The sequence below is a fragment of the Neovison vison genome, chromosome 1 (assembly GCF_020171115.1).
Source record: "Neovison vison isolate M4711 chromosome 1, ASM_NN_V1, whole genome shotgun sequence".
Lineage (NCBI taxonomy): Eukaryota > Metazoa > Chordata > Mammalia > Carnivora > Mustelidae > Neogale > Neogale vison.
The window spans coordinates 55,379,595-55,511,546 of NC_058091.1; the positions used below are offsets into that span (position 1 = coordinate 55,379,595).

The window sequence follows — 131,952 nt, forward strand, 5'->3', positions numbered from 1 at the left end:
TATTTTCTTAATTTTTTTTGTTTGTTTCTTTGTTTTTTTTCCAATTTATTTATTTTCAGAAAAACAGCATTCATTATTTTTTCACCACACCCAGTGCTCCATGCAAGCTGTGCCCTCTATAATACCCACAACCTGGTACCCCAACCTCCCACCCCCCCGCCACTTCAAACCCCTCAGATTGTTTTTCAGAGTCCATAGTCTCTCATGGTTCACCTCCCCTTCCAATTTACCCAAAAGCACATACCCTCCCCAATGTCCATAACCCTACCCCCCTTCTCCCTATTTTCTTAATTTTTTAAAGGAAGCATTAACAAATGGAATGAAACAGTCTTTTCAATGGACCAATAATTTTCAGAGGCTTTCAACGTATTACATTTAAACTATTATTCAGGCTTTGTTGTCTATACTTCTCAAGTATAATTATGTCACTTGCTTTGGTCATTTTGCTAAATACCTTTCACTGAGCACCTTCCACAGATGATGCCTCTATTCTATACTTTTCATAAAGGTGTTTTCTAGTCATTTGATTATGCTTCCTCCCTCCAGCCCCACGCTGCCCTATTTAAATCATCTGGTTTTATATTTTTGTGTCCTGGTCCCATCAGAACAGAAAACTGATCTGGTACTGCAGAAGTATATGGATATTTACTGAATACATACTATTTACTCATGAACATTGCACAAGCATTTACACTCTTCTCTTTCCCCATTCCCAGGCTCTGGTTAATGGGTAGAATTTTCCATTGGTCCTCCATTTGTATAAAAAGGCCACAGACTGGCTGTGACTCACAGGGCACCGGTGGTGGTAAAGTCTGTGGACCCATACCCTCAAGCTATTTCTCGGTAACCGCAAATCTGGTGTAGCTGATGACAGAGAGGCAACAGCATGCTTTCATTTGTCCCCACATGAAACCTAAGATCTTTTCTTTTGTCCAGCTACCTTGCTCTCTCTCTTAACAGGTTTAAAAAAACAAAACAAAACAAAATAGATATTTGAGAATCTATGAAAAGCCTTTTCTCAAGGGTACAAGTCTGAGCAGACCTCTCTCCCTGGACACACAACAAAATTCAGCCTTCAGTTCAGGGCGAGCTTTGTTGTAATAGGCATCGTGCGGTTTGATGTCATCCTGAAATCCCACACAGGTCCCATTGCAAAAGACCATTTAAGCAATTTCAGGTTGCTGCATGTTTGGCGGCAACATGCTACTTCAGCTGCAAAGGCTCTGGGTAAATCCCATGAAATAAAATGGTAGGACATATTCAACATGGTGGGGAAATGGAATGCTATGATGGTGGGAGGATTTTATGGTAGTTTATTTTTCTCCATCCCAGCTGGAGGGATCTGGGAGACTGGGAATATCTCTGGAATCTGAATAAAACTTGTCAGGATTGGGTTCTGAAATTAGGAGGCTAGGTCCACCTCTGGCCCAACTCACTTCAGGGTCCTCCCTGCTCATCTAGGTCCTGAAAAGAAAGTCAACTCCATGGGCAAAACTAGTGTTAACCATGAAAAACTGCTGCCATGATCAGTATCTTGAGTTGGCTGAGTTGCCCTCTTTGGTGTAAAGTGAAAGTCTCTGAAAGAAAGAAGCATGACAAAAGCCTGACCCCCACCCTGTACTCCAATCTCTGGCCAGACCTCCCCCATCACACGTTCATTTCTCTCCGCCAAGCAATTCTTTCCTTCCAGTGTATTCTTGAGCTTATCCTGGGACGAAGCACGGAGCCCTGCATACAAAATATCAATCTCTTGCAGGTGCAAAATGCCAGCACTAAGTATCTCCATCTCTCCAAAAAGGTGAGTAAATAATCATTCACGTGTCCATTGCCACAAGGATTTGCAATATCAAATAGAATGTCAAAGCAGAGAGTGTGAAATAGATAAGAGACCGCTAAGTGTTCCTCACGGAATAATGAATACATTTGTTATTATGCCATGATGCGTTTACTTGCTAAATTTCTTGTATCGGGGGAAGTAATCAATATCTTTGCAGAGTTAGGCACACCTGAGTGGTCTGTGCTTTCTGTTTCTCTTCAGTGACTTTATTCTGGGGTGACAAAGGTGCCGAGGGCAAGGAGCTAGCCACTGGGATGCCGCTCACATGGGCGCTGAGCTCCCACATACCAGACCAGCCAGGAGGGGTGGCCCTGGAGGAAATGGGTAGGTTTCAACCTTCTACAGGAATGTTTTACAGAATCAGGTTGTAAGGTTTTGCAGCCTCAGTTTGGGATTATTTATAGTAAGACTGGGGGGGGCGCCTGGGTGGCTCAGTGGGTTGGGCCGCTGCCTTTGGCTCGGGTGGTGATCTCGGGGTCCCGGGATCGAGTCCCGCATCGGGCTCTCTCTCAGCGGGGAGCCTGCTTCCTCCTCTCTCTCTGCCTGCCTCTCTGCCTACTTGTGACCTCTGTCTGTCAAATAAATAAATAAAATCTTAAAAAAAAATGTTAAATTTTAAATTTTATAGTAAGACTGGGGTTGGCATAGCTATTAGAAAGACAACAAAAAGTCAGTTTATTTGCTCTCACATCATTGTTTCCATAAAACACTGCTTTGTTTTCCTGATCTGTAAAAAGGAAGCATGGCACTAAAGGACCTTGCCCCTCCTCGAGGGCACTGGTAGACTTCTCTCAGAAAGAAGGTCTTTCAGGGAACATGCAAATGAGATCCTTGAAGCTTGAATGTAAAGGTCACATCTTAAAAACACAGGCCCTGAGGAGGGTCATTCAGCCGCTGAATAAATGACTTATTAACCTTGAGCACTGCCACGATTACAGTGTCATCTAACTTTCAAAGACTTTCAGAATCATCTAAGGGAAGGCTCCCATTTCTCAGCTGAAGAATCTGAGGCCCAGAGAGGTGACATTTCTACTAATGGGGCCCTTATTCGGGGCATTTTTGCACAGCTCATATATAGAATTAAATGCACTAAGAAGGACAATGAGGAACACGAGAAAAGCTGGAAACTAAAATCTTTTTATCAGCTCCTTAAAGTGAGAAGGTTTAAAAAAAAATTGGATTTTTTTTTTTAACTAAGAAATAATTACAAGTGCCACATGCATTCTTACAGTGGGCTGCAGTCTAGCTCATTATTTTCCTACAAAGAAAAAGAAAAAAAAATGTGTGATGTGTGTATAATAACCTCATTGTTCACTTTACAGAAAACAAAAAGGAAAGTTTTAACGAAAGGTACAATTCATTATTTCCGAATCCGTACAAATTAAACAGAACAATAACATAGGAAAATAAATCAAACATCTTCATGTTAGACTGTCATTATTAGAACAAAAAACAAGTACCCTAAAAATGGGATTTTCTTCTAAGCATCTTATAACTGAATTAAGTGAAAAATCATTTTAGTAAACATATCATGAATTCAAACTCCAGTGAAACAAGAATTTTAAAACTTACTCAAAGTTAATAGGTAAGGTGAATAGATTCTGTATTGCACGCTTCCCACCAAACACTAAAAATGTAACGGCCAAAGTCTTGCAATAGCACGCAGGGCAGAATACCAAAGAAAGCTCACAGCAGGGTTTTGAGACAGCTGGATGTTAATCATGTACAAAACTCTTAAAAATTTAGGATCTGAATCATCATTTTAAAACACACACACTCTCTTTAGACATTTTGAAATTTTATGATGAGAGTCTAATCATCCAACCATTAAATTTCTGAGCAAAAAATATTGCAAAAGGCAGGGGGAGGAAGAGTGTTGGAGAGTTTGCATCAGGCAATAACCAAGTTGGAGAAGCAGCCTGATATGCAGAATACTAACATATGCTCCAGCTCGTGCCTCCTTCTCCTGAATGCTGCACTCTACCATGTCTAGAAGGTCCACCTTCCAAATGGGGGTGACTTGCTTGATCACACTCACTGATGACAGACATTGCCAATGAGTCAGCTCCTTAATTTAGCTCCCTAGCAACTGGACAGGGGGTTGTATCACATACTGCTAAAGCACAGTTTAATGGCAAAATGGGGGAAAGGAAATTCTTGGGGGAACTCTCCCAAGGTTGGACTTCCAACTTTGAACCAAATACCTTAGCTGTAACAGCTGAACATGGAGCCAGAAAACTTCAGGGTTCAGGTTAAAAATCTGGACTTCTGGGTGCTAAATCTAGAAATGCTCATCTATCATTGTCCAGCTATTATTAATGTCTACTGGATGTGAAAACAGGCTTAGAGGAGTAAGGAGCCCAAACCTACTCTTATTCAATTTTTTTTTTTTTTAAAGATTGCATTTATTTATTTGACAGACAGAGATCACAAGTAGGCAGAGAGGCAGGCAGGGGTTGGAGGGGGAAGCAGGATCCCCACCGAACAGAAAGCCAGATGCAGGGTTTGATCCCAAGACCCTGGGATCATGACCTGAGCTGAAGACAGAGGCTTTAACTCACTGAGCCACCCAGGCACACCTCTTACTAAATTTTTAAGTTTCAACAAGAGTTCAGTGAATCTTCAAAGGGCTATTTGAGGAGTTGAAGAGGCAGAACAAAAGAAACTAACATTAAATTGAAAAATACTTAATTGCTAAGCTACAAGATAAGCATTTGAGTGATCTTTTTAAAGACAAAGTCCCCAGGTTTAACTTCGGAGGTCATGGCTTTGATACAAAACCTTGCAAAGCCAGTGGCCATTTTCTTGACAACTTTTCTAGGTGTTCTTCCATTTCAATATTAAGGAAATGACATCCTAAAAATATATTTCTTTTAATAAGGATAGTTCCCATTGAACCTGTCTTAAATGGAAAGAACACAAGGAAACTGGGTTCTTTGGGTAAATGTTTAGGTTAAAATGTGTGTTTAATTTGTGAGGAAGATTTTAGCATTTTAAACACATTCTAGGGTTCCTCCATGAAATCTGGCTAGATTTTGCAGAGCTCTGCTTTATTTTATGTTTATTGTCTCTTACCATTAAGCCTTTTTAGCTGTAATATATGCAGTTTCCACTGAATAATCTAGATCATAAGCTCTTCTTTGTTCCTTCTCTACCCTTACAAAAGAACCTGCAGTATTCTTGGCCTTGACTGCCAGCAGCAACCTTGTCTAATAAAAATAAATCAATAAGTAACTATCTCAATTAGAAGTTGTCTCCTTCTAAACGGTTATTAAAGATTACCTAATACCATAACAAAACAAGAAAGAGCAATAAGTGGAACAATGAGATTGTGTCAAGAAGCAATCATATGCAGGAAAAAAAAAAAAAAGGCATGCGGACCCAAGATTAGAAGATAAATGTATACACAAATAAGTGCATTCAGTTCTGAAGACACAGGATACATGGAAGGAGAGAGAGGAGGATGAGATTTAATTCTGACCCTACCGATTTCCAGCTTTATGACTGTGGGCCAGTCATTTCACTTTCTTCCACTTATGAAAAGGGGATGAAGATAGTCACCTGCCTCTTTAAACATTTCTTATTGTAAAACTATTCACATATACAAAATAGAGTAGTATAATGAACACCATACGCTCATTACTCAGAATCGACAACTTTGGAGATGTTAATATACTGGCTTCACTTCTTTCTTCCTTCCTGAAGTATCTTAAAGCAAACTCCTAACATTGTATTTTTTTTAATCCCTGTATACTTAAGCACACCTTGATGAACAGTATGAACACTTTCTTATAGACTCACAAAAATTTAGTAATTCCTTTGCAATTACAATGTATCAAAACTATAATTCAAATATTTTTGTCTCAAAATTTACTTTTTATAGTTAGGGAAAAAAAAAAGATGACCTACAGTTGAGGTTTTAGGATATAGGCTGCCAACCCAAATAGAATGGATGTTCAAATTGATAAACCTGAGTAACTGTTACCTCGTGATGTTCCAAGAATGAATATATATAAATCCTTCCAAAGAAAGATGCAAAGAAAACATTCACAAGCACATTTTCAACTCTTCTTAGTCAGAAAGGAGGCAGCTGTGAGGGAATGCAAGTCTTATGCTAGCCTCTACTATTCCTATAGGCCTCTGGCTAACAGAATCTGGAAGCACTCCCACTTTGCTCAAGGAGCCCACAAAGATGAAGGTGAGTCATGGATAACTACTCCGGGATCCCCAGACAGAAACTCCATTCTTCGTGACCAGTGTGGGCCTAGCTTTGAACTCTACAGGAAGCTTAGGGAGAGACAGGTCTTACTGAAAATGCCATTCACACTCATGAACATATACATTGGCTATATGGAACAAAACTAATATCCTTATATTGAAAATACATGCATTTTCATAGACCCAAATACTGGATAATGTTCAGCATTTTAAAAATTAGAAGCTTCATTAATTGAGCTCTTGTATCCTGTTAATAATTCATATAACTACAGTATGATACTTAGAATGGTAACTACCTTCTAGTTAGCGATTCTGGCTTCCTGGCATGGATTCCAAGACTATAAAAATCCAAAAGAGGTTATTAACTGAGTAACTTTCATTTGCCAAGTACTTGCAATTTACAGCTTAAGTAATTAACTTTGTCTCATCTACCTTTACAACCAGAACACATAGCACCCTGCCTGCACAGAACTTGTCCAGGTCAACTGATGTTTATGTATTTGTGCTAATGACACTATCCTACTGGGAAAAATCAGTCAGCATTTGGTGTGACACAAATTAATAAACATATTTCAACACATTGGCCTATCAACTCATCAGATAAAAAATGTACTGATATATTTGTTTTCTATCAAGATGCATATACAAGTAACACAAAATAAATTTAACAGCACTATCCCTGAATTCTAGAAGGTCACCATCTACAACAGAACATACTCAAGTTGACAGACTCAGGAAGAATAACTTTGCACATAATTGAGTCCGTAATAGGGCTATAAAAATGTCTGGCATCAAAGGCTGAAACACCCCACATTTATTTGCCCAAGGATGACTTGGCCAACCAAGTCACATGTGTCATGTTGTGCCCAAATTTCGAGACCCCCCCAAAGATGACCACCAGAGTCCAGAGTCAAAGCCAAACAACAAGGGTCGTTTATTACGAGTAAGAACCCGGACCTCCGCGCACTCGTTGCCGGTGACGCTAAGAGGTCCTGAGCTCAGGATCACAGCACTTTTTATACTCTATTTTGGGGAGGCAGAGACTTAGCATACATCATAGTATCTCGTAACAAATCACTACATACCGTGGGAAAATCAAACAGCAACTCTATAATATGACTGGTGCGCTGCAGAGCAGGAAAAAGCTGAGAATAGATCAAAGGGATGTCATTCTTTTTTTTTTTTTTTTAAAGATTTTGTTTATTTATTTGACAGAGAGAAATCACAAGTAGGCAGAGAGGCAGAGAGAGAGAGAGAGAGGAGGAAGCAGGCTCCCTGCTGAGCAGAGGGCCCAATGCGGGACTCGATCCCATGACCCCGAGACCACGACCTGAGCCAAAGGCAGCGGCTTAACCCACCGAGCCACCCAGGCGCCCCCAAAGGGATGTCATTCTTTAAACTGCTTAGTTGGCGCTGCTAGGGTATGTGCCCCCTCAGGATTGGCCGGGGTCTCCCTGTCAAGCCGTGGGGAGCCAGATGGTTATTATCTCCGGTTCCCAAAGCTGGGTGGGGGGTCCGGGTGCAGTTACTTTGTCACGTCCAGTTCTGGGTGGGGGTCTCTCCGGCGCCAGATAGCTGTTATCTCTCGGCCCAGAGCCGGGTGGGGGTCTGGGAGTGGCCACTCTGCTAGGTTCGATTCTGGGCGGGGGTTGTGAGGTTACAGAGCGCCTCCAGAAAGTTTACTGGTAATTTTCCATCTCCTCATGGGTTAGCAAGCGAAGGTACAGAAGCAGAAATAGTGGTTATGGTTATAATTTAGGCACCTCAGTCACAGCACAGTCACCTGGGCCCACGTGTCACAAAGTAGTGCCACACAGCCTAAGGTAAGCCCTGCTGGGCCCAGCTGAATTTTAAAGCAAGCTTGGGAGACAGGTGAACATCAACACCAGCACATATCAGACACTCACGTCTCACATTCCTAATCAAGTTTTTCAAAGCAGTTCCCTTTGGCTGTGATTCATAGAATGGATGAAGAAAATGTAATTATGCTACTTTAAAACAAAATCAAATTGCCAAAGTATAGGTCTAGGCAGAAAAAGATATTGATGTAATTCCTTTGAAGCCTTTGGTGAACAAATGGAAAAATTTCAGTAGTGTAGATAAATGGACTAATGCTCCTAACTGACATATAATAAGTAAGTTACATGTGCCATAACCATCCTATTTCTTATCAAGAGGCAAAGCATTTTCAGAGAGTCATTTTTTAAAATAGCATCAAATGTGATTCTTTTCTTTGCTTTACACGATATTCCCCCCTCCCCCAAATATTTGGTGGAAAGAGAGAGAGACAGTACATGAGCAAGCAGGTATAAATGGTAATGCTTTTCTCTGTGGTCCCCATTACCATTACTAAATGTAATTGAATGTATTAGCAGGTCTCTGTAGGAATGTGATATGCTAACACACTCTAATTTTCATTAGTTTCTCAAAACTGTCATGTGAGGAATTTAAAATATGTGCATGAGAGAAATTAATAATGGTTGGTACTGAACAAAAGTATTAAACTGGCTTAAGAAAGAAAAAAAAAGCAGAACTTGCCTATGAAAAGGAAAACACTTAAATCATGCACAGGAAAGCCTTCTGATGACGGACCACCATTCGTTTTTCTGAAACAGCTGCTCTGCTGAAGAGTGATAACAAAGAAGGCTTCAAGTCCCCATTATGGTGAACATCCTTTATTTTTCCCCCACTAGTGTAGATATAGGGGAGGTAAAAACACTGATGAGATTAAGGGTTTCTCTCTCTCTCTCTCTTTTTTTTTCCCCAAAATGAAAAGGTGTACAAAGCTGAGTGGTTTTCAGTTAGACTACATTTCTGTTTGAGAAGACAGTCAACAGAAAAATCAGTTCTGCTAAGACGTTAATACCTGGGCACTGTGGGGAGTTTCAAGATGGCAGTCACCTTCTGGTCCTTCATCCCTTATATCTAACAAGCACATTAAGATTTAAGTATGCTTGGGGCGCCTGGGTGGCTCAGTGGGTTGGGCCGCTGCCTTCGGCTCGGGTCATGATCTCGGGGTCCTGGGATCGAGTCCCGCATCGGGCTCTCTGCTCAGCGGGGAGCCTGCTTCCTCCTCTCTCTCTGCCTGCCTCTCTGCCTACTTGTGATCTCTCTCTGTCAAATAAATAAATAAAATCTTTAAAAAAAAAAAAAAAGATTTAAGTATGCTTGCAGGCAGTGTTTCTTCCTTTCTTTCTTTTCTTTTCTCAGATTTTATTTATTTGACAGAGAGTGAGAATGTGTGCACAAGCAAGGGGAATGGCAGGCAGAGGGAGAGGGAGAAGCAGACTCCTGGCTGAGCAGGGAGCCTGACATGGGGCCAGATCGGAGGGAATCCCAGGGAACAGGACATGAGCTGAGGGCAGATGCTTAACTGACTGAGCCCCCCAGGTGCCCCTGGAGCATTTCATTCCATCACTGCAATGGCCCCAAGGGAGATAAGTAGGTATTACCCATTGAATAGATAGGAAAACTGTGGTTCAGAGACATAAAGTCATAACCTGCCCGTGATGACATAGGTTCAATTGGCATCTGAAATTAGTTTACTCTGTTACACGTAATATTTATGAAGAGCCCTTTACGTCCCCAACTTTTTGGCACTGAGCTGAATATAGAGGGGCACCCCTCACCCTTCCTGGACTCCCTCCCTTATGGCTATGGGATTTCCCCTCCGTTTAAGATGAGGAGGGTCTGGCAGATGGAGCCCTGTTGCCTGGAGTGTCTTACTGGCCCCAGAAAATGATGGCTGTCCAGGCTTGGGCTGCTCTGTTCCAGATAAACAACTCTCCATGGGCTTCTAGTACCCACTTTCAACCTGATGCTCAGCCACCTCTCTCTCTTTGCTGTCTCCATGTGGCTGGAAGATTACTGCCTGGGATGAGTAATTCTAAGATGTATCCCTCTATTTATCCAAGACAGTGTTGTTGCTGTTGTTGGGGTGTGTGTGTGTGTGTGTGTGTGTGTGTGTGTGCATATTCTTCACTAAGTCTATTGCTTGGTCTGAATTATAAGTATATTTAAAATTAATCTGCTGACCATCTCCTAATATGAGGTAGCAGCAGGAGACCATAGGTCCCAGAGGTTAGAGTTTAGCTCATACCACGAACAGTAAGATTTAACATTGAGCGATGGTCGGCCACATGACTGACCCTTTAGAAGGATTATTAAGTGTAAAAAAGTTAAATAACTTGAGAAGCTAGATCTTCACCCAGGTCTACCTGACCCCAGAGTCCAAACACTTAATCATTGGGCAGCAGCACCCCCAGCTACCTTGGCCACGGAAGTAAATAAAACCGATAAAAAGTGACAGACACAGGAATATCATGACAAGGTATCTTACTTTTGATAATCCAGGCCAGCTGAAAAAAAATGAAAATGAGGGGATTTTGTCATTTCATTCCTATGGTTTCATGCAAGTATCTTGACCACATGCTCGTAACAATGAATTACTCAGGAGAGACTCTAATTTCTCATTTTTGGTGGTGGATGTCTAATTTCTCAACTTTCATCTCTATTTGCTTCAAACATGACTGAAAACCTCCTGAAAAGGGACATTTCTTGGTGTTCGGAGGAGGTAAGTCCTCCTATATATTACATAAATTTTCTTGCATTCTCATAGCCCCTCGACCTTTCTAGATACACCAGTCATTCATGCTGTCCTCTTCTTGGAACTCCCAGAGCACAGATGTAGCCACTTGCTGGGCACCTTGCCAGATTTCATCCTTCCTTCTAATAATATATGAACATATCATTTTTCCTGACTAAACACCAAACTTAGGACACCAAAGACTTTACTCAATGCATCTCTGTATGCCCAGCACCTACTACGGTGGCCAATACATGGTAGACAATCAAATTACTCTTGGTTGAATTAATTACTGAGTGAAAGCCCACCCAGATTCTACTGTAATAATATAGTCAAAAATAAGTTTGTATCACAAAAGACCCCAACCCAGTGGCTTGCAAGGTCAAACATTTATTCTTGTGCTCATAGATTTGCACAGTTGAGCAGATCTGAGTGGGCTTCAAGGTTGCAGATCAGCTGGGCTTGGCCCCAGGCAGGTTGGCTCTGGCCTGCTCCATATGTATTCATTCTAGGTCCCAGACTGAAGGGACAGTGTCTATGAGGCCCTCCTTTTTTCGTGGGAGATCATTGGTGCATGAAAGGCAAGTCAAAGAGTACTAGCACATTTTAAGGCCTCTACTTGCTTTACATCTCTTAATATTCCACTGACTAAAGCCAGTCACATCAACCCAAATTAATGAGGTGGGAAGCACATGCCACCCACATGGAGAGCAGCTGGGGTGGGGGTAGAGGGAGTCCGTGAGTTTATTTGCTAATAATCTAAACCACCACAATTATAAAATCATCTTAAAGTCAAAATGGACTGAAGCAGAATTAAGACTAAATGTTTGGGAGCTGCAATTAGAAATGACTTTACAAGAATATGAGGATATCAGAGTAGATCAATCCTAGTTCAAATTCCAACCTCATACCCTACTTTTCTCACACGTAACACTGAGGATATGAATAGGTCCTACTGCATAAAATGGTTAGGAAGACTAATAAAATAATCCATGTAAACTGCTTTGGAATTTGTGTCATGAATATCATAAAAGACCCATTTTGGTCCATTTTAACATGTATTCGGTAAATGTCCAGGCGATGATGATGGTAGTGGTGGTGGTAGTAGGGATGAGGAAGAGGAGGGTGGTGATAAGCCACAAAAAATTTCAGTTACTCACCAATGAACTGGTTTTCAATATAAACTGAAACAATTTCAGGATATTATACAAACCAACCAAACGTAACTATGTACATGGTTGGCTCTGCCAAAATTCTCAATGTAATACATGGTGAGTACTATAAAATTTTGGCTCCTAAAATGGTTCTGTGTATCTCTGGGTATATCCATTTGCTACTTCCACTCTATCTCTGAGCCTTCTTCTTTCCAAGGTCCTCTGCATCCCACTGTGGGGTTTAGCTCTTCTCCTTTATTTTATCCTTTTGTATTTCATACTCATTCAATTTACTATGCCAAACCAGCTCTCTCACTTTCCCTTTCATATCTTCCCTAAATAAGCTCCCCTCTGGCTAAGCTAAAAAGATGCCAAGCTTTTTTTTTTCCTACATTTACATCTATTTAGCATCAATTCAATTATAACATATTTGTATTATGTTGCAGAAGACCTAAGTCTAGTAAGGAAAGAAATCCACCTCCTTAAAATACATTTAATCCTGGGTTAAATGTCTGACTCTTGATTTGGGCTCAGATTGAGATTCTTTTTCTTTCTCTCTCCATCTCCCTATCTCTCTCTCCAAAAAAAAAAAAAAAAAAAAAAAAAAAAAAAACCAAAAACAACTTATAATCCAACAGATGAGATAAAACTTCAATGCCTAGAGAAAATGAAAGAATAGAAAGGAGATATACCCATGCAATGGAGTATTATTCAGCTATACAAAGGAATGAAATACTGATTCAAGCTACAACATGGATAGACCTTGATAACATTATGACCAATGAAGGAAACCCATCATAAATACCATATATTGACCTAAAAGACCATATGTATGATTCCCTTTATAGTAAATGTCCAGAATAGGCAAATCTTAAAAAGGGAGACAGTAAATTACTAGTTGCCAAGTGCTAGCAGGGATGGAAGTTGGAGAGAAATGGGGGGGGGTGACTGCTAAGGGATACAGGGTTTATTTATGAGATGATGAAAATGTGTTAAAATTGATTGTGGTGGTGGTTACATAATTCTGAACATACTAAAAATCACTGAACTGTATACTTTGTGATTTGTAAGGTATGGAGTACAACTCAAACTATTTTCTTTTTTTTTAAGATTTTATTTATTTATTTGACAGAGAGAGATTACAAGTAGGCAGAGAGGCAGGCAGAGAGAGAGAGAGAGGGAAGCAAGCTCCCTGCCAAGCAGAGAGCCCGATGCGGGACTCGATCCCAGGACCCTGAGATCATGACCTGAGCTGAAGGCAGAGGATTAACCCACTGAGCCACCCAGGCACCCCTCAAACTGTTTTCTTAAAGAAGAAAATGGATGCAGTTTTTTGCACATACAAAAAGTGAATTCATGAAAGAAAGGAGGAATTAGCAGATCTTATTGTAATGTTATAAAAACTCATTATCTGAAATTTTTTAATTATATTTGAATTGCCAGATCAAGTGCAGTGCTTTGCAAAGAGGCAGTGTGTGTTGGCCCCCAGAGGAAATCATTTCCACACCAATACCAGTACTTTCCTTTACTTGGAAAAAGAGCAGTTGTCAGCCTTTGGGGGTATAGGCTTCTTCCCTAAGGCTATCTCCACAAAATGCCACATTGCACTGTGCAAGTAGAAGATATCTCCAGTCATTCCCACTCCATTCAGCAACCAGCTAATAATGTCGCTGGATATTTTGCTCCCAGTGACAGAGAATAAGAAACTGCAGACCTCAGGTCAGGAAACCTTACAGAGTAGTGACAGCAGAAGGTGCCAGCTGGAATTTCTCATCTTTTCAAACCAAGTAACATGTAACCCTGGTGAAAGTTTATCTATAATAATTACTACAATTTTAAAGTAAGCAATTGGATCATTTGCCTCAAAAATGCTATATTTGGTACATTTTTGAAGAAGCCTCATGAATCCTTAGGTGTTGAATGACATGGTCTCTTATTTTTTTTTAAGATTATTTATTTAGAGAGAGAGAAAGAGAGTGAAAGAGCATGAGTGGGGGCAGGGGCAAAGGGAAAGGAAGAGAATCTCAAGCAGACTTCGTGCTGAGCATGAAGCCTATCTTGGAGTTTGTCCACCACCCCAAGATGACCCCGGCTGAAGCCAAGAGTCTGATGCTCACCAACAGAGCCACCCGGGGACCCCAAGATGGTCGCTTTCTAAAGAGCATCCAGAAAGCAGGAATGCTGGTCCTTCTGTCACTTCATTCAACTTCCCCCTTCACCCAAGCGTTACAGGGGGACACTGTGTTTTTATTCTTTTCCTTCCACAGTACCTGTGGCATAGAAAGTACTTACTGGTACTTCCTTCTTAGTAGAGAAGGAAGGAGGAGGAATGCGAAGATGGTGGAAGAGGAAGAATGTGAAAAGGAGGGAGGAAGAACTTATATGAACTGTAGGACACTTTAATTAGTATTAAACACACTATTAAAATTTTAAGTCATGATGCTCAAATAGGGGAACTAATCTAATACCTGCCATAGCATCAATTTGCAAAGAAAATTATTTCCAGGTCTATTCTTTTTAAAAGCACATTAGCCATTTACACACACTTGCGAATTTTATTACTCAGTACTCGGTTGGAAGTGAACAAAGAGCCCAAGAAAGAGTGTTGTCACCGGACACTCATCGAGCTTGTGGTCTGAATCCTCCTGACCCTTGGATCCCCCTTGTGTAAGGAGTAGGTGAAAAGCCGGGCAGTTTGGTCTTATGAAAACCCAAGGATCACGACTCATTAAAAACTCTTCAGTGGGGCGCCTGGGTGGCTCAGTGAGTTAAAGCCTTTGCCTTGGGCTCAGGTCACGATCCCAGGGTCCTGGGATCAAGCCCTGCTTCGGGCTCTCTGCTCAGCAGGGAGCCTGCTTCCCTTCCTCTCTCTCTGCCTACTTGTGATCTCTGTCTGTCAAATAAATAAATAAGTAATCTTTAAAAAAAAAAACCGTCTTCAGTGGATAGAAGTTCGATTTCAGCTATTTCAGAGCACATCCCCGCTGATGGTTAAAATGGAGAAGTGGCCCAGGGAGGAGATTCTTGACGCACCCCCACGAGACGAAACTGTGTAGTCAGAAACAGGGATAACAATCCATACACAAAGTAAAAGTGGAGAACTCTGTGACCCAGCACAAGTGACTAGTGTTTTTGCCATAATGCATATCCTAGCTCGTGCTGGCTCTGACCATCCAAAAATGTGAGATCATATGTTGCCCTGTCCCTTTTACTTCTCTTTCTTACTATCCACTTTAAAACCAACTGGCACCCTCAAGCCTTTCTTATACTTGATGCTAAATTATATCCTCTGTCTTATACATATATGACTGGTTTGAATAACCTAAATGCAAGGCTTTTCATCTATTCCCATTAAATTTCATCTTTTTGGACTTCCTTGTCATTCTACCCCTTGGAGACCCAATTAGAGACTGATTTTGCCTTCCATCACATTAATATTTTCCCTAGTTTCATATTCAGGAATATGATCAGCACCAATATCTTTATCTTCACCTAAGAAATTTAGAAAATGAAAAACATGAGAAACAGAAGAGGAAGCTCTGTGACATTCCACTGAAGAATACATTCTAGAATGCCATCAATAGAATAAGGAGCCCTGTTGAGAATGGCCATTCAATCAATTAATGAACCCAAACACCGATGTTATCAAATGAGTCAGTAGTTTTCCACCTCTTCTCCAAAGAGTTGTGAGTTTTAGGGGCTGCAGTGGTAAAGAAGAGAGTGGTAAAGAAGAGGGTGCTCTCCCCTTTCCCTAAGCTAACTCTTTTCCTCTTTCTCCTTCTTTCTTCCATAGTGCTTTTCTCATGATCTTCTGTTAAAAAAAAAAAAAAATCTGTGTTCAAATGAACCTTTGAAAACTGGTCATTGAGACCAAAATTCTCTATTTACTACAAATACATCATGAGAGCCTATGACAAACATCTTTTGAAATTCGGTGAGATTGTACTGACCTTCCCTCACCAACACTCCTGTAATCCTACCAGAATATCAAAATATCTTAGCAAAACCATGTTGGCTCTTAGTCCTCTTCTGCTTTTTAAATTTTTTTTAATTCTCAAAATATGTGTTTTTTTTTTTAAGAAATTATACTGGGATGGAATGAGCACTAAGTTTATTATTTTTGAAAATTAGGGCCACACTTAACACTTGACAGAATTTTAGAAATTGTCATTTTTTTCCCCCACAAATCCTTACAAATGATCAATTTTGGTCCATGAATAGGATTTACATTTGTTCTGTATATTAGAGTGTAATTCATACTAAGGGGTTAGAGTCATTTAAGGGAGCCAAAACCTGTCTTCTAAATTTCTACTTGGAACCGTATTCTCCCTTACCTAAAACTTATGAGTAGATTCAAGAAACTTCGTCAACATCCAGGAAACAAACAATAAGCAAATCTATCAGCAATATCTACCGTCCTTAATAATAATATTTTCCTTCATAAAGAACTGTATGTTTTCTCAGATTAAAGATATTTTTTTCTAGGCTTCTCATTTAGTATTCAGTAACTATTTGGAACAAAATCCTAGGCTTTAGGCTAGGGTAGCCACAATTATTAACCCTTCTGTACTTATCAAAGATATAGAACAATGACTTAGTGCCAGGAGACATCTGTACAGAAAAAAAAAAAAGTAAAATAGATGAATGTGAATAGTGTCTTTAAAACTCTAGTAAAATTTCATTTTTGCCAGTAGCTTGCTTTCATTTGAGCCAAATTTCATTTAGGTACAAGGCTGGCAATACTTTAGGCTGTCATCCAAATATAAAGAAATTTTCACTCAGATTTACTAGATAGCACTGCAAATTCTAGACTGGGCATCATAAAGAGCACAGGAAAAGGGAAGGATAATTATGTAAAGCCAACATTTGAATGCATTGTGTGTGGCTGGCAGCCTTCTCCTGACTCACATTAATATTCACATCGGGCACTGTTTAATGATGCCATTCAGAATAGGGATATGGAGCAGGAAGAGGTATAGAGGCAATCAAAAAATAATTTATTGCAATAGAAATATTCCTCCTTTTGAAGCATCATTTAAAAAAGAGGCATTTTTTTTTTCCCTGTCCCTAATTTTACTAAATAGATTCTCTTCCCTGTCAAAACCCCAAGGATTCTTTATGAGAAATATAAATTGGTATAATAAAAAATTCCTACATAAAATGTATATGGCTCAGGTGCCATAATACACAGATCCTTTCAAATCATCAAACTGTGTTAAACATAAGCTAGAGCCTCTGGTCGGTCAGGAGGTACGTTTCTAAATATTGTTACCCAGTTTATCCAGGTAACTTTAGAAAGCTCAAAGAAAATACTTCTGCTATCTTTTGTACTCCAAGTCGCTCTAATATTGATATTCAAATTAAAATTACATCCAGGAATGAGAAATCTTCAGATTATTTCCAACACTGAATTTCAAGTGTTAAAATCTCTCTTCGTAGGTAAATATTTCCCAATAGTTCCAAAGCCATTGCTTTTGTGCCATTAGTAAAGGGATGGAGACCCATATATAACCTTTACCAGAAACCCAGAAGAAAGAGGAAGAGAAAGACAAATAGAATTACAATAAAACAACAGCAACACTGACTCACATTTTTAGCACAAATTATGTACCAAGCACTCTGCTAAGTGTTTCAAATGCATGATTTTTTTTAATTCCCCAAAAGCACCTTATGAGGTAAATACTATTATTATTTCCATTCTAAAAATCTGGAAACTATGAAAGGACAATTTTCCAAGGTTATATAGCTTATCTAAAATGCATAAAAGTAACACTAATTACAAAAGCTAAATCTATATTAGAGTAAGTAATAAGGAGGTGGAACAATTATGAGTGAAAATATAGATCAGAAGACCTCTAGTAACTCTTGGCTGACTAGAAAATACTTCCTAGAATAAAAAAATGGAAGCAATTGATGTTTTTAGGCTGGAGAGCACCTCTATCAATAGGAAGGTATTTGATTGCAAGTCACAAAACAATTGCAGTGGCTTCAGTAAACATGGGTCTAATTTTCTTAAATGCAGCAAGGCATCTTGAGATAGTTGGTTGCTGGTATTGGTTCAATGTTTAGGCCAGTGACACTGCAGTACTCTTTGCCATCTCCTTATGGTAACAAGAGAGCTGCTGCAACTCCAGCCATCACATCAGTCAAAGAATTGAAATAGGTGCTGTCAAATATGTCAAAAAAGCAAAAGATTTCCCAAAACTACTACCTTTTTCCCAATTAGAAGACTTCCAGCTCTCCTAGGTCAGAACTATGTCACAGGGCTACTTTTAATTGCAAAATAGGCTAGGAAATACAAATAAGATTGTAGTAACTGGTTTGACCATTTGTGACCATCTGGAACTAAGCACCCTGCTGCCTGGAACTGAAATGGGGTTCCATGAGCAAGTTGGGACTGGATTTGGAGTTCATTTGGTTGGCCACGGTTCCTCAGGGATCTGCAAACTTTTTCAGTAAAGAACCAAAGAGTAAACATTTCAGACTTTGAAGGCACATATAATCTTTGCCACTTATTCATCTTTTGTTTTGTTTTGTTTTGTTTTAATAACCTTTAAAAAATTCTTAGCTCCTGAGTGATCTAAAAATCAGCTGTGAGCAGAGCTGTAGTTTGCCAGAGGTTCAGGATAAGGCTTCAGATACGAAGGAATCTAAGTAGCTAAGGCCACTCTGAGCCTTAACATTTCCCTCTGATCTGTAGTTTTATTTTCTCAGAAGAATTAAGAATGGGAGTTCAGAAAACCAGATTCCTATTCTAATAAATAATAAATAAATGTGTCAATTAATAACCGAGGCAAGTCATTTCAGTAACTCCCTTATTCAATTTAGTTCTTTCAGCCAGGCTGAATTCTACAGAGTGGAAGAAAGGTAGATTTGCTGAGCCACAAGCCCCTTCCAGCTCTAATACTGAGTGATTTGAACATCAGGAAAACATAAAACAGGAAAACAACAGCATTTCTCACAATGACGAAAAGCCTAAACAGTGGGCACACCGCATCCCTGTTAACCACAGAATAATAGTGAATGAGCCTACAGTCCCAGGTCTCCTTTGGCCTCCTGAGCCTTTGGCAGGCAAGGGGTAGTCACCGACAGTCACATGGATCTCCCCAGCCCCCACCCAAAACCCCTGCCAGTGGAACAATTGGTCTAGAAAGAAGTTACCCACTTCTCTTCGTCTCTGTACTCAATCTCCACTCTAACTGTCCTCCAACAACACCCTGCCTCCTCCCCACAATGACTAACTGCACAGCTGGAGGAGAACTGCCCTAAACACTCAGTTTTTAATTTAAAAACAACAAAAACCAAAAAAAAAAAAAAAAAACTAATTAAAGAAATCAAGCTCTTCTTGAACTCTTTCCATAATCTTACTCTGTTTGCTTTAACATGAAAATAATGTTTTTAATTACTTCGCATTAAGCAAAACTGATGCTCCAGGAGTATGAGCTGTGGTTCCTGTGTCCTGTGTTCCCGGGGAACCCCCACAGGTCCTGGGGGTTGGGGCAGCATGCGTGGTCTGGCCGGGACCCGTGGCTAGGCCTGCTGGCCAAGCTTCACTTTTAGGCTCCTTATGAACTTCACTGGAGGCGTTTAGATTTTCTCCCTTTGATTTTAGAATTACAGAAATTTGGAATGTAAAATAAATGTACCCAGGAAATAAATACAATAAAAAACAAATGCATATGGCCTTGTTTAAATTTCAATCTAATTGAAATATCTTAACTGGCATCCACCATTTGCCAATTCTTCATTTCCCTAATGCATTCAATCTTATTTAAATGTAATGGCCCTTTGAGATCTTAAGTTTTCAGATGCACTAGGCATAGCACAGTTAGAGTCATGATGAGCAAAAGCTTATTTTTTCACAATATACTCGTTTTGAGGAAGAACTGTTGCAAGTAGCTACTGAGTTCTATTATTTTCTTCAATGAAAATGTTCTAACAGGAAAATAGATCATGGAAATGGCAAAGAAAATCTCAGATTACTCCATTTTCCCTATTCTACCTCTTACAAGGCTAATTTAATATTTGCTACAGTTCAATAGCATAGCATAGGTCCTCAGATATAAATGTATAATTTTTGTGCAAAGTCCTTCCGTATGCAAATGATTTTTGACATTAGTCCTATGTGACTAACTATTCATTAATCCTATTGTGTGTGAGGACTTACTGAAAATAATAGCTAAATAAGCAATAAGAGTAGTAGGCATGTTCTGAGGAGTCTATGCAGTTCTCGGGACCCCTCTTGATTTCCCCCTGCCCTTCTCCCCACACCCACATGCACACAGCTGCCATGATTGTAAGCCATAATCTCACAATCCTGGCAAGACCATCCATCAAAAAATGTGAGATTGTGACCAAGTGACTCTCTTCATTTCGGGTTGGTCTCTCAAACAAGAAATGTTGCTGGGTCACCTTCCTGCCATAGGGCCTATGAAGTGAGGAAAGCCAGCCTACACCAGGAGGAGAGACAGAAAAACATTCCAGGTGTCTTTAACAATTAACAATTTAACAATTTAGAGTTTAGCAATTCTAGATCTTTCCCTAGGACTCTTTATCTCCAACGTCTCTCCCCTTTTTTAACCCAAGAAGTAAAGATAAGTACATAAGAACCTCACTCACATTGTATTACTCTGCTACGTAAACCTTCACCAACTACCCAGATTCCAGAATAAAATTCAAACTCAGTAGCCAGGCATATAAGACCTTGTGTGACAGCTTTCCGATCCATCTTTTTAGTCTTATTGCCAAAGGGCTGGCCCCAATACTCACACACCCACAAACACATACAAACACAGAAATATACGTGGTTCCTTCTTCCAACCTTGTCTCCCCTTGAATACCCCCCCCAAACACAGACAATCTCGGCGTCCAAATCCAACCCTCTTTTTTTTTTTTTTTTTTTTTTTTCCAAATCGAACCTTCTTTAAGAAAGTGTACTCACCATCTTCACCTAAGGACACACATGGGAAACGATGCTATTTGCATGGCCTGCGAGGTGAACAGAGCTGCTGGTGACCTCTGGCTGGCCACATCCTCCAGCTGACTGATTGCTAAGGGATAGTGGCTTAGTTCAGCAGCCTCCTATCCTCAACACACTCGTAAGGGAGTCCCACTGCAGGAACACAGTCTCCTTCATGGAGTCTCTCTGGGTCCGGCTGGAAGGATCTTATGGCTCTTACAACACTTAATACTTTTGCCTTGAAGCTAAATTAATTATGCCCTTATCTCATTTCCCCCATACTGTGAATTCCTTGCAGGTGGAATTCCTGCCCAAGCTCTGCCCATAATTGGTGCATAGCAAATGCTGTGAACTGTGATCTTCGTTCTGAGAGCAGAGCTAAGTAGAGATGTGGTCAAAGTTGGCCATGAAGGTGTGCTCCAGAGGTACGGCTCAGCCTGGAATTTGTGGGCATTACAGGCAAGAGAATGGCCATAAAAGGCACAGAGAAGGAAAGGAACAAGTGAACTATGCAGGATAGTGTTCTGAGTTGCTGAAGTTGAAGAAGGAAGGAATGAAATCCACAGGGTTGCCTGGCAAAGAGGAAAACCAGGGTCCTCGTTCTTTTTTTTTTTAAGATCCTTGCTCTTTGCGGTAAGGATTATACGTGGTTCTAAGTACGAAACACCAAGATTCCTCTGATTTTGATTACATACCTTATACTTCATATAGACTCCATAACAACTCAAATGGTACCGATGTATCACTAGACCATTAACCAGCAAAGAACGCAGCTGAAGCTTCCCTCAGCCTACTCAGACTCGATGAGAACTTCTGTAATAGATCCAAATGGGCACACAGCTGCAAGGGTTTGTGACATCCTAAGGACTTGGGCGTCAGTCATTTAGGGGTAATCACCACTAGATGGCACTTTCCATTGCCAGGCAGCCTAGCTCCGCTGAAGGAGGCAGGCCTCTCTAGACACTGGATCATAGTGTCTGTTCCAAACACTTCGGAGACCAACTCTACCTCCTGAAGCTGCCGACAGGTTTCTCCCAGCTGTTGGCTGTGTTTCTCAAGAACTTCGGAAAGGGCAATTCTTCTCACTCTTAGAAATCACAGTTAAGCATAAATGGTACAAATTCCCCCTCCAATGCATTTCTTTAGAGACACGTGAAGGATCTCTTCTTGTATTAATTTGTGACTTTAGGAGTAGCAAGGAACATCTTAACTATTTCCTTAGGAGTAACACATCTGTCACGTGTAGAGGTCAGGAAAGTTTCTCTCCAGATCAAAGTGTGTGCTTCTTTCTGTCAGGATATCCGAACTAAATAACCTATGCAATTCCTTCTTTAGCTTGGCCATTACGAAATTCCGTATAAACTCAGTATTCTACTTAAGTACTTCATTTCAAGTACATGGTGTTTTTCTATTTTTTTTTCTCACTTTAGAGTTTTTATTTCCTATTTCTTTTCAATAAGGATGGTGACAATGTTATTTCTGAATGGTTTGAAAGCCTTTCTCACATTTTATTGTGTTTTTTGAGGGGGGAGTTGGGGTTTTTTTGTTTGTTTGTTTTGCTAGGAGTTTCAGCTTCCTAGGTAGAAACACTCTCCCCAAAAGATGAAGTGACTTAAAAAAAATCAGTGAACCATCCAAATGTACCAAAGGAACACAATCCGACAAAGACATGAATCCCATAGGTAGACGTGTATTGTTCAAAGGACCTAGTGAAAAATGCAATGCTCCCAAGAACAAGCTTGGATGTTCTCTTTAAATATCCTTTCTGTACTCAGGAGACACCCTACACTGGCCGAGTGGGTAATTGGTTCCGAGCTTCTGCAGAACCTAAAGATGACTAGATCATGGGCTTCTATTGAGGAAAGAGCATTAGTGCTTTGTATCCTCACAGCTGGCTGTTTAGGGTGGACTGTCTCCCCAAGTCTCTGACCTCACCTTGCTCTGTGTGTTCAGTTGCTGATAACTTGCTTTACATTGACTTCTGATATCTTAACCGAAACTCTCGTAGGTCGAGCTTGCTTCCCAGCCAGCTTCCCAGTCTATGCCCCAGGCTCCAGTTAATCCCACCCCCCTCCCATCATCATCTTGGAATCTGTCCCACCTCCCACCACACTGAAGTGCTACCAAGTGTCCCTCCACAGGGCTGCCCCAGCACCCAGCCATTTGTCCACCTTCAGGCTTAAACAGAGGCCAGAGTCTCTGATCTCTGTTCTCATTCCCCCTTCAACTAGACTTTGAAGTCATTGCATTTCTGCTGTATCTTACCGATCTATGTGCTCCTGACTTCCAGCCATGCCCAGCACATTCAGAGCGCTCAGATGCCTCTGTTATATCCATCTTCTTACCCATAAAACGAGATTATAGGGCTACTGTGAGGATTAAAGCAGTTAAAACATAAAAAGAGAGTTCTGGCCTATTCTAAGCATTCAATAAAATTTAACCATTATCAGGCCCTCGCTACATGTTTGTTGAGTAAAAGACTAAATAAATATGGATATAATAACAAAATCAATATTCAAAGTTGAATGATTCATGTGCCCAGTAAGTTTTGTCTTTTAAATACTCTCTCACTGAACTCACGTCAACAAACCTGGGTCGTGGGTGAGGGGTCACAGGTACTGTATTGTTATACCACAGGCACATGCCCACCACAGAACTGGAACGCTCCCGGAAGTGTGGACCGGATGGAAGGCAGGGGCCAAATCCCCTTTCTCTCAGCCCTGTGCTCTTTCTTAGAATCCAGGCCCGTGTGACCAGTTTAACATGTGACACAACGGAGAAAGTGACCCCCATAAGCTAATGTAACCCAGCATTTGTTTCCGGCATCTGCCAGAGCAATTTCAATTAGCTTCCAGAATAGACACGGCCATGTAGCTGATGTGGCAATTTCCATTTAAAGCACTACGGAGCAATTTCATTTCATAAAGCTATCCCTGCAGCTTAGATTCGAGAGGATGCCACATTTGCGCAGAGGAAAATGACATAATTATGTTCTAAGTTGAGTTGATAAGCCACAAACCAATTCCAAAGGCCAATGAATCAGAAAAGTTGCTTTTCCCAGGCATCTCTGCAGTCCCGTGGGGCCCGGTGGCACGGCGACCGGGGCAGAGCCCTCAACTTTCCCAAGAGATCCTGATCTTCCTGAACTCCTATTTCCCACGTGCTCCTCAAGACACACCATTAATTCTTCTTAATACTCCTTCAAGTTTCCACAAGCCTGTGCAAATCTCCCATCCTGAGGATCGCATCTTTTTGCAGCAGGTGTAAGATTCACCTAGAGAAGGACTATCAGAAAACAGAGAGATCCACACATAGAAAAGAGCCTCAACCAGGCAGGTCCCAATAGTTCAAATCCACAGGCCAGTCACTTTTATCCCCTAATTTCAACCTGCTCTGCCCAACTAGAATGTATTTCCTAAGACCGAGAACAAGGGGGACAGGATCTGAACTAAAGATCACTCCCTCTCTTCTTCTTGTGAAATTACCACCTAGCACGTGAACAGAACTATGTAAAGGTGCTACCACCTAACAGAAGGATCGCAGTGACCAGAGAATCCCCAGGAGAGGAGGGAGGAGGAGGAAAGCATTAACTGAGCAACTATTATAAGCCAGACCTTGGGCTTTCAGTGTTCAATCATTCACTCTTCTCACGGCTACAGATAGAAGCAGATGAGACTAGATAGGCTTCTACAGATGAGGGTACTGAGCCCCAGAAAGGTTCTGCAAAAACCTGAGGCCATCCAGCCTCCTAGTTTATAGTGTCTGAACTTAACTCCACCTTGTGACCAACTTCCTGGGAGCCCTGCAGCATTTTGTCTTAACAACATAAAAGCCACGATGAAAGTCCTGACCTCTGGTCCAGAATAGGAAAGTTACTGTAAAGAAACTGTTGATATCTTTTGGTATATTTCAAACGGTAGTTAACATAATTTACTTACTCAAACAATACTCATGCATGCATTCTGGCTCACAAAAAAATATGAATCGTTTCAGCCAATATTTTCATATCACTCAGTTAAGGAAGGTATGTTTATATGAACACTCACTTCAAGCATATTTCAAAGATCTAAACATTTATTTTGCTAGTAGAGTATGCACAGCAAATTCTTCAGCTATTTCTTGAGGGCTTTTAGAAACAAGTTCGCAGTCATGAATAAAATAGTGGCTACTTTTCCCCTCAAATAAATAAAATCTCAGTTTTTCTTAATTTTACTCATTTTTAATATAAATAAAAATCAATGCTTTTTCCCATCATAGAAAACAGACGCCAAAAAGACATGAAACAAGCAGTACCTGTGATCTATTTTTAAGTTAATACATATTTAAAGGTACACATTTATTAAATCTCATCTTAAAATCAAACCTATAATGTATTCACATGGTGTTAATAGAGCCTAATTTTAAATTTCAACAAGCTTTAAAAAAACAGAAATATAAATTGTAAAATCACGGTTAGTGTCTATGAGGCTTTGTTTGCCTGTGTTGGTATTTTAAATATACTGTTTTGCATGTATACTTTCTTCTGCTTAGCTTTTTACTTTTTAAAATATATATAGCTTTTATTTATCTATTTGAGAGAGAGCAGGAATTGGGGGGAGGAGCAAAGGGAGAGAGAGGGAGAAATTCCCAAGCAGACTCCCCAATGAGCACGGAGCCTGGTTGGGGGATGGGACAGGGCTCAATCCCAGGACACTGAGATCAAGACCTGAGTCCAAATCAAGAGTCAGCCGCTTAGCTGACTGAGAAACCCAAGCATCCAAGCTTTTTTTTCCCCCAATTGCAGTATATTCTTTATAATCAGGAGTGTGCACCTTGATGAATCTTGACTTGGGTACACTCTCATTTACTCACTCTCCAAACTGGCACAGAGCAAACACACAATTCTAGAAAATTCTCTTGTGCCCCTTCCCACACAAAACTACCTTCTAACCCTAGGTGATCACTTTCCAGCTTCTAAAACCATAGATTCTTTTTTACCTCCTCTTCGTCTCCCTAGAAACAGGGTCATAAGCATGTCTCCTACTCCTCCTGTCTGGATTCTTGAACTCAGCACAATGTGGCTTTAATTCTTCTGCATTGTTGCCTGAATCAATAGTTTCTTATTTGATCTGCATATCATTTTACAGGCTGTCTTGTTAGTCTCAGACACCCCCCATTTGCTTGGCCAACCCTCCCATCCCAGTGGAGCTCGGTCAATGCCATCTTCCCCAACTCCCGTTTCTTGATCTTCCCAGCAGTCCTTCTCCTGTTCATGGTTTCCTTCAAGCATTTCCCAGTTTGCTTCCTTTGGCATGGTGCCCGCATTCCACAGAGCGATTGCCAGGAGAAGGAAAGGAGACAAGATGGGTGGTCACTCAGTGGATGAGTGTAAATGGGTATAGCCCGGGACAGCTGATTGAGAAAAATGTTTATTTGGCAAAGACCTGTTCTCAAGATGTTCTTTCCCTTTTTCCTCTTCTGCCACCTCTTTTCCTCTGCCGTCTCCATTCTTCCCCTTCCTCCTCAAACTCTTCTTCTTCCCGCTTCCTTATCCCTTCCAGCTCCCCCACTGTTTCTCTTAATCTCCTTCTCCTTGCTTTCTGGACCTTGTATGTTCAGTTGTTCTATTCTTATGTAAATTAATCCATGTAAAACACATTTAATGGAGTATCAGGCTACTGAGTTCCCATAAATTTAATTATCCTTCTGCCAAGACAATGGCTAATGGGGGTATTGAATAGGGAATCAGGAAGAGAAGATCAGTGACTCAAGTGTGTCAGTCCAAGAGGGCTGTTAGGTGTCAGGAATAATTGCTGTTGGGAAACAAGGTAAGTGCCCAAGGGCTTGAAGCAGGAGTCATACTGTTCTCCCCACATATGTCTTATAAGAAGGCATATAGGAAAACCGAAGCTCAATAAGGAACGAAAGCTGTAGATTCACAGAACAGGAACCATTAACTAGACATCCTCTCTGTGCACTTTCTGGCCACTTTAGGGCATGCATGGAGATGGGGAGCAGATTACAGGGCATAATGAACTTTCAAGAAAAGCTGAGACTTTAAACGCGATGTCTTCGGAAAAGAGGAAAGAGCACTGAGTCCTGTCACTGGCTGGGCCCTATAGCACTTAGCCCATTGTCCAGCCAACTAAACCAATACTACCCTTGTTTTGTGAGAGTTTGAACTTGGGACAAATGGTGATAGATAAGCAATTGGTGGTGGGAGTAAAAACCAAAAGGTAGACATACGAAAAAGGGATCAGAGGTACCTGTTGTGCTGAGGCTATGGGAAGACAGAAGTTCCAGCTGTCTCAGGGCCTGATGGTAAGTATCTCTTCCCCAGGTGATGTTTTCAGCTCCATGGGGCTTAACTGTCTGACTCTTCCCAGAGCTCTAGGTGACCCAGGTGAGATTCCTGCCATAAGTCCTTATAATAAGACTGTACTACTTCAGGTGACTTCAGGGAGTCTGATAAATTAACTGAAGATTTCAACCAGCAGGCAAGCTAAGAACTATCTGGCTCAATTCCAAATCTTCAGAGTTGTCCAAAGCACCCTTCCTATTTTGCATTACAGAAAACCCCACTGGAGGTCACAACAGTTGCCCCGCCCTGACCCTGGTTATTTCTGACCAGCTTCCACTCTAATCCATTCTCTCCCTCTTCTCTCACTTCCCATCCAGGAGAATGTATCCAGCCCCTCCCAGAACTAGGCTTGCCTTCTTACAAAGAACTCTGGCTTTTATTGACCACCACTTGCTCTTCCTAACTCAGTCCCTCTCCAGTAGGTCACCCATCCCAGACCGTCCTTCTGGGCCCAACCCAAAACCCTGGTCAAACCTGCAACAGTGAGGGAAACGAAGGCCAAACCCTCACGAGGACCACTGATTCAAGAACATTGGTCCATCTTTTAAGACGGAGGCTGACCCTGATTCCCTAAGAGAGTATGTACAGGTCTGATCGAAAGGACTAGCAGGTGATTTGAATTTCATAGCTGTTCTGATATTCTTTGAAATGTCCAGCAATTGTCTTACTCATAGTAAACTACTGGTAATGATACAAATTTCAATTCCACGCTTGAATACGATTTTGCAGGAAATATATTACACAACAGATGGTGGTGGGGAGAGAGATGGCTAGGAATCATATCCCTGGAGGTCTGCTTACACACAACATTGCCCGGCCCGCCAACTGCTCCCAGGAGTGTAGTCACTGCACCAAAGCCAGTCATGTCTTGAATAAAGTCTCTGTTTAAAGGGGACATTTTTCTCTTCTTTTTACTCCAATGAGGTAGCTCAGAATAATAAAAGTTGAGATGGGCTAAATGCTTCAGGTAAATTATCCATTTCCTTCCTTTCCCTGTGTGTTTATCAGCCAGCCCAAATACTTTTCACATATAAATGGAAATGGAAATCCGGAACACGTGCAATGTAAAATGTGTAACAAGAGGTATGTGCCCAGCATGGAAAGTATCTCATAAGTGAGAAAATTATGTTCACCGTTTACAGAGCACAGCAGACAACATAACGTGGGATCTTCATGCTTTGTTGATGGCTTGTCTCCCAACTGTTTAATGAAAGTGACAAAAGCCACGAGGTGTGTGGACTTGAACTGGACTGTTGGGAAAATTAAGCCCAGGTGCACAAAAGAAAATAAATGTTTTATATGAGGTAAATGTTTCCTCTGATCTTCTAAATATGTTCTCCTTTTAGCAAACCTGATAGGTATGTAAAGTCTTTTAAAGAGTGTATTGATTTGCTAGGGCTGCCATAACAAAGTAACACAAACTGAGTGGCCTGAGATTTATTGTCTCACAGTTCTGGAGGCTAGAAGTCAGGATCGAGGTGTTGACATCATAGGTTCCTTCTGCAAACCGTGAGGGAGGGATCTGTTTCTGGCCTCTCTCCTTGACTTGTAGATGGCCATCCTCATGTTCATGCAACATTCCCCCTGAATGTGTGTCTGTCTCCAAATCTCCCCTTTTTATAAGGATGCCAGTCATATTGGACTGAACCTACCCAAAGGACCCCTCATTCTGTAAACCCCTATTTCCAAATAAGGTCACATTCAGAGATACAGGGGATTAGGACTTCAGCATATGAATTTTAGGGAAACATTGTGAAACTCATAATGAGAGGTTTAAAAATCAATAGCTGTTAAAGATAGCTCTCACCCATTTGATATAGGAAAACAAGATTTCTTTAAGAAGTAATTGCTTTGGGCGCCTGGGTGGCTCAGTGGGTTAAGCCGCTGCCTTCGGCTCAGGTCATGATCTCAGGGTCCTGGGATCGAGTCCCGCATCGGGCTCTCTGCTCGGCAGGGAGCCTGCTTCCTCCTCTCTCTCTCTGCCTGCCTCTCTGCCTACTTGTAATCTCTCTCTGTCAAATAAATAAATAAAATCTTTAAAAAAAAAAAAAGTAATTGCTTTCTATTTTCTTTTTTTTAAGATTTTATTTATTTATTTGACAGCCAGAGATCATAAGTAGGCAGAGAGGCAGGCAGAGAGAGAGAGAGAGGAGGAAGCAGCTACCCTGCTAAGCAGAGAGCCTGATGTGGGGCTCGATCCGAGGACCCTGGGATCATGACCTGAGCCGAAGGCAGAGGCTTTAACCTACTGAGCTACCCAGGTGCCCCTGGTTTCTATTTTCAAAAGAAATTTCAAAATTCCATTAGAGTTAATAATTCTAAAAACTACCACAATGTCAACATATTCCCCTCATGCCACAAATACACAGTTTTGTGATGGAAGACCCACCTTGGACCTCAAGCCTGCCTTCTCTGACCCAGGGCTTTGGTCTTGATTTAATAAATCCAGGGGCACTATTAAATCCTCAACATTTGCCATAACAGAATGAAAATATGGAGTACGGATCAAGAAAAAACAGAAAACAAAAAATATTATTTTATAGCATGTCAGAATCAAAAGGAGTCACTAAAGTCACCTAACTCAACCTTCCATACATTTCTTGAGTCACCCCAAAGCACCCACACGAAAGACTCATCCAGTTTGTGCCAGGCAGCAGACCCATCCTAGAGGCTGTCCATCCTCCTTTAAATAGATGGGAGGTAGAAAGTTCTTTCTTATATTCAGCAAAGTGGGTCATAATTCCATCTGTGAGACCAAATAGAATCTAATTTCTCTTTCACAGAAAAATACCCCTAGTATTTGAGACCTGTGATTCATTGAGACATTCAACAAGTACGAGCTGTATATGCACTATGTGGAAGACACAGCCTCGAGCCTTAGACTTGAGGCTTCTCATGATAAACATTCTTGTGCCTCAAACATTTCATATGGTAAAAAAATTTTCTTCTCTTTACCATTTTGGTTTCTCTGTTCAAAAGAGAATTTTTTTTTCCCTTTTAAATTATGTTTGCCCAGAACCAGATACAATCTTAATCCTTACTTTTTTTACTTTGGGGGTTCAACTCATCATTCTATCTTAGATTATTGCTTGATAAATTTGCAAAATGTTGCAATCTAATTACTATAAATTCTCTTGAATTTAAGAAAACATAAAGGGGCACCTGGTTGATTTTAATGAAATTTTAACAGATTTTTTTAAAAAATGAGTTAATATTTTATAAAACATCCTTCATGTTCACCCTGCTTTCTATAAGTTGTTTTGTTAAGAAAAAATCTGATGAGTCAACAAAACCAAGACAACTGACAGAATGGGAGAAGATACTTGCAAATGATATATCTGATAAAGGGCTAGTATCCAAAATCTATAGAGACCTTACCAAATTCAACAACCAAAGAACAAATAATCCAATCAAGAAATGGGCAGAGGACATGAACAGATGCAAAGAAGATATCCAAATGGTCAACAGACACATGAAAAAGCTCTCAACATCACTCAGCATCAGGGAGATACAAGTCAAAACCACAGTGAGATGCCACCTCACACCAGTCAGAATGGCTAAAATTACCAAGTCAAGAAATGACAGGTGATGGTGAGGATGTGGAGAAAAGGAAACCTTCCTACACTGTTGGTGGGAATGCAAGCTGGTGTAGCCACTTTGGAAAACAGTATGGAGGTTCCTCAGAAAGTTGAAAATAGAGCTACCCTATGACCCAGCAATTATAGTAGTGGATATTTACCCTAAAGATACGAATGTAGTGATCCAAAGAGTTATATGCACCCTAATGTTTAGAGCAGCAATGTCCACAATAGCCAAACTATGGCAAGAGTCTAGATTTCCATCAACAGATGAATGGATAAAGAAGATGTGGTGGGTGTGTATATATACATATATAATGGAATATTATGCAGCCATCAAAAATGAAATCTTGCCATTTGCAACAATGTGGATGGAACTAGAGGGTATTATGCTGAGTGAAATAAGTCAATCAGACAAAGATAATTATAATATGATCTCACTGATATGAGGAATTTGAGAAGCAACATAGACGATCATTGGGAAAGGGCGGAAAAAAATGAAACAAGATGAAACCAGAGAGGGAGACAAACCATAAGAGACTCTTAATCTCAAGAAGCAGGGATGGTGTGTCTGGGTGACGGACACTGGGGAGGGTATGTGCTATGGTGAGCGCTGTGAATTGTGTAAGACTGATGAATCACAGACCCATACCCCTGAAACAAACAATGCATTATATGTTTATTTTAAAATTTTGTTATATGTTATACGTTAATTTAAAAGAAAAATTTTTAAGAAAAAATCTGACAATATTTCTAGTTCAAGTACCTTACATGATTCTTTGGTTTCCAGAGTAGGATTAAAAGCAGAAGATTACTTACAGATTCTTCACCATCCATTCTTACCAATACATTTTATAAAATTAAAAATGGTGCTAAAAACAGCAATAAGAGCAGAACATCGACCTAATACTGAGAGTGACAGCAAGATAGTGTCAGAGAAATCTTAGATGCAGAACACAACCAGACCATAGTTTGGCAGTCAAGGCTCTGATTTTATCCCACACTAAGATATAAATCATGGACTACATTTTAGAGCTTCAGAAGGTCTTCCAGCAAAACATGTTAAGTTCTCCACTATTTATTTATTTGTTTGTTTGCTTATTTAAATGACTATTCTACTCTCCATGCTCTAGTCTTCCAATAAGGTATAGGCAGATGAGGACAAAAGTTATTCTAGACCTATATGGGAAGCTTCCCTTAAGCCAATTACATACTAGGTGAATTCATTTGGTTAATTTGGCAACCTTGGTTCACAAATTCCATGATGCTGAGGCTTAATTAAGTCAGCATGTCAGAGGATCAAAAGAATTCTTCCAAACAAGCTGAGTAAAGGATCCTTGGCACTTCAAGGCAAGATGAGTCAAAACTAGTTTCCTTCTTGAAAACCAGAATTGAAATTGGGTCCCCATCTAATACTGCTGGCACAGACTCCTGTGTTTCCAAACTCGCCAAATCTGCCAACTGTCTCTCCCCTCTTCTTAAAAATAATTTTGTAATTACATAGCACTTAACCTAACAGGGAAACTATCTCCTGGCTCAGATTTACTTGGGGGGAGGGCATAATTTCCTCACAATCCCATACCAACTGCTGAACTCTTCAGTTGTCTTTTTTTTTTTTTTCAAGATTTTATTTATTTATTTGACAGACAGAAACCACAAGCAGGCAGAGAGGCAGGCAGAGAGAGGGGGAAGGAGGCTCCCCACTAAGCAGAGAGCCCAATGCGGGCCTTGATCCCAGGACCCTGGGATCATGACCTGAGCTGAAGGCAGAGGCTTTAACCCACTGAGCCTCCCAGGTGCCCCATCTTTTTAAACTATATTCACCAGAAACTGCTAGGTCTTTATAGTGGGAAGAATTAAAGGCAATATTTAAAATGACTAAGCACTATCACAAGCCCTAAACTGAGATGCAGAGATTGAAACATCATGTAGTAAAAAAAAAAAACAACAACAACAACAGTGAGTCCATACTATTTTTTATTTTTATTTTTATTTTTTAAAAATTTTTTAGTTTATTTATTTGTCAGAGAGGGAGAGAGAGCACAGGCAGGCAGAGTGGCAGGCAGAGGCAGAGGGAGAAGTAGGCTCCCTGCCAAGCAAGGAGCCTGTCGCAGGACTTGATCCCAGGATGGTGGGATCATGGCCCAAGTCGAACGCAGGTGCCCAACCAACTGAGCCACCCAAGTGTTCCGAGTCCATATTATGTAAAAAGCAATTCTGTCAGTCTGGCATAAGTCACTTTGGTGGTTTCATCAAGCACCAAAATTTCTCCAGTTGTCCATCTTCATGTTAGAAACAAAAATTATTTTCTAATATTAAGCGTATACCCCAGATCAAGAACCAAATTTATTTAATTTAAACCTGTGCCTTTTAATCCAGCTACTACAGAAAATTAAGGCCTAATGATATATATATACATATATTTCCTCATAATTTACTACCCAGCTTTCCAGTCCTTCATAAACATTGAAAAATCGAAAACTTCACCTCCCAGCAAGGTGGTTTATCATATCAAATGGGTTTGCTCCATTCATAAATATGCTAAGTGTCAATTTGCTGGAAATCTTGGTATAACAGCTTATTACAAAGGTATTGGCCAGGTAATTGGCAAACCTGTATCCCAGACCTGGTTTCCACATAACTAGTTTTGTGACACAGCAAGTCACATACTCTTGCTAGGTCCCCAAAGCACTAAAGAGGACAGCAATGGAGGCACCATGTGGGTATGAGAGCCATGCAGGTATGAGAGAGTTCATTTCCCTCAACTCCATCTACAAATTATTGTCAGTTTCTAAATAGAGCAAATCTGAAACACTGACTCCTGCAGGATTTTTTTTTTTATTGTAGTAAGAACATTGAATCTGAGTCCTATCCTTTTAACAAAGTTTTAAGTTTACAACACACTATTCTTAACTATAGTTATGATGTTGAACAACAGATCTCTAGAACTTCATTTTGCACGACTGAAATTTCATACCTATGGTTTAGCAGCTACCACTTCCCCCTCTGTCCAGCTCCAGCAACCACTGCTCTAATCTCTGCTTCCATGAGTACAAGACTCTTAGATACCACACATGAGTGGAATCATGCAGTGTTTGACCTTCTGGGATTAACCCAGTTCACCTAGCATGATGTCCTCCAGCTTCCTCCATTTTGTCACATACTATAGGATTTACCCCCTTTTTAAGGCTGAATAATATTTCATTGGGTGTATCTACCACATTTTACCTCTTCGTCCACTGATGGACAGTGAAATTGAGATTGTTTCCATATCTTGGCTATTGTGAATAATGTGGCAATGAACAAGGGAGTGCAGATCTTTGGGGTCTTGATTTGGATTCCTGTAGGATTTTTAATTTTTTTTTAAAGATTTTATTTGAGAGAGAGAGAGAACAGGAGCCTGGGGAGAGGCAAAGGGAGAGAGCAGACTCCCCACTGAATAAGGAGCCTGATGGGGAACTCAATTCCAGGACCTGGAGATCATGACCTGAGCTGAAGGCAGACACTGAACTGACTGAACCACCCAGGCGCCCCTCCATTGCTGTAGCTTTAAAGTCAGGATTGCCTTTGGGGAATTTGTGACTCTAATTAAAAAAGACAAGCTAAAACCAGAAATCAAATGAACAATATCTCTCTGTTTGTCAATACTAACTTATATTAACATCTATATATAGACCTCCATGCACAAAAGAATGTATAGGGTGCTAAAAATATCACACTTGCCTGGGTCATGTGTCAGTGGGCCTAAAATTATGCTGACAAGAGACTCTGTTTTATTAATAACCTGCGATTTTTTCCTCCCTAAAACTCAATTTAATTTCTGTTATAATCACCTAGAAATCACTTCAGTTAACATATCTGATGTAATCCCCAGGAAGAAACACAAGATCAGTTTCTTTTTTAAAGAATCTGAATCCCCCACTAAGCAGTCTTATCTTTCAATTTCATCTTTACCTTTAAGTGACTTTAAAATTACAGCACCGTAACTTGTTTCATACTTAGAAAATGTATTTCCATTACATTCATCCTGGTTGATGCTTATCAGCCTCAGATAATGTAGCTTTTTTCCAGTAGTTCTGCTCAATCACGTGATTTCAGAGCCCCCCCCCACAGCCCCAGCCATGCCATTTTGTTTCCGTATCCGTGGCCAAATATTTCTCTTCTCTTTCTCTGTTTTAAATTATCTAATAACTTACCTTATTCTGGAACTACTCTTATTCTATTGGATGACAATTTTTTGTGAGTATGCTTGTTTCCACAAGAATCCCTTCAAACATAGTAAAGATACACCTCCTGAATATGACCAATTGACTATCTCCATAATTTTTTTAAAGATATAGGTTAGTATAATTTATTATTAGTTTTTAAAGATTTTATTTATTTATTTGACAGGAATCACAAGTAGACAGAGAGGCAGGCAGAGAGAGAGGGGGAAGCAGAGAGCCCAATGGAGGGCTCAATCCCAGGACCCTGAGACCATGACCCGAGCTGAAGGCAGAGGCTTAACCCACTGAGCCACCCAGGCACCCCTAGGTTAGTATAATTTAAAAAAAAAAACAAAAACAACAATAACAAAAAAAACCACTACAGAATTAATAGTACTGACTCTACAACGTCACCCTTTTCAGTCCAGAAGTTAAGGGACAAAACGAGAGAGAGAGAGAGCATGTAGCCTTTAGCCTGTCCAATCTCAAATGGGTATGAAAGATGTTTCCTAAGTGAGAGATTTTTACCAGTTTTCAGGCTGTATGTACCACTCAATCTGTGCTAAGACATTTTAAAAATGTAAAATACATGTGTGTCTTTTACAAAGTAAGACAGCGCAAATGAAATGAAACAAGGTGCTACAAATTGGTGCGAACAAATCCGGGCAGCTGCTGCTGGGCTAACGAGATTGGAGGTTATCTTCCAGCTCTGCTGAGTCTTCAGCCTCTTCCTTTAGGATAATTGAGTGCTAATTCAAGGGAAGGAGGCAATGGACCAAGATAGTTTTCATAAAATATGAACACTCCCCAGCACATGTTCCTTCTGGCAGCTGCTTCTTCATGAAAATTCTGAAATGCATAATCGCATTCATGGTGGCGTTAGCTGTGTCAAATCTACCAGTCGACCAGCAGCAGACCATGATTAATCCTTTAGTACCATATGAGCCCGGGGTAACAGTAATGCAAGACAAAACTAATGCTTTGGCTTAATTATTTAATTAAAAAAAAAAACTGTATACCTTCCTAGTGAGTTTTCTGATTCATGACAAGGATTGAGGATTATAATCCAAGGTATGTTTGTGTCCATAAAATGTGGACATGTGTTCAATTGCGAAGGTTTGGAGTATGTCCCTGGATGTACTGAAGATCTAACTCTCTAAAAACAGTATTAAACAGACATGTGTCCAATGGTTTGTTGGGGTTTTTATAATAACAAATTACAAGTTATGGTTGAATACAAATCTTACGTTAAAGTAAGTTCCTACCTGACTTAGAGAAGTTGCTCTGGATATAAAAAGAACCTGATTATCTAAACATCTGAACGAAATAGTTGCACTGCAGAGTAACAGAAGATTTCTAATTTATGGCATTCAGTGGATGTACGATACTCTAAATCCATAATCTATAAATTCATATGGCAGAAACCTGATGGATTTCCTGATGAGTTTATTTTTGGATATTCATTTCCTAATGAACTGCTGCCAATTTGCTAGCTACACTACGATGATCCAGAGTAACAGCTGGATCTCAAACAAGACATCCTATCGGAGGAGCCCATAAATTCAATCTTGTCTGTCATGGGGTCAGCTCAAGCATTCCACACAAAACCCATGGAAAGCTAATCGATCTGTTGGTTTTTCATATTACGTTTGTTACACAAATAAAACAACCTTTACAGCAAGAAACACCCATCTCTATTATTGAAAATTCTGATCATGTGAATAGCATCTTCAAAGTTTTAGCATTTCACCTTTATCACTTGGTGCACTGCTTACATAGTCAACAAGAGAGTTGCTATGGTAGTATTTTATTTCCTTAAGGAATTTTGATTTGGAGGAGCCTCACCTCACCTCTGCCCTCATCCATAAGAATCCATAACTTGTTCTCACACTTTCTGCTTTCTCTAAGTCTCTCTAAGGTGTCCTATTACCATCCCACGGAATGTAGAGACCCTGTGATCAAGTCTTGACAAGCTCCATCTCATTAGTGCCTTTTCTAATCATCAGGGGTGACAACCCATGATAAATCATGTCAAAACATGAGATTCTAAATGAGGAGAGGGGAAGTGGGGGAATGTAATGTACTCTGAGAATAGATATGTTTATTCACCTAATGTTGAAATTAAAGAGAAAGACAAACCTGAGGGCAGGGAGTGCTTTGAGCTAGATGGAAGTATGGGGGGAGGAAGGGATGGGGTGGTGGAGGAATCCCAAGTGAAATGCCCCAAAAAGAAGGAAATGGGGAGCTAATCATCTCTCAGTTCTGTTCAGTTACTTCCTTTATCTATTAAGGAATAGAGAATTTGTCTGAATCCAAGAAAAGAAAGAAAGGAAGAAAGAAAGAAAGAAAGAAAGAAAGAAAGAAAGAAAGAAAGAAAGAAAGAAAGAAAGAAAGAAAGAAAGAAAAGAAAAGAAAAGAAAGGAAAGTTTGGCATCGCCAACTCTTAGTTCATTCCCATGCAGGAGGACACTGACTCATACATGAACTCTGCAAAGCAGGGCTGGAGGGAAAGCAGAGAGAGCTAGAAAGGAAGGATCATGGAGAATCACTGCAAAACTCATTACAGTCCCTTGCTAGATGGAGCGTCCAAGAGGGGCCATTCCCCTGGGCTCTCTCCACCCTAAGGGATGGGCTCAAGGACCCCAGAGGTGACTCTGTAGCACCACTTCTGGCCACACTGTGGAGAGGAAGAGTCCATAACCCCTTGTCAGTTTACCTCCACTCTCTGCTAACAGGAGTGGCTCTCCCTCTGAAGAATAGAAGACTTCAAAAAAACCCAAGCAGGGGGAAGGATTGTTTGGCATCTACTGTTGCCTCACAGGTCAGGCCAGTCCAGTAAAAATACATGGAAATAAGGCCTTTAAACAAATGACTGAAAGAAATAGCCCAGGCCCAGCTTGATGTATGTGGTGGGATTTTTAGTTTTACCAAGCAGTCAGGCAAAGATGTGCTCATTTTTACAAATTTCCTGTGACGAGAGAAACTGACTGAAATGTGATCTGACAGTGGGTCTGGTTCTCATTGCTTCGAAAGCTTGCTCAGGAAGGAAACCACTGAACTGAATGTTGAGGCATCAAAGATGTTCACAAGAAAGTGTCTGGATTTGTTCTTTTTCCCCCAAAGTATTTCACTAGTCAAAATGTCAGGTTTAATCTGGAAAAAGAGAATTTAAAAAAAAAATCAAAATGATGCATCTCTCCTCCAATTCTGACAAACACTAGAGCTATATTAGACTAGAATTTATGCCTTACTTTAATAATTAAAATTGAAGTGACAGATTAACTTCCATTTTTATAGTTTTTGAAACCTCATTTCATTGCAAATTTTAAATTGTTTTGGCAAGTAAAACTATCTGGAACATATCACAACATGTTCAGTCTCCTCTATTTTAAAAAATGAACTTGTCCTAACCCTTCTTGCCTCATTTACTGCCTTATTCCCTTCAAACCCGTGCTTCTTTCAAGAAATCTATTTTTACTCCTTCCTCTTCACTCTCCAGCAATGGCAATTTGGCATTGTGTCGTGACTCCAACAAGGTCACAAATGTCTTAGCCTTGCCCAAGCCAAGAGATACTTAGACCCATTTGTCACATTATCCATGTCCTCCTTGGAACTCCCCCATTGCCTTCTTTGACACCATCCACTGTGGCTCTTCTTCCTCTCCTGATTCTCCTCCCACTCCACTGACCACACCTCCTCCATGTTCAGTACTGACAACTATCCTTCTGCTCTCCCTTTAATGGTCTCTCTTCCCCAGAGACTCATTCTCAACTCTTGTCTTTTTAATTTGCAGATAATCATGTTGGTGAGTTCAAATGGGTCCACAACCTCAACTGTTGCTCTGAGCTTTTTCTTCTCACCCATTTTCTTCTCCATCCTATTGTGCCTGGAATGCACTTCGAGACGTAAGTCAGCACAGTGTTGGGCACATAATGAATGCATATTAAGTACCAACTGAAGAGTGAATGAATGGATGTATATATCTATTGTACAGAAGTGTTCTTAGCTCTGCTAGGAGATCCAGGGGCTGGGTTTCTGAAGGAGAAGCCTGGATGACATTCAGTGTTTCAAATGTAGTAGCTCAGAACTACTCTGTGAAGTCAATATCATCATCATCATCCTCTTGATGAATGATTCAAATTCAGGTCTTTCTGATTATAAAACTGATGTTGTGTTCCACTATATTATGTTGGCACACACACACAAGAGTGGGGAGAGAGAATCATTCTTCTCACTTTTCAAAAGAATGCCTTGCAGCTTCATCACCTCAAGGACTCTATTGTATTAGTGGAGTGGAGAGGCTGTGTTGAAGAGCTTGGTATAATCCAGCCAAAGTAATATGGCTCCAGGAAGGAGACAGCTACCAAAAGAAGGATAGGCTGAGTAGGGCTGAGGTGCTGGGTGGCCGGTAGGGGAGAGAGAAGGTGGTTCTTTGTCGGCAGTATTTAGGTGACCGGATGACAGAACAATTCAGGCATGCCCAGAAGAGGAAATCACTTCTTAACCTACTGACAATGACTTCCTTGGGGTTCCCAAATATCACCACCAAAGGGCTTGTCCAGAGGACCTAGAGTACCACACAAGTCTGAAGCAAGATGCAGGAAGAAAGAGTTTGCCACACAAAGTTTTGCCTTTTGAAAATAGTGGCTCTTGAACAGGTCATGAAATTTATATGACTAGAAATACTGGTATAATTTTCTTGCTTTATTGAAATAAATAAATCATGTTTTAGAATGTGATGACTCTTCTCTTTTGAGCTGAAATGTTTAATTTTGTAAGTACACTTTCCAGAACGGTGAGAGGAAATGCATCTGAGAAGCTATTAAGATTTTATCAAACGTTATCAATTCATGACACAGAAGTGTGTCACATACGTGAGTGAGAAGGATAACCTGAAATAATTACAAATAGATTTTTGCTCACAGCAAACCCACAACAAGCTCTCTTAATAAATAGTCTCCTTTTACTGTAAAGTTGAATAAGTGAAAGGGATTAATTCATGGTCTGAAAACACATCTCAGCAGTGCTCAAGGGACAGTATCTCAACAGACATCTGGAGAAGCCACTGATTAATTAATAGATTAATTAATCAGACGGCTGTACTCCTAGGAGAGAATTTAATTGTTTGGATTAATAACCCTACTAATTAATCCTAAAAATCAACAACCTTACAGTTGAGAGAATGCTGATTTTGTAAAGAACCATCTGTATGACAAATGTCCTTGTCCAATACTTAACCAGCTAACTAGACAGGGGCACCCAGGATGCTAAGTGACATCAGGAATCCAGGTGATTTTTGGTTGGGTCACCCCTGTCACCCCCCTCACCTCCACCCCTCACCACCACCATCAAAAACCAGCCCCGCCAGTCCTTATGGCACGAAGAGGAAAGTCTTCATATGCTATTTACTTGAAACTTGAAGGATATGGAAACAAAAAGTAAGTTATTTCCCAGAAATAAGGCTCTTAATAAATTAAAGAAAGATCACCACCAGCTGATATGACTGGTCCATGTGACATTTTTCAAAATGAAATAAAGGCATGGTCCTTCTGCCACAGGACCTAACAGATAAAGCAGAAATGTACCAATATTAGTAAATGGCATGTCTGGTAAGTAAGCAAAAAAAAAAAATCATACTTGTAAAGAAATGTTATTTTAATGACATATAAGTGACCATAGTAAATCTAAATGATGTTTATAAATCATTTTTGTAAATTTAAGGAGTTTTGAGTAGCAGCTCATTAATAATTGGGGAAAGAGAAACATTGGAGTGTTTGATAACTCAATATTCAAACAGAATTTTCAGGTGACATTCTTAGCAGCAAATAATAATTCCATTTTTCTGGAAAATTTGCATTTAGAAAATGGACATTAGTCTCCAATTACCATTTGAATACACACACACAAGCCAAAATGTTGCCAGTGTCGCCATTATTGCCACAATTAAATGCCAGTAGTTTAAAATAATAGCCAACCAGAAATTATGCCTCTTAGTCAATTTTTTCAAAGCATATTAAGTTTAAAAACTTGAAAATATTTTAGAAGAAAATACATAAGACATTATGTACTTATGACAAAAGACATTAATGTACATTAGAAGACAGTACTAAACGTACTGACACAGTTGTGAACCAATAAAATCCAACCACGCGATGCTATGTTGTTTGACAAAGCGGAGGGGCTGCTTCAAAGAAACCATACTGAGAAAAAAATCAAATACATGATCCTAACAAGAAGGAAAAGGTTAATGAAGATATAAGATAAACTAAAGTAATCTGGTTCTTTAGATTAATTCGGGTTATTTTTACATGGCCTTGAATATCTTATGTAACTGGGAATCTGGCAAACACAGAAGGAAGGGGTCACAGCAGCACACACAGTGTAATCCAGATATAGTCCAGATATGCTTGCATTCAATATCCCTGGCCAGCAAAAGCCATACAGCCAGAAGTCTATATCACATTCACCCTCATCATGATAATAAAAAAAAAGAATAATACCGAGCTATCTGAAAGGCGGCTGTCACTTTCTGGATAAGAAAATAGGGGCATGGAAAGTATGGATGAATCGCTTACAAAATAAGACTCAGTAGTGAAGCCCCCTTCTGCTAAAGATGGGTGGGAAGTGGGGGGCACCTGGCCCAGGAAGCAGAACAGCAAGGGGATAAAGGCTATACTGGAGACCTGCTTTGGAGTCTGGACCCCACTCGCCGACTCTCGGGAAAGTTATTCCAAGCTGCAAACAGTTAAATGGGAGAAATAATAGTATCTACCTCATGTGAACATTAAGTTATTTCTTGTCCATAAAGCTTTTTGTTTGCACTGTGCTAATAATTGTAATACTTATTATTGTCATAGTATGAAAAGTAGGTTTCACAGTGTATGTAAGCATTCCAGACATATTGGGAATATTTTAAGGGGCTGCTCAAGATGGAGTGAGTCTCAGAGCTAGACTGACTCTCAAGATGATATTACGCGGTGGTCTTCCGAGGTGGAGCAAGTTCTGAGGCAGTTAATGGAAATTATTCTACCATATAAAAAACATTTTTTTAAGACTTTTTAAAAATTTATTTGCTAGAGATCACAAGTAGGCAGAGAGGCAGGCAGAGAGAGAGAGAAAGGGAAGCAGGCTCCCTGCCGAGCAGAGAGCCCGATGCAGGGCTTGATCTGACCTGAGCAGAAGGCAGAGGCTTTAACCCACTGAACTACCCAGGCGCCCCTCTACCATATAAAATTAATAGCTTCACTAAGCTTTTCTTCTGGAGCTTTTGGCCTGCAGAATAAGTTCTGTTTCCCCACTGGGGGTGGAGGACAGACGGACCAGCTGAGTAGACATTCCAGTAAACGGAATGGTCACATTTGAGGAGCACACATCACCAACTCCAAGGAAAGCATAGCCTGATACTTGACAAAAGGACACTGAAGTTACTTCCGTTTTCCTCTGAGGCTTCAGACGGTGTTTGAAGCTCGTGAATTACCTGAACACCATCAGACTGAACCCCTTGCGTGGCCAAAGTTGGGAGATGCATCAGGTGGTGACCACCTCTAGTTCATGGACAGTTGTTTACAGTTACGTGTCCAGAGACAAGGCTGTAGTTTGGATGGGCTCAGAATTCCCCCCACCCCATCCTCCCACCTAGTATCTTTTCTGCTTTCACTATTAAAAACGAACTGGCCATCATCATAGTATTACAAAATGTATTTGATTATATACCTTAAAAGGGAAATGGCTATTTGTCAATACCTGCTTTTGTAACATACTAGATTAGATGAAAACTTGTCAAATAAACTCAGTCTCATGATCTCTGCTGCTCAGAATGTGGCGTAATTAAAGTCAGTGGCATTAGCTATAAATGTCATTATAATCTCATTTTATCTTCAATCTTCTCAGCCACCAAATTTTTTATAGGAGCTGTTAATAAAGAGGAAAAGCGACTATTGCAGTCCCCTCTTTCTGCTCTTGCCTAACCTCCGATGGAGTCTTAACAAGCAAAGAAATGAGCAAAAATGAGCAAGAAAGGGAAGAATAAAAGATCAAAGTGCTGAGACAACGCACGAATGGACTAATTAAGAATCAGAAATGGAAGCTCTCATGTTTGCACTTTATTCTTTTGCTCCTGTTGCTTTTTACTCTCCTTTCCTGGGAACCAGTGTGCATAAGGACTAAGTAGACCACCTACAATGGATGCGTTCTCTCGGACTTGAGTCTTGGAGAAGGAAAGTAAACCCGAGAGATGCTTACAGAGAAGAGAGAACAGTGGAATCCAATGTCTATTGTGATTTTGCAATTATTTTGAAATTTCTGTTCAAGTCATGTCAGTGTCTGTGAAAAACCTTCAGATACAAGTGGCCTGCAAAGCTCTGCATTTAGCCCACTGCGAACACCTGGTACCCAGCACCTCTGTGCAAAGTTGGGAATTAGCTATTAGCTAATGTCAAACATATTAACTATGAAGAATAGAACACAGGAACTGACCAAACATTTTATAGTACCAACATAGGCACCATTAAATAATTATTTTTTGTATACAAGGCCTTTTTTGTTCCCTCAATCGAAAGGAGGTTCAGTCCAGCTAAATTCAGTCCTGGCCACTAATGTCTGGCATGACCCAGCAAAGTCACTCTCCTCGACCCGGCATGTGGACACCAACACAAAACACCCTGGACCCTTACTCTCCAGATAGAATCCCAAGACTCCACTATGTAATTTTTTTAAAAATCAACTGTCCAGGCCACATGATATTGAAGGTCTCCTCTGACTTCAGGAGGCTTTGGTTCTACCTCTGCCTGAAGGAGGTTCAACATGTCAGCACTGGCTCAGTGTCACAGATCCTGAATACAGTGTGCAAAACAACAAATCCTGTCAATCCTGTCATAGCCACCCCTGAGTGCCCACTCGAAGGCAGACACCAGGTGGATATTTGCCACGCGTTCTCTCTCTCTTGTTCCACAGGGAACCTTCCAGTACGGACATTATTATCTCTGCTTTCCAGATGAGCACTCTGATGTGCAGAAAAGTTAAGCATTTTGCTCAGGGCCTTGCAACTAACTCAAGTTCATCATCATCAACATCACTTTGTGCCCATAGTACTGGGTATTATTAACACACGTATCCAGTCCTCTAGGAGCTTCCAGTCTATCTGAGAAAAGAAAATGGGAGTGATAACCTCATTTGCTCTACACATTATAGATGGGCAATCTTAGACCTGAGCGAAGGTGAGGACTTTATGAGTCAGAGAAGAGGAAGGCAGACGTCGATGGGACCCCAAGTGTTTGGAGACCAAGGGGAATGGTGATAGGCACGGAAGGCTGGGTAGGGGCAGAGTAAGAAAAAGGTCTAGAAATATGGATGGGGAATGATTGAGTATACCTTAAAGTATCTGGACTCCATTCTTTAAATCACCAGGAAGCAATCTCCTGATTCTGGAGGGGCTGGTAATTTAACCGGCATGCTGCCTCCTCTAGGAGCCTTCCTTGAATGCCTGAGACCATGTCAGGTGCCTCTCTTCCATTTCCCATGCAGCCTGGGTCCACCCCTTCCTATCCCTCCCCTACCCTATGGTCAATGCCTCTGCATTTGTATGGGGGAGTGGTGGGGGAGTATTCTCCCTTTAAACAAGAGTGAAACAAGCAGCTGGAGGAGAGGACATATTTGTACCAGCCAAGGTTGGTCTTTGTTTGGGAAATATCTGGACATCTTGGGCATCTCCTTGAATAAACAGGCGAGGCTCTCCGGGACCTAAAGAGAAAGGAAACCTCTACTACTTTCCGGTTCTACTTCCGACCCGCTTTTCCCAATGTCTCTATGGCTGACCTCCATAGGACAGGGAGAAATCAAAGAGACTTTTTAAAGATCCTATTTATTTATTTATTTATTTGACAGAGAGAGAGAGAGAGAGATCACAAGTACACAGAGAGGTAGGCAGAGAGAGAGGAAGGGAAGCAGGCTCCCCGCTGAGCAGAGACCCCCCCAATGTGGGGTTAGATCCCAGGACCCTGAGATCATGACCTGAGCCAAAGGCAGAGTCTTAACTCACTGAGCCTCCCAGGTGCCCCTCAAAGAGACTTTTTAGACAGAAGACCCCTTCTCTGAGGTCTGGAGCATGTGTTGCCTCAGGAAGAAGAGGGAACCTATAAATGTGGGTGCTCATGCTTGCCACAGCTTGTCATTTTCCAAAAATGTCACAGTTATCTTTATATCTTTATTCTAAGTACAGTAAGCCAAATTAGTGAGAATCTCCTATTTCTAACTTAATAAAAATACCCATTTCAAAGGAAAACTGAACCGCACATGGCATATGACTGAAGTTAATGTGTGCTAGAATGTTGATCCTTATGTTGCAAGCCATAAAATGTAAGCTGGCACAAAGAAAAGTTGAACATGTTGCCTAAAGTGTCAGTGAGGTCGAGAAAACATCATTTTTTTAAAAAAATATTTATTTTTTTATTTATATGAGGTGGGGGCAGAGGGGGAGGAAAGAGAGAATCCGCCAGCAGACACCCCACTGAGCACGGAGCCTGACATGGGGCTCCATCCCAGGACTCAGATCACGACCTAAACCAAAACCATAAGTTCGCTGTTCAACTAGCTGAGCCACCCAGGTGCCCCAAGAAAACTTATTACTAATCTTTGTCCCTAATGAACAAGAAGTGGAAAGAAAGAGAGGGAACTGAAATCCACCAGTGACTGACCCCCTCCAGCAGGGTGTGACCCTCCTCAATTCAGCAAACACTCACTAGCACAGACAGATGCAAGGCATGGGAGGGTCACAGGACAGTCGGGTACGTCATTCCCCAAAGGAGCTTATATTCCACTGGAGTTACACCATTTCAAGGAATGCTAAGGAAATAATATTTCTCCCAGTTCATACGTGGAAACAGCCATAGGCTGTTTAAGAGATAAATACAATTGCTCTCTCTTGGAAAAACCCAGCAAAATATTTAGGACCATTAAACCGTCATGATTCTGGCTCTGACTTCAAATAAACAGGATAAATAAACCCACCCTTCTCTGAATTTCTAATTTAGCAAAGCCTTTACACACCCCTAAGAGCAAGTGAATTTCATATTTGCATCTTATTCGAAATGTGCTGGCATTTTGCTAGATGTTTTAACTGCAGTTTGGCAGCTCTGAACTATCTATTTGCAGATATAAAGCAATATCTGCTCAGAGTGTCTAATTCTGGGCCCATATACACATACATATGTATGCACATATTTAAAATATCTAGGATGCATATATTAGTGCTGGCATTAGGCACGGACAGAAACTAGAGATGTGCCAGACCAGTATCACGTAATATTACGAGATCTCATTTATTGAGCACCGACTGTGTGTTAAGTCAGATGCTTGCACTGATACCATGTTTAATTTCCAGAGTGATCATAAACAGTTACTAACATGTACTGAGCACTTTCCATGCACCAGGCTTTTATTTGTTTATTTTGTACAGGATTGTTGAGTCACTATGTTGTGTGTCTGAAACGAATACAACATCGCATGTCAACTGCACTTCCATAATAAACATTATTAGAAAGACATACATTATCATCACCTCCAAAATTCCCTTCCCATTCTCCATGTGCTAGACTTTTATTTGAAGAACTTTTTCATGCGTCAGCTTATTTAAAGCGCCGACGGCCCTAAGTTGTCGCAGAGCTGGAACTCACTCCCAGGCGGCTGGGCATCGAAGTCCAGACTTGGAACTGCTACAGTTTACTGCCTTTTTAAGAAGAGTTATTGATAGCCCATGTAGAGATGGGGACACTGAGATAGTTAGCAGAGAGGCTCACAGAGCCAGCAAGTAGCCAAAGTGGGTGTGGACCCAGGACACCTGGTTCCAGCTCCCAATCCTTTACGTCTCATGATATAATGGCCATGCTATATTGGTGTCTGTGGCATATATGAGGAAGGAAAGCTTGTTGTTTGAGAAGCCGAGGCGGGGAGAGGTGGGAAGTGTACAAAGTATGAGGCGGGTGTTCTGAAAGTCCTTCTAGATCAACTGACCATGTAAGTTACCATCCAAACTTTTGAAAGTGAAATGGGTGCCATTGATGCCAGGATAGCAGGCACAGCATGGAAGGTACCATCATGCAATAGGGCTCCGATAAAATCATGCTTACATTTCCGTGCATTGACTTAATAGTTGAAAAGAATAAAAAGACACATGAGGGAAAAATATACACCATTTTCTTTAATTTAAGTGATCTTTATTATCTTGAAAAAACTAGGTTTTAGGAATCCTCCAAAATCTACTCAAATTCACATCACAGAGCAAAAAAAATTTTTTTTCAGGGAAATTAAATTATTGTGTGAAACCAGCCAATATTATTCATATTGTACATTTATCTAAAATGCTTGAAAACAAATTAAGAGACATATTTATGTTTTGGGCTCCTACCAAGATTTGTTAATTAGTATACAGTGATTCCTTTTCAAAAACTAATGATGTACTATATGTTGGCTAACTGAACATAATTTAAAAAAAAAAGAATAAAAAATGAGGGAAATTTAAAGCAACTCTATCCTAGTCTTTGCTTCTCATCATTCTACCTGTAATGCACCACACTATTGCTTATTTCATCTTAATTTCTTTGCTTCCATTTTGTAAACTCATTTAAAAGTAAGTATCTCTCATTGTAAGAAGTCTATCTAGGAGGTTTAAATTCAAAGAGTAGGTACAGCAGATACACATTCATTTAGAAAAGTGCAAAGCTTCAAACATGGGATGTTTGCAGGTTGTAGAGCATCCTTCAAGGAAATGAATCCTCACAGCCCAGCTCTATTTGTTACTAAAAACTTAGAGATGAAACAGAGGAGTGGGGGATAAGTTCTAGGAGCTTAAAGAACATAAAAAGTAATCCCTCTAGCAGACTGGCAAGGGCAGACTGTCAGACAGTGGAAGGGAAGTCCTACCAACTCCTGAAATGCTGCAAAAGGAAAAATATAATTTGATGGCAAATTCAGTGGTCTGCAGGTAGATCCCTGTTGGTATGCTAATACATTCATTGGGACGTGAGTAGAGATATCTTATAGAAATAATTATTTTATGAACCATTAGACATATTATACTGGACGATACTTTTTCTGAACAGCAGGTCTTAAAGAATCACTGAGAAAATACTTTTAGAATATTTTAAGAATTTTACAGTTGTTGGGGTGCCTTGGTGGCTCTACTGGCAAGCAACTGATTCTCGGTTTCAGCGCAAGTCATTGTCTCGGGGTCATGGGACCAAGCCCTGTGTCAGGCTCCACACTCAGCACGGGGTCTGCTTGAGATTCTCTCTTCCTGCGTGCTCTCTCTCAAATAAATAAATCTTAAAAAAAAAAAGTGTGGGGGGGGGGAACCTGGGTGGTTCAGTGGGTTAAAGCCTCTGCCTTCGGCTCAGGTCACAATCCCAGGGTCTGGGATCGAGCCCCACATCGGGCTCTCTGTTCAGCGGGGAGGCTGCTTCCTCCTCTCTCTCTCTCTGCCTGCCTCTCTGCCTACATGTGATCTCTATCTTTTAAATAAATAAATAAAATATTTGAAAAAAAAAAAAAAAGAATTCTACTGTTGTTGCAAGTGCTGGAAATATAGTTGTGAAAAAGTCATGGGTCTTATCCTTCTGAAGTTCACAGCCTAGCAGGGAAGACAAGGATTAAACAAGTAAACACACAAATAAACAAATACTCTAAAACTCTGTAAGCAAATCTAATAGGAAAATCACATTTGTTTTACTGGCATTCACTTTACAATCAACTTTACAGGAAAGCAGCTGTTTTCTTCAAAGCTTAAAATAACATAAAATCATAGATGAGGAGCAACGGAATTAACGTCAGCATAATTTATGTACTAATAATTGTTCACTGGTTCCCATAATTCTAGAATTTTTCCTACAGCATATCAGGGAAAGAGAAAGGCAAGGAGCAAGAAAAACGGAAGAATGTTAATGTTTTTCTTCATTTCAGCTTTTATTTCATTCATTGGCCTTTGTTTTATTTTTGCTGCCATAGGATCTTTTCCATACTCCTTGTATGGTTATATTTATCTTTACATCATTTATACCTTTATATTATCGTAATAGAAATTATCAAAGCTAGCCATTTAACCTCCCCTATTATCACACAGTAGAGAGGAAACAGTGATTTTTTAAAAAGACACTGAGGTAATGCTTGAAGAAAGACCCTGGTAATGCGGATGAGTTTCAATGTGGGGTTCAGGCAGAAATATTTTAGTCTCTCTATTCTACAATCCCTCTGTAAACATCCACAGAGCTATTGAACATCAACATTAATGCAGATATTTCTTCTCTCGTTTCTTTGCCTTGTGGAAGGCATAAGCATTTTTACTAAATATCTAAGAGTGAAATTTCATAAAATTTCATATTTTTGAATGTATGTACACAGGGTTCCCCCCACCCTTTAAAAATAAGTAAAATATTTGTTTCCAAAGCCTTCCAAATACACACATCCTGACAAATTGGTTTGTGATGATATGAGACTAGGCAGTTTGCCCATAATTGAAGACATTTTGCCAACAAGTCAGAGGCTGCCAAGAGAAGCAGTGACAGTACTCTGAATATGAGCGGATGATCCCTATGTAAATATAGAGGCTTTCTGCCCTTTCTGAAGCAATGACTCAAGCCCATATGACTGGCAGATACCTTAATTAATCATGGCACCATGTGATGGCCATCCATAAGGACGACTGCCATTTCAGCTCCAAGCTACCCCATTCTTTGATGTGACCCATTCCTTTTTGTCATGATCACATCATTCTGAACTGAGACACCAAGAAAATTTGATTTAAATTACAACCCTTATCTTTTTGCCGTCTTTCCAACAGGATTTATGTCAACACTGAATTTTTACTTTTTCCCTAGCTGTTTTTAGCCCTCGTGGTGTGAACATATGTGTATATTTTCTCTCTCAACCTGAGATGGCACTAGGATTTAAGAAAATCAAAGCTCTTCAGAAAATCATAAAGCCCCAAAATAAGAATCCTTTAAATGACAAAGAAATGGCACGTTCTTAAGCCTGTATATGGGGCCGGTTCTCCCTGCAAAGATGGGAGTAAATTGCTACTCTTCTGGAACATTTTTTTCAGGCCATTAGAGAGCGATTTCTTACGCTAGAGTAGTAATTTATTAAATGAATTCCTAGTGGCCTGAGAGACTTAATGCTCACACTAAACAGGAGTACCTCATTGCCCCCTCATTAGTAGGAGTTCTTGCCTGTTACAGAAAGTTTCTAAGAGGCAGTAGTGGGCCCATCACAGCCCTTAAGAGCAAAATCTTATTCTCTTTGGTGAGATTAATTATTGACTTTGGGGGCCTGTTTTCTGACTTAACAATCACTGGGAAAACGTTCATGCTATAACTCCATCAGCCCTATCCCTCCCTCCTTCATTCCCTCTGATAATATTTACAGTGGCCTTTGGAGTTATCTCTATAGCTTTTCATTTGAAACCGTCAATGGTTAAAAAGCCTCTACTGGCCTCCATCCCTCTCCATTAATAGGTCCTCCATCTAGTTGCCATGACATTCTCCAGATTCTTATATCACCATCAATGGTCCTCAACCTTTCGTACACCTCCCATAAATAAGCACGGCTCTTTCAAGTGGCTGGGGCATCAGAGGCTGGGGAGAAACCATGTAGAGCAAACACAGGTGGGAGCAATTTTGAGAAGCCCCAAATACTTGTAATAGAACCCTACATTTAGGGGCGCCTGGGTGGCTCAGTGGGTTAAGCTACTGCCTTCAGCTCAGGTCAGGATCTCGGGGTCCTGGGTTCAAGTCCCGCTTCGGGTTCTCTGCTCAGCAGGGAGCCTGATTCCTCCTCTCTCTCTCTCTGCCTGCCTCTCTGCCTACTCGTGATCTCTCTCTGTCAAATAAATAAATAAAATCTTTAAAAAAAAAAACAACCCTACATTTATGGAACTTTGATACATAAAAACCACTGATTGGCTATATTTACTTCTACCAACAGCCACTTTTGTGAAATCAACAACAGTTTTGTCTCAAGCTCCTGCTTTCCGTCACGTTTTATTTCTTTTCGTTTTTTAAAGATTTATTTATTTTAGAGAGCGAGAAAGAGAGAGGGCATGAGGGGGTGGGAACAGCAGAGGGAGAGGAAAAGAGATAGTCTCAGACTTACCGCTGCCGTCAAGCCCATGGTGGCCTGATCCCATAACCCTGACTTGAGATCACGACCTGAGCTGAAACTCACACTCGGTCACTTAACCGACTGAGCCACCCAGGTGGCCCTGGGTCACATTTTCTAATAAAGGTTTTATAGCTGCTATCAAGTCTGCTATAAGGAAAGGAAAATAAACAAGTTACACTTTGCTAGGCACTCATAGAGCTAATCTAATTACGGCATGAAACACTTTAAAGCAAATTATGTGTGTTCTTTCAGTTGTTCCAAGAGGGGATATTTAACACTCACAGAATATGTATATAGCTGTAATGCATATATTAATTCATCAATGATAAGATGCTATGTAGAATCAGGGGGATGAATGGCACGCAAACCATGTTCCTACACTGCCTGGCCTGATCCCTATGTCTCATTATCCAGCAATAAGGAGAAAGGATTTGGCTAGGAACGCCCAGAGCCGCCACTCTGAGGAGCAGCCTTGGCTGCTGGAAATGCAGGAGGAGGACAGGGGCTCAGGGCAGTTCAGTCTAAGTGAGCACTGTCCAGGACTAGCACTAAGGTCTTAGGCATCCTAACACAAGGAACATGAGCAGCAGAGAATGAAAGAAACAGAGAATCCAATTAGAGAGATTAAATAATTCCTTTATAAATATAATGTAAAGACAAATGACAGTTCTTTGAGAAACAAAAAGAAATCCTTCCCTACAAATGTCTGAATGATGGTTTTGAACTCTCCATAAATAGGCGTGAAACACTTAGGGGTTTTTTTGGTGGGTTGTGTTTTAATAATCATGGAAGCAATATGTCTTCAGTGCTGATAATCATCAATAAAAGAAAAATAATAAAAATGCCCATAACTATACCAATCAGAGATTCGAAATGCTACATATGGCTATCTGACCTTCCAGTATGTTCCTACATGTACAGACTGCATATATATTTTTACATACTCTCTGAAGTATTTTAGAGTATTTTAAAGACTTTTAGAATATTCCAGAGACTTATTTTTCATTTGTCAAAAGAATCAATAGGCTTTTTCCCCCAAAATATATTTTTTTCCAGGTAAATGACTGTTTGTGTGTGTGTGTGTGTGTGTGTGTATGTGTGTGTGTTTTAATTCCATTTTTTAACACGATTATCAGGGAATTCATTCAAGAGCAGGAGAACCTTCCATAAATTTCTCCTGCTCTTCATTTTACCACTCTATGGTGCAGAATAGCAATAGGTTATGAACTAGCTTTTGAGCACTTTTTCATTTCAGTATAGGGCTGATGGTTCCTGCATAAAATTACCTATAACCTTCTGGATCTATCTTTCAAGTAGTTATGCATATGATTTAATATGCTGGCCCAGGCATATTAGAGTCATCTAAATATATGGATTGCGTGTGTCAGCTCTTTCTCATAAATAATAATGTTGTACTTTCTTTCTCAAAACAATTGGCTGTCACGATGACAACTGATTGTAGGAAAAACAAAGAGAGTTTCTTGTCCTGGATCCTTAATAGGTTTTAAATAATAAAAATTAGAACATGGTAAGCTCAAAATCAAAGCAATTACATTTCCCTTGTTGAGATTATAATCCAAATTCTCACATTAATTCCGTGCCGTGTGTTTAAATTTTAGTTCACTGAGCCTTGCTGATTAGACTAGAGACATCTTGTAGTATTTCTTTCAATATCTAGCTAACTATGGTATTGGATTTAGCAACTATTCCCTCAGAGCCCTGATGTGGCATCTGGAGAAACAGCTGCTCAGTTTCATATTGGGGGAACAGCCATGAAATGAAATGTTTATGTTTAAAACTAGATATGGATTTTATACATCCTGTTCCTATTTAATGAAAGGCTATGTGACTTTAAGAAATCATGAGGTATTTCATGGTTTAGTCCTGTGTTCCTTTTACATAACAAGATCTTTTCAGAGGCCGATGCCACCCAGATCCCAATAAGCCTCAAAGGCCTGAAGAAAGTGTGTTTTTTAGCACCTGCAAAGACTGGGTTTCATTTGTAAACCAAGGCAGGCAGGCAAGCTCTCTGGACCCTTTCCACCACAAACAGGTGCTCCTAACACTTCGCCTCTGGACACAATGCTGACCCAGACTGCAGCCTCACTCCCAGGGTACGGCTTCTGCACCTTAGAAACGCAAAGAGGTGTTTTCAAAGATTTTTAAAAATTAAAACCCCACACTTGCAATGCAAACAGCAGAAAGGGAAAGCCAAAACGATGCCTGCACTTGCTTCCTGCATTTAATTTCCCCAAGAGGGACACCTCAAGTTCCTCTCAGTTCAAGGGCTTCAAAGCTGCTTTGCCGCTGAAGTCCTGCCAGGAGCCAGGGACGGGGCAACTTTCCCAAAGCGTGGTGTCAATTTCGGAAGCACAGCTGATTTGCACTGTGACTCTTTTTAGGAGCATATTTATATCAGCTCTATCCTCACATAAAGGTCGCTAGAGAAAAATATAGAACTTTTGAGATAAAAGTAGGTTTGGCAAAGCCGGCAATGAGGACCTGTCCTAGTCACCATCTGCTGAGTCCATTAACTTAAACTTTGGGCACACTAGTCTATTCCAACTTAAACTGAAAGGCATCCCTCTCTCTGCCCAAGGTCAATGTCTCCCCTCCACCTTTTTGGACGCCCACCACACCGTCTCTGGATGATCTCCTCACTCTGTTTCTTGCATCCGGTCTTCCATCACTCTCTGTGGACTCCTTAGCTTGATCCAAATCCAACCTAACCTTCAAAACAAAATCCACGAACCTCTCCACCCATCTCTCCGCTTCTCTAGCTGTAGCTACTCCAGCTCCCTCCCCTCCACGGCCACCCTTTTCTAAGCCGCCAATGCTACTCAACAGTCTCTTTTCCTCACCTTCCACCCAGCCGTCAAAATCATGTCACCTCTTCTCCCCAGAGTCTGTGCCTTCCATGTCATGGGGCTTAATCTACTGGATAGTCTTCATTTCTTACCTTCCCTTCAACTTTCTGCAGCACAGGACACTATCAAATATTCTTTTTCATAGAATTATCTCTTCTTCTGTTTTTGGTGAATGTCTTCTCTTGGATTTTTCCTTCTACCTTGCTCAAAGCTCTTATTCCTCACCCATCACATAAATGTGGATGCGATGGCTGTATTCTGTCACTCATCCTTTCCTCTTTTCTCTCTTTCTGATGAGATAAGAACCATCTTATCCATTCCTGTGACTTTAAGATGCACATGCCAATTACCCCCAAATATTTATCTCTGGAACAGATCATTCTCCAAGGGTGCAGACACATGGCCCACTTCTAACCACACATTCACCATGAAGACTTCACACTCAAAGTGGCCAAAATGGAGTTTATCTCCTCCCTTTCCCAGCAAACGATCCCTTCTCTTGTGTACCACTCATGAATGAGTGCACCATTCCTGGGGCTGACTGTCAGGTCATACGTGACCCCTCCCTTCCTTCACCCCACATCCATTAACAACCTGGAGTCAGTGATGGGGAGCCATATTACTTTTCAGGGTACACTTCTATCTAAACAGAGTTACCTCTTCTCACTTGCAGTTCTTATCCTCAGTTAGCCTGTTTGGAGAGAGAGGGAGAAGAAACTGTTCTTTTCCTTGACTAGGCAATGGCAAGAGGTAGATTAAATAAAAAGCCAGAGGGGAGCTTTACCGCTGAGATGGCATCTCTTTCCTGCCCACCTGCTGTAACTAGAGAGCCATATGGAGACCAAGCATGATCAGTTTGCCACTTTCTTGCTCCTAGATTTAGGTGAGAATCAAAAAAGAACAAAAACAAAACAAAAAAATCCAAAAAATAAAAAACATAGATTTGCTGCCAAAAAAAGATACTTCAAAAAGTAGAAAAATTGAATGTAAGAATTTGCCAGATACATGTTATGAAGAAAAAAAGAATACAAAATTTGATAATTTTGTGAACATCTAAATTTGTGCTAATATATTAATACTAGCTAAAAAATCTATTTAAATTGTGGCGCCTGGGTGGTTCAGTTGGTTAAGCATCTCCCTTCAGCTCAGGTCATGATCCCAGGGTCCTGGGATTGAACCCCGTGTTGGGCTCCCTACTCAGTAGCGAGCTAGCTTCTCCATCTCCTCTCCACTCATGTTCTGTCTCTCTCTCCCTCTCTCTCAAATAAATAAATAAAATCTTTAAAAACAAATATACTTAAGTTGAAATTAATTTAATTAAATGCAATTTAAATTTGCATTCTTCAGTTGCACTAGCCACATTCCAAATGCCTAGTAGTCACATACATAGTGATTTTGAGCATACAGATCACCGGCTGACAAGTGTACCTAAGGAGGCAGTGTGTGTGTGACTGGCAATTTTATGCATTCGGCTCTTCTATCGTAACCAGACTATCATGGATTCGCGTCCTGATGGGTCTTCTTGAATGAAAGAGAAAGTAGCAGCCAGAGATAAGCAGCCCACATCTATATTTCATTAGAAATGCCATCCCCACAATGGCAGGATTGAGGTCTAGTTTTTCCCCGCACTTAGAATGGTATCGGGCACAAGTAAGGATTCTATATGCATCTGTCACCTGAAAATAATTTGGGCATGAGAATGCCATTACTCATATACCACGAGAAAAGGAAAAGTTTAATAATGCAGAGCCTATAAAATTAACTATGTCCTCTTCGTATAATTTAAGAATCAGAGGCCTGTTTCCAGGCTATAAGAGATGTATCTTCCCTCTTACCCACCTACTCATCCTAGATTCCAGAGTCATTGGCCAACGTCCTTCTGCCACAAAATATCACACAATTCTATCCCTTGAGGGCTTTGTTCATGTGGATCCCCTATCTGGGAATCCCCCCTCCTTCAGTCCACTCCCAGCACCCCATCTTGGAAGATCGTTCACCAACATTCTATGTGTCTTCTCCATACTTCTGCCGTGAGTACTAGGGATTGGGTTGGCAGTAGTGTCACTGCGTTTTGATAGAGCTTGGGTTCTCTGCACATCCTTCTCCTCCTCCACATGGTAAATCTTTTGTTCTTTTGTTCATTCCTCCTTAGGTGCCCTTGGAGCCCAGTATGGTACCTGCAAGGCACACTGCCCAATAATTTCTTCTCAAACTGGATCATGTAGAATTTCATTGGGCCTTGGCCCATCACACAGTCTTAATAGCATGAAACATGAAAATGAATTGATGACAAATGCCCATTAATAAATGGGCAGTTACAGTATGCAAAGCACTACACAAATAGTTCATGTAAGCCTCAGATAGGTGAGGTAAATTGCCCAAGACCACCTAATTGAGGTGCTAGAAAGCAATTCAAACCCATATCCAACTCCTTCCTTTCCAGTGATGCACTGTGCTATCATCTGTTTAAGTATGGACTGGTTTGTTTTCATTTTGCAAACATTATTCTTGATGCTATATGTAAGATATGAATGATTATTACCCACAAATAATTTTTAATCTCTGCTATCTGTTTTCCTATGATTATTAACTCCCCAACTTTTGGTAGCATTTTTACTATAAAATGTAGGCTACAAACCATTAATATTCTATCATTTGCCATGGGTACTATAACCAACTTCACCATCAAGGGAAAGATTAGACTAGATATTTTTTAATAGATAATTCCTCAGAATTATTTTTGAATCATGCAAAGAATAAACTCATTCTTTATTATACATTTGTTGTCACATAATTTTTTATAACTGATATGGTTTAAAAGATCCCTCAGCATCTCCAAGGTGAGAAAAGAGGAATATTGCCCAGAGCAAGTTACCTTCCTAATTTAAAAGCATTCTTTGGGAAACTGAGAATGGAAATGTGTACAGTATAGTTATCATTCAGTATTATTTACTATTTATGAAGCTACATGAAATATGTATTAAAAACACCCAAAACATTATGCTAACAGCACAACAAAGCAGCATAGTATCAAAATAATTAAACTGTGGGGTACCTGGGTGGCTCTGCTGGTTAAGCGTCTGACTGTTGATTTCCACTCAGGTAATGATCTCAAGGTGCTGGGATCAAGACCCGTGTCTGATTCCATATGAGTGTGAAGACTGCTTGGGATTCTCTGTCTCTCTCTGTCCCTCCCCCACCTCACTCACACTCTCTCTCTCTTAAAAATAAATAAATAAATAAATAAATAAACCTTAAGCAACTCTAGTCAAAAGATCCAAAGCTCTCGGGATCCTGGGATTGAACCCCACATCAAACTCCCTGCTCAGTGGGAGTCCTGCCCTCCCCCCTCTCATTATCTCTCTCTCTCCCACTCTGCCAAATAAATAAATAAAATCTTGAAAGATCCAAAAAACAGATTTTAAAAACTTGGGGTGCCTGACTGGCTGTCAGTAGAGCATGAAACTCTCGATCTCAGGGCTTGTTAAGTTTGAACCCCACACTGGGTATAAAGCCTACTTAAAAATAAAATCTTATAAGCAATGGGGTAATAAATGTCTGACATCACACAGCTCTTTCTTGTCTTATTCTCTTGTTTGTACATAAATTTACTCCATAGAGCAGGCTTTGTACCAGTGTTTCCACTTCTCCCAATTGTATGACACAGTTAAAGGCTTTGCCTTATTCCTAACACTGCATTTAACAGAGCTATTATTCTGGTCAATTGGACTTCTGTAATAGTGTACTTAATGCTAGAATATAGCCTCCATGGGTTTATTTTTTTCTAATTATTAGTGGAGGTTACACTATGGTTTATGATATAAAAACACTAACTACTAGATTTTTATATATATATTCAGTTATTATATGCTTGTTTTTTAACTAATCCATCAAAATTACATACAACCTGGCTATTTTCTTTACTGAAAATAGCTACTTTAGTTTATATCAATGATGTCTCTGGGGATTTTAAGTGTAAGTATGGATTTTTCATTCAAAAGTCACTTTTGTGCCAACCCTTTACTCACACCTCCCGAATCCAGGAAATTGCCAAGATTTTCAGAAAATATATTTGCTTATTCATGCAATGTACTTGGAAGGAGATTAAAGCATGGAAAAATAAAAGCAGATGAATAGGACTTGTGGGCTAAAAGAGATAGAGTCAATTCATTTTGTCATTTCCAAGAAAGAAAGAGGGAAAAAAGGAAGGAAGGAAGGAAAGGAGGGAGGGAACGAGGAAGGACTCCACAATTTGAGACAGCAATTCTAATGTGTCTCAAAGCTATACCATAATCAATTATATCCATCAAATTATTGAATGAACTTTTTTGTCTTAACATGTATATAAGTATTACCCTTTTTTTATATTTGGTAAAAGCAATGAAATACTCTTCCAAAGGATATATTTCTAATTTGGACACTGGGATTTTATTCATATCAGACTGTTAGAAGTTATGGCTTGGTATGCATCCAACTGGATGTTTATGATTCTTAAAAGTACAGAAGATATTAGGTTGTCTCACCCAGAGGCCCACTAAAAAAAAAATTTGGCCACTAAATTCCTTCAGTTAAGTCATCATGGAGAATATTCCTGTGGTAGGAGATATTAGGCATTGGTATAAAGCTGCCTACTGGTTTTTCTAATTTAAAAAAAAAAAAAACTTTTAAAGATTATCAATTGTTTAGACAAAATAGGGAGAATCAATTTGTGTAACAGATATTGAGTGGGGGTAGGAGGGCTTCAAAAATTCCAAATTTCTTCTTGGAATTTATAAGGCAATTTCAACTGGCAATTTAAAATTCTTTAGAGAATGGAAGGAGAAAGCAATTTAAGATCAGTGATAAAAATTAGTTTCCATTTCCAGCACCGGATCTATCCAATATGCTATATTTAGGATATCACTGATACCCAGAGCAAGTCTACCTCTTACAATTATAAAGACCCCTAGGATAACAGAGGTGAAGTGAACTTACAAGGTCTTTATACTTTAAGCCTTAGTTCCTTACTTGTAAAATGCAGTAGTAACAATAATTACTTCACTGGGTTGTTATGAAGCTTACAAGAAATATCTATAAAGCTTGCTCTAACTTGTGAATGTAGGGTTGTTGGGTTTTTTGTTGTTGTTTTTCTTGTTTGTTTGTTTGTTTGTTTGTTTTTACCAAGGCCATCTTAGCAGTGAGGAGTTAAGAGTTTCCCTCTTCCTGGTCTGAAGACCCCACACTTTTTATGCTATCCCACACATACTCTAAGCATAAGGAATGGGAGCCTCAACTCCTGAAGACATTTAAAAACTTCAAATACCTTAACAAGGATTCCAATGCTTAGAGGCCAAATAATAAATTTTGAACTGCCACTTGGAATTCTAATTACAGTATAGAGTTTCTATTACCCTAAAGCACTGGTGACAATTACCTCTTGCTTCCAGCTGTGGGTGGATATACCCGTGCTCTACGATCAGGCATCATTATTAAAAACTAAAATACCTAACACGTACACACCTGTGCAAGCACGTGTGCATACACACATATATACACACAGGAATATTACACTAGAATAAAAATGAGATCTTGCCATTCACAATATGGACAGACTTGGAGAGTATTATGCTAAAGGAAATAAGTCATACTGAGATAGATAAATACCATATGATTTCAGCCATATGTAGACTCTAAACAACAAAACAAATGAATAAACAAATAAAAAGCAGAATCAGGCCTATCAATACAGAGAACAAACTGATGACTGTCAGAAGGAAGCAGGTAGGGGAATGAGAAAAACAGTTGGAGGAGAGTGAGAGATATGAGTAAGTCACAGGAATGAAGGCACAGAATAAGGAATATAGTTAATGGTATTACAATACCATTATATGGTGACAGATGGCAGCTACATTTGTGGTGCTCATTGCACACATATAGAGAAAGTGAATCACTATGTTGAATCACCTGAAACTAATATAACACCGTGAGTCAACTATACTCAAATATAAATTTTTTTAACTAAAATACCAAAATAAATTATTATTGTTTTCTGGGGCAAGGTGCTAAATTCTATAAAATAATACTTAAATCACTGTTTAAAGACTATCCACAAGCCAGGGACCTCCATGAAATACAGAACACAGTGAGCCAAGTACTACTGATATGTAATATGTGTCTAAAGAATAAATCATGTCAGAGACCCACTGGAGAAAAATGCTAGCATGGACTCACCAAAAGAAACAAAAGAAATTTTTATTCTGAATCCAAGGTTGTTAGAGACAAAATCACTACCACAAAATTATCAACAACGTAGAAGAACAGAAGGTAAGATGAGATGGGGTTCCCAACTCCCTTGTAACTGGACAGGCAAGTGTATTTCATGGACTTGATTGCACACATTTTTACATTTAAACACACGTGAAACCAGGGTGGAGGATTATAGTTGATTTTGACTGACAGCTAGCAATATGGTTGCCACGTGTGCGCAGGTGCCCATGCGGTTGCCATTCCTGGTAGCAGGACGGCCAAGCCCACAGCTTCACAAGGAACAAACCACATCACGACCGTTTGGAAAAAGAATGAGTTCCTGCCTGAAAACCTGCAGACGACTTCAGGTAAGACCCAGAAAATGCCAGCATCCAAACTTGTAGAATGGTCTGGATGTGACCACTGCATTGGCAGGACTCCTGCTGGCCAGAGGGTGACATCTTAGGGACCATGGAAGCAGGGAAGACGTGAGTGGAAAGTGATCCAGAAGACTCTGCCTGAAACAAGGCAGGAGGATTACCTCATGTTTACTTAGTGTTCTTTTACTTTTATGCATGTCTGAGTGATAAATCATAAACACCTGTGTATAAATATGTCTAAGCTCATTCTCTTGAGATGTTGAAAACAAGAATCCTAATTGAAAAGCATATTGCATAAGAGCTGAACTGGGAGCATTCTTCTTGCTCACTGGTGGGCTTGCTCTCTAGGGTCTCTTAGACTTGATGGAAGGCAATGTATTTCAGGCAATGTATTTCTTCTTCACCTGGTCTGCTGACCTCTCAAACAGCCTGTTTTAGGACAAATGCTACTCTTGTCAATCTGACCTCTCCTACTTCTTAATTTGTGGTCCTTATGTTTAGTCCCATATTGAATTTGGCCTTACAAAACATAAATACAAGTTAAGAGAATAGGCTTGGGGAACCAGGGTGGCTCAGTAGGTTAAGCATCTGCCTTTAGCTCAGGTCGTGACCTTATGGTTCTGGGAGGGTACCTGAAATGGGCTCCTGCTCGGAGGACAGTCTGCTTCTCTCACTACCCACCCTCCTACCCACACCCTTCCTGTTCTTTCTCTCTAAAGTAAATAGAAACTTTAAAAAAAGAAAGAGGACAGGCTTAAAGTTACACTGCTGAAATTCAAATTCCAACTTAATGGCTGGAATTAATGACTGTGTGGCCTTGGGCCAATCAACAAAACCTATATTCACCTCAGCTTCTTCATCTGTAGAATGGGAAGAAAGATGCCCTCTTCCTTGCAGAGTTATTTTGAAGATTAAATGAGAAAAATACAGGTAAAGTGCCTTGAACTGTCCTGGGCACACATTAAATGTCCTTTTAAGTGCTGGCAACTCTACATTTTAATGTTGTTGTTTTGTAATCCATTCAGGAGTGTTGGCTTTTTTCCTAACATATCTTAAAAACAATTCAAGCTCATGAGTCCTAACCTGTCCCCTCTGTCCCAGCTCTCCCCTTTGACCCTGCCCACACTGCCTAGCTGATAATGTGGGAAGAACTCCCATTGCTCCAACACAAGACCCTCTGTGGGTTATCTTACTTGTTAGCACGTTCAAGTTCCATAAGACTTCTTTGAGGGGGCATTATGAATATCACTTTTCTGGTGGTGAAACAGACTGGAAAGGATTTCATAAACTGTCTAAGGTCACTCAGACAGCTGCTGGGCCTTGGGATTTGCATCCTGGATTTTGGGAGTGAGTCCAGACCATTCATGTTCTTCTCTCCCTTCCACATAAGGCATGCATATCAGCAGAACCAAAGAAAGACAAGGCATGTAATCATTGCATGCTTGCCAGTCTCCTCTTAGGTCAAGGTCAAGCCATCACAACAACACTCGGCAGCCCTGTGGGATTCCAACCCAGGTCTGAACGCCTTGGACAGGCACTTCTTCATTTCTCCACTCTCTCTGTCTCTCTCTCTCTCTTTTTTTTTTTTTTTTTTTTTTTTTGTGATTGCATTGATTAGAAAGTGTAAGTATTTCCAGGGACAAAATCATGGCTTCACATATTAATATTAAAAATATCTAAAAGGGAGCGGGTCTAAAGTGCAATCTAAAAGATAAGTTAATGTTTGTGTAGGGAGGGTATCCAAATATGTTTGTATCTTGTCTGGCAGCATTACCATCCGCTAGCATGTATGCCATAAATACATTAATCATTGTTTGATTAGTTTTAATTGCAGAAATTGATTGCTATTTTATTAGCCTTAATTGCAGGAATAGATGATATCCCTCTCTCACAATTCAGATGAGGAAAATATGGCCAAAAGAAAACTATAATTCAAATAAGTGTGTCATTTTAGTATTTTCATGTGCCTTCACAAATGACAACATTCAATATATTCCTGGAAAACCTACATGAGTATGTTTACTTTTATTTTTAAAAATATTTGCATTTATCGTTTTACACAAAAGACTACAGGAAAGTCATAGGATCTGACTCACAACACAACCATGTCCAAGGTGAACTTCTGATCAAAAGAAACCTGGTTGGCAGGGCTTTGAGGTGAAAGGCATGCTTGCCTCCCCACACAAAGCCCACAGTGTTCCTCGGGGTTTTCTAAAACCAGGAAATGCCCCGTTACGGCCAACTCACACAGCTTCAGGGTTCGGTTTCCTCAGGCTTGCGAGAAAGTTCATTAAGTCCTTCACTCATTCAACTATATTACAGAGCACCTGCAACCACGGAACGCCAGAAAATGCACCAGCGACTAGGGAAGGACAATCGCTGCCCCCTGAGTGGGGGCAGACCACATGGGCTCACAGCCATGTGCGAAGCACAGTAAAAACCAGACCACAGCACTCTGGAACTTTCTCCCGGAGAAGGTGCTATTACTTAGATGCAGTTGCCCAGGCACTTCACAGGTGTGTCTAGGCAACGCTGCTCACTGGCCACTGTCACAGACAGGACAACAGCGAAGGTGTGGAAGTGCATGACTGGACAGACGCTCACCAAGAAAGCCACGTATGCTGTGAGGGCTTCTGAGGTGTAGCCAGAATTCGAAAAACTTCAGTGTGTATTCTTCACTCAAAATGGCTATTTTCTGGGACACCAGGGTGGCTCAGTCGGTTAAGCAACTGTCTTCAGCTCAAGTCATAATCCCAGAGTGCTGGTATAGAGTCCCGCATCAGGCTCCCAGCTCCATGGGGGAGTCTGCTTCTCCCTCTGACCTTCCCTCTCATGCTCTCTCTCACTCTGTCTCTCTCTTTCAAATTAATAAATAAAATCTTTTTAAAAATGGCTATTTTTGTCAATGTGGTTATGTGCATTGATTAATTTACAAAATGAAGTTGAAGTTCAATTGATGGGGCTCAACAGACATAAAAGAATGTGCCCTGAGTGTATACAGTTTGCAACTGGTGCTCGTTATTCAACCGAGAAACAGATGACATTGCACAGACATCCTGTTAATGGTACGTGGATATATTTTAAAGTGGAGGAGCTTGGCCAAAAAAGTGTTCATAATTACACGAATACACTCTGTCCTCGGGGTAACTCGAGGAGGGGAAAAAGGTTAGTTTTTCATTTAAAATTGTTCAAGAGTCCTCTTTTAAATTACAGAATCCTCAGTGGAGCAGCATATGGCCTGGAATGAGACTAGAAGGTATTCATTTTCCAGATTCAGATGAAAGACTTTCAAAGCTGCCTTATGTGAAGTGATTTTATTAATGATATAAACCATCCCGTTCCTTATCAAACACTCCTTTCTTGAGATGTCTACTTCATGCGTGCAACTACCCATTTAAAAAAAAAAAAAAAAATGGTGCTTCCTGCCAATATCTTTGACTTTTCTAAATATGCCTGACAGATCAAGGAAGACTTGAAGCATCAGATTTCCGAGCAGAAGGATGAGGTTTTCATACCGCGCTGGGGGCTCGCGCAGAGCCCCCTGGGCTGTGCGAAGTTTGAGGGTGTGAATCAGCGTTCTGAGGCTGTGACTCGAAAACCATGGATCTAAGTTGAAATTAAGTCCAGACTAGAAAGACAGGTCTCTTTTGAAGACGCCACAGATCCCGTTAGGTATACTTCCTGGAATGTGAGACAAAAAGCCGGGATTTAGAGGGTCGGTCACAATCCAGCGTGTGACTGTGGGCACGGCAGGAACTCTTGCATGCTCCGTGTCTTCACTACACAATTTCTGAATCAGATTATGCTCTCCCTGGGTAAGTTTTCACTTCTAAAATCCTCATTTTTACATATTTCTTCCTAATATTTACTCTACATCTCTGTTGCTTTAAATTTACTTTCTGCCCCCCTTGCCTTTGGTGGGAATAAAAACAGCCCTTCGTCATCACCACACATGTCATACGTGATGTCATGTACGCAGAACCCATAACACGACTACAAAACTTTTTGAATTAAGGTTTGGAGGTTGCTTATTCTGGGCTAATGATTGTGCTAAGGTCTCTATTTATTTATTCCATTTGCTCAAGGTCCTGAAGCTGGCAAGCGGTGAGGCCGGGATTCGAGTCTAATAGCCTCCAGATCCAGTGACCCCCCGAGATGTCGTTTATCTGTAGACAAATCACAACCACGTTTGGGTGATAGATATTAAAAGCTGCAGGACCCACCGCAAAAACTCCACATGTGACCCCGCCTATCAGCTAATATGTCCCCCCACCCCACCTTCCGCTCTGGTGAGCAGAAATTACTGGCACAAAATTACAGCCTATCACCCTCGGGGGTACTTTTTAGTCAGCAGTGGGGGTGGGGGGAGAAAGCCACAGCATAGACACATGTAACAATCACACAAAAGCATCCAAGCACACATCATAATGATTTATTTGCATTTTGCACGGAGTGTGAGGAGCCTTGCTTTCTTTCAAGTTGGAACTCTGATTTCCCATGCTAACCATAATGCTCCTTTACTGAGAACATTTATACATCGTCAATTTCAACAACACACACACTCTATGCCATTCATCGGAATGGAAAACAATCACAAAAGAGGCCAAGGCGGAACCGCTGTGAAAACCATAACATTTATTGAAGGGCGGACATATGTTTGCAAATCACGGCGCTGCATGGGCATACAATCGAATGGTGTTCCAAGTAAGCTTTTAATAAAGCCTTCTCATATAGTCCCTTTTAAAAACAATTAACAAAAGGGGGAGAAAAAAGTGTCAGTTGCAATTACATTTACAAAAACCAAAATGCAGCTTTTATTTAGAATGAATCTCTGCTCAGCTACTTGGAGGTACACACGATTATTTGGACCTATGCACACATTTCTGTAAGGCAGAAGTTTTCCATGAATAATAGCTCTAGGAACCCAAAGAGTATCTCGGAAAATTGTCAAGCTTAGAGAACAGGCAACAACTGCAATAGAATTTATACCATTTGCCCCAATTACTATACCACTTTGCCCTCAAGATACTTAATTCAGCATCTTATTTTTAGAGTAAAAAAGGAAAATTCATCTGACAAAGAGCATGACGCAGAATGCATCTATAAAAGACACTTTTCATCTTAATGTTGAAAAGCTGACTTACTTTCTTTTGTTCCAATGGAAGAAATGTTGGCCAAACTGTCAAAAACAAAACAAAACAAAAAACCGCCACCCAGCTCTTAATGTGGAATTTAACCTCTCATTTTCTTCTAAAAGTTATCTTTTAACAGCAGTAATAAAAAAACAAAACTTCATTGCCAGGCATTTAAACAATTTAAAGGAAGATATCTATGTTGGTAGGAAAAAGAAAAGTTATTCATTTTTCTGAACTACTGTGGGTTTTTTGGGGTTTTTTTTGTGTGTGTGTTTTTGTTTTTTTGTTTGTTTTGCCTTTCACGGACATATCTAAAACAGTGATCATGGAATAGAAATTTTATTTTATATCCTTAGAGATAATAATATGAAGCTAAAGAGTATTTTCAAAAGAATCTGGTAGTGTAAAATATCTGATGTAGGAATATCTAACCGACGGCCGCTGAGATTGCTAAGAGTAAAATGAGAAAATTCTAAACCAGTAAACCTTGCTGATTTGCTCTGCTCTACACAACTTACTATGTTTAATACAGCATCTATTACAGCTTTACTCAAAGCACAAGTTGTGAGCTGACTGAATTCTAAGCCCTCCCTGTTCTTGGCCCTTGGTCTGAATAGAGAAGTGACAATTTCAGGTTAGACTCTGGCTCATGTCTTGTATATGTCTCTGGACATATTATTTTACTCTTCATCCTTTATTTACTTTTAAGATTCAGAAATCTCCTATCTGCCTGAACATGATGCTTTGATACCTAATTTAATATTACATGTAAAAAGTTACATAAATCTAATATTTTGTCTAAAAATGTCATTTTCTTTAACTTCTCTTTTTGTTATTCATCAATGCCCTTGCAAGGGACCTGGTTATGGTGATCAGACTCTTCACAGAGAACAATCCAGATATGCTCATCTCAGTTTTCTGGAAGGTGCTTCCTAGACCCTGGTACATCTGGTTTCTCTTCACATAGAAGACTGTGCAACATCTGCCTGGTATCTTGGCTGGATTTTTCCCAGAAGAACCTACAGGGGAATGCTGACTTGCACTCCGAATTTGTAAATCACAGTCATAAAATTGGATGAAAATACACATAGGCTACTCACTATCAGTACACCAAATTTACAAACCCAAAACTAAAAAAGAAGAAAGTTGAAGAAATACCTTCATATATGTCTATGTGATTATTTCCCCAGCCTTGAAAAGTGCTGGCCTTACACATTTGCTCATTGTTTTTAAAAATCACATTCCTTTCATTCAATCAATAAACATTCAGTGAACTCCTGCTGTGAGTGGCCACTGTAACCTTTCTCTACTTTCTAAAAGAAAGCAATGGGGCTTTATTTAGTGGATTGAAGGCAGTAATAAGCACACGTCAATTTATGCTTGAGTTTTGACATCAAAAGTTTCAAGGTAATCTCTTTCATATAGGAGGAAAGAAGGAAGGTCACGGTAAAGAAGGGAAAGGAGGAAGGTGCTCAGCACCTACTAAGTGTCAAGCACCAGGCCAAGAACTCTGCGGCTATTTGATGTAGCTTGATGTAGAACTATAGGAGGTATTTATTTTCCCTATTTTACGGACAAGGATAAAAAGCTTTTGATGAGCTCAACAACTATTCAAGACCACTCCCCATGCTACACTGTAGTTTATCTTCCAAACAGATTCACCACCTGAAGAGGCAATCAGCATGATTCCAAAATCTGAACTAAGATCCGAGAAGCTCCAAAATCAAAACTCAAGGCTTACTGTTTTTGTTGATTTTATACCACCAAGATGCTATAAGTTTCTCAGGACAATGAAACCACAGCTATTCTAATTTGCTTCAATTCCTTTGGTGGGAAGGAGGCTTGCATTTCCTGAACGAAGAGATATCTTATGTAAATAAAATCTTTCTTTCCTCGCCCCCAAAATTTTGTTAAAAGATGTACTGAACAAAAATTTTACTATACTCCTCCAAATTCCTCAGTGTTATGAAGTAAAAGTCTCTATTTAATGTCTCTTGATGTTCTAGGAAATACAAATCAAGATGCTCCTCTAGTTCTGATAACGTATATGTCCCTCAGAAACTTCATTTACCTTTCCCTATTAAGGATATCATGAATGCTAGATAAAATTTAAAATGCTTTAAAAAAAATTACTCATCCTAACAGTAATTGTCTTCAGATACAATTCGTGGTAAGACTACTTCCTTTCTCTAATCTTCTAACTCTTGCCTGACCTTGATTTGATGCTAAAGGAACTGAGTGGTTCCTTTAATACTTCTCTGCTTAAAGCTTTCTCTGTCTGGCTTTAGGTAAGTCTTTCATGTCCATTGGCTGACTCGGCATTCTAGATTGTCACTCTTTAGTTAAAAGGTCATTATTTTCAAATTCCAATAGCAGACACCAAGAGATCCAAAATTCAGCAAGCTAACTGCACTTAGCTATTACAAAAATAGAAAATAAAACTTGAAATAACCAGAGTCCCTTTTCTTGGTTACAGTAGATTGCATTATAATGCCAATGGTGAAAATAATAGATTTTTCAGATATTGGGTTCTTTCTAGCAACAGTTCAACAAATGCATGTAAATGCGCATCTGTGAAATAAATCTGCCACAGATGCTGCACCTGGAAATGGGGTCTTGAACAGGAAGCCATTTATTTTCGCAATAAATTATATCCATAATCTATCTAGACCCTCTTACTCCTTAAGAAAAATCCAGCCCAGGGGCTCCTGGGTGGCTCAGTGGGTTAAAGCCTCTGTCTTTGGCTCAGGTCATGATCCCAAGGTCCTGGGATCGAGCCCTGCATCAGGCTCTCTGCTCAGCGGGGAGCCCGCCTCCGCCTCTCTCTCTCTGCCTGCCTCTCTGCCTGCTTGTGATCTCTGTCAAATAAATAAATAAAATCTAAAAAAAAAAAAGAAGAAGAAGAAGAAAGAAAGAAAGAAAAATCCAGCCTGGATATCTGAAAGACTCTGGTTCACTTGAAAAAAATTTAAAAATTTAAAAAAAATAAGAAAGGTTGATTGGAGTCTAATCCTTACTTATCTGCAAGCTACATACAGTTTAAAGGACCATTTATATATGCTTGCAAGCTTCATTTCCTTGTATTTGCACTTAAGAATGAGACTGATTTTACGGTATCAAAATTAATCTCTAGAAGTAGATAAACTATGTAAACCTTACATTTTTAAAGACCTTGGAGACCTAAACTGCTCACCTAGAGACTAGCACGCACCAGGAAGAAAATGAACATAAGATAGCTCTCCTTTGGGAGTTTCCTAGTCTTGTGCTTCGCAATACTGAGGTAAACTTTAGCAGATCGCGTGTACTTCCAAGTAGTGCAGGAAAGATTCTGTAACAGGACTAATGGCTCATGGGCTCTCTGAAGCTGCCTAGCTGTGCTCCCCTGACCCCATCCCCCAGCCTGTGGTATACCTGGACCTTCTTTGATAACTTCCTTTCAATTACTTTTTTGGTCCCATCAACATGGCTGCATTTTCTAAGCAGGAAATAAAACTACCCACAGCCAAAGGCAGGCACAGTAAGAATTAGAAAGACTCCAGATGTGTCTTGATGTCCTTCCCCCACTCTATTCTACTCTCCTTTTGGGCTGTGTTATGCAGGGCTCCTAATGGCTGCCACTGCCGACCTCCCTGCCCCCATGGGCCTGCCATCAGAAACCTGATTGGGGTGGGGGGAGGTGGGATGGAGAACAGCAATGGCCAGGACAGTCCCCAAGGAGTGAGGAAAACTAGAGATCAAGTTACACAGCTGATCTTGCTCAGTTGTCTGTGAGAGCAAGATACCATTCCTGGTCCTAACACTACACTTCAGGCTAAATTAAACGCTAGAAATCAGAACAAACTCTTTCCCCTTACCAATGTTCCTCAATTCATCAGCTCTATGATCCTACCTATATACGAAATAACTATGAAAAGCACCTTAAAATAAGAGTTCTGTCACCAAACTATTCTATAGAGAATCATATAAAATATCTCAACCCATGAAAACACAGTCATATATGGAGTGGAAAAAAAAAAAGATGTATGCTAAAATATAAAAGTAAAGGCCCTAATTCTTAAGTTAAAGGCTCATATGGAAATGACATAATGAGCCAATGCCAGAAACCTGCTTTTTGTCTTGAATTACACTTAAAATTAGTTATCACCCAAACACCTTAGCCATCAAGAATTCAGAGAATGGAGAGGAGGATCCCCAAAACAGGCACAAGACCTGATCTCAAAACCAAACCCAATACCTCTTCATGTACGATGTTTTTACTGCCTTGTTTCTAGCTATTATAAGTTAGTTACCCAGTGTACTAAGTTGGTTATTCCAGAATTTTTCCAAGCAAAAAGTTAAGCTGTTGAGTATTTCCAGGGTCATCATCCATTTCCCTTTTTGAAAGAAGTTTCTAAATATGCCCATTTCCAGTCTTCAGGCACCTCATGAGTCCTCCACGAGTTCTCAAAAATGATATCTAGCGGTTCTGTGATGACTTCGGCCAATTCATTAAGTACTCTAGGATGCCAGCCATTGGGACCTGTGGATTTGAACATATCGGGGTTATTGAGGTTTCTCCTTTACCCATTCTTCCCCTAGTCCATCATGGGTTCCTGCTCCTATTTTTTTTTTTTTTTTAAGTAAACTTGACCCCCCAGGGGCTTGAACTCACGACCCCGAGATCAAGAGTCACATGCTCTACCACGTACTGCTCCTATTTTTAAGTCACAATTGTCCCTTTCTGGTTACCACATGGACTTCTGAAAAAAATGGCATTTTTAAAAACTCTATTTGTCAGAGAGAGAGAGAGACAGAGACCGAGAGCGTGAGCACAAGTAGGAGGAGTGGCAGGCAGAAGGAGAAGCAGGCTCCCTCTGAGGAAGGAGGCCGATGTAGGACTCGATCCCAGGACCCTGGGATCATGCTCTTAGCTGAAGGCAGACATTTAACCAACTGAGCCACCCAGGCATCCCTGAAAAAATAGCTTTAAGTCTCTGTTTTTTATCTATCCATTTTCTCCTTGAAGTTACTAAATGAAAAATGTATTTTATTCTTTTCCAACCCGTTTTGTTTAAAAGGGTTCTGTTTTTCCTTTTACAGTTATTGTAAGAACAAGAAAGTAAAAAAAGAATATTAATGAAAAGTATATCTTGAAACAGTTTTTCTCCCTAAATCACACCCGTCCCTATGACATCCAAGCATCCTCGGTTAACAGAGCAAGCACCAACACACTTGGAGACATTTTATCTTGTGCTCAGAGGCTACAGGTCTATCTGTAAGCACTAATTCAAAGAGCACTTTCTGAAATAAAAAAGATTCACCATCATCTTTAACTAGAATCATCTGTATGCATAAACAGCAACTTTCTTCACATAGGCATTTAAAAAGCATAGTTGCGCACGAGCTGGAAGAAAGGAAGAATGACTCCCCGCAAAGCAGGACCCTGGTAGAATTCATCTGTTGTGGTGTGGTCATCTGTGCCAATTTTCTGGGCCTGCTATTACACTAATTATCGCCGAGCTCTGATAGGTGTTGACAGTTTTAACCCCTTCGCTGTCACGATGATGCCTCAGAAACTGAAAGCCAACCACAGATTACAGTTTCTTGCCCATATGTTGCCGTTTGCCCCAAATCCCCTGACAGATCGAGAATAGACAGAGGGGAGGAAGAAAGCAAGAGAGAGCAATGGTAGAAGGAGGGGCCCTGAGTCTTCTGTGCGATTTCTGATCTGACCGGCGGACAGTGTCATTTGGACTCCACTGGTGACTTGTTTCACTTTGTTTTCCAATTCGAAAAGCTTTTGGTAAAGGTTGAATCAATTTTGTTGTCTTTTGTTTTGTGTTTCTAGTCACTATCTCTCCAGTCTTACCCCCAGTTTCATCTCTTAAAGCTGTGTTAAGTGGAAAAAAAAAAAAAACACATTGCAGACACCATTAAAAGACAATCTTTTTAAAAAATAATTCTGCACATTTCTCTAGGGTACAACAATTTGTTTTAGCACATGCCATTTTCACCCCTGTTCAAATAGCCACCTGCTGAAGGCAATATGTTAACTAATATGTCATTATTAATTAGTTTGGGTAGTATCATCCAACAATTACATCTAAATGGAGAAAAAGTGTTAATATCCGTGCTCAGAAAAAGTGTTACTATCTATTCTCGAGGGAATCAAGATCTTTATGAGTCATTTTTTTCTATATTATTAAGTAATAATATCGTACCACTAATTACTAAATTCAAATAATCACTCAAATAAACTCATATCTAAGGCAGTGCCTCTATTAAAATCACCTTCAGTTACAAACTGTGGAAAAGTAATGCTCAATTGTTTTGACTAACTTTTCGGCGGGGAACAAGGGGAAGTTTGTAGAGGAGGGAAGTCACCCTAATATAAAGAAGGCAAGACTCCTTTTTTTTTTTTTTAAGATTTATTTATTTATTTGAGAGAAACAGGGCATACGAGCAAGGGGAGGGGCGGGGGGAAGAGAGAGAGAGAGAATCACAAGCAGACTCTATGCTGAGCGCAGAGCCTGATGCAGGGCTCCATCCCATGACCCTGAGATCATGACCTGAGCCAAAATCAAGAGTCAGACACTTCACCGACTAAGCCACCCAGGCACCTCAAGTCAGTCCAGTTTCTAATGCTGAAACAGGTGAATGAACAAAAAGGCATTCCACCAAAATCTGTATTAGTCAATACAGTGCAAGAGAAGGCAATGAAAAAACAAAACAAAACAAAAACAAAAACAAAAAAGAGAGAGAGAGAGAAAGACAAAGAGAGAGAGAAAGCAGAAAGCACCTCAGGTCACAGTATTACAGGGTTTCTGAGATGGCAGAGGAGGACCACAGCCAGGATCAAGGAAGAGTCAGAGAGGGAAGGAAGAGGTCACATAGTAAGGTCAATCTTATTAAAACGGAAGATTCTCAGATGCCTGCCCATGCTAGACAGAGCTCTGGATGTCAGAAAGATGGTCTCATCTACCTTTAAAAGGTCATTTTTATTCTAGGAATCTCTGAAAGTAAAGAAAATGCCTTTGGACAGGTTATCACGAGCAAGCACAGACACCTCCGTATTAAACCCCTCTAAAGATGTGGACCACAGAATCATTCACAAATCTAGCATCAAGCTGACGGCCTGCGAAACCTCCTGTGCCTTTCGTTCAACAAAAACAAATCACGTTCATTAAACAAGCCCAGCCTTGCATTTGGCTATTTTCCGTTCTTTCGGGGAGAAGGTGGGAGGCAGACAAACAGGCTCTCCACAGTTGGGTCACGGAGAGTTTTCACGATGCGAGAACAGTCTCGGAGAGCAGTAATGAGCCCAGTGCACGAGGCCACATGATCGCAAGGAAACGTCGCCGGATCGATCCCCCTCTTCGTGTGGAATAGAAATGAACAGGTTTTTAAAGTTCTGGCTGGCTTTAGGGAGAGAACAGCTGTAAGTTTAAGTCTTAGGGGCAGACAGGTTCCGCCAGGCGCCTCATTCCACAGAGTGGCTCTCACCTCCCTATGCTTTTTTTCATACTTCCTTTCCTCCTCTCAATTATCTGGGATATGCCTACCAAGAGAGAAGCTCTCTAATAATCTGCTTATCTATCAAAAGGCTTCTTTGGATTCAGTACTGGGCTGACAAAAAAAATCATGCATGGCATTATCTCAACTCTGGTCCTTTCTCAAAATCATGAAACCCAACGTTGGGTACAATAAATAGCAGATTATATTTTTGGTTCTATCAGTGCTCCTGGAGTCTTGCTCATGTGAATAATGAAGGCCAGTAGTTTGTGGGGTTTTTTGTTTATTTGTTTGTTTGTTTATTTTGTTTTTTGTAATGTTCCAAATTATATCTCCTTATTTCTAGGGAAATACTGTTTAAAAAAAAAAAAAAAAGGTTTCTTAGCTCAGTGGCCTCTTTTTCCCCCCACCTGTCTTTGAACAAGACACTGGGTGCTGTGCATAAACAATGAATTTTGGAAGACTGAAAAGAAACAAAATAAAATAAAAGCAGTGTCAAGCAGAGTTCTTATATTAGGGCTACACAAACCTAATTCTTGAACTGAACTGTGACTTTCTCAGTTATATTCGTTCTATTATGGGAAAGGGGAGGGGAAGTGGGGCAATTCTTTCATTTCACAGATATTTGCCAATTCTAATCTATGTTAGAGTTCCAATCTGAGAAACAGAGAGGGGCAGCAAAATTTATTGAATGAATAAAGAGACTATTGTCCTGTGGTTAAAAATGAAGATTTATGAGATTACATTTTTTTTCCTCAGGTGATTATTCTGAATTTTAACTGATTTCAAGTCTGTTACTCTTTTTAGCTTGGGATTTTTCCCCACTAACTAAAGACAGTCAGAGTTATATGAAGGCTATCTCGTGTAAAAATTATTTCTCTGTTGTGTTATTATTCTAAAGGATAGAGCTCCATTGTAGACATAGAATCAAGAGACAGAAAATCTCTGCATTTGTTTGCTGTGATAAACACCCACAACTAGTGAGTGTACATTAATATCCCATATAATTCCTTATAAGGGTGGGGGACAACCATCTCATAAGGAAAAATTAAGATTCATGGTACAAATACTACCTTCTCTCCTTCTGGATGACACAAGGGGGACAAAGTTGAATCTGTGGGTGGTCCAGTGACAAGATAGAAAGGTTTTTTTGTTTTTTATTTTTTAAGATTTTATTTATTTACTAGAGAGACAGAGATCACAAGTAGGCAGAGAAGCAGGCACAGAGAGAGGAGGAAGCAGGTTCCCTGCTGAGCAGAGAGCCTGATGTGGGGCTTGATCCCAGGACCCTGAGATCATGACCTGAGCCGAAGGCAGAGGCTTTAACCCACTGAGCCACCCAGGCACCCCAGAAAGATTTGATGTCATGACTTTCTCAAGCTAAGTTTACCAACATGCAGCCACAACACATTGCCTCTCGTTATGGAACCCAGGATGGTTAGAATTGGCTTAGAAGAGGAGGGCTTAAATCCAGCTTCATTTTAGCTCTAAACTTCTCCAAGCACAGAAACGCATCGCATACTTGTTTGTATCTCCAGTGGGAATATACATACTACTGCTGATTGACTGAATCATCCACAGCATAATTTTTATGTGTAATTTCTCAGTAAACTAAGTTTCTATAGAAAATACTAGCAAGTCAGCTGGGAGCACATTTTCTTTTGCCTATACAACAGAGAAAAACTTTCCGATATATGTCCACTCTACCAGTAATGGTCACCTTTCAGTTCCTCAAAAGGCTTCTGAGGGTCCCCTAGGGAAGGCCAAAGCCACCTCCCAGACCCCACTAAGCTGGAGGATGCCCTCTTATGTTATAAAATTAGCTGGCTTCCATGTCCTTTTTCTGCTAGAGGAATCGTACAGGCAATATTTCCCAGGGACTTTTTGTTCAAGGCTAAAAAATGTTCGACCTAATCCAGAATGATCCACGTATATTGGGGTTTTTTTTTGGTCTGTTTTTGGGGGTTTTTTTGTTTGTTTTTTTTGGTTTTTTTGCTTTTTTTACTTTTAACACAACCGCCCGATGCTATATAAACTCTTCTGTGCAGTTCTCCTATCTGTCTTCATCTGTGGTGTGTCCTTGCGAAGTACCGATTTACTATCCAGTTCCTGAAAAAAAAAATTCAGTAGGCTAAAATAAACTGCACAAGCACGCTTCTCACTCCCTCCTCTCGACCCACATGGGTTCTAAACTTCACTCAGGACTTATCTGCAGGTTTTCAGCAAATGGAAAGTATACCGGGGAGGCTGGAAATTTTCCTACCCACTTATTATTCAGCAAACTCTCAGGAACAAATTCAGAGGTTAAAACACAAAAGTGTCTTTGTTTATACTAGCCTTAGGGCATTAACCGATTTTATAATTTTCCCAACAGCACAGCTATGTAAATTCCCGATTTCTAAAAATCACTCCGTGAGACTCATCATTGGATATTCTGAATATGCGAAATTCCCCCACACTGAGAACACCACACAGGGTTGTGGTCTGAGTGGTACCAAGCTCCAGGAGACAAGGCTCAGAGGCTCTAGACCTCCTCACTGCCTAGAGTTAGAGCAACATTTTATCTCTACCAGGAAGAAATTTTCAAGATTTAACTACTGGGAATTCTGTATTGTTCTTTCAATAATTTTATAATAATTAACAGCTGTCATAACATGCAGCTGAGGCTAGGTCACCGCACTTTGAAGAAGCTGAACAGTACAGTTAAAGAAGGAGAACTGGTAGCTGGAGGGGACAGTGTTTTTAAGAACAAAGAAGGAGCTAAGGTATATTTACAGACTGAGTGCAAGGATTCCACGGAGAGAGACCAAATGCCAGAAAACAAAAGGGTAATTATGGGATCAAAATAATTACTTGGGATAAGAGTAGCTACCCAGGGGGAGGGATTATTCTTAGAGGGGAGAAGGGTCATTCCTCATCAGAAATAGAGGGAAAGATCAGATGGGCAAAGATGCCAGGACATTCTGATGGGAAGGACGGAAAGGGAAGGAGCTCATGTGCAAGAACTGCTAGTTCTCAGGAAGCGGGACTGTGACACGAGGTCACCATGACAGCTGCACTGCTTTTGACTCTACAAGGAATTAAATGGGCCTTTAGAGTTCTGTTTACACTTCAAAGTCTCCAAATACCACCCCAAATGGTGATCAGGACACAGGCCTAGAAATAACTGATATAAATCCAGAACAGAAATAAGGATAAATGCTAGAATGTGCTGCGTGTCGATGTTCTGTCCTCTAATGCAGGTCTTCCTAACACATTTTTTGGGTTTTTTCCTTTTGTTTTGCTTTGTTTTATTTTAGATTTATTTATTCATCTGATGGGGGTGGGGGGAGAGCACAAGCAGGGGGAGCTGCAAGCAGCGAGAAAGGGGGAAGCAGACTCCTCGCCGAGCAGACAGCCCGATGTGCGGCTGGAATGCAGGACCCTGCGATCATGACCTGAGCTGAAGGCAGAGGCTTAACCGACTAAGCCACCCAGGCGCCCCTTTGGTGCATCTCTTGATGAAAGTCCTATTGATGACTGTCTCCGTCCATGTGGACCGATAGAACAGAATACCAGAGACTGGGTGGTTCATAAACAAAAGAAATGTCTCACATTTCTGGAGGCTGGGAAGTCCAAGGTCAAGGCACCTACAGATTCAGTGTCTAGTGAATGCCCTCTTCTTGGTTCAGAGACACCATCTTCTCGCCATGGCCTCACATGGCAGAAGGGGTGAGGGAGCTTTCTGGGGGACCTTTTATAAAGGCACCCATCCCATCTTGGAGCTTTACCTTCATCACCCAACCACCTCCCAAAGCCCCACATCCAAATACCATCATACTGGGTATTAGATTTCAACATAGCAATTTTGGAGAACACGTTTGTTCTACAGTAATGTCTGTTTCTAACCAAACTCACGGGCCGCTCACTTAACGGTTTTCATCTCTCCATCTCTCTTTCTCATCTACAGTGTCACCATAAAATCATCCATGATTAGGTACTGAAGGTCTTTGAAGACACCATTAGCACTAAGCCACTAATCTTATAATTATCACCAATATAGTTGCCCTTAACAGTAAGTTTGTAGTAAATACTATGATTATTATTATTACCTTCCTGGCCTAACAACAGTGAGCAAATACTTCTAATTATTTAGTGACCTTCCTCTGTGCCAGGCATCGTGCTGAGAATACCGTGTATCTATGTATGATCTCCATTACTTCTCACCATAAGCCTGTGGGATGCCTGGCATAGACCCAGCTTTACAGATGAGGGATCCAAGGCTCCACAGTGTAGATAACCTGATTGGGTCAAAGGGCTCATCGGTGGCAGACAGGGTCTGTCCAGCAGCAAAACCTACCCTTATCAAAGCATGTCTGAACTCCCCAGCACTTTTGATTGGGAATGTGTAATAAATGAATAGTGTTCCCCAAAGTTCACATCACTCAGAATGTGAACTGAGAAATAGGGCTTCTATAGGATGTTCAGGCTCTGAAGATAAAATCATCCTGGATTTACGGTGGGCCCTACATCCTGTCACTGTGTCCTTATAAGATGAGGACAGTAAGCAGAGAGACATCACAGAGGAGAAGCTCATGTGAAGACAGAGGCAGAGAACGCAGACACACGCAGCCATAAACCAAGTCACAAAAAGCCTTGAGCCACCCAAAGCTGGAAGGGGTGAGGAAGGATTCTCTCCTCGAGGCTCTCTAGGGAGCATGGCTCCAGCAAGACCTTGATGGCAGATTTCTGGACTGCAGAACAAGGTGAGAATAAACTACTGTTGATTTTAGCCATTCCATCTGTGGCACTTTGTCCCAGAGCCCTCAGAAACTAATAGGGAACCCTTTCACAGAAATATATAATTTCTCAAATGCTCTCGGGAATATTTTTAATCACTTCATTGTTTTTGGCATTACATGCAAATGTGACGTTAGGCAAAAGGTATTTTTATTCAGAACATTAAAATCTGTGCAGAATGCTTACTTAGATATTATATTTAATGTCATTCATAATATATAAGGAAAACTTTGCCTCTTCATATTAAATAAATGATGCAAAGTATTTAAATTAATTATGTAAGAAAAACAGGACTTATAAAAAATACATTAAAAACTATACACTATGTTTATACATGGACTCCGTGTATATAAAAAATCAGACAGATTTAACCATGACTTGCTACAGCATCAAAATAGAAAATAATCAGAATCTGAAATGCTTGCTTTTCTTTTGCTTAATGTCCAAGGCTTATTTATTATTTATTTGACTATTTATGATTTGTTTTAAATTACAGGACAAGAGAAGGTTTCAGTGGCTATTTGCAACCATTTCTCTACTGATAACACACTACGTATGTGGAGATTTGTATTTCTAATAAGTTCAAATTGAATATAATTGCCCATATTTTTCTGTTTTGATATAAGTTATTGACGAATGAGAGTTTAATGTGCAAGGTAAGCATATTTGATCGCTACGAGGTTTTCATTTTAAAGAGGAAAATATGTAAATAATTTTCATCAATACATTTAAAGATATATAATGAAACAATCACTATTCCTAACCTAGAAGACTTTTTTTTGACTCGTCTGACAGGATCTCTCTAGCTGGAAAACCCTATAATACTCTATATTAGCAGTTCTCAAAACATTTGGTTCTGGGATCCATTTGCATTTTTAAAAACCACTGAGGATTCCAAAGAGCTTTTGTTTCTGTGGGTTATAACTATTGATGTTTATTGTATTTGAGATAACAACTGAGACATGTTTAAAATATTTAATTCATTTAAGAATAAAAATAGAAAATGCATTACATGTTAGCCTAAGTAATATTTTTACAAAAAACACATTCCTCTCCCGCCGAATTAATAAGAAACGTGGCATTATTTTGCATTCTGGCATATTTCTTTAATAGGTGGTGGAACAAACTACTGGATTCTCACTTTTTCCACATTTGATCTGCGGCAATGTTTTTATAGGTGAAGTGTCTGAACAAAGTCTAGCCTCACACAGATGTGTCCTCAGAAAAAGGAAGATTATTTTCATAGTTTTAGATAGATAATTGTATTATTTTTGATAACATGCCAAAACTCGACAACAGATAGTTGTCAAGCAACTTCTTAAAAGTCGGTTGCATCGTGAAACCTGAAACCACATCAACGAATTTTTCATACTCTGTCTACTATGTTAACATCCCTAATCTAGTTATTGTTAATGGACCTCTTCTTATATACAATTTTCCCACATCATGTACTGGTCATTTGGAAAATGGCAGGTTCCTGGGTTATGCTGATCTTCTAAACCTTAACACATAGCATTATTTGATATCAAAAAAGTAAATTTGTTAATGTGATTGCCCATTTCATCAAAAAAGCTTTCAAGTGGGGGAGCCTGGGTGGCTGAGTGGGTTAAAGCCTCTGCCTTCAGCTCAGGTCATGATCCCAGGGTCCTGGGATTGAGCCCCCATGGGGCTCTCTGCTCGGCAGGGAGCCTGCTTCCCTTCCTCTCTCTCTGCCCGCCTCTCTGCCTACTTGTGCTCTCGGTCTGTCAAATAAATAAATAAAATCTTTAAAAAAAAAAAAAAAAAACAAAGCTTTCAAGTATTGGAAAACTGTCAATCTCACAGTGACAGAAACAAGTTTTCCAAAATGGAACTCTTACTTGAATATTCAAATTTTACCAGTAACAACAAATACTCTTCACTCACTATGTGAATATATCTGCTATTTACCAAAGTCTAAATAACCATGGTTTGTTTCTTAGTTACTCTTTCAACTGAAAATGATGTCCAATGAATAAAGCAGCAGGTTAGGCTAGCAACTCCAACCACAGTAGAAGTGGTTTGCAAAGAGACAAGGTTCACACAGACTTCCATTTGCAGAAGAAGCCTTTACGGGTATGGAGGAGAAAGAAAATAAATTTCCTCCTACCCTCTAGGATCTTGGCCAAGAAAACCCCTGTAATAAAAGATGAAACTAATAAGAGAAAAACTAATTCAATTTAATTTTGTATGAAGGCCCCAAAGATATGAGACCCAAAGAAGTGACAAAAGCAGGCAGCTTTTATACCTTTTAGACAAAGAAACAATAAATGTGTAAAGAACTGACAAGGCAAAGAAGTTCAGGCTTACGGTAGAAACTTAGGATAGAAGTAACAAGATTTGTTCATAGACCCTCTTGGCCTTGAACTCCCAATCTCTGGTGATACGGATGGCTCCTTTCCTCCTGGCACACAGAGGGGACCATTCACATGGAGATTTATTTTCTGCTTTCAGAGAGACAAAGGACACTCAGAGAGCATCCTTCTTGCATCAGCTGTTTCTCATGGAACTTTAATTCAAAGTAATCAATATGCCAACACGCTGCTATTTTGGGGCACCCTGCCATCAAACAATTCTCCTTTTGTTACACAGAATATTTTTTCAAAAAATGTACTCAGAGATTGTGATTTAATAAACTTGCTAATTTCTATGGCTTCCTCAAAGATATTTTAAGGAAAAGGGCTTTTCTGGGCATGTATAGGCAAGGAACACAATAAACCCTAATAACATGGTTTGGTGTCCCTGCCTTGATTGGCACTAATGAGCCAGCATTTTTATTCACTCTTGCTTTTGTGCTCCTGGTACAAGGTGAAAAAGGACAAAGATGGTCACAGTGTTGCTATGAGATAATTATGACCTCTCAGACCCCTAAAAGGATCTCGGAGAACCCCTGGGGCCTGTGGGGCACATTTTGGGAACCAATACTCCATACCACCTGCAGATGCAAGAGGCAAGGTAGATGTCACAAAATCAGCACCAGCAAATCTCTGACCAGCTCAGCAGTCCAGAACAGAATTCCACCCTTTGAAATAAAAGCTCCTTCCTAATAATTGAGCTGTATTTACCCTCCTGGCTCTGCATCAGCCTTGGCCTCATGAAACTGGAAAGACTGGAGCCTTCCTGCCATGAAAGCAAGTTGACTTTCCTCTCCTGTCTGGCAGGAGAGATTGCCAAGATAGCTGGTCCGAGGCGGTGCAGGGTGGGGAGTGGTGGAGGGTGGGGGGGCATCTCTAAGGGACTGTGCCCACCAGCTTTCACCACAAGAGCTTTTGAAGTGACTCGGGCAATCGTGAACACAGCCAGCCTGCTGCATCGAAATTACTGTGGTCTCCTGGCACCCCATCCCAGCTTCCCAAACGTTGAAGCGTGCTCCACTCGGCCTTGGCCTCACCTGCCAAATTGGAATGGGCAGGGAAGCAAGGCAACAGCCATCCTCCTCTTTAGCAATTCCTCGCAAAGCATATTTGCATGTTCAGTGGCCTCCAGCACATGGGCTGTCCGGGGCATCTGTGCTGTCTGCTACCGTTCCACCTCCCCTCTGGTTTGGGCAAGGGAAAGGAGGGGCACTTTCCAATGTCTCACAAAGGCCACACGCGCTGATACCATCAGGCAGAGTCTCTGTGACCCTCCACTGATCACTTGAAAGAACCAGGACTTAGAACATCATCGGAATAATCCTCAAGATGCTGGGCTTGTCCAGATGAACTCTGAAGACACAAATCCATGGGTTCTCTGACGCAGCAAAACACGGCAACAGGACTGAGTTCCGTCATACGCTGGAGGTCTTTTACCACAACATACTTGCTCTTTGAAGTGATGGTTCCAGAAGGTTTGGGAACAAAGCCCAGATCAAAGGACCTCACAGTTACAGTACAAGGTAGCCCTAAGATCACTGTGTCCAGAAAGCCCAGGGGGCTGTGTGTGTGTGTGTGTGTGTGCGCGCGCACGTGTGTGATGCTGAGGGTTAGGGATGGGGAATGGACAACACATACGGTATCCTACCTCAAACCAAACCAGCCTGCCCTTCAGCTATTCCTCAGGAGCCACCTATCCCTGTCTTCCAGAAAAGAAGGGACATCCTCTGCGGTAGTGGGTGGGGGAGGGGTGGGAAATAGTGCAGGACCAGAGTCTGAACCTGAAATGAAACCCCAGGTTAACTACTTCCTGTATGGGTGGCCTTGGGTACAGAACCTAACCATTCTGTCCTTCAGTTTCCCATCTATAAAATGGGAACAACAGTAGTCCCACCACCTCAGAGTAAGCTTATACGCAAACTAATATTTTAAGACGATTTCAGAACAGTATCTGGCATACTATAAGCCCATATAAGTGTCTGGGTGTTTTTTGTAACACCCACTCCATAAAAGGCATGGAACTCGATTTCTCCTTTCAATCACCGAGTTCTATAAACCCACCCCCAAGGAGGCACAGATACTGAGGCACATCTTCAGGGAAAAAACCAAAATGGATGTGTGGCAGCATTAAGTTAGTCATCCACAAACGTTATTAGAATAAATCATGAATAATGTGTATGCTTTAAGCACTGTCTAGCCATTAACTTTTAAATATTTCATTTAGCTTTGTGAAGCATGCCCTATAGAACATAACTACCAGAGTAGTAGTTCTTGGCTTGTTCAAGCATAAAGACATCTTTAATTATTTTAAAAACATAATCCCCCACACACATACAGCATGTGAATAAAAAAGAGCATGCGAATAAAAAATAAATAATCTTACTGTTATACTTTTACTTTCCTACTGCCTTTTGATTGAAAAAAAAAATTGCTTTAAAAGTGACCAAGAATTTAACAACACCTTCAAACCCATTTAAACAGAACATACTATTTATATAGAGATCCCCTGAGATTGTCTGGTACCCAAAGAGGTCCCAAGACTCTTGTATTAATTCCTCAAGGGTCTGCGTTCTTTGGATCACGCCCCATTTAAAATCATCAGAAGCTAAAATTGCATTCTTGAAACCATTCGGATATGTTAGAATGAAAATTGTTTAACCAAAGAAAGTCAAACCCCAGAAAACCAACTTTAGCGTAACACTCGTGGTCACAACTTTTTTGTCTTGGTTACCATATGCCAGGCAAGACTATAGAGCCGTATTTCAAGAAGGGAAAAGGGCAACATTTTTTTATGTCTGAAATCAGAATAGCTAGCTTTACTCTCCATACGACCTTCCACAGTTGGGCCTTAGAATGTTTCACTGTTTACTCCTTCAGGAATCCGACCCACTGCAGCAAAGACGTTCAACAGAGAAACAGATAATCCCATGTAGTTTCTGCAGGAACCGTGCCTGTTTCCAGAGATAATAGAAAGGACCCAAATTTCCTGGAACTAATACAGTTCCATGGAAACATCCCCAAGCAAAAACACAGAGGCTCAATGCATTGGGTATTTCTCAGAAAATTCAAAACCAGGATAACAAGGGATGTTAGTACTCCCCCTCCCCTTCTGCTGATAGGAGTTTCCCCTGCATAACCCACAGTGCAAGTCCAAGTGCTGAATTTTGTCCCCTAGATAAAACAGTGTTTAAAATAGACATCCACGTCTGCTGAAATCACCTTCTTTACTTGTGTACCTCTCATTCTCTTTGAGGCCAAATGGAAAATAACCTTTCACATTGCTGCATTTTACTATCACTTTAAAGGAGAAATTGTTTTTATTTTAGGACATAATGTGCAAAATCATGCTATTTAACACTACATTATATTCACAGATCATGAAAGTTAAATAAAGACACCTTGCTGATTCCTTAATATAGATTCAGCTAAGATTAGTTATGCATCTGCCATCTTAACATTCAGATCGGAGTGGGGAAAAAAGCCTTAGTTAAAAATCACACTTGCATTGTAAGCGCTTAGATTTTCATGGTTCATTTAAGAGCAACATAATCAAGAATTTAATTATGTCAAAAAATGAATGGTATCTTCTTAACAGGCAAGATTATATCCTCCCTCCCCCTACCCCGCCCCACCAAAATGGATCATTTTCCTTAACCTCTATGGACTTGCTTTCTGACCTATGAAATAGGTATTTGGTTAGATGATCTTAAGATAGCCTCTGGTTCTATCATGCTGCGATTTTAAGATTTCCAAGGAACAGACTGATGAGGAGGCAAAGGAGGAACAGAGTCGACGTGCTATGGGAACCTGGCTGGTTTGATTACTAAGCAAGGTGATATTTCCCATGATGCCAGGCAAACGTCCCCACAGGGCCCTGCCAGGGGACTGAATCCAGGCTGAATGGCAACAGGGCACCAGAGAACAACAGAGAAACCCAAACCTTAGTTCTGCTTTAACACGTGAACATTTGCCTCACAACACGCTATTCCACAAAATCAAGGAACCTCAAAAACCATGAACCCTTCCCAGCCAAGACCTGTGTGTTATGGCACTGGGGCAGACCGAGAACTAATAAAAAGAGGTTAATCTTGGAGGGGAAGGTCTTATTTTGGGGTCAGCAAATCTAACAATTACTTCCAGGCTGGGTAACAAAGTGTTTATGCCTTTTAAGTTTCTAGAAATACACTGTATAATCCTTTATACCGCTGAATTACTTAAGTAATTCACCTCAATGGTGGAGAGCGTTCTGATTGGTTAGATTAAATGAAGGTTGATGGGTGAGAAGCCCTCTTCCCCCACCAAATAGAGCCTGAGACAAAGGTTTGTGAGCAGGCAGTTTATTTGGGAATGTGATTCCGGAGAGTAGAAGTAAGGGCCAGGGAAAGGGAAATAAAGGAAAAAAAGCCGACAGGAGGATTCACCATGGTGCTGGCCACTTAGGTTCAATCCTGCAATGGAAAGCATCCCAGAGCCATGCATATTGAGAAGAAAGAGGGAAACGTTCATCCCTCAGAGTTTATTGGCCATCTGTCAAGGTTTGCCTCGCTCATTTGCCTCATGTTCATTTCCCTGCAATTCCTGTTTCCACACGTGAGTCCTAAGTCAGCTCCCACAGCACAGCACGACAAAAACCAGAGGAGGCCGTGGACGTAAGGAAAGATACTCAGGCTTCACCTACGTGCTGCTAGTAGAAGCCTGGACAGAACTGCTTGCTTAGCAGTGGCTGGACCATGAACTCCGGCGGAGATCCTGAGAACCGACTATACACAAGTATCAGGCATGTGTACCAGTCTGCTGGGGCCATTGTGCCTACCGTAACAAACGATCCCACAATGTCAATGGCTTACAACAACAAACATTTGTTTTTCAGTCATGCCACAAATCCAGTGTGGGGCTGCTGTGGTTCTGTGCCATGTTCTTCACTCCAGGACCAGAGCCGACCCAATAGTCTCAGTCAGGAACACAGCCAGTCACTGTGACTTGGGAGGGAAGATTAAATGTGTGAACCATGCACATTTCTGTAAAGTTCTGCCTGGAACAGACCTTCTGCTCACCCATCATTGAACCAAATGGGCCATGTGCCTGTGCTCATTCAGAGGACAGAATACGGGATACTCCTGGGCGGCAGCAGGTGCTGGAGGGATGACTTAGCGTAGAGGGATACAATCTCTCATACTCTGCCTTCATTTTCAGGGAGAAAAGTCAGGGACAGGAGGAAGAAATCACTTCAGGGAATCCTGTGCAAATTCTCTTACAGGTCCATCTTTCCTTTGAACGTATAGCCAGGCAGTATTTAGGAATACTAAGTCCCAATCAAATAAAGCAGATCTTTTACAAGGAGAGAGAGAGAGAAAAAAAAAAAAGAGGACGGGTGATTCCTCACAGGGAAACATTAGAGATCCTCAACTTCTTATGCCATATTTTATTTTTCATTTTTTTTAAACTTTAATTTTTTTTTAAAGATTTTATTTATTTATTTGACAGAGAGAAATCACAAGTAGGCGGAGAGGCAGGCAGAGAGAGAGAGAGAGAGAGAGGGAAGCAGACTCCCTGCTGAGCAGAGAGCCTGATGCGGGACTCGATCCCAGGACCCTGAGATCATGACCTGAGCCGAAGGCAGCGGCTTAACCCACTGAGCCACCCAGGCGCCCCATTTATTTTTCATTTTATAGATGCTGAGATGGGTCAGCTCTCAGAAATCACCAATGAAGTGACTTCCAAGCAGATTAATGACAGAGCTGAGACTAGGCTTTGATCCCCCATATTCCCCTTTCAGGGCAAAGTTGGTAGAAAACATTATGATTATAACTTTATATTCAAGTTACCTGAAGAGTATATGTATTTCACAGAATACCTTTTTTTCCCCCCATATTAAACAACCTAGCCTGAACAATGAGACAATTTTAAATAGCTAGGTTAGCACTACACTGACAAGACAAAGTCCAGCTTACTTTATGGATAAGTATTACTGGCCTACCCATCCTACAGAGTGCTTTTCTACCAGCCTGCTGACCAGAGACGTCAAGTTCTTGGCAGACACTAGGAAGCATCAGAACTGTATCCAATGAAATGACCAAGAGGGAGAAGTTTAGACAGGCCTCAGTGAAGTAAAGAGAGCCCGTATTTGGGAATGAAAAATGTAACCCTCCAGGCCTTGACCTAACTCCATCCGCCTCATAGACCAATGAGGAAAGGGTGGCAAACCATTGCATTCCTGTATTTATTCAGTCCACGCTCACTGGGTGCCCACGATGGGCATGGCACAGTTCTAGCCACTGGGCTGGGAAATCTGAAGCAGCCAATGTCCCCGCCCCTGCCCCTTGCGGAGTATGCCCTTTAGGGAGGGGGTAGGGAGTGCAGGGGATAGACAATCAGACATGCAAATAACCAAAATAATTATAAATTGCTACATGTCTGTAAACAGAGTAAAGCAGTGACATGGTAGTGAGGGGTGGGGTGCCAAGCTCTTAAATGATGTTCTCTTGGAGCAGGCAATATGTAAGAAAATTATGAAATCATTTATGGCAAATCACAACATGGTTTTCAGAAGTAGTTAGCAGCATTATCCCATAAGGGCTATTGTTACTCTATTAAGATTCTTGAATGAATTTTACCTTCTGTGCTTTCTCTCCACTTCCCATTCCCCACCAAAGCTCTCACTTAATTGGCCATTACTCCCTTTTTTTCTTGTTGTATTTATTAAATGCAATTTTACGATTATAGTTCTTAATTTTAAAAAATCAACCAAATGCCCTTTTTATATGCCCATTATCTAAATTAAGTTTCTTTTTAAGTATTTTCTGTATATCACAAAGCCTTTGAAAGAAAATTCACCCACTCTTTTCACAAATCCTAGTCACCCCTTCCCCTACTCACAGCTAGCTTTTGTTGCAGAAAGATTTCTTACCTTTCAAAACAGCAGGTGGGCAAAAATACAGGTTCTGCTAAACAAAAACGTCCTTTCTAACCTCTCCTGGCCTAAACACATAGAGGACACAGAATTCTAAACATGACTTCGATGGCCCTTGCCTTTGTCCAAGGCTTTCCCCTCCAAGTATGGGTAGCCCCTGTGCAAACATGAGAGGTCGCTCCCATGACTAGGTTACATCTGCAAGAGGCAGATGCTTCTGGTTGGCCTAATCTAATCATAGTGTTTTCACCAAAGCATAGTGTTTTTCTGGCTGGAAGACAGGAAGTCAGAGAGATTGAGAACACAAGAAGGCCCCAAGCCACCACCGCTGGCTTGGAAGATGGAGAGGCGACCTGAGAGTAGATGCACATAGCCTCTTGATGCCAAGTGGTCCACGCTTAAGGGACAGTAAAACAACTGGGGACCTTGGCTCTACCACTGCAAGGAACTGGATTCTCTCAACAACTTAATTAAACTTAGATTCTTCCCCAAATGTTCCAGAGAAGAACCCAGACTTGCTGCTACCTTGACCGGCCTTACAAGATTCTGAGCAGAGAATCCAGTGCAGCTTGCCCAGAAGGCCACCATACAGAACTCTGGGATAATAAAGGAGTGTTATTTTTAGCCTTTAAGTTTGTGGTAATTTGTCACGTAGCAACAGGACAGTAATTTCCAGATTTATCAGCTGAAGTGTTCTACTGATGAACACTGTATGACCCGTCCAGCCTTCGGGATGGGTGCAGTCCATTCTATTGAAAGGAAGGGGATTCTCTGGGAGAAGAGAGAAGGGTCAGTGATGGAAAACCAGAACCCAAAGCAAAGCAGACCAATGGGAAACACTGGATCATTTACCTGCCCAGTTGCCATGTTAGACTAGTGCTGGGCCACCAACTACCCTCAAGGATGGAAAGCGGTAGAGCACCTAGAAGAAACTAGAAAGCACCAAGCCACAGGTGACAGGGATCTGGATACAACCAACTGACCTTCTTTCTAATTCTTAGCACGTGGCAGGGAGGGGGAAAGAGAGGGGAGATCCTGACATTGTTTACCATGACATCCTTGCCATGACTTTATGGCATTCTTCCAATTATAAATTCACATGATCACATGCAAACAGTTCAAACAGTTCATTTACACGCTGCAGCCAGGGAAATGCTGAGTGTTCATCTAATACCCTCTTATTTTCCATGGTGCTCAGCCTCCCCTACAAATAGGCGGGGGGCATTTGATGGCATTGCTGACGGTAGGATGGAAGTAGAGATGACAGAAGTCATCTTCAGGCCGCACTTTAAAAAAAGATATCGTGAGTCAACATCCAGTTCTCTTGTCCCTGAAGAGGCCCTATGTTGAGGTGACAGGTCAGTAGATGGAGGGAGCCTGGGTCTCGGAATCACTGGATGGAGAAAAGCCTCCACCAACATACTTTGCAGGATCCAGGAGTAAGTATTGGTTCTATTCAGGTTTTGAGATTTGGAGGGAAGGGTTTTTTCTTATCACGCCATAGCTTCGTAACACCCCAGTCCCTCTAACCGTTATGTGAATGTGGTCTCCCCCGACCCCTCTTAGTACCTTATTCTGCTGTGCTCACCCTTCTTGTGATGAAGTGAGGCCAAAGCGTGATGAGGCCAAGTGAGGCGTTAAGTTGCTACTAACCTCCTGAAGCTACCAGAGAAAGTGGGTCATCCACCCCCAGACCGCGGTTAACCGTGGCTAACCGAAGCCGCAGAGACCAAAGCCCCAGATAAGGAGAGGCCTACTGTCTTTACTTAGCCGGAAGAGTACATGTGTATTTCCTCATTTGATTCGATTTAACAGGTCTAGACGGAGTCTCTTTATCTTACACTTTTTCCTGATTTGGTATAACACTCAAGCATTACACAAGAATGTTAACACAGGAATTTGAATATCATATTTAATCACTGTAACAAGGAATTCTGACACATCTGATATTTACACTGGATGATTTCTGTCTTACAGAAAACTATAATGTAAAGCATATAAATCCTGATCTTTTGTATATATGTATATGAGTGTGTGTGTATAGACATGTGTGTATATCCATATGTAAATGTACACATATAGAAGAATTATTAAGGATAGGAATAACAGAGTAGCAATAGAAACAATGAGGAACTCCTTACAATGCCAAGTGAAACTGAGCTCCTCCTTAACTCCCTCCTGGTTTCCCATGGCTTCCACCCCCCTATCAGGAGAGGGGGTCTACCTCTTTGATCTTTTCAGCCTGATTTTTGCAATGTGAACCAGGAGCAAGGATGAGTTTAAAATGAACAAAAGCAACACAATGAGAAGTAAAAATTATCTTCCTGAACACTCAGGAAAGTGTTAACTATTTATAAACCAGGAAGCAGAAGTGAATATGCCAGGCTGTCCAACCCAAACACCCATTTCTCCACTTACTTGAAACGAATGTTCCAACGACCTAGGAAGTGACAAAGGGCTAATACATATTCTTTAATGTACAAGATTATAATTAACCTAACGTCTGTTTCAAATTTACTATTATCTATTAAAGAATAAATAATTTTACAACCCTCTAATATAGTTCTAAAGCTTTAAATCACTGACCATAACTAATAAGCGGCTTAATAGCAAGAATATCCTAAACAGAACCACAGACCACAATTTCACTGAGCATAAATCATCATCATTTCTAATGCAAAGGCAATGGCAAATCTCTGTAATTACTGGGTGCATTTTGAATCACTTTTATTATTACTGCACTGGCCCCATTAAAAATCCAAAACACTGAACTGCATGGAATATAAAACTGGAATTATGATACCCTACAAACTCTAATTGAAATCCATAAATTTTCTACTACTATTCAGAATTATTTTGTTGCCAAAGAATTTCAGCTATTCAGAATTAACTTTGAAAGCGTTTGCTTTATCTAGAGCAGTAGTAAGTAAGAACATTTTATCCTGCCAAATCTGGGAAGTCAGTTCTGAAGCAAAACTCTTGTGGATGGTTTCTTATTCATTCAGGATTTTACATTTCTCAAGTAAACCGTAATATGCAAAAAAAAAAAAAGTAAAATAAAATATACCATCCACAAAAAATATTAATTCGTGCCACACCCACCTCCAGCCAATGAAAGTCTCCCCCGATAGGACAACAGGGACTATTACACACCCCAGCATTAATCTCCTTACTAAAAATGACAAAGGTATGTCACTAAATTCATGAAAGAGTAATAATGGCAACATTATCTGTGTGCCTATGATAAATGAACACAGGATGTACCAGAAGCCATCGTGAGGGGTGAAAATATTATGCACATAACTTACCTTGTAAGGTTAATGGCTAACGATGTAATAACTGCTTCTTCTATATTCCCTATGTACTTTTATTCACGTGAATGTAGGTATGTAGGTATTTACTGTCTATCTCACCTGGCTAAGCACGCAATGTAATCATCCTATTAAAAGCAAATTTTCTATATTTTGCCTCTTACTAATTTGCCTGATGTCCACCATAGATCTTACAGCCCTGCAAAAACCAACAATATTCTTTCAATAAGGTTGTGCCACCATAGGGAGTCTTTTTGTAAATGATATGTCTTATAATTTTCTATTCACAGTATGCTGGCACCTTAAGGGCCTTAATCTCCTTTAAGCATCTGAATTTTAAATACTATTTCTATTCCTTTTAAAAAGAGAGGATTTTGTTCCTTTGAACAGTCCTATCCCACTCTGCATGTGTGCTTATATTTTATACTCTGCAGGCTGTCTCTGCTGCTCCTCCCCACTCATATCTACACCTGACTCCATCCTTTCTGTTAGAAATACCCAAATCACCCCCTCCTAAAGAATTCATTCTCCTTATTCTACAGATTTTTTTAAATTATTTTTTAAGTTATCCCCACACCCAACACGGGGCTTGAACTCATGACCCGAGATCAAGAGTCACTGCTCTACCAATTAACAGTCAGACGTTCCCCATTCTCCTTATTCTAAGCTTAGTTCATTTAATAACCATCCAATCCCTCATCTTTGCTGCCTTAAGCTCTCTTTTAATTTATGCATTTAATATTTCACAAATTTGTCTTTCCTTGTCAATTATAAGTTTATCAACAGAGACCATACCTCTGTGTCAAAGTATTAAAAAAAAAAAACCTGTCCATAATTCTAACTACTTAAAACTTGCATAATTTCAGAACTAAGTGTGCTTTCTCAAGTTATGTAGACCTAACTATTGTGTATTCTGGTAGTTAGACCCAATTTGGCTCCAAAGAAATCAAACATACAAACACTAATACAAAGATTCAAAGAGCAACTTTTAAAAATTAAAATTTTCTCACTTCCATATCAGTTCAATTAATGTCTTTAATTCAAATTTTACTGCATGAGTACTTTCTCCAGAGCAGGCTTGTCCGCCATGAGCTCTCATTTGAAACTAGATGTTAAAATGTTTCTAGATGTTAAAATGCATGTGTTGAAGCAAAGCAATGCAAACAAGAGCAGACTATACCTTTCAATAAATAAAAAGAATTTTCAGCCAGAAGGAATGTGACTTCAAATTTTGCTTTTGTCATTTTATGATCTTGGGACACTGGTTCATAGACTTAAAGAAAACCCAGATGGGAGAACAGGGTTAGAATCAAAATCAGACATTCTTACACCTGCTGGGGTGGCGTAGGGGGAGAGGGTCATTCTTATCGCTTATCTTCACCAGTCACTCAGACAAGCTCTTTCTAACTCTGTTTTCAAGTTTGAGATTCTTTGTGAGATTCTGCCTCAAAAAACATATCTACAGAAAACAACAACTGAAGACTCCAGTCTTTTCACCTCTGATATGCATGTCTCTGCAAAGGCTCTCATTTTGCACTAGAGAAAACACAGGCTGGAAAACTAAAGGGGCTCATCTCCCTTAGGACCCCAAATTAAAGTACCAATAGCAGAGCAGGGACCTGACTGCAGTCCTTTTCCTCCATTCTGGGAGCACCCTTTGCCCTGGGCTAGGCCAAGAACCTGTCCTTGGGCTTCTGATGGTGCATTCTATATATCAACTTGGCTTGCTATAGTGCCCAGGTTATTGGTCAAAAACAGTGGAAATGTTGCTGTGAAGGTACTTTTTTACATGTGATTAAAATTTAAATCAGATTTTTAATAAAGCAGATTATCCTGCATCCTGTGGGTGGGCCTTATCCCATCAGTTGAAGGCCTGAAGAGCACAGATTGAAGAGGGACGAAGGGAGGGATTCCACCTCTGCATAGCCTTCAGAGTCAAAACTTCAATATCACCTCTTCCCTGGGCCTACTGGCCTGCCCTGCTGATTTCAGACTTGCCAGTCCCTAAAGTTGTGTAAACCTATTTCTGAAAATCAACCAATCTCTCTCCTTCTTCCTTTCTCTTTCCAGGCACGCCCCACCCACTGCCACCCCCACCCTACTGGTTCTGTTTCTGTAATACAGGGCGAGTCTTCCTGCTGGGTTCACTGTGACTCCCTCAAGCTCCATCCTTCTTGAGAATCCTGTTGGTCTGTCTTCCCATCTCAGTCTGCAAGCTTGTTTGATCTCTTAAATGCTCTGTTTCCTTGATCAAAGGCAGGTCTGCCATGAACTTGAAGCCTTAGGGCTTACCTGGGTTTTTCCCAGGCCTTTCACCTCACTGCATACTCTGGTCCTCAAACAGGACTCCCTCAATTTTATAACCCTCATCTCCGGAAGATCTGGCTCCACTGCTGGACTCTGTGGCTTGATGTGGGCTCCCATACTGGCATCTGAGCCACGAATGTGACCAACTTACCTCTGGCAGTGCTGCTAGCCTCCTTCCCTGTCCGAGGCCTGACCAGTCCTGGGGCCAGGCTCTACTGCAGATGCATACAGCAAGGAGAGTAAAATAAGACCACTCTCTTGATTTGCAGCTCAGAAGAATGAAAGTTAACCTTTACAACCCAAAATCCTAAAAGTAACTATAATAATAAGTGGGGCAGTGCTAAATATTTGAAAGCTGACTCACTGCAGGGACAGGGGTGGTGGTATATGCACATATACAGATTCATATATTTATAAATTTTACTGATATAAAGGGTGTGTAACACACAATTGACAAAAAATATATAATAAAATATACAATACCCCTTATTGTGAATTCTGCATCTCCACCTGATTCCCACAGAGCGCTTTTATTGATTTGGGTTGAACTCTTGTATTAGAAGCCAACCTCTATGACAATGAGAACAGTTGTGACATGAATGTTGGTTAATACATTCGTTCACACTAATAAGCAAGAAGAAAATGGACACGAGTGTCCTCTTCATATACATTCTACTTAGTGCAACGCTCACAGGGTGTCTGTTAAGTATCAGGCATGGTGTCTGGCCTTGGGACTGAAGAGATGAAGAAGACATGGGTTTGCCCTCACATCTTAAGGAACAAAGAAGACTTAAAACAGCAATTATCCTGCTAATAGTTCAAGATTATAATTACCTGCAATTTCAGGCAGAATATTATAAATCCTCGGCCAAATTCACTTCTATAATTTATATGATCCTTATATATTTTATAATTTATATGATCTATATAAATTATATTATACTATCATGACTTTAGTGTGGATCTCACATGTGGACTGAACTTTATTCATATAAACAAGTATTAAAGTGTTTTTCTAAGACAGAACAAAATGAATTAGCATTTTAGAGCCTCAAGATCCTCTTTGAGCTCTACAACTGAAGGAAGGAAGGAAGGGAAGGAAGGAAAGAAAAAGAGAGAGAGAAGAAGAAAGAAAGAAAGAAGAAAGAAAGGGAGGGAGGGAGGAGGAAGGAAGAGAAGAAAAAGAAAAGCAAAGGAAAGAAGGAAAGAAAGAAAGAAAATTATTTTTAAATCCTCCAAAGTTTAAATGTCTGGGATAATTGAAATATATATTCCAGTTTTCTTGTATAGATTTCTCAAGCCAGAAATGATCTACAGCAGGAAAAGAAAAAAGGCCTATGTTTTATAAACAGAGCACTATTTAATGTGCTGTAGTCAAGACAGTTTACAATTTTAAGTAAGACTAATTCTGGATGAAAGTAGGCCAAGTTCAGAGGTTAACTTGGATTAACTTGGATCTGTGCACCATGACTTTGTAGTTCTCAGAATAACAGATTAAGACATCACACAGCAGAAACTGCAAAGAAGGCTGATTATGCAAAACTCCCAGGCTCCAAACCCAGAACCTGCCGCTTCTCTCAGTTTTGGGGAGCCACGGGGCTGGCCTGTACCTCACTAAGACCTCACCTCCACCCAGGCACTTGGTTCGCCTACTGTCTGCATTTCCTTGGTCACTCTCAGCATTCACAGCAAGGCCCTTGTCTGCAAGGTCTGCATCTCACTGGTTGTTCTGCTAATTATTAAATTAAATTGGTATTCACCAAATTGTTGGATTAAGGCTGAGGAAAGAATTCTTGAATATTACTGGGGTATAAGCAAGAATACACAGTACACTTGATTTGACAAGGCTATAGAATAGCTTATCAAATAAACTATAAGAATCGTTATGACATTTTTAAAACACCTGGAATACAGGATTGACAACCTGACGAAAAATATTTCTTCAGTTTGCATCAGCATAACTATCAAAGACTAATACTTTGCTACAGTTCTATAGCTAACATGACTGTGAGCCGATCTACCATTTTGTCTTTAATAGACAACACTGAATACATATTAGATTCATTAACTTACTGAGCATTTACTATATATTGTGTACTGTGGATTTTCTTCCTTAATCCTCAGAACAACCCATGAGGTAGAACACATTATTATCTTTGATTTATGGGTAAGCAGAGAGTGGCAGAGAAGGTTAAGACACCTGCCTGAGGTCATACACACCGAAAGTGACAGAGCCGGGGGCATCTGACTGGAGAGCAGGAGATCCCATCAACCATACTTGTTTAGTTATTCTCTAGCAGATGTCATGTGATTATGCTATGGCTTTGTGTTCATCATTTCCAAACTTACTTCATACTAGTATAACATAGACTGCTTCTGGATTTGGTAGGGCCTGGGGTCTTCAGAAGGGACCACCTTCACTAGGCAACAATCTAGTTTCATCAACTTCGGAGCAATTAGCCTCCTTATGTCTTAGATTCAAGCTCAGATTCCAACCATATGTAACTCCCATTGGCTTAAAACCCAACATCGTGACTTCCTGCCAAGTGATATATCATGAAATTAACTCCTTAGGTCACTGTAATGGGCTGAATTGTGTCCCTGCCAAAATTAATAGGTTGAGATCCTAAGACCCAGTGCCCTCAGAATGTGACTATATTGGAGATAAGGCCTTTAAATAGTACTTACTGTAAAATAAAGCCATATGGGTAGGTCCAAAAACAATAGGTCTAGCATCCTTATAAGAAGAAATTAGGAGATTAGGACACAGACTGAACAGACTGAGGGGCAACCATGTGAGCACACAGCAGGAAAATGGTCATCCGTAACTGAGAAGAGGGACCTCAAGAAACCAAATCTGCTGATAGTTTGATCTCAGACTTCCAGCCTCCAGAACTGTGAGAAAATAAATTTCTGTCGCTTACTTCACCTAGACTATGGAATTTTGTTACGGCCACCCTAGCAAACTAATACGGTCAGCAAGCAAATCCACATCCACCCTTTTGCAGGATACCCTGTTCCTGAGTACATGCTCTTGATCAGGAAAATTGATTACCACTGGAGCCACACACCAAAATTTTATAAACCAAAGCCAGAAGATGGTGAGTTGGGTAGGACACAATCAGTGGGGTTATCTATGGAAAAAGAGATTACAAACTCATGAGGAGAGAACCAGAAAGAATTCAAAGAAGAGTAAAAGTATGAAGGAGCTTGGTACAATGAGTAGGTTTAAGTAACTCTCCAGGTCAAGCATGTCTAACAGGTCCCACAGAGTGGAATCAAGTGCTAAACCACTAGCACTACAGGGATTTTTCTCAACAGTTCAGACCCACCCAATGCTTCACCCTATACCATATAACCACTGGCCCCCAACCTACCACCACCCACGATGGGCCACTTACCAAGCTATAGCATGTACTCTCTTGACTCTGAGACTTGCTTATGCTGCGTCCTGCATTCATTCAATCAATAAATTCTTGCAGCAAGGTACCAAATATATGAAAGTTTATAAAAGTAGACAAGATTAAAAAAAAAAAATAGACAAGATCCTTATAGAACTCAAGTTCCTCAGTCTCCAGTTCCTAGTCTGCACTGTAGCTCTGCCTAGTGAAACCCTACTGATCCCTCTAATTCCAGCTGTTCTCCAAAGTTCCTCGAAAGCCCCAATCAAAACGAGCAGTTTTCTCATTGGTGTTCCCATAAAATTCTGTCTATATCTCACTCTGGCATTCACATCATATTAAAATGTTCTGTATACTTAATTACATATTTATTATGTATGTATCTCTGAACGTATGTGTATGCGCACCCATGTGGCTAGATACAGATACTGAAACTGATAAAGATCTCCCTCCAGATTATAAATTCCATCAGGACACAATTAAACTTCAGTTATCTTTGAACTCCCTATGTAATACCTAACATTTGTGGTTAATAAGTATTTGCTGAACGTGATTAGTAATATGCTAAGGTGTAGAACTAAACAAAAATATGAAATTCTCCAAATCGAAGCCTATATACATACATACATATATATATGTATATATATATATATATATATTTTTTTTTTTTTTTTTAAGATTTTATTTATGTATTTGACAGACAGAGATCACAAGTAGGCACAGAGGCAGGCAGAGAGAGAGGAGGAAGCAGGCTCTGCTGAGCAGAGAGCCCAATGTGGAGCTTGATCCCAGGACCCTGAGACCATGACCTGAGCCGAAGACAGAGGCTCAACCCACTGAGCCACCCAGGTGCCCCAGCCTAAATATATTTTTTAAAGATTTTTATTTATTTGAGAGAAAGAGAAAGAGAACACGAGTGGAAGGTAGGGGCAGAGGGACAGGGAAAAGCAGGCTCCCCACTGAGCAGGGAGTCAGACTCAGGGCTCCATCCCAGGACCCCAGGATCATGACCGGAGCTGAAGGTAGATGCTTAACTGACTGAGCCACCCAGGTGCCCCTGAGCCTAAGCATTTCTAAGTTTACAATGTTTTCTCTGCAAAACACTGTCCCCCATTCCCTCTGCAATTGTTCATGCTTTTCAGCTGAATTGCAACAAGCCTATATCATCATGCTTGAACTCTACCCCAGGAATTCATTTCTAACAGGCCATCTGAAGAGCGTGGTGTGTAGGTGACACAAACGAAATGTCAAAAAGCAGCCAGGTGCGGTCTCTGTGGCATATCCAAAGATAACAGCCAGAAGGCTGGACCTGTATATGCTTGTTAGGAACTTAGAAGATTGGTTTAGAGACTGATGCCTTATCGCCATCATAAAACCACCCAGCTCTCCAGAAGGCATATTGGCTTTCTCCAACCTGTCTTCTTCCACCTGTAGATAATCATATCAACAGACAGATCCTGCCAAGAAGCACAATCCGTGCAGCACACATTCTGAGAATCACCAGTCCTTCTCTCTCACACAGGCTGGCGGATGTTTTCTGTCTTCATCAGACTGACACAGACATTGGCTGATTTTGCCTCCATAGGAACCAACCACCAGGGCTCACACCTCAATTAAAATCTTAACAGCTCTCTGTAGGAGGTTGATGGCCATGGTTTAAGTTTGACCTTTCCACTGTGACTAACAACAACGCCAAGTCACAAATGAGAAAAAGTTAGAGCCATATCCCTTGGAACCTCTAGCTACCTGTACTTTGTATATCAATTGTTAAGAGATCAAACACTATTTACATAGATTCAGCGGGCTTCCTGAGGGTTGTTTTTTTAATTTCCTTCTGTTTTAGTGTTCCATGGACTTTAAAAAATGTATTCCCACTCCCACACAGGCCAAAGCAATATCCAACTTGCCTCCAACACACACTCCCTAGGGTTCAACCACATCATCACCTCCCCCATAAAATCTTTCCCCCCTCCAGACCCAGAACAGGCTCCCACACCTCCTCATGGAGATTATCACAGTCAACACATTATAATCCCTTACTGATCGCTGTTTTCACAAAAAGTTCCTGAGGGTCCAGACTGAGTCTTATTTAAGGTAATTTCGCCACCTAAAACACTGTCTGACATCAATAAAAAATTAAAAACAAAACACTTGTTTTAATTTGAACTTTGAATGGATTGCAAAAGTGATTCTATGCAATGGTACAAGCAAACATCAATTTTAAACTAAAATACTAACAATCATCGAAGTTTTTAGTTCAGTTCTTCTGCAACTCATGGAACTCAGGCATCTCAGCCTGCTCATACACACAGAAGATAAAGCAACATCAACATCACCACGGAGAGCATCATTTGAGTACTTTGCAAATTCTGGAAATTTTTCATAGCCCTTTATGTGTTGTGATTAATTCATCTTCTCAAAAAAATTAAACCAAGATGTGGTTGGGGTCATTCTGTAGATGGGAGGAGTCCTTTCTGTATTTTTTTTTTCTACCTCAGGCATCCAAAAAGCCCGCATATGCGGTTGCCAAGCCCCTGTTACCCCAATATCAACCAGATTTTGAGATGTCTAGTCACCCCTATTCAGGGCTCTGCTCTGGAATCCCTCTTTGGTGGGACGCCTCACCTGGGTATCTCATTTTATAGATAAGGAAAATAAAGCACTAATACGTGAAGTAACTTATTCGAGATCACTCAAAGATGACAGCATTATCCGAGATGCTCAAAGTGTTTAAAATTCCGAATCATTTTCTGAATCATTTTCTTCTAGAGTTTCATACCATATTTTGAATGGGTTTGTTGATATAATTTGTACATGATAATTTGCTGGTTTTATCTATACAGCTCAATGAGTTTTGACAAATGTATAGATTCATGTAACCATAACAATTAAGATATATTAACATTTTCATCTCAAAAATTTTCTGCCTGCCCCTATGCAGTCCCATTCTGCAGTCTAGAATATCATACAACTGGACTCATACCCCATGTACTCTTTTGTGTTTGGCTTCATTCATTTTGCAAAATACTTTTGAGGTTTATCCACCTTAGGTAAGTAGCAGTGATTTGTTCCTCTTTTCTTTGCTCAATAGTGTTTCATAGGAGGGATATATGACAATGATTTCCATTCACAAGTAGATGGAGGTTTGAGTTGTTTCTGGTTTGGGGCTGTTTTAAGCAAAACTGCTATGGATATACACATCAAGACTTTGTAGCGACATCCGTTTTAGTATCTCTTGGGTAGCCGGCTATGAGTGATTGCCTGGTAAATTTATGTTCACCTTTATGAGAAGGTCCCAAACTGTTTTCCAAAGTGGTTGGATCATCTGCAACCATACCAGAAATGTGTGAGAGTTCCACTTGCTTTATATACTTAACAGTACTTGGTTTTAACAGGCTTTTTAATTCTAGTGATTCTAATGATATCTCATTATGGTTTTAATTTACTTTTTCTAATGACTAATGATAGTGGGTGTCATGTGCACAACTGAAATCCATGACTCTTCTTTGAAGGTCCAAATGTTTGTCCATTTTCCTGTGGACCTGTTTTTTTTTTCTTACTATTAAATTGTAAAAGCTCTTTATGTATTTTAATTATCAGTCTTTTATCAGATATGTGCTTTAGCAAAGTCTTTCTCCCTGTCTCTGGCTTGACCTTTTATTACCTTAACAATATATTTTCAATGTATCCTTTAACAATATAATTTTTAAATTGACTTTATTTTTCAAAAGTTTTAGATTTAATTGAAAAAAAGAGTAAAGAGGATTCCCTTATAATCCCTCACACAGTTCCCCTATTATTAACATCTCACATAAGCCGACTATACTTTATAATTCATAGCCATTGTTTAAGTTTCCATCTGGTAGTTTCTAAATCCTAGCCATTTCTGGGTCTCGTTCTATGGGTTGCTTTTTCTCTTGGTAGGTCATTTTTTTTTTCCTTTTTCTTTTGCATGTCTTGTAATTTTTTTATTAAATGCAAAAGACCATAATAGTCAATGAACAGCCAAGACCGAGGTAAACTGAATTTACTTCTGGAATGAACGTATCTCTTGCACTGTCAGGCTGTCTTTGTGAGTGGTTGTGTCAAAATTAAAGTAGTTGAGGTAGCTTTGGATTTTGCAGTTGCTATAGTAACCTTCAGTTCAGCAAAGGCCATGAATTCCTCAAGCAGGGGTTACCAGCCACCTCATGTTTTGTGTGAAGCCTGGAGTGACAGACAGTTTTTCTTTAGTGTTCCCCCTCCATGCTTATAGCACAGAGGGGGGTCTCTCCCAGGGGTCTTGTCCTTCCCCCAGCTTTGGATTGTTACTCCATGGAAGACTCATAGTCCTGTCAGAGAGGTTTTCTTTATTCTGCTGCAGCCTCTGTCTTTGATAGACCCCATGGACCTGAGCTTCAGCAGTAAGATTACCTCAGCATTCTTACCTCATTCAAGCATGAATGACAGCCAGTCTCTACCCAGCATTGTTGGTGGGTGTTGGGTTCAAACACAGCCCCCAACCCGCCCAGTTATGGCAGATCACTGTGTATATCAGTTCGGATTTCAGGCAAGAGTGATTTCCCATCCCTCCCCTGGTACAGATGGGATCTATCTAGTGTCAATGCAGGGAGCAAGAGCATTGTTTTTCTATAGCTATCCTAATAACTGTTGATCTTTGCCTCAGTCTAAGTGTTTGGGCAGGTTTCTTGCCTGCCCCTGTGTGTGACCACCTCTATGTCCTATGATAAATGTTCCAGGACACTAGCAGACTCTACCCACCTCTCAAAGTAGTTGTCATCACGAGTCAGTCTGTGCCACTGAGGGGCTCTCTCTGGTTTCCTACTGCACTTCTAATCTCTCTCATAAGCATCTAATGGAGGCCTGTGGTCATGAGCCAACAAGTGGATACAGACCTTCTAAGTCTGGGGTTCCTGAAAATTTGAAATGATCATGCCAGCCTATACTTGGCCTTTAAAAATTCACAAAAATTTTAGTTGTTTTCCTTATTTTTGTTTTAATGGCTGCTAACCCTCCCTCTCCTGGGCTCTGCCAAAGACAAAACAATGATGTGTCCCTTCTCTCCTTGGAATTTAGATCACCTGCATCCTTTTAGACCTCAGGTCTTTGATGGGATGAAAAAACACAAAATATTATAGGTCATCCATCCTTTTCTCAAGATTAAAGTGGGAAAAAAATGTCTTCTTAAGGCTTTCTACACCCTGTGTTAAAGGAGAATTATAGAGTTCAAGATCATTTAAAACAATGATCCTGTAGTAATTACTGATTCTATAGAACATAACAGGATAACCAAGTACTTTCTCATTATGTTGAAACTCCCCTTTCCTTTCTTCCCAACATAATAAAGCCACTCTTCAGCATGTGACTTTTCTCAGATGACCTGAAGATATTGTAGACATAGTTCCACTAAAACCCACAGTATGCTCATAGATGTAACACGGGCCTCCACCTTACTGAAACTGTACAACATGGCAATTAATTCTTCAGAACAGGCTTACTCCCCCTCTCACAATTAAGGCCTAGAAGGGAATGTGTTTCCTGGGTTTGTAACTGCTAGCCACTGAATTTCAAATATTTATTCTTAATTTTAATAGCAAAATAAGACCATTATTCAAAGGGGATATTTATTACAGAGGGTTAAGTAGTTTTTTTTTTTTTTAAGCAAACAAATCAAGACTTATTTGCCCAAAAAAGTATCTCTGAAAGTACTTTTTTTGGGAGACTATGCTTATCACAACAGTGAAACCACCTACATGATCAAAATATTAATGAACCATTTCCCCCTGGAAATGCCCATTTCTAAGAAAAGCAGCCTTGTCACTTTGTAACCACATTTTTGTTTTATTTTTATTTCATTGTTTGCAATGTGGTACTAAAAACAGGACTACACACGAGCTATTTCATCTACCAAAATGACTTTCAACTGTTTCTAAATCTTACCTCAAACTCCAAATATGCCATTATGAGTATTGAAAAACTGCTGGAGGCTAAGGAAGCAACTCCAATTAGCTTCTAGAAGTATTCTGTGTAAGAAAAGAACCGCTCAGTTAAATGCCTGATTCCTATATTATTCTCCCCTCTATCTAAAAGAAAGCAAGCCTTAGATATTAAGAAGTTATTTAAACTAAAATTCCAAGGTGCGGATTTAGCATACATTAAAATGGCAAAAACTCCTGAAGAGCTGAACCAAAGAGAACCAATATTTGTTTACACACAGCAGCAATCACACACAGCAAACACACTCTGTCATCGTGTAACAGAAGATGGGACAAGACACTCGATGCTCAAGCTTAACAGGAACTTTCTTCCCCCAAATTGGTGTGATTTAATCTACATATGACCTTTCCAGTTTCCTTCTGTTGATGATTATTTGTAATACATGTTGAAAGAATGAAGGAATTCTCTTTAAGTGGTATATAAAACAAGGATTCATTCTAGCATAATGTCTTTGAGATCTACACTAAATACAATGTTATTAAGTTTAAAAAAAATAAAGAATCTTGGACACCTGGGTGGCTCAGTTGGTTAAGCTACTGCCTTCGCCTTGGGTCATGATCCTGGAGTCCCGGGATCGAGTCCCACGTCGGGTTCCCTGCTCAGTGGGGAGTCTGTTTCTCTCTCTGACCTTCTCCCCTCTCATGCTCTCCCTCTCACTCACTCAAGTACATAAATAAAATCTTTACAAAAAATAAAAAGTAATTTAAAAATCTCAAGATATACCCACTCCCTACCCCACAGCTGTTTTTTTAGCAACTGAAAAACAGCTGCCAAATCCCCAAAGCAAGGTTGGAGTCAGAATGGCCCAGTGATAATGAGCATGGGCTCTGGGTCAGTCCACCTGGTTCCCAGATAAGATGCACTAACCGTGTGAGTCTGGACAAGTTACATAAGCTCTTTCGGCCTCATTTTCCCACCTATAAATCAGGGATGACGAAAACATGACCAGAGGGGGCTGTAATGAGGACTGAATGAAATGCTATGGGAAAGCACTCAACAAATCATAAATACTGACCATGATCAATTATTATTATTATTATCTGAGTATTTCAAAGCTGTTTCCTTATGTTCTACCTGAAAAAGTTACCAACAGCAAGAAGCTTATTTTAACTTGGGGAAGTCTGACCGAACAAGTAAGTTAGCATGGAAGATTATATTTTAGCTTTCTAAACTCCACGGGGAGAATGAGGGAGGAGGGTCAAGTAAGAAGAGAAGTCCCCTCCAGATGTGAAGAGTAGAATCAAAAGATCCATAACTAATGACCATATGGCTGGATTAAGAATAAATCTAATTTTTGTAATTAATGAACTCAAAGCACAATGACAAGGTTTTTGGAGTAGGAACGGAGTTCACTGCCCCAGGAGCTCTTGCATTTTCAGTCTTCCTGCTTCCAAAAGACCACTGCTCTCCCTCTTTCCTTACAAAACATTTTGAATATAATTTAGCGTGTTCATCCCAAAAGAGCAATACTGGGGGTGAAAAAGAATGTTGTACTTCCTGTCAGAGAGAGGGACTAATATGGCTCAAGAGTCCAAGCATGTTACTATCCCAATGTTTTAATAAATGATCAGAAAAAGATCAGAAGATTTGGTTCGCCACCATTTTCAAGATAAGTATATCAATACAAGGGGTCATATTATACACTGGTCCAAACTGCTGTGCCAAGAAGTGGCAGTAAAACTCTGATTTAAAATGACACCGCAATAAAACTCCAAGTTAATGCCCCCGACCTACCTCCAACTCTCCAAACCTCTCTGTAATGAAGTAGACCTCAAAAGAGTAAAATTGCTTTGCAGACCCTCTGGCACAACTTTAATCTCTAATGGAAGCATCATGCATATCTTGAATTTTCTCCCACTATATAAGCCTAATCAAGCCAGAGAGACAGTGGATTTGTGCGATCCCAGATAGCACCTAATATCATCTTTTCTTGAGCTGCCTTATAAATGACACTGACTAGAACACCAACCTTGTATGCAATTAACAACTTCTCAAATTATCAGGTTTTTTTCTTTCACATTTAGCTAGAGCTACTTTTCACCTGAGCAGGGTACCGTAGGAAGCAAGTCTTGAGATTGTGTGGCAGTTCTTTATGGAAAGTATTTTTTCTTCATAAAGATTATCTATAGCTTTATTACTTTCTGGCCATGAAAATATTGCTACTACTTAATGCAGCGCTACTTTTGTCAATCAAGAATTTCCCAGAGGAGCGGTTCATAACGTAGCAGTGTTCCATTCTGTGTTGATACATGGTTACTTTAAAGTAGCTCTATCTTTATTTCGAGATTGATGGCTAGCTTGGGAAGCGCTGGGTGCAGCCACTTCTGCAAACCCAGCTGAATTCAGCACCTGATAGAGGTACTGTCTCCAGAACCGTAAACTTCCTGTACCCCACTGCTAATTCTTGCTTCAATGACCTTTTAAAAAAACCTTTCTATTTGACCTGTCAAGGAATGTTTAAATGAAATCAAGGACAGTATTTCCTATTGCATCTTTCCATTGTATCTTTTTTCCACATGGAGCTGTTGTTCCTACGTCAAGTCAAAGACTCAAATTAAAATGAATGCCACATCAATTTCTTTTATAAGGTTTTCAATTTCACCTGGCATCTGGCAAGCAGCCTTCGTTTGTATTTTCCGCTAAAAGGCCTGGTGAGGTAGGGCTGGGGAGGTGGGTGGGAAGGGAGCAGGTCCCCTGGGGTAGGGTGGGGGCGCCAGTGAGTAGACAAGGGGGAGAACTCTTCAAAAACAGTAAAATCAATAGGGATTTGAGTTAAACCCCACCCCACCCCCCCGCCCTCCTCAAAGTCTCTACCCTGTGGTTCAAATACAAAATGCCTGCGCAAACCAGAAGACAAAGTAGTGACCCACAACTACAGGGCTGTGACCTTCTGAACCACAAGGCTGCAGCGCTCATCCCACGTCTCCCCACTGCGGCCGCCTCCTGTGCTTATGTAGTGGGGACCACAGCTCCCACAAAGCTCCGGGCACAGAGTCAACTGTAATAATGTCATGACAATTACTGTCAGAGGGGTTACCAAACTGAAGGTAAATGTCAACCACTGTGCATGAGAGAAAAGATATAGAATGTAAAACAATGTCAGAATAAACGGGGATAAGAGGATATGTCCCTCCTCTCAAACTCTGGATGCTACAGGAGACATCGCTTCCTGATTTGCTTCATCTTCCTAGCAATGGAAGGATGGTATACTCTTAGGGAATTACTCTCTCTCTTTTATTTTTTGGGTTTTTTTTTTTTTAAGGTTTATTTATTTATTTGTTTATTTGACAAAGAGAGATCACAAGCAGGCAGAGAGGCAGGCAGAGAGAGGGGGAAGCAGGCTCCCTGCTGAGCAGAGAGCCCCATGCGATGCGGGGCTCAATCCCAGGACCCTGAGATCATGACCTGAGCCTAAGGCAGAGGCTCAACCCACTGAGCCACCCAGGCACCCCAACAGGAAATCTCTTAAGGCAATACTGCATGGCGACATTAAGCCCAGTAAGAAAAGCGTTCTCTATTACTTTAAGTTGTTGAAAAGATATTTACTAGAATCAGATATCCATTCCCAGTAAAAATTTCCACCCAATTAGAAAAAACGAAGATGAATTTTTAACACCATAAGGAGTATCTTAGACTGATAACCTGGGGCAGAGTAATAGCAAAATACTTGTAGCATTTCCGTTAAATTTTGGAGTATGGCAAGAACGCAGAAAGCTGGAATTCCTGAAAAGCACATGATATAACAGTCATCTAAGTATGATTATGTAGAGCATTAGAGCTCTCTACCCTATGTCATGTGCCAAAATAAATTTCAGGTGGGTGAGAGAGCTCAGTGCAGAAATGAAATAAACAACAAAAGAATAATGGGAGAAATAGGCAATTATGAACTGATTTTGTACTCAAGAAAGGGATTTATAAGGATAAAATTGATCATAAAAATAGAATTAACTATATTTCTCTATTTTAAAAAAAGGAAAACCTAAAAAGCTAATGATAAATTGACCAAATATTCTTGATGGTGATAGCAGGCAAACAAATTACATCTGTTATGGGGATTTGAAGAGCTTTTTGAAATTAAAAAAGAATATTTAGCCTCGAAAGATTGGTAAGGATGTGAACTAACAATTTAAGATAAGGTCTTCATCCTGAGAAGAACATAATAATCATAAGATTAAGAAGTAGGTAATATTATACTCATTTTATAGATGAGACAACTCAGGTTTAGAAAGATTAAATAAGTTGTCCAAGTAAATGGTAAAAAATAATTCAAACTCAATTCTGAGTTCACACTTTTTTATTCCTCCAGTCTGAAAGAAATTGCTAAAATTATTGATAAGGTAGACTATATAGGAGTTTTTAAATTTGGTGCATACAAAAAAAACCCCATAAAATTATAAGGTAAACCACATTCTGGGAAAAATCTCTGCAACCTCTATGTAATCATGATTATTTTCTTTAATATATAAAGAGCTCTTGCAAAGCAACTGGGAGTAGTCTGAGACAACAGAAGAAAACAGGTAAGCACCATGAACAGGCAACACATAATTATAAATATTAAAAGCCACAAATATGAAATTATGTAACCTGGAAATCTAAGAAATCTAATTCAAAGAATGATGAAATATTATTTCTCAAATATGACATTTTCAAATGATAAAAATTTATAATAATCAATAATAATATGGGTAAGGTTTCAACCCAATAAGAAATGATTAGAAATTAAATTATGGTGCTAAACTAAGACAGACTATGTCTTGTATTAAAACCATTTTTCAAATGATACCTGAAGCATAGGAATAGCCTTCCCCTCATTCACTAACAGGGTACTATGAGATTTGTGCCCGTGTACAAAACAAATATTCTTATATTTAATTATTTTTTAAAAAATACATTGTAGCATTAGACATTGTAATGTAGACCATTTTCAGTTTCTTCTAGATCTGCTTCAGTGTTCTCCAAGTAGTCTCAATTCAGTATGATTGATTTTCAGTCAGAAATGTTTTCAAGGGGCACCTGGGTGACTCAATGGGTTAAAGTTTCTGCCTTCGGTCCAGGTCATGATCCCAAATATTTATTTATTTGACAGAGATCACTAGTAGGCAGAAAGACAGGCTCGGGCGGGGTGGTGGGGAGGAGCAGGCTCCCTGCTGAGCAGAGAGCTCCATGCGGGGCTCGATCCCAGGATCCTGGGATCATGACCTGAGCCGAAGGCAGACAATTAACCAACTGAGCCACCCAGGCACCCCTTACCTGTCCTTTTAATAAGCGCTACGTTCTGCATGAGAGTTAGTTCAGAGAACTCTTGGTTACACAGTTGGCACCAACCCACAGACTTGGTTTACAAGAGTCCTTTCCTAGAATATGTTTGTGAAAATTGTCAAATCTTTCTTATAGTACAATTATATATCCCCAAAGTAAACGGTAAGTTTGAAATCAACAATGAAAAGAACCATGATTTGCAAAAAACAAAGAAACAAAATTTGAAGGACTTCAATTTTATTATTCTTTTGTGACCACTCTGAGTTTTTATTTGTGTTGAAAATTCAAAAACAGTGAGACAGCACGGACTATCAAGTATAATACTTTAGTTTGGTTAAGTGCAAATGTTACGTCACAGATAATACATTTACTGTAAGGTTCAAATACTTTAAAATCAAAATGTACTCCTTATTTTAATTGTCAATTGCTTTAAAACTAAAGAAGAAATAAAGTATTTGTTTCATTTTATCTCATGGCCACTAAAAATAATTTTGTCTCTAAGGGTGGGTATTAAAATTATACACTCTGTGTCAAATACAGTAGGTATCCTTCTAGTCTTATTATAGAGTTCTGAGTTATAGGGAAAACATCTTAAAACTTGGAATTACTGTTTGTTATGATTTGGGTAAACAAAAAATGTATATCAATTGTTTTCCTTGTCTTTCAGACATGTTTCAAATGAAGTAGGTCTTATTCTGTTTGCATTTATAACTTTATGGAAACCTAACAGTAAGGTTTTTGGAACTCATCAGACCATTTATTTCAATTAGCAGCAGTAATGAAATCTCTTTAAACTATTAGATGTCACTTAGTCTCTATGTAAGACAGATTGTATCCTTAATGCCTTTTGGCATGATCCACAATTATTTACCCTTAATAGTTTCTGCATTGACTGAAAAGGAGAATTTCCTCCTTACCCTTCTCAGGCCTCCCAAGTCTGAATCGGCAGTTGATCTGAAATACCATTTTTTTCATAAAACTTAGAAAAATAACTGTTAAAAAACCATCAACTCAAACTCAGAGAGTAGCAATAATAAGCCAAGGGCTCAATGCTGCTTCTAACTCTAAACAGACCATAACCTTGAGGGGTTATTCCTATCATGGTTCTTGGGGAATTTTCCCTCACTATAGGCAATGTTCTTCCAAATACCTTAGGATATCCTTCTCTATTTCGACGACCGGCCCTGGTCAAGTCTACATCATCTGACCTTACTTTGAAGAAAATTCATTTCAGAACAAACTTCCAGTGAACTGAAATCTGAGCATTCTAAAAAATCTAAAAAGAATGACATTTTTAAAACTTAACTCTTCTTTCTTTGTCATAGTATACCTTGGGCGACAGCCTAAGATCACATATAAGGTTCATGAGGGCTTTCTTTCTTTTTTTTTTTTTTAATGATTTTATTTATTTATTTGTCAGAGAGAGAGGGCATAAGCAGGGGGAACGGAAGGCAGAGGAAGAAGCAAACTCCTCCTGAGCTTGGAACCTGATGTGGGACTCCATTCCAGGACCTCGGGATCATGACCTGAGCCGAAGGCAGATGCTTAACCGACTGAGACACCCAGGCGTGCCCATGAGGACATTCTTAACCCTGGTATCCCTGCCTTAAGCATCTTTTTTTGCACGCAAGAGTGAGAGGGAAATGAGAACTCTGACTTCTGTTAAGACTTGAGATGACAGGGTATAGAAAAGCTTTCGAAAAACAGCAGGACTGGGGCACCTGGGTGGCTCAGTGGGGTAAAGCCTCTGCCTTCGGCTCAGGTCATGATCCCAGGGTCCTGGGATCAAGTCCCGCATCGGGCTCTCTGCTCAGCAGGGAGCCTGCTTCCCCCTCTCTCTCTGCCTGCCTCTCTGCCTACTGTGATCTCTGTCAAATAAGTAAATAAAATCTTTAAAAAACAAAAAAACTTTAATAAATAAATAAATAAATAATGGCAGGACAAGCAAAGGAAAAGCTGTAAGAATACCAAGAGTCTACTCAAATGGAGATTAACAGAGAGTGCTGCGGTTTACTCATGTCTATGCACAGTTTACTTAACTTCTCCCCTACAGGACCATAAGCACCTTTACACTAATTATCTGTTGGGAGAGTCCATAACTAATGCCTTACTCTTTGCAAATATATAGGGAATTGACTTGTGTTTTGTTGAGGTATTCCATACTTACAACATGGATACACAGTAAGAGCATATTTTTAAGAATTCAAAAGTAGGAAAAGAATTATAAATATCACAAAATTTAAAGCCACTTTAGAAGTTATACCAAAAAAAATTCATTTTTTCAGATTCTGCCTTCCATTCCATATTTTATTGACACAATTCTCAGATTTGATTCCAAAGCACTTCAGGTATGTACCCCAAACCAGATCCTCCTCAGAAAAATGAAGGCTTGCACCCACCGACCATGTTCTAAAAAGTGCTCTACAGGCACTAGACCTTCAGAAAGGTTTTGAGTAACGGAAATCCTGTGCTCTACCAGGTGACTGTTTTGGAGATTACAATCTAATTTTGAATGTCTAAATTCTGAAGTGTGTATATTTTTATTTATTTTTTATTTTTAAAAAATTATTTTTATTATTGTATCCTTAGGCAATAAATGACTAGGCATCATTTGTAATAAAAATCTGCCACTGGAAAAAAAAATCTGCCACTGACTAAGGTACCTGGGTTTAGACTCAGTCTGTTAAGCCTCTGCTTTCGGCTCAGTCATGATCCCGGGACCCTGGGATTGAGCTCCGCATTGGGTTCCCTGCTCAGTAAGGGGCCTGCTTCTCCCTCTCCCTCTGCCACTCCCCCTGCTTGTGTACTCTCTCTCTCTGTGTGTGTCAAATAAATAAGTAAAATCTTAAAAAAAAATCTATCCTGATTAATTATCAAACACACCTATCATCAGGAATGAAACCTGAGCCAATGGATTTTCTATACACAGCTGACTGTAAGACCACTAGGATGGAAGCTGAACCACCTAAGCAAGGTTACATCTGGCATAACAGAAGCTAACTCAGGTGAGCACTTACCATGAGCCAGGTTACGCATCCGGCCAGTAACCTGCTACTTTCTCAGTATCTCAGTATGTACCAGGCAAGGCCAGCAGTCTACCTTCTCTGTCCTACCTCCAGCGGGTGTATAAAGTCTCCAGCCTATGCCACAATTTAGTTCGCAGGGTTCTTGGTCCCCTTTCCCTTCCACTGGTCCATTACATTGATGACAGTATGCTGCTTTGACCTGGCAACAAGAAGTAGCCCTACTCTAGACTTAATTGTAAGATTTGCATGTCAGAAGTTGAGACGTCTGACACAAACTGAGGGGCCTCCTATCCTACCTGGATGAAACTTTCAGAGGCCCTTGGCGGGGGGCATACTGAGATATCCTTTCTTAACTGAGGATAAGTTGTTGCATTTGCCCCACCCCCAAAACCAAAAATGAGGCACAAGGCCTAAACGCGCCTCTTTGGACTTTGGAGGCACCCTATCCCTCACTGGGATGCACTACCCCAGCCCACTGACCGAGACACCAGGAAAGCTGCTGGTTTTGAGTGCGGCTGGAACCAGAGAAGGCTCTAGTAACAGCCGTGCTGCCACATCCTGGACCACCTGCCCCAGCAGACCCTGGGGTGCTTGAAGTGGCAGTTGCAGATACAGAGATGGCCTTTGCAGGTTTTGGTGGCCCTTATAGGTAAATCGCAGTGCAAACCCTTGGGATTTTGGAGCAAGACTCTACCAACACCTTGGCTTTGAATTTGTAGCCTCCAGAACTGTGAGAGAATACGTTTCTGTCGTTCTCTAGACCTACTTTGTGGTACTTGATGACAGCAACCCCCGGGATCTGATACAAATTATAGCCTGGTAAGTACTCGCTCCCATAAGGCCCTCCTAAAGCAGTCCCTAGCATTGTCCACTTTCTGCAGAGGGGCTGAAGTGTCCGAGCATGGAGCAGAGCTGGGACCGGACCCCACAGTCTGTTTCGGAGCCTGGGCTCTTCACCACTGCCGCACAGTGTCGGCAGAGAGGACCTGTCCGATGTACAGAGCTCTCCCACCTGGAGGAGCTCCCCCAGCTGCCATAATGCACCGAAAGCATGCGGGCCTGTGGGGGAGCTTGGCACGTTTGAGCCCACAGCCCACTGCTGCTGCAGATGGGTCTGAAGCATGGGAGGTGACTGCTCGCATGTGATTGGAGGGCTGCCGGCAACACCCACAAATACCTGGTATTTCACAATGACAGATTTATTTCCTTAAGGACAGCAGGCCCACAAGCAGGGCCCAGACTTGCACGCCCTGATGATGAGCACCTTCTTAAATTCTGCAGTCATGGCCCTGCTTCAGAGGTCTGCTTCCCCCCGCCCCCTTTAAGATTTTACATATTTATTTATTTGACAGAGAGAAAGGGGGAGGGAGAGAGAGCAAACTTGAGCAGGACGGAGGAACAGATTCCCCGCTGAGCAGAGAACCCTACTCGGGCCTCCATCCCAGGACTGTGGGACCATGACCTGGACTGAAAGCAGCCGCTTAACTGAGCCATCCATGTACCCTCAGAGGTTTGCTTTTTAAATAACCTGCCCAACTAGCGTTTTCATTCCCAGTTCTTCGAAAATACTTAATGAATAAACATATTTTGGTTTTAAATTTCATCACTGATAATCTTCAAGTTTTGATGGAAGTTGGTCTTTTTTTAAAACACTTACAACAAACACAAATGCAAAATTCACCACCCTCGGCATTTATAGAAACAACATTCAACCGTTTTGTTTGTTTCCAAGGGCAGTCTGCCTTGCACAGGGCCTCATCTAGATGCGCTTGGCATCTAAGAAGCTTGCTTGACCTACCCTATGTTCACCTACAAATGGACCTTGAGAGCTTGTTTGGAGGTTGTAGCAGGGGAACGCAACATTTTGTATACCCTTGATCAAAGAACAGTCCCCCTCTATCAAAAAAGATAGTTCTCTTGGCCAAGTGCTGGTGGCTTTGGGAGGGAGGCCTGCAGAGCAGTGAGGGGGAAGGGGACACCCACCCAGCCATCCAGAGCAGTCAAACCAACCCCGGAGATCAATGGGGTGACATGTTGCAGCCAGATCGCCTTCCTGTCCCACATTCAACTTTTTTTTTTTTTTTTAAAGATTGTATTTATTTGTCAGAAAGAGAGGGATAGACAGTGAGCACAGGTAGACAGAATGGCAGGCAGAGGCAGAGGGAGAAGCAGGCTCCCTGCCGAGCAAGGAGCCCGATGTGGGACTCGATCCCAGGACGCTGGGATCATGACCTGAGCCGAAGGCAGCTGCTTAACCAACTGAGCCACCCAGGCGTCCCCCACATTCAACTTTTATACGGCACTCCTCCCACGCATCAGATACTGGGTTAGGCCCCCCACATGTACATCCATAGCTATAAGAATGAACTATGTCTGTCCAGTTCATCTGTCTCATTTGTTGGCCCGGTTCACTGTGATAACCCAGGGCCTAGCTGTTGAGGAAGGTCAGTGAGGGAACATGAGGACAAGTGGACCCAAGAGCTGGACCCCAGCCATCGGAGTCTCCTCACCTCCTCCCCATCTTTAGAATGAGTATTACTCCCACTGTTCCCATGCTGAGGGCCACTTCAAGAACACAGCCTTGAGAGCATAATGCGGTACTGAGATCATCTGAATGACAATACGGGACTATACCTGGTTAAAACCTCTCTAGAGACCTTTAAGATTCTGGAGGCCACAGCAACTACTTTCAAGACACGGCTCAAGGGCAGGGGAAGCATAAGTGAAAATGAACTTTTGGGACTTCATTAAGATCCAAAGCTGCTGCACGGCAAAGGAAATAGTCAACCAACCAAAGAGGCAACCCACAGAAGGGAGAAGATATTCGAAAATGACACCACAGACAAAGGGCTGATATCCAAGATCTATAAAAAAAACTCCTCAAACCCAACACACACAAAACAGAAAATCACGTCAAAAAATGGGCAGAAGAGGGTGCCTAGGTGGCTCAGTGGGTTAAGCCGCTGCCTTCGGCTCGGGTCATGATCTCCGGGTCCTGGGATCGAGTCCCACATCGGGCTCTCTGCTCAGCAGGGAGCCTGCTTCCCTCTATCTCCCTCTCTGCCTGCCTCTCCATCTGCTTGTGATCTCTCTCTGTCAAATAAATAGATAAAATCTTTAAAAAAAAAAAAAATGGGCAGAAGACATGAACAGACACTTCTCCAAAGGAGACATACAAATGGCTAACAGACATACAAAAAAATGTTCAACTTCACTAGTCATCAGGGAAATACAAACCAAAACCACACTGAGATACCACTTTCACCAGTTAGAATGGCAAAAATTGACAAGGCAAGAAACAACAAATGTTGGAGAAGTTGTGGAGAAAGGGGAACCCTCTTACACTGTTGGTGGGAATGCAAGTTGGTGCAGTCACTTTGGAAAACAATGTGGAGGTTCCTCAAATAATTAAAAATAGAGCTGCCCTATGAGCTGGTAATTGCACTACTAGGTATTTACCCCAAAGAAAAGAAGGGCCATATGTACCCCAATGTTCACAGAGGCAATGTCCACAATGGCCAAACTGTGGAAAAAGCTGAGATGCCCTTCAACAGACGAATGGATAAAGAAGATGTGGTCCCTATATGTAATGGAATAGTACTCAGCCATCAAAAAGGATGAATACCCAACTTTTGCATCAACATGGATGGGACTGGAGGAGATTATGCTGAGTGAAATAAGTCAAGCAGAGAAAGTCAGTTACCACATGGTTTCATTTATTTGTAGAACATAAGGAATAGCATGGAGGACATTAATAGAAGGAAGGGAAAAATGAAGGGGGTGGAAATCAGAGTGGGAGATGAACCATGAGACTGTGGACTCCAGGAAACAAACTGAGGGTTTTAGAGGGGAGGAGTGTGGGGGTACAGGTGAGCCCAGTGATGGGTATTAAGGAGGGCATGGATTGCACGGAGCACTGGGTGTTACAGGCAAACACTGAATTGTGAAACACTACATCAAAAACTAATGATGTACTGTACAATGACTAACATAACACAATTAAAAAAAAAAGATCAGCAAGATCATAAATAAATAAGTAAATAAATAAGATTCTGGCTGGCAGGTCCAGGAGCTCCAGAGAGCTCCTCACTGTGTATCTGCCCCAGAAAAGCCTCTCACGTCAGTTCCTTGCTTATCAAACCTGTCAGCTGCCGACCCGGCCTGGTCTGCCTTTCTCTCTGGTCTCTCTCTGCCCTCTGTGGACAGGGGCTGGTTTACAATTTCACCTGGGGACTCTGGGGACCTTGAGCCAACATGGGAACAGGGTGCTCGGCATTCCTGAGGGTTGCAGACAGGCAGACGGATGGCTTAGAGTCCGAATGTTAGAAACTCTCCAAAAAGTCAACTACAAACAGCGTGAGGAAAGCCACCTCCTTCCGGGCCCTTCCTTTTCACCATGTTCCAATGAGGGACCAAGAACAACAAAAGCCTAGAAGGGTCTTCATTTGCCCAGGCTGAGGATACTTGAGGATACTGATTTGAGTTTAGAGAACTGAACTTTGCCAGCTTCCCATCTGTCCCCGACAACATCATGAAAGCAGAGGAATTCTGGGGGAGGAATATTTTTTGTCATTTCAGCTCTGCCAGGACCCAAGGCGAAACTCCAAAGTTTTCTTCCCCAGCTTCTGTCTTTCTACACGCTTCTATATCCTCACCTTGGCACAGACACAGAAGCTCTGGTGCCACCTCTGTCTCCATATTCCTTCATCCTGGGCCCTGTTCCCCAAACACCCATTAACAGACCTATTACCACGGGAGTCCTGTTATGTAATTAGATTCACGCGGAGGTGGGAATGAAGCCTAACGCTCTTACGGCATTATTAAATAAGGTTATACTAACTCAAACAGTGTTAACGGGTAATGCATGCCAAAGAGATATGTTTCATGTGAAGAAGTGGAGAAGCCTGCCCTGTCCGCTATCTGCCCGAAGACCTGCTTTCTGCTTTTCCAAGTCTGCTAGTAAACAGAACGCCTTTAGAGCCCCGCAGTATTCCCACCTCCCCACCGCGTTGCCCAGCACTGCCACACGGCCCAGGGCTTGATACACCCTCACACGTAGCCTGCCGCCTGCACCCTGTACACGAGAACGACAAGGACACCGTCTCTATACATGGGCTTACGTATATCCTAGAAGCGCTACTGCTTCATGTTTATGCGTAAGCATAGCCACACGCACCAGATCATAGCACCCAATATTTGTATATGAACACAACCTTCTCCACACACCTCTAACCCCTCCACCTCCCCCCTCACTGGTATCAGATGGTCAAAGAGACACACCAGTGCTCCTCAATGTCACCCCACCTCAGCCATCCTTCCTCTGCTCCTTCCTAATATAAGCAAATCCACCTTGCCTAGAAGCAAATCCACCTCCTTCTAGTGCTTTGGGCGCGATTCCCTCCCACCTTCTCGAAGACCCTGGCCTGTGGGACATCTCCCTGTCTCTGGCTCTCCGCCACCAACACTCATCATCCTTCAAAAAAGTAACTCCGCAAAACCCTTCTCTTGACTTAGTCTCCCTTCTTCTCCAGCTGTAGTCTTAGGTCCGTATTCTCAGCCAGACTTCATTAGAAGGTTGTCATGGTACATCCAGAGAATGGGATGCTATTCAGACTCAGAGAAATGAGCTGTTGAGCCAGAAGGAGACACGCAGGACCAGTAAGTGCATATTACCAAGAGAAAGAACTACATACTGTATGCTTCCAACCGTGGATGTTCCAGGAAAGACAAAACTGTCAGAACAGGAGAAAGATCAGTGGTTGCCAGGGGTTCCAGGGAGGACGAACAGGTGGAACACAAATAGATTTCTAAGGGAGTGAATATACTCCAGAGGCAACATCTTTCTCCCCAAATGTGATCCTCTTTCGGGTCCTCTACCTCGTCAGGGAATAGCATTGCAATCCTAAGCCAGAAAACTGCATGTCACCCCGAGCTTTCCCCTCACCACCCTGGCATCCAAACCGTCATCAAGTTCTGTCCATTCCACCTCTCAATTACCTCCACTGCTCCTTCCTGACTCACTCCCCCAGTCCAGGCCACTTGCAAATCTCCCTGGACTCTCCAAAACCTAACTGTTCACCCTGCCTCTGCTCAGGATCCACCAACAGCTCCCTCTCAAGATACACTCCAAATTCCTAAACAGGAGGTCAAGACCATCCAGGACCAGCCACTGAGTGTCTTTCCAACTCTTGCCTTTTCCTCCAAGCATTCTGCACTCCAGGCAGACTGAGTTCCCTTCAATTCCTGTTGCCCACTCAACTTCCTGCCTTCCTGGCCTTTGCACATACTGTTCTATCTTAGAACAATGCTCTTTCTAGGGCCAAACTTTCCTAACCTTCGGTTCTCTGACTAAATGCCCGTTCTGGAAAGCCTGCTCCGACCCACCTCCCTGTAAATGAAGTTAGATGCACCTTCCCACAGCATCATGCACTCCCCACAGAAGCAATCATCACACTTTAGCATGACTGCTCATTCCACTGTAGGTCTTCCCTGCTACACCCCAAGTTCTGTGAGGGCGGGGCTTCTGCATCCTGCCAAGCACAGCAACCTAGAGCCTTGAGGCTTGTAGGGAAGCCTGGTGAAGAACTGAGATCATATGCACAGAGCTCTATCTAATTCCTACCCTATGAAAACATATCCCCATCCTACTAAGGCAGCAATCACAGCAGTCACAGAAGCTATACACAGGATAGAAAAGAGACTTGTCTACTGCTTTTTGATTTTAAGCAGAGTTCTTTCCAGTCTCCTGCTTTTCCAAAGCTGCAGACTTGCTTTGGAAAACAAAGGGGAACTTACTTTGAACTTACATTTTAATTACTTTCTTTGGAAAAACAAAGGAGAACTTACTTTGAACTTAGATTTTAATTACTGTCTTTGGAAAAACAAAGAGAAACTTACCTTTTACTTACACTGCAACTCACCTAAGAGGGGAGAGTGGCGGCACCTGGTAACAGGAGGCCAGGCCAGCAGCACAACAGCCCAAACCTTAACTCTTCCTGAAACAAATCCTACAGTCCTAAAGCCCTTTCTGGTCATTCTTAGGAAAACTCCTCAATTTACTCTCCTCTATAAAGATTTGCTATTCCTGCCTTGACCATCCAGGGTATAAACCCACTTTCAAGCCATCCAAAAGTCACACACACACACCCACACACACCACACATCACAGGAATTGATGATGCAAATGACTATAAAGGCGAAGTGAGGCTCGCTCAAGTAAGCAGAATCCCAAATGCACATAATTAACAGCTACACATTCCGATCATGACAGAGCCAAGCAACCCAGAGATATATAATGTGGATCACATTTTAAAGAAAAGTCCTGGCACTATCTACACAGAAACAAGCTGCATCAGAAGACAATTCTCAAATAATTTAAAACCTGAAACGTTAGAGGCAATGCACACATAAGCAACAAATTCAGAACGACCAACGTGGTCTGGCGCTGTACAACCGAACACTCAGTTTGGGATACAGTACTTATATTTCAGTTCCTATTCTGTGTTTTTCTTGAAACAAATTGGGTTTTTCTTATAGCAGATATAGAACACTACAGGAATAGAACTTTGTTTTTCTTTTTTTTACAATTTAATTTGCCATCTCTGTTTTTTTTTTTTTTCTTTTATTCACGGGCAGAACACCAATGGAGGTACGAAACTACTTCTGCCCCCACTCTATTCTTTCATCTGTTCAAGACCCAGAATGAAGTGGGTACAGGAAGTGAATTAGGTGTATCTTTCTTATCGAACACTGTTCTAGGATTCATATAGAAGTTGACTGAAGTAATCATTTGCACAGAAAGAAAACAGTATTACAACACAAGGTGAAATCTTCTTGTGTAAATCACACTTGCTCAAACGCACTACCATATCACACACTGATCTAGGTAGTCGGGTACAGTCCGAAGCCTACACCCACACATTTCATGTCCGTACAAGAATCTTTCTCAGCTTCTAAAGTTTGCTATCTATGCCTATGTTTTTAAGGATCAGAACCAAAATGTGATACTTCCTGAACACCACTCTCCACTCCCAGCCCACCCTCTCCTCTGCCCCCTTGCCTGATCACAGCTCTGGTCCTGAAAAATAAGCAAGCCCTAGGAACACACCTTACTCTCTATAGCCCCTTCTGTCCAGACGTCGACCTGTGCCCTTGCTGTGTGCCCACGTGCTCACATTTTCTCAGCTCACACCCAATTCACTTCCTGGGAAGCAAATCACAAGAGTGTGACTGGGCTGAACTCCTCTGACCTGCTATCTCCAGGAATGAGCCTTATACTAATTATGTAGCCCGCCTATCCACACCAGACGTAACTAACGCTGCCTGCTTGGGAAAAGTGTGCTTTCCTCTGTCTTTCCGTTTGGGCCACACATCAGTAACACAGAGTGGGTAACTGAAATATGTATTTAACTTGAGGCAAACTGTCCTTCAGACCTGCCCTATTTATTTTTATAAAAACAAATTTATACTCCCAAGCATGGTATCTGAATTGCTTACCTTTCTTGCAAGATAACGTATGGACAATATTAAATTCTTCATTCATATCTACCTTAACCACTTTTTAGAAAGTTTCCCCTTGCCCTTCCTTAAATCCAGACGTTCTGACCATGAATTAAGAATATAAAGCAACTCAGAGGACTAAGATGAGCACAAAACATTTCGATAATCCGAATTTCCCTGTTCAGGTGCTGTGTTCACAGCTGTTCTTCCCCCTCCCCCGCCCCCAGCTGTAGCTTCTTCCCCACCTTTTCCCTCTGGGCTTTTTTATATGATTTCCAGCTGAGGGGCTCCTTTGCCTGGGAAACCCCAAGCAGGCTTGGGGATTACCTGTGCTACCTAGTTCTCTCCCTTTCAAGGCAGGACCCTCTACTTGGATGACTCCAGAAGCCTACACACTTATCTGGAGAGACAGCTCTTGTATGAAAATAAGACTTTCTGTTACTTAATTATTCTATGCCTAAGTCCATATTTCAGTAGCTTCCATAAACTCCCAGTTCTTTCCCTGTGATTCCTCCCCAGGGATTCCTCCCCACGGATTCCTCACTGGCCACAGAAAATCTCACTTCCTTGGGCTGTGCTCTCTCCTCCCAAAGGGGAGTCCACTCAGACTTTCTAGAACTAAGAGTTGTGCCTTCTTCGTCTCATCTGGATTAATAGTAAATTAAACTGGTGACCCAGCAAAGAGCTCAGCAGTACCTTCTCACTGGGCCCATTATGTCCAATGTCTTTAGCACGGATTCCCTCCCTGTACTTAAGTTGAAGAAACTACCCCAAGTGGACTGACACTTAACTCTTCCCCCAGAATGTCCATGTCAGTGGTTCACTTTTCAAATTTGCAGCAGTGAAGGCATTCGACTGTATGGAACTGATAACAACAGGGTCTGATTTCCCACTCTTTTAAGACTTGGCCAATCTCCCTTTGGAAGTTTCTCAAAAAGATAGGGAACGCCTGTAGTGCCAACCGTTCCAGTACCCTTCAGACCTAAGCGCTACTCCGGGGGTGGGCGGGGGGGTGGGATCCGGAGTTGCCCTTTGCTCCTGGAGTAGGGCCGCTCGTCCAGTTCTCCACAGTAGAGCACCAGACATTAAGCGGAGTCTTGGTCCTAGTTTAGAACTGAGTCCTGGGTGTGGGATCTTGCCTTACCAGCCGCTGGTGACACCAGGAAAGAAAGCATAAAGAGCGAACACAGAAAGAGACAAGATCCCAAGTACCCCAAGCATCCTTGCCTCCCCGTCGTCACCTGGAATGGGCTGCAGCGGCTGGGCCGTGTCCCCTCCCGCCGCGCGCCCCGCGCGGTCCGGGCGGCGCCTCCTTACCTTGCGGGAGTACGGGGGCTTGCTCAGGTGGATGCCGTCGCGGACGAGCTTATCCCTGATCATGATCTTCAGCTTCAGTTTGGGGTAGCTCACCAGCTCCCTGCTGCGGGGGGTGGCCGTCTGGCCGCGGGGGTCCCCGCGGGGGCCCGGGGTCGGGCCGCCGCACGGCTCCCCCCGGCGGCCGGTGGGGACGGCGACAGCGGGCGGCGCGGGCGGCGGCTGCGGCTCCAGCGTGAAGTAGAGGCCGGCGGCAGCGGCATCCTGCTCCCGCAGCCGGCGCACGGCCTCCAGGATGCGGCGGCGGTGCGCGGGCGCCAGCACCCCAATGGCGTCCAGGTCCGGGTCCCCGATCTGCTTGCACACCTCCAGGTCATCGTAGCCGTTATCCACGAAGGACTCGGCGTACTGCGGGAGCTGCAGCGCTTTCAGCCACTCGTAAACTATGTTGGTGCACATGGTGGCACTGGAACCCCACGGGCAAGAGCTGTTCCAGCGCCCGAGCGGCACGGGCGGCACCAGTTCTGGGAACTTTTAATCCTGTCCTCCAAGGGGAAAAAGAAACAGCAGCGAAGTTTTCCGTCCAAAGGAAAAGGGGAGCGTCGAAGCCGGAGAGCCACCAGGAGAAGCCCTAGGATGGAGAAGCGTCCAACCGGCAAAGTGAATTCCCCAAGCAGCCTGGAGCTCGCAGGCACTGGCGGCTGGGCGAGCCGATCCGCGCCGCCCCTGGATGCGCCGCCGCCGCCGCTGCCGCCGCGGGGAGGGGCGCGCGGCGGGGGCGGAGGCGGGCGGGGCCGGCACAGCCCTCGGACTCGCGCGGGGTCAGCGGCGCGCGGGGCCGCCCGCGACTTTGCTGGCCCGGGACCGGCCGGGAGCCCCACGCCGCATCTCGGTTTCTGGCCGCCGCCGGCGTCTGAATGCGCGCCCCACGCAGGGGAGGCGGCTCCTCCGCGCAGACCCGCGGCCGCCCAGGAGCGCCTCGTCTTCGCGAGGGCGAGTCGCTGCCGTCCTCCCGGTGCGCGGGGGGGTGGCTTCTAAGCTGCCGGACTCCCGCGGCCTTGGGTCGCTTTGTACATTTCTTTTTAAGCCGATTTCTCTAGCTCGTGGACGGCTCTGCGCTCACTTCTTCCCGAGCCTCCCCGACTTCAGCCGGCGGGCTCGCCCGCAGCCCAAGGGCAGGTCCCCGCCGCTCGACCTGGTCGGGCGAGGCTGCGAGGCCAAGTTTCCCTCCTCCTCGCCCAAGCCGAGCTACACGCCCCTTCCTCGGAGCCGGCGCGCAGGCGGGAGCGGTCTGGTTTCTTCCGTGGACGCCGGCCCAGAGCCCCGCGCGGTGGCACGTTAGCCCAGCGGGTGGGCGCGACTAGGGGGCCGCCCGCGTCCAGCCCGCGCTGCGTGCCGCCCCTTTTCACTGCAGCTGGGAGCGCGGGGCGGCGGAAGAAGCTGGTGCTTCTACCTGGCTCGCCCTTCCTCGGCCCCTCGACTCTGGGAAAGTTTGGGATGGGTCGTACTTTCCCCTAGGCAGGCGCATTCCGCTCCCCCACCTCCGTACTATCTGCCAGGTTCTTTGACCCTAGTCTCCACTGTGCTTCCAGTCCTGTCCGCCCACAGTGAATTCTGCCCGGGCTCCCCGGGCAGCTGTCCCCAGGGTCGCTTCCAGGCGCTCGGTCCTGGAGCCTGGGGAGAAGAGCTCATTCCTCCCGCCCGGGATCGCGGGTTCATTGACACGCTACCATCCCCTCGCTTTAGAGACGCTCGGACATCTCCGCCCGCCGCACTTTCTCTCTAGGGAACAGAATCAACCCAATTCGCCTGTCTTGCTGCTGCCTGGGCAAACGCCTGGGCGTGGGACCCCAGAGGCAGGTGGAACAGATAGAGTGCATCGCCTAAATTTCCTTAATCATCTGACCTCTTGGGCTAAGATCATTTTGGTCCAGGTACTCGGTGGGGCAGAAGGGCGATTCGACTTCGCACCTGAGGTGTTTCAGGACCTAAACTGGGCGCTGTCCCTGAAGGAATCCCGGTGGGGAGTGCCATTCGGGGGCCCGGACCTTGGAGACGGACAACTGGTGATTTCAAAGTCCTTTCCAAAACCGCGCTTTGGCTTTTTGTTTGTTTGTTTGATTTGTTTTGTTTTAGGGAAAGGAGGTCCTCTTTTCCTGAATCAGAAGAGCTTAACGCCTTTAGGGACACAGATCTCTTAAAAAACCAAAAGACAGCTTTGACTCTTTTGCCTACACCCGACGCAGAGGCACACCCCAAATGTTCTCCACAGTTTGGGGGTGGTAAAGGAAGGGTGTCTGGGTTCCCAAGCTCAGGCACTAGCGGATCCCACATTAGGAACGCTAACCGCCACAAAGAACCTGCCAGGAAGAAACCTGTTGCGGAGTCAGAGGGGGACCCGAGCGTAGAACTGTCAGCCCCCACCCCGCGCTGGGTCATCAAGGCCACGCCTTCCCGAGCTCGAACTAGGGGGTGTGTTTCTCCAGGGTGCTGGGATGCTAAGAAGCGTCCAGCCCTTTCGGCCCCGCGCTGCTGTTGCCTCTCCAACGCCAAAGCAGACTCACAGTGCCCCCTTGCGGTCGCACACGCGAATTTTAAGGCGTTGTCCAAACACGTTTTATTCAGCATAAATGAGCTGAATCAAAGCTTTATATTAGTTCCCTGAGCCCCTTTCAAATCACAAATGTTACATCACGTCTACCTTTATTCCCCAACTCTCTTTCATCAGAGCCTTTGATTTGTAGGAGGAAAATATTCTAGCAGTTTGAATTATGCTGCTGAAGACCTAGGAGATAATTATTTAGAACTCACTGTATGTCAGGCATCCATGCTTGCGTCTCCTTGTCTGTGACTAAGTATTATAACCGGTATTTTACAGAAGAAGAAATTGAGAAAGCAGAACACTAATTTTCCTCCCAGAATGTCACTGCTCACGAAGGAGAAAGGGTTAGAACTCTGGAGGAATAAACTCAGCCCCTGTCTCCTGGCTACTGACCTTCCCAGGCTCCAGGGTATGCTGGAGGAAAAATTAGACCATTTCTAAGAGGAGAGCCCCCTTTCTTGTAGACTAGGAAACTAAAAGCTCTGGGGTTTTATCATTGTGGACTTCTTCTTTCCCAAGTTTTGTGGCAAGCCCTGCACTTCTGCTTAGCCGTTATCTGCTTACTTATATACAGCCTTTCCCCTGGGGAGCTTAGACATTCACCTTGTCTCATTAATCCTCTGTGAAGGCAGCAAGTATTTTTATTTCCATTTTATAATTAGTGAAACTGGTTTGGAGGAAGATAAATGACTGGCCCAAGGTCATACAGTAAATCAGGACGGAGACAAGAACAAACCTGCCATGTCAAACTGTCTCCCCAATAAGCAGCAGTGATTCTCTTTTATTTATGGGTAAAGTCACCATCCAATTAGGATATAAAGCATTCTAGTGCTCTCTTCGGAAGGGAAACCTTTTATAAATTAATCAGTTGTTAATCAGACATAAATAAAACTTACTGTTACCTCTAGAGAAAACCTGCTATCTGGAGACTTGTGAACTATGATGCTTTCTGTAGATATCCTTCTACTTCTATTGTCTCCTACACTTGCTCACATTGTGAACCCTCAGGCTTCTGTCTTTTTTCTTTCCCCAAGACTTTATTTATTTATTGAGAAAGAGAGGGAGAGCACAGAGAGAAAAGAAGCAGACTCCCTGCTGAGTAGAAAGCCCAGTGTGGGACTGGATCCCAAGACCCCAAGACCCTAAGCTGAAGGCAGACCCTTAACCTAAGAGCCACCCAGGCTCCTGTCTTTCACTGCTTGCAGTGAACCTAAACAGAGTTAGTTCTAGAGGCTACTAATGTGATTTCAAATGCTGAGGTTTTATAGCCTAAATGTGTCTCTATTCTACCTATGGCTAACGTCCAAAGTCAAACTGGCAAGAATGATTGGCTAATTTTAAGATTTCGAACTAGGGTTTGAAAAGTAGGAGGCCCTTCAAGATTATCTCAGACATCCACATTTACACGGAAGAGATTAAGGCTCAAGAGGGTCAAGTTGCTTACCTAAGATCACACAGCTAGCCCATGACAGAACCAGAACAAGAGCAGGATCTGTTTCCTCATATGTTCCTCTCAAGGTTGCCCTATTACCTCATTTTTTCTGTAAGTGCCTGGCTTCTGTCAAAACCATCCATTTACTCATCAAATGTTTATTAGGTTGGCTTTCCAGTGCCAGTCACTGAAGGAAATAGAGAAGGGGTTTCTTCATTAATTGGAACTGGAGAGGTTTCAGCATTTTAAATATGTAAAGGATAAATAGATAGTTTTTTATATATTCATTCATGAATTAGGAAGATTACAAAGGTGATATTTTCTAATATCTTTAATTATCTAAATTCTATGAATCATAACATTAACCAAAATCTAAAATTGAACTATATTTCACATCCAGACAAAAATGTACTTATAAAAACAAGTGGCTATTATGCTCCTAGGCATAGCCTTAGAACAAATTAATTTACTCAACACGCACTGTCAAGTACCTATAATTTTACAAGTACTTCTGAGTGGTATTGCTTTATTAGAGGTTTTTTTCTTAAATAAAAATTTATGCAACATTTATCATGCTGTTTATTATTTAATATGTTTGGAGCCAGATTTATTTATTTATTCATTTATTTACTGCAGAAAGAACTTCTTGCCTAATGAAAATCAAAGGAAAAGTAGGTTGTGAAAAAAGTTTCTTTTTAGGCACCACTTTAGAATTGGTTTTTGCTGGTAATAACTCTGGCAAAATGCCCATTAATACTCAGTGTAATAAATTAATGATAATTATATTCATGTTTTAAATTCTAAATATCAAGAAACAGCTTTTCCACTTTGCTCAAACTCTGTAGCTTGATTTAAGGATATAGAGTGAAAAATGTGTTTTGAAATTTTCTTAGTACCATGGAAGGTTTCATAGCATTTTATTTGAAAGATAAATGTTCTTACATAGTAGAGTGTGAAAAAAAATAAATTCTATTAACATCTATTAAACGTCAGTTCCTAGAGTGTCTATCCTTGTAAAAGTCAAGGATATATAATATTAATCTTAAAATTCAGAATATGTTTTGCCTCTCCCCAACTATGAGCTAAAAAGCATCTAGAAGGAACATATGCTATAGGGAGAAATGAGGACAATACGCTCGAGTGATGTAATGGGCAATCTGTTCTCCAGTGGCTGCAAGTGAGGCGTTGGGTTGGCAACTACATTAGGGGCAGGCTGGGTGGAGGCGTTTGTTAAAATGTCTGAGCTGTATACATTATACTTGTGTGTGACAACACGTATATGCAAGAAGGAGAGACAAGGAGCAGTAGGGAGTAGCAGCGGGATACCACTGGATGACTCATTTCTGTTATAACTGGCCTTTCTTTCTCTAAGGAAGGAACAAAGGATAAAAAAGAAAAAAATGTTCAAGAAGTCAGAGACCAGGAGGTCACTCACCGAAAGAGAGCCAAGAAAGAAGCTAATAGCAATAGACAATAAAACAAGATTCGTTTTTAAAAATTCTTATCCTCTAATCTCTGGTAATCCCCAAATGGTCTATTTTTTTTTTATTGTACCCACAAAGAGGGGGAAAGCATTAGTCCAGTGTCCCCTAAGGTAAAAATGATAGGTGGAGTATTTTGTTAAGTAGCAATATACAGCTCTTAGGACTTTCTTTCTTCTTCTTTTTTTTAAATCCAAGTTAGCAAAATTACCTTAACGTTAGGTTGGAGAATCTCATACAAGTGAAATTATATTAATAAAAGCTATTTCAGGCAAATGCAACTTCTTTATGTAATCACAACAATGAACGTATGATCCGGTGTACAAATTGAATAACTATTAGTTGTTCCCATCTAGCAGTTGTCTTCCATTCAGGAGCTGGGGCAAACGATTTGATGGAGACTACTTCTGGAGATCTACTTGGCTCCCGATGACTGAGAGGTTGTATTTCATCTCTTCTGAGGCAAAAGAATTTCGTGTGGTTTTTAAAAAATCACTATTCCTTCTTATTTTGTTTAAATTTGCCATGGGAGGGGACGCCTAGCTGGCTCTGTTGGTAGAGCATGTGACTCTTGATCTTGGGGTTGTGAGTTTGAGTGTAGAGATCACTGAAAAATAAAGTATTTTTTAAAATCTTTGCTTTTGGAATATATACTCTAAAACTCTGAATCCTTTACTTAGAAGACATTGGCACACAGTTAGAACTTCTTGTCACTTTTCCAGATTTGGAGGTAGGTAGTATGCATTGCAGTTTTGAAATTCTGACTTTTGACATCATTTGTGATATATGTAGGAATCTTAGACTTTTATTTATGAATGCTGAGTGGCGGATCAGATCCTTAGAATAACAAAGCCCCATTCCTAAAAGGATGGTTGACAAATATGGTAATAGTACGTGTTCTGACTCCAAGTTTAAAACTTTAAATTGTATCAGTTTCACCAAAGTCAAATTTCAGACTCTCCCTTGGGGTTGTTCAGCTATCTTGTCTGAGTGAGCCCAGACCCCCTTGGAGGGTCATGGTCTTGGCAGCATGCTCTTAGGGTCTTCTGACCTAGAAGAACTTGCTAGAATCATGGGCAAAGAGAAGGGGTCTTCAGGGATCTGCCCAGAAAAAAATATAAATGAAACATTCTTTATATTGTACACCAGGATAAATTCCAAATGGATCAGAAACTTAAAAATGAAACACTATACTTATTAAAAGAAAACACAAGTATATTCCTCTATAACCCAAGCATAGGAAAGACTATTAATTTTGCTTCAATTTCCAGAAGTGACAGGGAAAATATTGATAGCTTTGATTACATAATTATAAAACATGCATGGCAAACAAATAAAATAAAAATGTAAAAATCAAATTAACAAAGTAAAAAGACAAATGACACCCTGTAGGAAAATATTTATAACATGTATGACAATCAAGAACTGATAGAGTTAATATCAAAAAAACATCTAAAGATAGAGAAGGAAAAGTCAGAAGACCTATGAGAAAGTGGGACAGACAGTTCTGAGTAATAATGCGGATGGATATCCATTTGACCTATTCTCCACCTTCCCCAAATAAAAGAAAAGCACATTCAGACTATACTGAGAAACCATGGCTTACCTAACAGATGAGCAAAAATCTGAACGTTTAGCAGCACACTCTGTTGCCAAGCTGTAGAGAAAGAAACATTCTCACAGATTGAGAGTAAAAAATGCAAGATGATAAGGCTTCTATGCTAGTCGGACTCAGAAAAATAAAGTTCACATTATCTAATTAAAAGAGAACTGCTAACCAAGTATTGAATCTAAAAGACAAAAAGTATATCCTGAAATATCATAATGTAGTAATTCCGGGAAGTAGCTATTATCCCTAAAAGTTGAGGAACCGAGGAAACAGGTTGGGATTGATGGAATGCAGAAACTTGGAAGGGGAGCCTTGCTGAGCCCGGACCCGAATCCTGAAAAAGTTATGCTGCCTGATTGGTTAGGAGAAAGGTGTGAAAGTGTGTTACCTGATTTGTTAGGAGAAGGGACCCCGTGAGCTAGGATCAGACATTTGAGGAAAGGGCACTTTCTGGTTGGTGTAGGGACCACAGCAGTTCAAAGGATGCCTCACAGAGCCGAGGATTGGTTGGAGACTGGTTGGAGTGGAAAACTCAGAGAGGTTTCTAGTCGTATAGAAAGTTAGAAGGTATATCCTACCCTTCCTAGATGAAAAACTGTTTGGGGGTGACCTGACAGGAAGAGGATCTCCTTTTTCCTGCCATGTAGTTTGTTTCTACCACACTGTTACCAAAACTGAACAGGGTGCTTACTGGGACAGCAGAAATGTGATGAGCTGAGTCCCAGTCAACATCTCAAAGTGGAGGATATAATGCTAGGTGGAGAGATGAGAAAACAAAACAGAACAAAACAAAAAACGATAGAGGGGGGTTTGGCAATATCCAGCAAATGTCATGTTCTTTTTACCCTTCAATTTAGCAATCCTACATTTATGAATCTGTCCCAAAAATAATATTAGTGACTATTCATTCCCACACTCCTTTTATTAGCTAAATATTAGAAGCAGCCCAAATGTCCATCAATAAGGGACTGACAGAATAAGCTATGGAATAAGCTAACACAATGAAATAGTTGGCAACTGTGGAAAGGAATGAAGTTTATCTCCATACATTAGCATGGAGTGATCTCCAGGATATATCACTATTTGGGGAAGAAAGAAAAAAAAAAGCAAGCTGGAGGAAAGTACGTATAGCATGCTACTCTTTATTTAAGGAAGAGGTAGTATGAATATATGCCCTATAATTTCAGAAACAGTTACCCAGTTAGAGATGGATGGATGGAAAATGTGGAAGGGATGGGGACAGGACTTAGACTGTAAATAATTTTGTTTCACAGATTTGACTGTGAAACCATGAAACATAATCATAAAATTAAATTTTGAAAGGTAACTTCCCCAAATTAGAAATAAACAAAATAAATGAAATTGTTTGTTTTATATATAAAGTGGCATAACTACATAGACAGGAGCTATCCAGGAGTCTTTTAAAAGTAGTAATTTGACCATACACATCTGATGGGATTACCTTGGAAAAAAGAACAGCGACAGATAGTAAATTGTTTTCTGTTAGGAGACTGTTGTTGGTAGTATTTGAATTACTATGCAGCGATTGTTATGTACATAATGTGGCATAAATCAAATGAGTAATTTCTGGTGTTGAGATCCAATATTTTTGGCACAACTGAAAGGAGAACAAGTTATAAGATCAATAAATTAAAAAAAAAAAAAACAAAGAACTCTGTGGTCCTAAATTTTAATCTACAATGTTAATATGAACTCATGGTGTATTTTATCTTAAAAAAATTTCTTAGTTCTGTATACAAAACGGTTTAGAAAAAACCTGACCCTATAGTAATGAGACCTCTAGAACCTAAGCTGTATTTTCTAATACTGTTTCTCACTAAAAAGAACAATGGTTCTTTAAAGAAATGCCTGAAAATCAAAATAAAACAAAGCAACAACAAAAGCCTGACTCCAGATTTGGAAGGAAATGATCAAGATTATTCTGGAGAGTTTTGTCATATCAGAAGGTAAAGTATTTATCAAAGAATGCTAGACATGCCAAAAGGACTCAGCAACTAACTCAATAAGCTTGTACCAGATACTTTCAGCGTTATCAATCATGATCATAAATGTAATGAATTGAAACTGATCAAATATGTTTAAATCCACAAGTTCCAATGATATTTTAATAAAACCCCAATTGGTAGCTTGAAAATTTAGAATATCATTAATGTAACTACAAATACAGTAATATATTTACCAGTAAATCTCAAAGATTCCCTGAGACTCTTTTAGGGGCACCAAAAATTCACAATTATTTTCATGGTAATGTAAAAACATTATTGGCCTTTTTCACTAACTTCATATTTACACAGCTGGTACCAAATGTAGCAGTGGACAAAACTATTGGTGTCTCAGCACCCATCTATCAAGGAAGTGGCACCAACTCTACTACTAATAGTCATTGCATTCTCTACGACCACATACTACAAGAAGAAAATAAGCCAATTTCATTTCAGAATGTCCTAATGAAGCACAAAAATTAATTGTGTTAAATCTTGACTTTGAGTACTTAAAAGAAGTATTCCATGTAATAAATGGGAAATATACTTAAAGCACTTGGGCTCAATACTATCTCTGACAGTCATTGCCTTAAAAACCACTTGTGTGATAGTTTGAGTTGCCAGCTGAACTAGCCACTTGCTTCATGGAACACAATTTTCACTTTAAGGAAAGATAGGTGGTTGTCAAGACAATGACTCTGTTACCAGTGGTAAGATTCAAGCTTTTCAATAAAAATTTAAATTTGAGAAACTTGAGTTGGCCACCATAAGCTTGACAGCTTCCCAACACTTTTAAAAGGCTTTTAAAAACCAACATCAATGATTATTAATAAATTTTTATATTGAATAATGAAATATGTCCACATTTAGAAGATCTACATATATCAGTGACTCAATATTTTCCAAATATTATAACAAAATCATGTATGATAAGAGATCTATGACAAGAACAAGATACACCAATGGATTTTAATATAACAGAATATGAAAATCTCATTGACATGGTTTTGGATTTCACACTGTAACTAACACTTGGAAATTGGCCATTTGTCAAGTTTTGGTATAGTATCCAAGAAGAATATCTGCAATTATCTGAAAAGGGTATTGAAATAATCCTTTGACTTGCAACAACACATCTTTGTGATGTTAGTTTTTTTATGTGCTTCAACTAAAGGAACATATTGCAACAGATTGAATACGGAAGCATATAGAATATTGTCTTCTTTTTTATTAAACTAGACATTAAAGAGATCTGCAAAAATGTAAAACAATGCTCTCTTTCTTATGAAATTTTTATTTTGGAAAATATAGTTATTTCCTTTGAAATTATGTTATTTGTGCCAGCATGTAAAGGTTTATTATTGTTACTTTAAACAAATAACTGTTTCAAAGTTTTCTTAGTTTTAATTTCTAATGTGAAGTATCAGTAGGTAAAATCCACATAAACAGAAGCTCTGTAATCCCAAGGCTGACAGCATCACTGAAAGAGTGACATTCAGACATTATTATCACTTCTTATTGGAAATAGGCACTATCTATAAAGTAGTCTTACCAAAAGTGATATGGAGCCTGATTCTTATCAGAGCCTCTACATCTACCAATTTATCAGAAATGTACCAGACGAAAATGTGGGAGATGCAATCAGCAAAATTCAGGCTGAGGGAGGCTCTACAGGAAAAAAATGACAAGTTTCCTCGAACAAAAATGATGGGGTAGAGTTGGGGCAGGGAGAAGAATTGAGAAAGAGAGAAAGACAGAACGAGAAAGAGAGGATTTGCCATGAGAAATAAGAAACAGACCAACCAATTTTAAAATACGGATTTTTTTTTTTTTCTGGAACCTGATTCAAATAAACACAGTTAAGAATTGTTACACGAAAATGAGAAAAATATGAACACGGACTAAGAATGTGTTGATATTAAGAAATTATTGATAATTTTAGGTGTGAAAGCAGTATTGTACTTACGTGTGTTTCCCTTTTGTTTTTAAATGTAGACATCCTATAGAGATGAAAATTTTAGAGATGAAATGATATTAAGCCTGGAACTGGCTTCGGAATAATCTGGAGAGGTAAGAGGTGCTAATACATGAAACAAGACTAGCCGTGAGTTCATTGTTGATGCTGGGCTGATAGTAAATTTTGCTCACTATATTATTCTATTTTCTATTTTACATTTTTTCAAATGTCCATAATAACAAATTAAACAAAAAACAAAAATAAAATCACATAGGTGATGCAATCCATACTGTCCTATGGGAAGAACTGCAACCCTGAAAACAGACAAAAAATGGCTATTGTAGTTAAAACACACTTACCATCTCTCAGAGGGTAGGGTTGACAATGACAATGACAGAGATCAGAGATACTATGTAGATGTTAGAAGTGTTGAGACCCACAACCAGAACTGTTGAAAGGAGTTTTATATACAGTCCATGTTGGGTGTATCAGCAGGGCAGAACTAGAGTTTAAAAATTAGAAAAATACCTTATGACACTATTTTGTCATTTAATATTTATTAATCAAGCACTG

The 131,952-nt window shown here is 40.9% G+C and overlaps 1 protein-coding gene across 1 annotated transcript; it reads right to left on the reverse strand.

Annotated features, from left to right (window-relative positions):
- Positions 1 to 68,488: 68,488 nt before the first annotated feature.
- Positions 68,489 to 121,006, reverse strand: SAMD5 (sterile alpha motif domain containing 5). Its single transcript, XM_044247117.1, has 2 exons — positions 120,299 to 121,006; positions 68,489 to 70,148 (listed from the first exon to the last, which is right to left on the reverse strand). Exons 1-2 carry the CDS (start codon positions 120,752 to 120,754, stop codon positions 70,086 to 70,088), a joined length of 519 nt encoding a protein of 172 aa, XP_044103052.1. The 5' UTR covers positions 120,755 to 121,006; the 3' UTR covers positions 68,489 to 70,085.
- Between the last annotated feature and the right edge of the window lie 10,946 nt (positions 121,007 to 131,952).

What these genes read in the sequence shown, in the direction of transcription:
- SAMD5 (XM_044247117.1), bottom strand. Translation starts at nt 120,754, where the DNA reads ATGTGCACCAACATAGTTTACGAGTGGCTGAAAGCGCTGCAGCTCCCG. An exon ending in AGCCCCCGTACTCCCGCAAG is followed by an intron (nt 70,149 to 120,298) that starts GTAAGGAGGCGC and finishes TCAAATCCACAG; the next exon opens with GTCCCAATGGCTGGCATCCT.